General features: G+C 59.4%; 4 protein-coding genes across 11 annotated transcripts; 2 read left to right on the top strand and 2 right to left on the bottom strand.

Moving 5' to 3' along the window:
• Nucleotides 1-3,938: 3,938 nt before the first annotated feature.
• LOC101944568 (uridylate-specific endoribonuclease D-like) lies at nucleotides 3,939-13,684 on the top strand. Its single transcript, XM_005297240.5, has 7 exons — nucleotides 3,939-5,002; nucleotides 7,809-7,992; nucleotides 8,623-8,825; nucleotides 10,481-10,597; nucleotides 11,920-12,026; nucleotides 12,489-12,631; nucleotides 13,527-13,684. The coding sequence occupies exons 1-7, from the start codon at nucleotides 4,933-4,935 to the stop codon at nucleotides 13,576-13,578; spliced, it is 876 nt and encodes a 291-aa protein (XP_005297297.3). The 5' UTR covers nucleotides 3,939-4,932; the 3' UTR covers nucleotides 13,579-13,684.
• Nucleotides 13,685-20,318: 6,634 nt separating this feature from the next.
• On the top strand, nucleotides 20,319-83,082 carry AGAP2 (ArfGAP with GTPase domain, ankyrin repeat and PH domain 2). Of its 3 annotated transcripts, XM_008162979.4 has the most exons (19): nucleotides 39,100-46,421; nucleotides 63,652-63,710; nucleotides 64,552-64,639; nucleotides 66,496-66,581; nucleotides 66,834-66,975; nucleotides 69,424-69,558; nucleotides 70,137-70,258; nucleotides 70,849-71,001; nucleotides 71,557-71,643; nucleotides 73,390-73,494; nucleotides 73,763-73,925; nucleotides 74,431-74,550; nucleotides 74,907-75,059; nucleotides 75,842-75,901; nucleotides 76,532-76,683; nucleotides 77,187-77,277; nucleotides 77,402-77,624; nucleotides 79,307-79,562; nucleotides 79,992-83,082. In XM_008162979.4, the coding sequence occupies exons 1-19, from the start codon at nucleotides 44,501-44,503 to the stop codon at nucleotides 80,196-80,198; spliced, it is 4,323 nt and encodes a 1,440-aa protein (XP_008161201.2). In that variant the 5' UTR covers nucleotides 39,100-44,500; the 3' UTR covers nucleotides 80,199-83,082. The 3 variants fall into 3 exon arrangements, with proteins under 3 accessions (XP_023956674.2, XP_008161201.2, XP_023956672.2); XM_024100906.3 differs by lacking the exons at nucleotides 39,100-46,421; nucleotides 75,842-75,901 and adding an exon at nucleotides 20,319-20,733 and having other exon boundaries at nucleotides 79,992-82,316; XM_024100904.3 differs by lacking the exon at nucleotides 75,842-75,901 and having other exon boundaries at nucleotides 39,102-46,421; nucleotides 79,992-83,080.
• On the bottom strand, nucleotides 82,462-111,390 carry LOC101931210 (glycoprotein-N-acetylgalactosamine 3-beta-galactosyltransferase 1-B-like). 2 transcript variants are annotated; one of them, XM_065576314.1, is made up of 4 exons: nucleotides 105,859-111,390; nucleotides 103,843-104,013; nucleotides 92,085-92,749; nucleotides 82,462-84,560 (listed from the first exon to the last, which is right to left on the bottom strand). In XM_065576314.1, the coding sequence occupies exons 2-4, from the start codon at nucleotides 103,991-103,993 to the stop codon at nucleotides 84,396-84,398; spliced, it is 981 nt and encodes a 326-aa protein (XP_065432386.1). In that variant the 5' UTR covers nucleotides 103,994-104,013; nucleotides 105,859-111,390; the 3' UTR covers nucleotides 82,462-84,395. The 2 variants fall into 2 exon arrangements, with proteins under 2 accessions (XP_065432386.1, XP_065432387.1); XM_065576315.1 differs by lacking the exon at nucleotides 105,859-111,390 and adding an exon at nucleotides 105,371-105,835.
• A 94-nt stretch (nucleotides 111,391-111,484) lies between these two features.
• Nucleotides 111,485-125,651, bottom strand: LOC101945118 (glycoprotein-N-acetylgalactosamine 3-beta-galactosyltransferase 1-B-like). Of its 5 annotated transcripts, XR_010594482.1 has the most exons (5): nucleotides 120,978-121,300; nucleotides 118,711-118,940; nucleotides 117,534-118,198; nucleotides 115,433-116,662; nucleotides 111,485-115,279 (listed from the first exon to the last, which is right to left on the bottom strand). XR_010594482.1 is itself a non-coding variant. In XM_065576312.1 (4 exons), the coding sequence occupies exons 2-4, from the start codon at nucleotides 118,904-118,906 to the stop codon at nucleotides 116,444-116,446; spliced, it is 1,080 nt and encodes a 359-aa protein (XP_065432384.1). In that variant the 5' UTR covers nucleotides 118,907-118,940; nucleotides 125,522-125,651; the 3' UTR covers nucleotides 111,485-116,443. The 5 variants fall into 5 exon arrangements, 4 of the variants coding, with proteins under 4 accessions (XP_065432384.1, XP_065432383.1, XP_065432385.1 ...); XM_065576312.1 differs by lacking the exon at nucleotides 120,978-121,300 and adding an exon at nucleotides 125,522-125,651 and having other exon boundaries at nucleotides 111,485-116,662; XM_065576311.1 differs by lacking the exon at nucleotides 120,978-121,300 and adding an exon at nucleotides 123,479-123,635 and having other exon boundaries at nucleotides 111,485-116,662.
• Between the last annotated feature and the right edge of the window lie 12,251 nt (nucleotides 125,652-137,902).

Here is a 137,902-nt window from a genome sequence, read left to right as displayed (position 1 = left end):
AAGGGCGGATTTTTTGGTGTGATCGACGCTTTCCCCTTGCTAATCGTCCTTGTGATGGAAGAGCCAGAAGAGTGATGAAACAGCCTCCTGACCGCACTGTTGCAATCCCTGCTCCAGCCTTCTAGCAACAACAAGAGACTGGCAGGTGTCCAGACAGACGAGGAGCTTTTTCAGTGTGCATGGATCACAGGGGCCTTGGCAGTCCAGAATCCTGTTAAACTGGACTCTCCAGTATAGACTTGCTAGCACATAGCACATGCAAATTCTCCTTACCGACTCTGTGCCACAGTGCCATGTGCTAGGATCGTCCTATTGAAACAGCAGATGTCCTCCGGGAACCAGGACCAGTTGGATCCTAAGACTGGCTGCTTGCTGGGGGTTACCGGAACTGTTCCCTGCCTCTCCCTCTCCACCCCGGGAAGGCCTGTGCCAAACAGCTAGTCGACATGGTGTTAAGGCACCATATGTTACCCTTGGGGCTGGAAGCTTAAGGAAATCACCAAAGCAAATGGCCTGTTTCTTAATATAAATGTGCAGGAACTCTAGCTGTTCCAACCGCCCCGGGCCCCATGCTTTGGGGGGCCCTGTGCTTCAGGGGGACGTGGAGTTCACGGTGGCCTGGAGGATTAGCAGGGGGCCTGGCGCCGGCAGCAGCGAGCAACCCGGCCCCAGCCCACCACACCCCGCCGGCTCCCGGCATTGCTCAGGGGGAGGGGGCTTGGGGGAAGAGGTGGAATGGGGGCAGGGAGGGGGCGCAGCAGGGGCGGGAAGAGGCGGGGTGGGCTGGGGCCAGGTCGCTCGCTGCTGCTGGCACCGGGCCCCCCACTAACCCTCCAGGCCACCCTGGACCTCACATCCCCTTGAAGTGCGGGGCCCCCCAAAGCGTGGGGCCTGGGATGGTTGCCCCAGTCTGTCCTACAGATGGACAGCTCTGAAAATATAAGCCCAAATATTGGTGGAGCTCGGCCACCACGGGCCCATATAACTTGCTGCCTATGGCCTTGAAGGGGAGGTAAGGGGAGACCAGGGTCCCCTTACTATCCCCCCACCCTTACATTTCAGAGCATTCACCCAGCAAAATCCCTCTGAGACCTCAGTGGGAAAGTCTAACATAGGCAGCATTTGGTCACTTAAATATTAAACAAGCCCTTGGAGATAAAATTATCAGGTTGCGGCCTGCCTGTCGGACAGAAGGTAATTTACCAGCTGAGTGGAATCTGCTTAATCCGGACGAGGGGCCTTGTTGGGTGTATTGGAAATCAAGAGCCTTCAAATGAGAGCGAACTACCCCAAAGGCAGAGGGGTCAGTTCTTGCACGCACACAGTTTCTCTCAAGGCTGGCATGGGGTCTGAAGAGAGGTATAGCCTAGGAGTTGATTACATTAATGAATGACTCTCTAAGAATGCAGTGCACTTCCTTTCATAGAATCATAGAATCATAGAATATCAGAGTTGGAAGGGACCTCAAGAGGTCATCAAGTCCAACCCCCTGCTCAAAGCAGGACCAATTCCCAGCTAAATCATCCCAGCCAGGGCTTTGTCAAGCCGGGCCTTAAAAACCTCCAAGGAAGGAGACTCCACCACCTCCCTAGGTAACGCATTCCAGTGTTTCACCACCCTCCTAGTGAAATAGTTTTTCCTGATATCCAACCTGGACCTCCCCCACCGCAACTTGAGACCATTGCTCCTTGTTCTGTCATCTGCCACCACTGAGAACAGCCAAGCTCCATCCTCTTTGGAACCCCCCTTCAGGTAGTTGAAGGCTGCTATCAAATCCCCCCTCATTCTTCTCTTCTGGAGACTAAACAATCCCAGTTCTCTCAGCCTCTCCTCATAAGTCATGTGCTCCAGACCCCTAATCATTTTTGTTGCCCTCCGCTGGACTCTTTCCAATTTTTCCACATCCTTCTTGTAGTGTGGGGCCCAAAACTGGACACAGTATTCCAGATGAGGCCTCACCAATGTCGAATAAAGGGGAACGATCACGTTCCTCGATCTGCTGGCAATGCCCCTACTTATACAGCCCAAAATGCCGTTAGCCTTCTTGGCAACAAGAGCACACTGTTGACTCATATCCAGCTTCTCGTCCACTGTGACCCCTAGGTCCTTTTCAGCAGAACTGCTACCTAGCCATTCGGTCCCTAGTCTGTAGCAGTGCATGGGATTCTTCCGTCCTAAGTGCAGGACTCTGCACTTGTCCTTGTTGAACCTCATCAGGTTTTTTTCTGCCCAATCCTCTAATTTGTCTAGGTCCCTCTGTATCCGATCCCTACCCTCTAGTGTATCTACCACGCCTCCTAGTTTAGTGTCATCTGCAAACTTGCTGAGAGTGCAGTCCACACCATCCTCCAGATCATTAATAAAGATATTAAACAAAACCGGCCCCAGGACCGACCCTTGGGGCACTCCACTTGAAACCGGCTGCCAACTAGACATGGAGCCATTGATCACTACCCGTTGAGCCCGACGATCTAGCCAGCTTTCTATCCACCTTACAGTCCATTCATCCAGCCCATACTTCTTTAACTTGGTGGCAAGAATACTGTGGGAGACAGTATCAAAAGCTTTGCTAAAGTCAAGAAATAACACATCCACTGCTTTCCCCTCATCCACAGAGCCAGTTATCTCATCATAGCCATTTCCTGGCTTCTAAGTCACACAGCCTCACCCTTCCTGCATCCTTCACCTTTCCTGCATCTGGCGATCCTGCCATTCCTGTCCTGAGTGGGAACAAAACTGTCCCCTGTTTGTCCACAGCTTCTTGGCACAGCTTGCCTGCGTGCACCGGACCAGAGCGATCCATCCTTTGGGAGGTGTGTACTGGGCTTACCCCAGCTTCCAGGGGGCATAAGAAGTGAAGGGACCGTGTGCAGTTAAGATCGTTGGCATCTAAAGTAGTCACACACCACATTGGAGGTGATTTCAGCTGCCCCTACTGCTAGTGCAGCAGTGGGGCGTGTAGAGGCCAACAGTGCTAGCATGCAACGTGCCATATTGATGGAGCAGGGACCGTGCTGACTGGGGCCTCCGGGTCCCACTGCAATATACATATTGGATAACCTGACTTTCTGTAATGCAGGGACGCAGCATGGGCAGGCTCGGTCGAGACTGAGCCTGGTATGCTGAGATGTCTGGCACAGCCATTTGAAAGGTGAACGTGGTCAGAGCTACATTACAGAAGTCCCGGGGCTGGCTGTATTTGGACTCCGAGCCACGCTTCCTTCACCCGCGATCTGTCGGTACCGCAGAGAAGCGCCAATGAATCTCCAACTCCATCCTCAACCTCAAACAACCAAACAGTCCGTTTCTCTGTCAATAAAACACGTGCAGATGTCGTGGAACGATGAAAGTGAAAACCACGAGGGTCTGCATTCTGTATCTGAACGGCCACAGGGCTCCTCCACCTCCATGGGTTTTGGTTAAACCGCGCTTAGGCGTCTAAATACGCTTCCAACTGGAAATGTTAAATAAGTGTGTCTATCCAGCCTCCGCCTGCCAATTTGAGATGATTAACGGCTTTCAGGACTAATCCTAAAGGAGAACGGCATTAGCATATTCCGCTTGTGTGACCCCGGATATTTGATACTCCAATCCATCCCGGAAATAAAGCTGCGGTAGTTAGCTGCCGTGTAGATTTCATAGGAAGGGCATCCCTCCCCCAACCTCATGCCGTAGAGACCGTCCGGTTTCCCACCGGCCCCTTTATTCTTTTGAGGTTAGTACTTGGGAGATAATGCTGCCATTTACATATAAATATAAAATCCAGGATAAGCGCATCTGCTCAGAGGTGGGAAATGAAGAGGAATCAAAAAAAGAATTAACTCACGGTTTTGCTGGAGAGAGGGGATTTTATTTTTAATTTCTCTGACCCAAGGGCGGTTGAGATGCTTTGACGTGTCATGTGTCTGTCCGTCCCCCCGCCCCCCCCCCCCCCGGCTAAGCAGCCGGATTTGGGAGCCTTGGAGCCTCCAGCCCCTAGGAGCTACCCTATCTAGCACCATGAGGGTGCTCCTCGTGAGATCCGAGTGCCTGAGTGAGCCGTTCCCTGGGGAGCCTGATTCTTGCTACCAGGCAACACAACCAGTCCTAACGCACGTCCCAGTTACCCCGTGGGAAGCCGCTCCTTGAGCACGCTGGCTGGGGGTCGCCGTCACGAGTTTGAATCCCATCACTGCTTGTGTGTGGTTTGGCTGATTGTGCCCATCCCACTGCTGATTTGTGTGTAAATGTGGCTTGCGTTGTTTTGATTCCATACGGCTTCATTTACACAGGAGCCAGGCAGAGAGCTGCCTTCCCTTCTGTCTGGGAGAAAACCTGTTTCTCCCTTTGTTCGGTCACAGACTTTAAAGCATAATATCCGTGAGTATCCATGACTCCTCATATAGCGTTAACACATTTCACAATGATATTGATCACCAGCGTGTCACCGGCTTTCACAAAAGACCTTCCTCGATATACTTTTCTGCTGCAGTAATACTGTATTACTCTTTGGGGTTCAGACCCCCTGTTGTCGCCCTGGGGTGTCTAGACCTTGACTGTCACATTGACTGCACAAGGGCCTTGTGTGTCCCACATCGCTCCATAGAACCAGTGGGGAAACTGACACCTAGTGGAGACTTCTCAGATCCTGAGAACTCCAGCAGCTGTTCTGCATTGGACTCCTGACTGTCTTTCAATACCTGAATTCTCTGGTCTTGCATATTACCCAACCCGCTCCCACCTATCCCTGGCTTATCTACCTGTGCGACAGCTGTGTCTGACTTTATCTAGTTCTGCTCACAAACTTAGCATGTGTTCATTATCCCTGGGCTTTGAGCTGCTGCTCCAAACTTAGCGCGGTTTAATATTTCTCTAGCGTTATCTAAGTGATACAGCAACTGATATAAACGCTCCGTGCTGCTCCGGTGTCAGGTAGGTTGCAGCCCATCCAAGATGAAGGGCATTCTTGCGCTGGTCTGCTTCCTGCCCTGTTTAACGTCTGGGACCCAGCTCTCCTTTCCGGGTAAGAGCAGATTTTTAAAATATTTTTAAAACTAAAGTGTATCCCGTTTGGATTTATGTGACGATAACAAAAAGGTGATTCAGGGTGAGATTTCTCTCCTGCCCCATAGCCTGGCAAAAATTATGGGTTCAAACGAGCCATTTTTGCGTGAACGCAGATGCCCAAAGCTCTGATTTTGCAAAAGCGAAATTCAGCCCTGTTCAGAAGGCCGGAGCAAGGTCTAAGCCAGGGGTAGGCAACCTATGGCACGTGTGCCGAAGGCGGCACGTGTGCTGATTTTCAGTGGCACTCACACTGCCCGGATCCTGGCCGCCGGTCCGGGGGGTCTGCATTTGAATTTAATTTTAAATGAAGCTTCTTAAACGTTTTAAACACCTTATTTACTTTACCTACAACAATAGTTTAGTTCTATATTATAGACTTATAGAAAGAGACCTTCTAAAAACATTAAAATGTATTACCGGCATGCGAAACCTTAAATTAGAGTGAATAAATGAAGACTCGGCACACCACTTCTGAAAGGTTGCCGACCCCTGGTCTAAGCATTGCTTACTTTTCACTTCTTAAGTGGTTCAGAAGGCCCCATGTTGGCCTCTTGCATAGGAGTGAATTTTACCCTTGTAGAATAATTTACCAACCAAGGGACGTGGTGCAGTCTCCATCCCTTGACAGCTTTAAATCAAGATTGGATGGCTTTCTAAAATACATGCGGTAGCTCGGCCACAAGGCATGGGCTGGATGCAGGACTCATTGAGTGATATTCCCGGGTTTGTGTTACGCAGGAAGTCAGACTGCTCCTAATGGTCGCTTCTGGGCTCCACATCCACGACTCTATGAAAAAAATAGACAAAAATTTGTTCCGTGAAAAGCTGCCGTTGGCCATCATCGGGGACAAATTTGGGCAAAACCACCCACCTCTTTGCTCACACTTCAGGCCACCTTTTAAAAGTGCTCCGCACCCAGAAACGGCCCCCAGTTTTTAAAAGGATTCTGCTGCCATTATACATGCCACCGCCAGACTTCCCGAGTGTCTGTTCCCACTCCAGTGCTGGATGGTCTAGTTCTAAAGCGCGGCAGCAAAATCGACATTTGGGGCTCTTCTCCAGTTGGGTCTGTACTCTGTGTTCTGGTAGCGCTTTGTGTTTTGCTGCAGGAGTATCTTGCAATCACTCTTTGCTTAACACGTTACTAGCCTGGGGTACGTTCACCATCGACGACAGCTGCTCTTCCCCCCTGCAGGTTACTTTGTGCAAATAACCACCGTGTCGCGTGCACTTGATCAAACCCGTGAAATCAACTCGTAGCCACCTATGCACGAGCGCTTCAGAAATCCTACTTCAAGGAAGCCGACAGGCGGTTTCCCACTGATTTCAAGGGGGGCAGGATTTCACCCATGTTGTTTTCCATCTGGTTTCGTGGTCGGCTGCTTGCTTGTTTGTGCCGAGAACTTGTCCGTGGAGTTTCCGGCAAAAGCAGAAATAACGCTTCCCTGTTTCCCTTGTGTACTCGCGTAGAGCAAATGCGTAGCAAAGAGTGAAAGCCGGGATCCCAAGAACCTTCATGAATAATTAAGGTCAGATTTGTAGTTCTAACTTGAAAGGCGAAGGCTTGGCTGCCATATCTACAGACGGGAGCAGATTCTCCCCCGAGCTCCCAGAGATACGTGCATTTAGGGCTCATTAAAAATCCATGGATAGCGCTCTTGGCGGCAAAGCCTCTGATGGGATTTCAGCTCCGGCATGATTTGCTCTCAAGGCAGTTGAGTGTTGCTGTGCGCTGGGCAGGTGATATGGGGCAGTCAGGGCCAGCTGCCTCCAGGATGGGGAGCTGCTTCGGCGCACCTCTGCTTGCACGCACCCCAAGGACGGCGTTGGGGCGCGAAAGAGAGAGAAGCAACATCCCCTGCTTCCCAGTTATATTACATTAACAGTGTCATTTCCCCTTCTTGTCGCCGAGGGTCTGCCTTGGGTCAGTATCCACCTCACCATTGGATAGAGGAGCAAAGCTGAGCAAAGCACATAGAAAAATGCTCTGCCCGAGGTCTTCTAGTGAGTCAGTGGCGGAGCTGGGAAAAAGGACCCAGGAGTCCTGGTTTCCGATCCACTGTGTAAAGCAGGCCCCCGTTGATCGATCCTTCCGGAGAGGGAGTCCTGGGGCTGTTCTGTACAGCTGTGGAATCAAGCAGAGCGGGAAAGTTTAAGAAACCCCCAGAAAGGTGAAAGTGATTGGAAGCGGGTCTGTGTCGATGGGCTTCGTCCATATCTGGAATGGAAAATCGAGGAAACGCAGCTTCATCCTGCAATCAGCAGGTAGTGTGAAATAGCCGCAGTGGGAGAGGATAGCATAGAGACCAAGCCGAGGTGTGCAAGGAAAAAGAGGGTAGACGGAGCTCATTCCAGATGGTCGGAGCTGGGTTCTCTCACACACATGAGAGGAAGTAGGCCCTACTCAGACACAGGGAGAATGGTGTGTATAGACAGTTGGGTATTAGGAATGGAGCACATGGAAGAGGGAAGCTGGAGTCTCCTCTTTGGCTATATTGCCTGCACAGCGTTCCTTGGGAGTAATTATTCCATAACAATGATGGCTTACTGACTATTGCAATCAGCACATTAGCTGGATGAACTGAATAAACCAGCCATCATGCCTTCAGTGAGCCAGCTACCCCTTTGAGCTGGGTAAGAGGGGAGTTGGGGACTGGTGCTGTACGTGCTCCTCTGTCCACGTTTCTAGCCCATGACCCTAGTATCTGGCCATGGGGGCGAGGCCATAGTGAACTCTGGTCCGTCTCTCTTTGCCATCCCAGGAGAAGGTGAGCCGTGGGAGGTCCCCTCGTTCTACTCTGTCTCCGACAGTGAGATCAAGAGTGTCTCTGAGACGCTGTACTCTGCCGACGTGAACAAGGCCACCAGCCACGAGATCATCCTCAACCTGCAGCACAAGATCTCCTCTGACCAGACCGGGGCAGGCCAAGACTACGCCAGCCAGAAGTGAGGGCCTGGGGATAGGGTGCTGGGAAACCCACGTGTGTGGGATGTACAGATCAGGGGGGAGGGTGCGTTGAGGTTACACCAGATCCTTGCATGGGCAGAACCTTCCACAGCCACGTAGACATTCCCGCAGGGCAGACAGAGAGGAGTGCCGCGAGGTAGCACGCACATGCGGCAGACAGGTCTGGTCAGGGTGTGGGGATGCACAAAGGGGGATGGAAGTGGTACCTAGGCCTCGTTCTAGCTCTCTGGTAGGGGTGCCTCCTTCTGCAGATCCCATTTATAACTATCCGAGAGGGACTAGTTAGTCTCTGGTCAGAGAGGAAGGATGGTCCAGTGGTTAGGGTACCAGCCTGAGACTTGGGTGACTTGGGTTCTATCCCTTGCTCCGCCACAGACTTCTTGGTGTGACCTGGGGCAAGTCACTTAGTCTCTCTGCCTCAGTTTGCCCTAGAGGGGTGGTGAGGATAAATGCATTAAAGATTATGAAGCCCTCTGATGCTCTGGTGATGAGGCCCAGATAAGTACCTAAGGCAGAGCTATCTGTCCATGGGCTCTGCCTCCGATTCTCCGGCTGAGTCTGTGACCAGGAGCAGCATCCCTAAACCCCTCTCTCTGCTCTCCTGCCAGGCTCTTCAGCTACGTGGACGAGGATGCCCTCTTCTCCAAGCCCACCTTTGCCAGGCTCTTGGCTCTGCTGAATAACTACGAACGCATGACGGGCAAGGAGGAGGTGGTGACCACCTCCGAGAGCCAGGAGGTAGACGCTTTCCTGGATGAAATCTTCCAGACCCAGGTGATGGAGAAGCTGACCCAGTTCTTTCTTTCTAAAGGTAAAGCGCCGACTGTGCAGGTGGTGCACAGCTGGGTGATGACATGGGTTGTGTCTGCCGCCAGGCGCTAGAGGGACCATAGAGGGGCCTCGGCTCAGTGCAGGATCCTGGAGCTCTGCCAGGTGCCGTGGAGAAAGGCTGAGCCGTCAGGAGTCCAAGCAAGGAATTGCCTCCCCTCGCTGAGCCGATTTGTACTAGGTTCTGCTCTGTGTGGAGGAGCTGACCGTCCACCCCAACGTGAGGCCGCTGGGCGGGAGTTTTGGCTCTCTGCAGAATGCCTGTCCCTCTAGCTCAGCTCTCACCCGAGCCGAACGCAGCTCCCGGCACCTGCTGGCCGCCAGCGCCGGCAAGAAGGACTGCCTGTTCTCACCACAGCCGGCGCTCGCCTGTGAAGCTCACTGAGCGCATCAGTTGGAGAAGGAACATGTGTTTCTTGGTGTATTTCCCAACGCACCGTCTGCTAAATACCAAGCACGGCGCTCAAAAGCGGACTGTGAGAGCCGGCATCCGCAGCGCTCCGGTTGTCCCTCCCCGCTCAGCTGCTCGCCGCGAACAGTTGTCACAAATAGCACATTGCGTCCTGGTGCTTGGCTTCTGAGGCAGGAATGGGAAGATTCAGGCCACTAAAGACAAGGCTGCTGTTAAAACGAAGGCACACGGGGAACTCGCTGCTTGCCAGTGGGGGGCGTGTGTGACACAGAGTAGCTGGCACCTGCCCCGGATGGGAGTCTGCCAGCTGGGAGTGACAAAGGAAGAGGGAAATGTGCAGTGGAGGGGCAGTTTGCATGTTCAGAGAGGAGAGGGCGTGGGATTGGAGGGGAGGCAGCCTCTGTCCGTCCGGGGAGAAGGGCCTGTGTCCTGGCTACGAGGGTCTGATGTTCTCAATAGCAAGGAGGAACATCCGATCGCTCTGGGCCTCACCAGTTTTTACAAGTGAAGAGGCAGCGTATGATCCCTAAGTCCATGCCAGAGCCAGGCAGACAGCCTGCCGCCCCTCGCTGGGCTGATACCTAACCCATGGATTCAGACCAGCAGTGGGTCTCCGAGATCTCCCGTGGCTGGTGTCACGGAGTGTGGGGGAGACCAGGCACTGCACCCCCGGCTTCCTGCGATTCACCATGACTCTCAGCCAGTCAGTAAAACAGAAGGTTTATTTAGATGACAGGAACACAGTCCAAGACAGGTCTTGCCGTATCGGCAAGACAACAGGACCCCCTTTAGTTAGGTCCATCTGGGGGCCCCAGGGAAGCTACAGCCCTGTTGGTCGGAGCACCCTTCTTTATTTCCCAGCCAGCTCCAAACCTGAAACTCCCTTCCGCAGTCTCCTTTCTGCCCTTTCCCCGGCTCCTCTCCCAGCCTTTGTCCTTTGTCCAGTTTCCCGGGCAGAGGTGTCACCTGGCCTCCAATCCCCCCTCTGGGTTCTCATGTTACATGCTCAGGTATGCTCCCTTCCCCAATGCAGGCAGTCCCAGCAAAACTCCCCTGCAACCTTCCCAGGTTAATACTCCCCACTCAGCATTCAAATAACACATCAAGAACATTCCCACTTCGCACAGCTGGGCTATGGAAGAGCTCCCCAGCTCAGTCCCCGGGGAGGTAGCTGCATCGCCCTGCTGGAGACCCGCTCTGACACCCGCTCTCTCTCCCCGGGCCAGGTATCTATTTGTCGGAGAATGACTTCAAGGCAGACCTGAAGAAGATGTGGTTCGGGCTCTACTCGCGCTCGAAGGGAGCGGCCATGGACTCCTCTGGCTTCGAACACGTCTTCCACGGTACAGCGCTGCTCGCGGGGCGGCGGGGGAAGAGCTCCGATGAGGGCACAACACAAATCCACAGCTCCGGGGGCTGTCGGAAACATGAATAAACCCGAGGCTCTGGCACGCCCACTTGCAGAGCCCCTTCTGCTGGAGGGAACCCCCCTCCAAACACTAGAACCAGAAACGGGGGGGGAGGGGGGCTAAAATCTGGCCCCTAATATTCAGGTTCCTGAGCAAGCAGCCTCATCTGCAGAGGGGCTGACCTGCTGAAAACTGCCTCAGGTCAGCCTCTGTGAAAATCAGGCCACATGTTTAAGAAGAAGCAGCCCGAGCTCTGGGGACAGCCCTTTGGATCCACAGATCTCCAAGCGTGTTCCAAAGGAGGCTGGTATCATTAGCCCCCTTTTACAGATGGGAAACTGAGGCACAGACAGGGCTGCGCCTGGCCCACGTTCGCCCACCAGGCCAGTGGCAGAGGTCGCTGGGAACAATCTTGGGGATGTAATTTCTGCCAATCATACAAGCGTGAAGGGGGATGGGGGGGAGGTCAATCATTGGGAATATGCCAAGGGGCCAGTTTGACGTGAAAGCTGAAATGGAACAGACTAGGTGTGCCGGTCTGATAAGTTTCAGAGTAGCAGCCGTGTTAGTCTGTATCCGCAAAAAGAACAGGAGTACTTGTGGCACCTTAGAGACTAACAAATTTATTAGAGCATAAGCTTTCGTGGACTACAGCCCACTTCTTCGGATGCATAAGTGGTATAGCCAAGCCTAGGGTGGGATTTCCTGGGGATAACCCCCTTGTACTGAGTCCCGGGGTGGTGTTGGTGGCCTGCAATACACACATCACTCCGGATGATCTGGTGGACCCTCCTGGCCGTAAGCTGCATGGCTCTGAGTTTAACGCTGGGTCTTTTCGGGCCGGCTTTTACCTTGGACAGCATTTCTCAGGTCAGGACACTTAGTTATTCTCAGCCACTCAACGGGATATTAATTCACCCCGATCCACATTAGCACGTAACCCACGGTGTCGAGACGACAGATGTTCTAGGTCCCTGCTGAACAGACAGATACAGCCCCGCGAGCGATTGTCCTAAAGTGCCTTGCGGTCAGGCAGTTGTACCGGAGAACTTCACGGATCCCCGCGTACGCTCAGGATCCCCGGGGGGGATGGGGACTCAGGGGAAAGTGATGAGAGGCTGGAAGAAGCTGAGGGGCCCGTTGGGAAGGGCACGGGGACTGCGGGAAACCGTTGGTGGCGCTGCCTGCTCTGGGTCAGGATGGGAAATGAGCCAGAAACAGGCCGGGACTCCAGCTCTGCTTCCTCTCGCCTGCAGGTGAAATCAAGAGCGGGAAAATCTCAGGTTTTCACAACTGGGTCCATTACTACGAGCTGGAGAAGAACGGACAGATCAATTACCTGAGCTACAGCTACGATGGACCTGTGAGTGCTGGGGGGAGGGGGCACGGCTCCTACCCGCCCGATCCAGGGGGAGGCGGCTCCCAGCCCGGCCCAGCTCAGCATGGCTCCTAGACCGGAGGGAGGGTCCCTTTCTGCTCACTTGCTCGACCTGCTGCCTCCTGGCCCCACGAGGGGTCTGGGATCAAGTCTCAGTCCCAGTGGCGAGGTGAAGGGGGCTTGGTGAGTCCCTTTGCAGGCCCAGCACAGACGGGGGGACAAAGTCTCCTCCCATGGAGTCCTGAGCCATCGCAGTCCAGCCGTCGGCTGGCGAGCGGGCTGCCCGGCGTCCCTGCCCGGTGTCCCTGCCCGGTGCTGGCTCATTGGGTAGCGAACCGTGCCGTCCTTTATCCCATGCACCCTCTTGAGATAGTTTCCAACCGGAGACAGCCCAGAGTACCCCCTGCCAGGGGCACCCACCTCTTGCGTCCCCTTGTCTGGTTGCAGTGGACCGGCTACCCTGACATCATGGCCTTCCAGTACCGCTGGACGGGTTATCTGAAGAGCGTCGGCTCCTTCTTCATCGGCTCCAGCCCCGAGTTTGAGCTGGCCGTGTACACGCTGTGCTACAAAACCAGGCCCAACAAGCTGTGAGTATCAGAGACAATGCCAGGTAGGCCGGGCCCCAGTGGGGGTGTCGCCCTCGAAGAGGCACCGGCTCAGGGGGACGGACTTTCAGGTCATTTCTGGTAGCAATTGTTGTACTTTTAAAAAACTCTTCGTTGTGCGTAAAACCCTTTGAGAAGCCTGCTAATGTCTCCTTCCCCGCAGAGTTTTGTGGCAAAGGCGATCATAGAGCAGGGGGAGCTGGCAGTCCGGACTCCTGGGGAGTGGGGTGTAGTGGTTAGAGGGGGTGGGAGTCAGGACTCCTGGGTTCTCTCCCAGCTCTGGGAGGGGAGTGCAGTCTAGTGGTTAGAGCAGGGGAGGATGGGAGTCAGGACTCCTGGGTTCTCTCCCAGCTCTGGGAGGGGAGTGGTGTCTAGTGGTTAGAGCAGGGGGGACTGGGAGTCAGGACTTCTGGGTTCTCTCCCAGCTCTGGGAGGGGAGTGCAGTCTAGTGGTTAGAACAGAGGGGCTGGAGTCAGGACTCCTGGGTTCTCTCCCAGCTCTGGGAGGGAAGTGGGGTCTGGTGGTTAGAGCAGGGGAGGATGGGAGTCAGGACTCCTGGGTTCTCTCCCAGCTCTGGGAGGGGAGTGGGGTCTAGTGGTTAGAGCAGGGGGGACTGGGAGTCAGGACTCCTGGGTTCTCTCCCAGCTCTGGGAGGGGAGTGGGGCCTAGTGGTTAGAGCAGGGGGCTTGGGATCAGGATTCCAGCCTTCTCAGCATTGCCAACCCCAAGTGTTCAAAACACAGGATTGGCTTAAACACTGTGAGACTTCTAAGAGATACCACACGTGGGGACACGTTTGTATCGTCCTGCAGGGCGCACTCAGGGCGACATGGCTCTGGACAACCTCCCCAGCGGCCTGACGTCCATCTCCTTGCAGGTGCACGCTCAGCCTCGGCGGGAAATCGGCTCAGATTCAAACTTACTCCTAGACCAACTCGGAGTACGGCACAGGCAAGCGGTACCTCGCCTCCTCGTACCCCAACTCCCCCTGACCCTCCCCCCCAGCACCACGACAATAAACCTTTGCCTCGCTCAGCCGCTCCCTTTTGCCTTTTGTTTTCAGGGTCCCAAGTGGGGGACTTCCCCCCCCGCCTGCAAGCGTGGTGCCTGCTGCTAGTTTCTTGCAGCGCTTGTTGTTCGGGGAGGGTGCATACGTGGCCTGTGATGTGACACAAGGTAATAACGGTGTCCAGTTTTGGGCCCCACACTACAAGAAGGATGTGGAAAAATTGGAAAGAGTCCAGAGGAGGGCAACAAAAATGATTAGGGGTCTGGAGCACATGACTTATGAGGAGAGGCTGAGGGAACTGGGATTGTTTAGTCTGCAGAAGAGAAGAGTGAGGGGGGATTTGATAGCAGCCTTCAACTACCTGAAAGGGGGCTCCAAAGAGGATGGAGCTCGGCTGGTCTCAGTGGTGGCAGGTGACAGAACAAGGAGCGATGGTCTCAAGTTGCAGTGGGGGAGGTCTAGCTGGGTATTAGGTGTAGTGGGGTGATCACCCACGCCTGCCCTGAGGGGCTTAAAACAGCCCTGGGAGAGGGCTGTGGCAGGGACAGCAGCTGCAGCCGGACCACGCCCCAATCAGGCTTCAGCTGGTCCTATATAAGAGGCTGGGAGCCTGGCGCTCAGCAGTCTCTAGCTGTAGAGGGAGAGGGACCTGAGCAGAGTACCCGAGTGGAGCAGGGCTGGGGAAAGGCAGAGGAGCTGGGGAGCTCCAGTCTGGAAAGCCCCAGGCTGCGGCCTGGCAGAAGGCCCACGGGTTCTGGGGGTTGCAGAGGGCAGCCCAGGGGTAGGCAAAGACAGCAGGTCCAAACCCAACCTTGCCGGTGATGAGTGGGCTGATCTGCGGTCTGCCCCAGGGGGTGGGGGCTCGACAATGACTGGCAGTGGCCTTAGACTGAGTAGAGGTGGGGATTCATAGATTCTTCATAGATTCTAGGACTGGAAGGGACCTCGAGAGGTCATCGAGTCCAGTCCCCTGCCCGCATGGCAGGACCAAATACTGTCTAGACCATCCCGGATAGACATTTATCTAACCTACTCTTAAATATCTCCAGAGACGGAGATTCCACAACCTCCCTAGGCAATTTATTCCGGTGTTTAACCACCCTGACAGTTAGGAACTTTTTCCTAATGTCCAACCTAGACCTCCCTTGCTGCAGTTTAAGCCCATTGCTTCTTGTTCTATCCTCAGAGGCTAAGGTGAACAAGTTTTCTCCCTCCTCCTTATGACACCCTTTTAAATACCTGAAAACTGCTATCATGTCCCCTCTCAGTCTTCTCTTTTCCAAACTAAACAAACCCAATTCTTTCAGCCTTCCTTCATAGGTCATGTTCTCAAGACCTTTAATCATTCTTGTTGCTCTTCTCTGGATCCTTTCCAATTTCTCCACATCTTTTTTAAAATGCGGTGCCCAGAACTGGACACAATACTCCAGCTGAGGCCTAACCAGAGCAGAGTAGAGCGGAAGAATGACTTCTTGTGACTTGCTCACAACACACCTGTTAATACAGCCCAGAATCATGTTTGCTTTTTTTGCAACAGCATCACACTGTTGACTCATATTTAGCTTGTGGTCCACTATAACCCCTAGATCCCTTTCTGTCGTACTCTTTCCTAGACAGGAGGTGGGGGTTCCCCTGAGACTGAGGGGTTACTGCCAGGGGGCAGCACCCCAGATAACGGGGCACCGGAGTCCAGGGAGGGACGCGGGGGCCCAGCGGCAGTGGGGCACCGGCCTGCAGGGGGCGCTCTGGAGGCTGGATGAGCTAATTCCCGAGACGACCAGCGGGAGGCGCCGCAGCGGTGAGTCTCACATCGCTACATTAGGAAACACTATTTCACTAGGAGGGTGGTGAAGCACTGGAATGGGTTACCTAGGGAGGTGGTGGAATCTCCATCCTTAGAGGTTTTTAAGGCCCGGCTTGACAAAGCCCTGGCTGGGATGATTGAGTTGAGGATTGGTCCTGCTTTGCGCAGGGGGTTGGACTAGATACCTCCTGAGGTCTCTTCCAACCCTGATATTCTCTGATTCTATGAACCTCGGGCAAGTGCAGAGCTAATTCAGTCCCCAGCAGGCCCCAGGGTTAATGCGCCGTGCGCGCATTGTCCGGCTCCGTTTGGATCTTGGAACGGGGGTGGTGGTGGTGGTGGTCATGAGCCGAGCTTCTGCCTTGTGGTTTGTGCTGCACTCCGAGCTGCCCTGGCCGGGAGCCCCTGGGAGCAGCCGGCCACTGAGCTCTCCCTGGTAAAGCAGCCCGGCTAATGGCCTGCCCCATTGTCGCTGTCCATGGTGACGGCAGTGAGGTCTCCAGGTGGAGTTTAGCTGGGAAAACATCCCTTATTGCTGCACACGGGCCTGAGAGCTCCTGACTAGGCAGCAAACAGGCACAGATGCCCTGGAAAAGCCGGGCTTCCTCCCCGTCCTGCAGCTGTCCTAACCGTTCCCAGTCTCCAGGGGGCAGGCAGGGGTCAGGGAATCTGTCCGGCCATGGTAGCGCTCCTGAGAGATGCAGACCCCTCTCCGGCATACACACCCATCCCCTGCTCCTGAGAAGGGGCATTTTCCTCGCCCTAATCAAGCAGGCAGCCCCGGGGAGTGCAGGGCCTGGCCCTTCGGCTCCAGCGCCCCCCACAACCAGAGACTTCCCAAATCACTTCTTCTGTCTGGGCTCCAACGCCGTCTCTCTTTCCCCGCCTTGCTGCGCCGCGCCGCGCCGTGCGGCCAGACCCTGCTGTGCTGCGTGGGATTTCCCTGGCAGCGCCTCCGAAAGACCCCTGCAAAGCGAGACGCTGCTGGGGATTTACGGCTTTCGGCGTCAATGCTGCCTGATATCTTCATGGCTCCCGGTCACTGGTGCTTGGTGAATGGGGAGGTTGTGGCTTGGTTTAGCAGCCTGCAAACTGGCACCGTTTGCTCACCGCCAGCTGCGTCTTCGCGGGCTGTTTTAGACTCGTAATTCCCCCTGGCAATAGCCCCAGTGGGAAGTGCAGCGTAGCCTGGGTTCGGGCGTTAATATTGTCGCCCCTCTGCCAAGTGGGAGCCGATTTTGAGGCCTCCCCATGGGAAGAGAAGTCTGGGTCTTTTCTTAGTGTCACTTGTAAGCATTGAACTAGTGAGAACTGAAGGCAGAGAGCAAACTCGCCCGCTGCTTGCAACTGCTGGCCCCCGACGAACGTGCATCACAAAACGAACAACAGTGCAGCGTTGCTTCAAAGACTGAACTCTGCTCGCATGCGACGCAAAAGGCAGCAGCTCCATTGGGTGTCTCCTGCTCTAACAGTGTACACAGGGCCGGACTTGAGTCCTGGCAGAGTCAGGAGACCAGAGGATCAGAGACTGTAATGCCATAACCAGCCCCACCCAAATTCACCGTCACTAGCGCGCTTCAAACCACGCCCCAGACTGCAAAGCTCACGTGATGAGAACCAGGGTGGGTCAGAGGGCCACCAGGTGGCGCTCGAAGGCGCCAGATTTGCAAAAGTGCTCAGCCCCCAGCAGCTCCCATAAGGTGGGAGAGGTGGTGATCGATGGGGGGGAAATACGCCATTGTTCCCCGTGGGGAAAGGGATCCTCCATGGCTCTGGGAGGGAGCCGCTGGGTGCCAGATGCTTTTGAAAAGCTGGTGGCTTCCGCTCGCTGCTTAGCCGGGAGCTGAGTAAAACTGAAAACCCAGGTCCGCTTAGCAAGCTGCTGTGTGGACTGAAACGTCATCTCGTCAAGAGGAAGCCAGCGGAGGTAGGAGGCTGGCACTTCCTACCTCTCTGCGGTGCACTCTGACGACGGCCTGCACCTTTCCCCGGCCAGGGTTGTGCAACTGCCAAAATCCCCCCCACGGGAGGAAAAGGCTGAGGGGGGTGTTTCCCAGAACGTGGATTCCTGGGACGGGAGAGACACCCATTCAGCATTTCCTGCACCACAGGCGAGAGCGTTGTGTTCACCAGCATCCAGTTGACTCATGGACTGCCTGTAAGCATGGCGGGCAGACAGCCTTCCTCCCCTTCGCTGGCACCGGCTCTGCATCACAGATGGCGACGGCACAGGAACGCTCAGCGTCCCGGTGCTGTACAAAACACAAACGCTGCTCTGGAGACCCTCGCTGCTTCCTGCAAAGGGAGGTGAAATGCAAGCTCAACCCAGAGCTGGATCTAGACCCCTGGAGTCCTGACTCCCAGATCGCCGCTGAAGTCAGGGCCCCTTATGGTTGTGAATAAAACCTTCCAAACGTGGAAGTCTGCAGACAGCCTGAGATGACAGCCCAGAGAGGGGTGTAAAGGGTTGTTGTTCACCTCAATGGGTGTTTACTCTGAAACCTATCAATGGCAGTAATTTGAGCAGAAACATCCAGCTCACATGATTCTCCCACAATATCCCCCCTCCCCGCCCCCTCCCAATGTTAAAAACTCCCTCTCTGGATCCCTTACAACAGGGCCAGATGCACCCTGACACCCAGCCGCCAGCTCTAACCACTAGACCCCACTTCTGGCTTGAGAATTTATGATGCAGGGGTCACCGTGGATAAACAACTCAGCATGAGCGCCCAGTGCGATGCCGTGGCAGAAAGGGCTAAACGGGAGTACTGAACGGGAAGTGGGAGGTGATTTTGCTCAGTCTATGGGGTTGGTGAAACCAGTCCTGGACTCCTGCATCCGGGTCTGGGGTCCCCATTTTAAAAAGGCTGTTGGGTAATTGTCACGGGGGCAGAAAAGAGCCACAAAACCGATTTGCAAGCCCAAGAAAATGCCAGCCAGTGAGAGACTCAAAGAACTTGTCAAAAAGGAGATTGGGAGGGGACCAGATTACAGCGTCTAAGTACTTTCACGGGGAGAAAACCCTGGGTCCCGCAGGCAGGGCCACCCAGAGGATTCAGGGGGCCTGGGGCAAAGCGGCGGAGCTTTGAGTCGGCAGCGGCATTTCAGCGGCGGGGGGCCCTTCATTCGCTCCGCGTCTTCGGCAGCACTGAAGGGGGCCCCCCGCTGCCGAAGACCAGGAGTGACTGAATTGCCCACCGCCACCGAAATGCCGCCGAAGTCCCGGACCGCCGCCAGGTGAGGAAAGGGATTCTCGGCCAGGGCTCACAGGGCCCCTGTGGGGCCTGGGGCAAATTGCCCCACTTGCCCCCCCCCCCCCCCCTCTGGGCGGCCCTGCCCGCAGGGCTCTTTGTCCTAGCAGAGAAAGGCAGGACGTGAACCAGTGGCTGGAACTGAAGCCAGACACATTCCAGTTAGAAATAAGGCCCCAACTTTTAACAGTGTGGGCGATTAAGCGCTGGAACAAACCACCAAGGAAATCGGGAGAGTCGCGATCGCCTGTTGCCTTCAGCTCAAGCCTGGAGGCCTGGCAAGAAGAGAGACGTTCGGACCAGACAAAAGTTACCGAGTCCAATGCAGGCATAACTGGGTGAAATGTACACGGGGTGTCAGCCGACAGGAACTAATGGTCCCTTCTGGCTTTTAAACTAGGAATCTAGGAATTAGCAAGGCCCTGCAATACTATAGTGGAAATAAGTGAGATAGAGGGGGTGCATGGGGATAGATAGATAGATAGATAGATAGATCGTTGGAAATAAGTGAGATAGAGGGGGTGCATGGGGATAGATAGATAGATAGATAGATCCTACGGCTGCCGAGAGCGGGTTCAGGCCCCGGTGAAAAAAAAATTTTGGGTCCCCCAGCAAGGCCGGACCGGCTAAACAGGGACGAGACAAGAGTGGGGGGAAGCCGGGCCCCCTTCCAGACCGCCGGGCCGCGGTAATTTGTATCAGCTTCCCCCCCCCCCGTCAGCCCTGGGTAGAGGGGGTGCATGGGGATAGATAGATAGACAAGGTGTATGGGCCTGGATAGATAGGTAGAGGGGGTACATAGGATAGATAGATTAGATGAGCTGAGATGGATCTGAGTGGATGAGATATATGCGTATGGCTAGGGATGTACAATGTTTGTGCACACGGGTGGCTGCATACATGTGTGTGTGTGCGCGCGCGTGCATTGTTGGGCCTGTATGTGTGTTCGTGGGTGGGTGCACGGTTACATTAGGGTGCCTGTGTACATGCTGGGGGCTGTTTATGGATCGCTAGCGAGGTGTGTGCGTATGAATGTGTGCACGTGGAATGTGCGTGCATGGATGACCGTATGTGTTTGTGTGTGGATGGCTGATACCTGTGTGCAAGGACAGGTGGGTGTGGGTGTGGAATGCATGCCTGCAGGGTGCACAGAAAACGTGTTTGTGTGGTGGACATATTTGTGTGGATGGATGTGCACACAGGTATGTTCACGGACAGCTTGTCCGTCTAGATGGACGGGTGTTAGCGTGCGTGCATGGGCTGGTGCGTGCACCTGTGTGCACGGCGAGGCGTGTGCACGGATGGGTGTGAGTGTGCGGCTGGCACGTTTGGATGGATGTCTGCATGCATGTGGGGTGGGTGGGTGCATGCACACAGGTGTGCGCGGAGAGGGTGTGTGCAGGGATAGGTGTGTTCGGCTGGGTGTGTCCCTGCGTAGCCATATCTGGGTGCCGCCAAGATGAATGAAATAATTACACGTTGCGGGGAGCCAATGTTCCTAACACTGGCAATGAAGCAGCCCGACGAGCTGCTCCACCCGCTGTGGGAGTTCCCTGCTCCTCCTGGGAACCTGCGGGGTGTTTTCACAGGCCCCAGTCCTCGCCGAGCGACACCCTGTGCGTGCTGTCAGAATCAGGTAGGGCGACAGAGGCTGGTTTGGGTGACGCGCGACTCAGGAAGTGGAGCTGAGACAGAGCTAGACAGAGCCACAGACCGAGCCGGATGGGCCGGGGCCCCTTTCGTTTTTAAGGAGGATCTGGGTACTTTTGGTCTCGGGGGGCCCTGGGGGCTGAGCCATGGGCAGAAGTTCCAGACGCAGCCCTGCCAGGAATTAGCAGACGGGGCGAAGGGCCTGGGACCATGAACGTGCAGAAGCAGTTGATGACTGCAGCCATCCGCCTGGAGGCAAAGAGGCACGAGGGGGTCAAACTGCATCTGAACAAAGTTTTCCGCCTGGTGGAACGGGTGAGCGACCAGCAACTGAAGAACAGCATCAAGGCCTCGCTGAGCGTCGTCCGAGGTAAGCGGCGGGCGCGCGGCTGGGCTGGCTCCTCTGCCCCACGGAGGGGCTGGCGCGCGGGCAACCACAAGAGACTCTGCTTTCCCAGGGCAAAGGCACGCGGCGGCTGGATCGCTGAGTCTGGGGAGGCGCTGGTGGGAAGCCGTCCAAATGGCTCATCCCAGCCCGGTGCTGAAATGCACAACGCTCAGCGGCTCGCAGAGAGCTGGGACGCGGGGCATAGAGCGCAGAGCGACCTGTTGTTCTTCCCCAGATGTCCCTCGTCAGTGTCACGCAGCTGCAGGGCTCCTGCGTTCTCAGGGCAAGTCCCTGCAGCTCTCTTTAGGAGGTGGCATCTCGGCTTGGGTGGCAGGGGACGGGGAGGGTCCGGGCGGGCGAGGGCTGTGCAGGGGGATGCAGGGGGCAATCAGAGCAGGCCCAGGCAGTGGCTGGTGGCGGGGACGAGCGTTAGGCTCGCGCTGGAGGAGACAGTAAGCGATTCGCTTTGCGCAGCGTCAGGTCCATGCTGTCGGGATCAGGCTGGCGCTGGCAGGGGCACACTGGCTTTCCCTCCTCCCTTTCGTGCTTCTGGCTGCTGTATAAAGAGGCAGGCGATCCCGCAAACGGCTGGGGAGGTGGGGGAGAGGGGAGAGAGTGGTGGCGTAGAGACGCGTCGGTTAGGCTGTTTCCTGTGGGTTTCTGGAGCCTCCTGCGATCGGTGGGGGAGGGCAGCTGGGGTAGGCATCCGTCACGCGGGCCTCCTCTGCCCCAAACAACCTGCCCCAGGCTGGTGTCCCGGGCACGCAGGACGCTCCCTAGATGGGGATGGTCTCTAGATGCAGATGCCGGAAGGCTGGCCAGGGCAGGGCTCCCTCCAGAGCCCGCCTAGTTGGCTGGAGGGGACTCTGCCCCCCTGCCCACCCCGGCAGCAGCCATCAAACCTCAGCCCCTTCTGGCAATGCCCAAGGATACTGGGCTGGTAGCAGCAGCATCTAGGCCCTGGATCTCCCCCTGTGGCAAGAACTGCGCTAGGCCCCAGGGCTGGCATTGGGAGCGGGGCCAGGGCCAGGAGCCTGTTGTCCCCCTGTTCTCGGTGGGTACAGTGCAGCAGCCCTGGGGCACTGCCCGCCAGCGGAACGGGGGAGGGAGGCAGGTGTCACGGACTCACAGGTCGTGCCCACTCTTGGCCCCGTGCGGGCTGTGTGTGTGGGGGGGTGCCCCTTTCAGGGAGACAGCCCTTCTCGGGGGTCCACTCTCTCCCGGGGTTAGGCCCCTCCACCTCTCTGAGCCTCAGGGAGTCCCCTCGCTCTGGACCCCCGGGGCCTCCACTCCCAGAGGGAATAATGCAACCCTGATCTCTAGCCCGGAGCGACTCTCAGCCAGCGTAACACAGGAGGAGTTATTGAGAGTTGAACACAGCACAGGAAACTCTCAGGGCCTCAGGCCTGGCCTCCCTCAGCCCAGCACACCCCAGTCTCTCTGCATCCAGGTGGGCTCTGCCTGCTCCCCCTCTCCAGCCCCGAGCCCCCCTGCTCCCAGCTTGGCATCTGAGATCACTGGCCCCAGGCCCCACCTCTGTCCATTGTCTTCTCTCCAGGTAAACAGGGTCGCCTGGGCCCCCTCTCCCCTCTTCTGTCCTCTGGCCCCCTCTGGCTGGAACCAGCTGGTCAGGTCACTGGGGTCCTCTCGTCACAGCCCATTGTCCTCCCACTGGCCGGAACCGGCTGCGACTCCTGAGCCGGGCCTCCAGGTCACCAGTCACTGGGGTGTCCATTCTCCAGGCCATTGGCCGGGGTCCCAAGTACCCTCTCCGGCCCTCTGTAACAACAAACTCCCTCTCCCCTCCCCTCGTTAAACCAGGAACCCCCAGGGAAACTGAGTCCCACCCCCTCTGCATTCAAACCATTGGAAAAACCAAGAACCCCCCCCCCACTTCATCACATCCCTCCCCCCTTCGAGTCTGAACTGAGCGGGGTCACTTAGCCAGTGACCTGGGGAAGTTCAGGGTCCCCGCCCCGTGATAAAGCATCGGCTATAACATTGGCCCTCCCCCTCACATGGGCCACCTCCATGTCATACCCCTGGAGGAGCAGGGCCCACCTCAGCAGCTTGGCATTGGCCCCTTTCATTTGGTGCAGCCACGTCAGGGGCGAATGGTCGGTGTACCCGGTGAAGCGCCGCCCAAGTAGATACAGCTGCAGTTTTGTAAGGGCCCCCACCATGGCCAGGCATTCCTTCTCTATGGCCGGCACAGCAGGGGACACCAGCCACCCCGGGGACATCCCGCTCCCTGTGCCCCGGAGCTGGCTGACATGGTCAGGCCCTGCCCAGGGCTCCCGTCAGCTCTGTCCCACTTGGCCATCCAGAGACGTTCCTTTCACGTTGGCAACAGCCGGTCCTGACAGCTGGAAAGTTCCCTCCGCCCCAGCCTCTGCACCGAGCTCCTTCCTGCAGGGAGTGGCTCCTCCCCTCTGCACACGCGTGTGCACACACATGTGCTTGTGTGCAGTCACACCTGCCCTCGCTCACACCCACGTGCAGGCACGCGCTCCTACGTGTGTGCAGCCCCCTGTGTGTTAACGCAGACAGGCACACAACACTGGACACACGCCAGTGTTCAACCACACCTGCGTTCACACACATGGGCACACACACAGAGCTGCACCCTCGGATTAAACACCCACACGCATCCACACACGCCACACACATTTGCCTGCAGCCGCCCACCTCTTAACCGGCCCACAGCCGTGCATGCGCACACGTATGCACGCAGGCTGGCGCACACGTGTGTACACGCGCACACACACCAGTCGTGCCAGGGGCTGGCCACCCTGGGGATTCAGAAGCCCAGCCTCCACGTGGCTGGCTGCCCTCCCGCCCCACTAGCCGGCTCCTTGCTTGGCAGCATTAGTGCCGCCCCATTAAGCCATTAGCCGGCGATGACAGCCGCGCTCTCTGAGCAGCAGGGAGGTTTCTGTGGTAACAGGCCCCTGTGCGCCTTCCGGCTGGAGTTTGCCTCCGAGTTTCCTGGGGCGCCTGCTCCCCCTTGTGTGGGACTGGGAGGGGGGAGCTGAGGCTGTAACAGAGGGGGTGCACCGTGCTGAGGGGGGCTGCACAGTGTGGGGGTGGGGGGCTGGGCTGATGCTGTAACAGAGGGGGTGCACCATGCTGGGGAGGGAGGGGAGGTGCACCATGCAGGGGGGTGGAGCTGCACCGTGCGGGGGGGGGGAGAGGGGAGCTGCACCATGCGGGGCGGGGTTGGCTGGGCTGATTCTGTAGCAAAAGGGAGTGCACCATGCTGGGGGGGAGGAGAGCTGCACCGTGCTGGGGGGAGGGGACTTGCACCGTGTATGGGGGGCGCTGCCCCATGCTGGGGAGGGTGGGACTGATTCTGTAACGGAGGGGGGGCTGTGCCGTGCTGGGGGGGAGGGGAGTTGCACTGGGCGGGGGGGGGGGGGGGGGGGGAGCCGGGCTGATCCCCCGCGCCCCGGACGGTGCCTGGGCTGAGGGCAGGTGGCGGGGAGAACAGATCTGAGAACAACGGTGCCCAGTGCTCGCCTTGGCTGTTGGGGTCTGAGCCCCCTGTGGGCACCGAGCCCCCACGGGCACCGTCGCTCCCGGCCTTGTGCGGAGGGAAGCCTGGGGTCACGGGCAGCAGCCATCTGGGGCTCATCAGTGGATGGTCCCACGCCAGGCCCTTTCCGGCCCCGCCACCGGCGTTTAGTGCTGTGGTTTTCCTGTGCAACAGGACACCTGACTCCTGTGGTCGGTGGCGCCGCCTCGTTCTCCGCCGCCGCCTGCCGGGGAGCCTGGACAGGGCTGCCTCTCGCCGGCGCCAGCGCCCGGTTCGGTGCCAGCGCCCGGCTCTTTGGGTGGCTTCTGTTCGCCCGGCTCTGACGCAGAGGTGGATCCCGGGTGCCGGAGCTGTTGCCATGGCGAGAAAGGAGACGTGGGCGCCGGTGCTGTTTGGCACACGCAGCGCGGTGCCTTTATAGGGACCGAGGGGAGGGGGTGTTTGTGAAGGGCTCAGACCCACCCCGTCGCCGACTGGTTGCATCAGGGGCATCTATATTCAAGGGGCTGGCTGGGGTCTGGGGAGGGGGGCTATGGAATGAGCAGGGCCAGGCTGGGGGCCAGTGGGGTACTGGTTGTGGGGTGAGCAGAGGGCTGGCTATGGGGTGAGGGGGGCAATGGAGCAACGTAGGGACTGGTCCTCATCTCCCTGCCCCACGTCGGTGGCTGCTGCTCCAGCGGGGTTATGGGCCGGGATGCTGGGGCTGAGGGAGGTCTCCACGAGATAGTCCAAAAGCCCTTGCTGTGCCCTCCCCCCCCCCCCGACCCGGGGCAGGGGCCCTGTCGCCCAAATCTTGCAGTGCGCAGTTCCCCTTGCCACTGGCATCTCGAAGGCACCACCCCCGGCTGTCTGCCTGGCTGGTGGCTGATACGCAGGCTGGCATTTCTGCCCGAGCCAAGAGCTCACTGGGCCGCTCTCGCCAGGTGGCATCTGGGGCCGGGTGCGGTGCCAGTCGAGGCCCTGTGGAGCTGCCGTGCCGTCGGCTTTGCCCGTCCTGCGCCGGCACCGCCTGCTTCTCTCGTGCCTCCCCCTGCCCTCCCCGCCGCCGGCACCGGGCGCTTGCCGGCCCCATCGACCTGGCCTCTCCCACCCCCTTCCTTTCGACAATGGCTGCCCAATCCCACATAGCAACCCGCTGTGCTGCTGTCATGACAACGGGGAGGAGGTCCGGTTGCCACGGTGCAGCTGGCCACCTCTGGAAAGGCAGGTGGCTGTGCCCTGGGCACAGGGCATCGAGCCGGAGAGCGCCGGAGATGGAGAACGCTTCTCTCTTGGCGCTGCCCTGGTTTCCACCCCCTGCCCTCGGGCGCTGGCGGCATTGCTGACTCAGGCCAGCTGTGGGCAGGTGGTGAATTCCAGCAGCCGGGCGCCACCCCAGCAGGTAACTAAGGGAGAGAGACAACACGGCTTGTTTGGCTTCCCTCCGCCCAGCCTGCCAGGTCTGGGAGGTTTCCCAGGCATCACCGTGCCATGCACTCAGCCCTCGGCTTTCTCTGCTGAGCCAGCAGCGCCGGCCCCGCTGTCTCGCCGCCCCGATCCTGTGCGGGGCGGGGGGGGAGGCGGAGTGGGGAGAGATGACACGCTCAAGCCATCTGCCCCAGTGGGACGTGCCACTCGCCACCCAGGGAGGCCCGTGCTGGGGACACAGTCCGGATGCCCACGGTTTGCGGGCAGGGGCTGCGGAGGGGAGCGTGTGCCCGAGGCCGCCCCCTAGAGGTGATGCGGGAGGGGGTCCGGAGAGGAACCAGCCCCGCCCACTGGCTGCAGTTGGGGCTCCGAGCGCAAGCGAGCAGCGGGCTCGGCTGGGGGCATCTTCCTGTCGCAGTCACGTGCGCCGGGCTGGCCAGATGGAGCGGCAGTGCTGGCTGCCTGGCTGCGTCCCGGGACCCGCTGTGTGGGCTGCCGCGATTCGTCTTCTGCTTCCCTGCAACGGGAAAGCGAAGCCCCCGCGCCAGCCAGCAGCGAGAAAAACCCGCAGCCGGGGCTATTAGCCAAGCTGGTCAGGGCTGAGACCCTGGGCGTCCCTAGCCTCTGACGGCCAGGAGCTGGGGCTGGACGAGAGGGGATGGATCACTCCGTTCGTTCCCTCCGAAGCACCCAGCATCTGTCAGCAGCCGGATATGGGGCTAGATGGACCAGTGTGCTGACCCTGGATGGCCGTTCTCATGCTGGTTCCAGGGAGCAGCAGCACCATCAGGACCAGCAGGTGACCCCTCAATGATCCATCCTCTCTTTGGCATTCACCGTCGGGACCATCTAAGGAGGAGATCCTGTTGTGTATTACTGTGACGAACTGGGACTGTTCTTGCTGGGGTGTGGGAATGCTGACAGGGGAGTGTGACTAGGATGGTCTGCATCGGGGGATGGGAGCCGGCCCAAGGGAACATACCTGAGCTTGTAACATGAGAACCCAGGAGGGAGTTGGAGGTCAGATGACTCCGGGGCCCGGGAAACTGAACAAAGGCTGTGGGAGGGGTCGCTGAAGGCAGAGTGCTGGAAGCAGGCTGGAAGGAGGCTGGAGAGATGGCTGGGAGGCAGAGATGGCTCTGACCCCCAAGGGGGTGGGCTGGCATGCCCTGGGACCCCAAGCTGGACCTAACTGAGGGGGGCCCTGTTGTCTGTGCCTGCAAGACCTGTCTTGGACTGTATTCCTGTCATCCAAATAAACCTTCTGCTTTACTGGCTGGCTGAGAGTCATGGTGAATCGCAGGAAGCCGGGGGTGCAGGGCCCTGAGTTCCCCAATACTCCGTGACAACTGGTGGCAGCGGTGGGATCTACTGCACCCCGTGGACGGCGCTTCCTGCAGTAAGTGACTGGGGAGCAGTAAAACGAAGGGGGATTGACGGGGACCAGGCCTGCTGAAGAGTGGGAGAGAGACGGTTATTACCCCTGGGAGTGTGTGACCAGCGAGAAGGACTTTTGCAGTAACAGGGTCCCCCGTGGGATCGCAGCGAGTGGTCCCAGGGGCGGAGGAGTCTGCAGCTCGACCCTGGCAGAGAGGTGGTGACCCCGAGAAGGGCTGGCACACTAGGGGTCCCCCTGGGAACTGTGGGGAGCTGTGAGCACACAGGCCGGTGAGTGGCCAGCAGGAAGATGTATGCCAAGCGGCTTAAGAGCGACCTGGTGGAGCTGTGCAAGCAGAGGCGGCTGCGCATTGGGAGGCTCACCAAAGAACAGCTCATCGCCCAGCTGGAGGCGGAAGATCGCGCGAATGAACTGATCCCTGTGTCTCAGGGAAGCAGCCTGGCAAATGCAGCGCAGGCACCAGTGTCTGTCCCAGCTGGGAGTGGTCAGCCGGCTGCTGAGGGCTTCCCGAGACCCCTCCTTCCTATGCCTAGGGGAAGGGTGGGGAGGAGCCCAGCAAATACCGAAGGCGCCGTGATCCCCCCGGCCAGCAGGGGACCCTCCCGGCGAAGCTCGCCGGCCAACAGAGGAGCCTCCCGGCGACGTTCGGCATCCGGGGAGCGGAATTGGCTGGAATGGGAGAAAGAGCTAAAACTGAGGGAGCTGGAGGATCGTGAACAACAGAGACAGCATGAAGAGAGACAGCATCAGCGTGAAGAGAGACAGAGACAGCATGAACGGGAGGAGAATGAGAGACAGCATCAGCGTGAACGGGAGGAGAATGAGAGACAAAGACAGCATGAACTGGAACTGGCGAGACTGAGGGGCAGCGAACCCCCGGCTGCGGTGAGTGAGGGGGGACCCAGGACTGCACGGAGCTTTGATAAGTGCATCATGGCCCCATACAAGGAGGGGGAGGACATGGATGACTTCCTGGAGGCCTTTGAGACGGCCTGCGAGCTGCACCGGGTGGATCCCGCGGACAGACTCCAGGTCCTTACCCCCTTACTGGACCCCAAATCCGTGGCATTGTACCGCCAACTGGGAGAGGCAGAGAAAGGGGACTACGAACTATTCAAAAAGGCCCTGCTACGAGAGTTTGGGCTGACTCCTGAGATGTACCGGGAAAGGTTCCGGAGTCAAGATAAAGCCCCTGAGATCTCATATCTGCAACTAGCCGTCCGCATGGAAAGATACGCCAGCAAGTGGGCTGGTGGGGCCCAGACGAAGGAGGACCTGATTAAACTGCTGGTACTGGAGCAACTGTATGAGCGGTGCCCATCCGACCTGAGGCTGTGGTTGGTGGACAGAAAGCCAGAGAACCCGCGACACGCCGGGCAGCTGGCTGATGAGTTTGTAAAGAGCCGGTCAGGGGGTGGCAGGGAGGAGCCCCAAAGGAACAGGCCCGCCGCGATGCAGAGAGAGAGTCACCCTGGGACCTCCCAAAGGGGGAATATTGGGAATCCCCTCCCCCGGGAAATGCCCAGCATCAGGGACAACCGACCGGCTCGAGGGGACCCACGGGACCTGAGCTGCTATTACTGCGGCCGAAGAGGCCACGTTCGGGCCCAGTGCCCCAAGCTCAAGGACAGACTGAGCAGACCGAACCCGCACCGGGTTAACTTGGTAGAGGCCCAGACGGACGAGGGGCAGGCTTCTCACGCAAGAGGGGCTGGCAGCTTATCAACTGCTCAAGAAAGAGAAGGGCCCCAGGCCAGCTTCTCTGGGGGGCCAGATGCTCCGGATTCAAAGTTCTCCGTTTACAGGGTTGGCGCGGGGCTGTCCCTGCGGAGCGAGTGCCTTGTTCCCCTGGAGGTGGATGGGAAGAAAGTTTATGGATACTGGGACACGGGCGCAGAGGTGACACTGGCCCGGCCCGAGGTGGTGGCCCCAGATCGGGTGGTGCCCAACACCTTCCTGACCCTGACCGGGGTGGGCGGGACCCCATTCAAGGTTCCCGTAGCGAGGGTACACCTGAAATGGGGGGCCAAGGAGGGCCCCAAGGACGTGGGAGTGCACCACCATTTGCCCACTGAGGTGTTGATGGGGGGGGACCTAGAGGACTGGCCAAGCAGCCCCCAGACCGCCTTAGTTGTGACCCGCAGTCAGAGCCGGCGAGGGGCACTGCGCCCTGGCCTTGAGGGGGGTGCCTTGCCTGAGGCGCAGGACCCTAACCTGGTGGGGAGGGAACGCCCAGGGACACGGCTCAGGGAGGCTGCAGCTTCGGACCCAGCGGGCGAGAAAGAGCAGGTGGCCATCCCTGTCCCAGCTGCTGAGTTCCAGGCCGAGTTACAGAGAGATCCCTCCTTGCGGAAGATAAGGGACCTGGCCGACCTCAATGCGGTACAGACCATGGGACGAGGTGGCCGGAAAAGGTTCCTGTGGGAGAAGGGGTTCCTGTACCGAGAATGGGCTCCCCCAGGGAAAATGGAGTCAGGGGGGATCAGGAGGCAGCTGGTGGTACCCCAGAAGTATCGCCGCCAGCTGCTGTACCAGGCCCATGACATTCCCCTCTCAGGGCACCAGGGAACCTGGCGTACCCAGCAGAGGCTGCTACGGAGCTTTTACTGGCCTGGGGTCTTTGTTACTGTCCGACAGTACTGCGGATCCTGTGACCCCTGTCAGAGGGGGAGGAAGGCCTGGGACAAGGGGAAAACAGCTTTAGGACCCTTGCCCAGCATAGAGGAGCCTTTCCGGAGGGTGGCCAAGGTAAAAAGGGCGGCTTTGAACCAAGAGAGCCCAAAGCACAGACCTCCAGACTGGAGTGCTGGGAGAAGACCACAGCCCAGTTGGAACCCCAGAGGTATGGGGGTGGGAAAAGGGCACAGGCCGCATAAACCTTCCCACATGCGAACTGCGAGTGCCATCAAGCACCCCGACCTAAGGGGGGGCGTGGAACGGAAGGGGCCTGGTGTAACTCCCACCAAGGAACTGGAGGGATGCGGGGGCATCCATGGGAACGGGGGTAGGTTCGAACTTCCCCAGGTCACTGGCTAAAGTGACCCCGCTCAGTTCGGTCTCGAAGGGGGGAGAGATGTGACGAACTGGGACTGTTCTTGCTGGGGTGTGGGAATGCTGACAGGGGAGTGTGACTAGGATGGTCTGCATCGGGGGATGGGAGCCGGCCCAAGGGAACATACCTGAGCTTGTAACATGAGAACCCAGGAGGGAGTTGGAGGTCAGATGACTCCGGGGCCCGGGAAACTGAACAAAGGCTGTGGGAGGGGTCGCTGAAGGCAGAGTGCTGGAAGCAGGCTGGAAGGAGGCTGGAGAGATGGCTGGGAGGCAGAGATGGCTCTGACCCCCAAGGGGGTGGGCTGGCATGCCCTGGGACCCCAAGCTGGACCTAACTGAGGGGGGCCCTGTTGTCTGTGCCTGCAAGACCTGTCTTGGACTGTATTCCTGTCATCCAAATAAACCTTCTGCTTTACTGGCTGGCTGAGAGTCATGGTGAATCGCAGGAAGCCGGGGGTGCAGGGCCCTGAGTTCCCCAATACTCCGTGACAATTACCATAGGGCCTAGTGAGAGCAGACACAGCCCCTGCCTCAAGGAGCATATAGCCTACACAGACGAGGAGTAGGAGGGGCGGTGACTTGACCAAGGGCACCCAGGAAGTCAGTGGCAGAGCTCAGATTAGACCCCAGGGCTCATGAGTGCTCTAGCCACTGGGCTGCGCTGCAGCGCGGCTGCTGGAAAATGGCCGTCAGGGGGGCCTGACTCGATGCCAGAGTCACCCAGCCCGTCCGAGAGAGGATGGGGACAGGCCGATGCCCTGCCGAGGGGTTCCCTGTGCTGAGCTTTGCGGTAGCGAGACGTCTCTGAGGAGAGAAAGCAAACCTCGCCGGTAGGCAGGACGTGCCGCTCAGACTGGCGCCTCGGCGCTGTGGCAGCCTTCCCCAGAGTTGGGGAGATGATGGTCCCCGGGCTCAGTCCTGCTCTATGTAAGCCGGGGAATGGTTCCGCTATTGTGGGGAACTTTCCTGGCTTATACACAACCCCGGTGAAATTGGCTAGTGAGAGGATCTGAGCTCCCACTCCCTTTACCCAGAAGCCTGCCTGACCTCGAGGGTTCCCCTTCCGCTCTCCAGTGTGGCTGAGTCCTTGTAACCGCGACAAGGCTGGGCCCAGGATTCCTGGGGGGCTCCCCCCCCAACCTTGTCGTGCTCACTCAGGGCAGGGGCTAGGGTGTCCCCACTCTGGGGGGCTCTCTCTGCTCTGGACGCTTCCCTGACCCACTGATCATCACACACAGTTCAAAGCAAATACAATTTATTAAACAGCAACCAATTAAAAAAAATGGGAAAGGTGAAAGGAAAACCCGTCACCCCGCTCTGGGGCCCGGGGACATCACAAGCAGCGTCTCTGGGATGTCAGGGCAGTTCACTCTGTTCCTCACACATCCCAGGCCCCTGCCCAGGCCCTGGCTGTGCTGCGGAGACGCTGCGGGCTGGATACCTGCTCCGGCGGTGGCCACACGCCCTCAGGCTCTAGGTGGCAGGACCCTTCTTCCCAGCGTCGCCCCCGCCCTGTCGGGGTTACGATCCCCCTCCAAGTCTGGCCTGCCAGGCCTCTTGGCTGGGGGCGTCTCCCAGCGCTGGGCCCGCTGCCCAGGGTCCTTCCTCGCTCTCCCCAGCTGCTCACCGCACCCGGCTCCGGACGGCCCCAGCCCCAGCCCCAGCCCCAGCTCTACTCTGCCCCAGCTCCACTCTGCCTCAGCACGGCTGCTTCTCTAGCCCCTCGGGTATAAGCTCTGCTCCCCAGCTCAGCTCGGGCCCCTGCTCTCTCCTTAGCTCTGCCCCACGCTGACTGACCCAGGCAATTCCAGCTCATATGGAGGAGAGGACATTTTCCCCCCCGCCCCCCACCTCCCTGATTAGCCTGCCCTGTCAATCAAACTGACCCGGAGCATTGGCCTCTCCCCATTGCCCCTGGGGACTGTCAGTGTCAGGGTCCTGATTTCCCGTCGACCCTCCCCTTCTTTCGGGATTGGGAGCTAGCCAACCAAACCCCCCCGCCCCACACTGAGATTTAGTAAGGGGACCAGAGTCCCCTTACATATAGATGGGCCCAAGCCCCCTGCCCGGACCCTAAACGTAACCATCCCACCAGCCCGGGCCAGAGGCAGCCGATGGCAGACAGAGGTCTGAGCTCCAGACCGGTCCACCCCCCAGACTCCGCTTCCGCCTCCATCCTGCCGACCGCCTGGCATGTGCTGGGTGACATCACGGCTGGTTGCCGCGACAACGGCGGTGATGTCCCGAGCAGAGGGGGCATCTCACATCAGTCGGGGAACCCGGCCCGTCGCTGAGCCGGCCCAGCCCTTCGTGGCATGTTCAGCCCTCCCGCTCCCGCCTCATTTCCTGCCGCCCCCCACCTCCGCGACGTGTCCCAGATCTCCGGCCCATGCCATGGCCCAAAGGATCCTGCCGGGTGGCCGTGCCGCTGTGTGCATTGACCCGGGGCGGGCTCTCGGCCTGTCTGCTGCCGTGGGCGCCGTCGGGTCCCAAGTGCCTGGGCGGCTGCCCGCTCTGCCTGGCCCAGGCCCGCCCCTCTCTGCCGATCCGGGCCCTGAATCCCAGGCCAGGGGTTGAAACTGCCTCGACCCAGCCCAAGGGTGAGCCCGGGCCGGTCCTGCCAGCTGCTCCGCCCACGGCAGGGTCCCCTCTAGCTCGGCCGTGGGCTGGAGCGGGCAGAGGGCGCTTCTTGCCTCTGACGCTGTGGTGCTCCGGCGGGCCCGGCAGATGCCCAGTGCCATGGGGGGGGCGTCTCCATGGGCAGCCCGGCCCCGGGATGCCTGGGTCACAGTCCCGGCTGCACTGGGGCATGCTGGAGACAGGGGGTGAACTCACCCCCCCGCCCCCCCCAGCGCAGGCTCCGGTTTGGGGGAACGAGCTGAGATTCAGCAGCAGCACATGCCGTGGGTGGGTCGCCATGGCGATGCGAGCAGCTCTGTCACGAGCCGGGGGGGGGGCTGCTCCTGGCTCCCCAGAGTCTCCTGGAGGTGGGGGGGGCACCCTGTGCTTTACCGCACATGGCCGGGCTGCCGCTGCGAGCCGGGGCGCTGGTCCGCCACCCCCCCCTTCCCCTCCAAGGCAGAGCCTGGGCTGTAGCACCCTGGCATAGTGGGGCCACGCCGGGCAGCTTTGGGGGGGCATACCCCAGTTTGCACCGGACACACACACACGCTTCCTGCACTTCAGCTGGGCAGGGCAGGGGTAACTGCCCCTCGTCATGCCAGGACTCAGCACAGTGGGGGGAGTGTGGAATCAGGGTGGGGGGTCATGCCCCACTCTTCCCCAGCCCTTGGATGCAGTGGGATGGGGGGATGGGTTTGGGGGGATCTGGGGGCACCATGCCCCATTCTCCCCCAGCCCTTGGTGCAGCGGGGAGGAGGGACGCCCCCTCCTCTCCGGGGACTGGCGCAGCGGGGAGCAGGTGGGCCCGGTCAGGTCACCTCTGCTGCAAACACCCTGCTGGGAAGCCAATGTCTTGTCTCCGCTTCCCCCGTGTAACTGGCCCTGCCTCCCCAAAAGCCGCCTACAGCCGAGCTTATTATAGCCCTGCCGGGGCGGGGGGGGGACCCCCCACTGCGAGAGCCGCAGCTCTGCTGCCTGGCTGGGTTAGCGGAGTACAAGGCATGGGGGTTGGGGGCTGGCAGACCGAATGGGGGGCAGGTGGGTGAGTGGGGCTAGCGGTGGGGGTGTTGACACTGTAGGGCTGAAGGAGGAAGTGGGGTGTTGGTGGGGCTAGTGGAGGTGGCAGTGGGACAGTGGATGAAGCTGCCCCCCCCATTTTGCTCCCTGTTCACTCCCCACGACCCATTGGGATGAATGGAGAATCCCGGCTGATCTCACGCCAGCGCGTGCTGAGCTTGTGCCCACCTGGTGCCGCCCTGGGGCGGGCGATGGGGTCCCATCGTCACAGCTGGGTGAACCCCATGAGAGCTGGCACCGCACGCTGCTGGCTGAGATCAGTGCCTCTAGGTTTCCCCCCTAGACGCCCCCTGCCCAGGGTCCTGCCTGCTGCCTTTGCAGCTGGGAAGGGGCTTCGGGCCCAGCCCTGCCCAGGCAGCAGCTCTGGGTGACGCGCTGACCCAGCTGCTGCCACCTCCAGAGCCGCCCCATCAGCACCCGCACGTCAGTTCTGGAGCCTCCTCTGTGCTCGGCTCCAAGGTCAGGTTGAGTCACCATCGCCAGGCAGGCAGGGGCTGCGTCAGGGAGGGCTGGGAAGAGGCGGGCATGGGGGAAGGGGACCCCCACAGGGCTCACGATCCCCCAACCCCTCCCCTGCATGCCCGGCACCCCTGGCTGGTAACTGGGCGTTCTCTGCAAGGGACCAAGCCCTGCGCAGTAGTAACGGCTCCTCGCCGGCGTTCGCGGCTCAGGCAGGAGGTGCCAGGCGGCTGCCTGTGCCAGGCTGGCACCGCTCCCTGGGGGCCCCTTGCTGCTCCAGGCGCTAGGTGTGAGTGGCGGAGTCGCGGTCCCAGTCGCTGGGAGGTGGTTCACGCCACAGCGGTCGCTGCGCGGACGTGTTGCAGGCGTGACCGGGGCTTTGTGCTTTAATTAAAAAAAATGGGGTAATGTCTAGTGTGTAACAGGGAGAGCTGCTGCATGAGCCCAGCCCGGCGGGAGCAGGAGGTGGGCAAGTTTGTTCTCCACGCTGCTCTGCCGATGCCCCTCAATCCCGACCCGCAGCCCCCGGCTGTCCCACGCATGGCTCCCCGCCCCCCAGCTCTGCCGATGCCCCTCAATCCCGACCCGCAGCCCCCGGCTGTCCCACGCATGGCTCCCCGTCCCCCAGCTCTGCTGATGCCCCTCAATCCCGACCCGCAGCCCCCGGCTGTCCCACGCATGGCTCCCCGTCCCCCAGCTCTGCTGATGCCCCTCAATCCCGACCCGCAGCCCCTGACTGTCCCAGCCCTGAACTCACCCCCCCCAGCCGGGAGCCCCCCAGCTATCGCTGGCCTAGGCCTATCTACGGTGAATTGCCGGGCTACAGCTTTGATGAGGCCCCACTGTCTCCAGACTGTGGGTTTAAGAACAAGCAGCCCCATGGTCGGCGGCTGGGCTCTCTCTGCCCAGGGCCTGCTCCGGGCTGGCGGTTTGGTCCGGGCTGCTGGGGCAGGTGGGGCAGCTGAGACTCATTCAGATCCCGGGGCGACTCTTGCCCAGAGCTGTTCCCAGCCCCGGGCGGGTTGTGGGGTGCAGGGCTGGGCTTTACCGCCGGCCTGCTGGCAGCAGAACCCTGGCCCTTTAAGGGGAGCCGGTGTCCTGCGAGATTGTGATGCCTCCCCGATCCACGGGGCTCGCTCCCTGCAGGGCCTGGCTGCGCCAGCCGGGCACGGGAGGCTGCTGCTATAAATAGCGCCCCGAGGAGGAACAAACCGGCTCGTTAGGAGGGGGGGTCCGTGCAGAGTCAAAGGCAGAGCTGGGCCCTTCCCTGTAACAGGGACTCGGGTCATTCTCGTCTCCAGGGCTGGGCTAGCAGGGGGCTGCGGGTTGGGAGTGAGGGGCACTGGCAGAGCTGGGTGGGGGGAGCCCAGGGCTGGGCTAGCAGGGGGCTGTGGGTCGGGAGTGAGGGGCACTGGCAGAGCTGGGGGTGGGGAGCCCACGGCTGGGCTAGCAGGGGGCTGTGGGTCGGGAGTGAGGGGCACTGGCAGAGCTGGGGGTGGGGAGCCCACAGCTGGGCTAGCAGGGGGCTGTGGGTCGGGAGTGAGGGGCACTGGCAGAGCTGGGTGGGGGGAGCCCAGGGCTGGGCTAGCAGGGTCTGCGGGTCGGGAGTGAGGGGCACTGGCAGAGCTGGGTGGGGGGAGCTCAGGGCTGGGCTAGCAGGGGCTGCGGGTCGGGAGTGAGGGGCACTGGCAGAGCTGGGGGGGAGCCCAGGGCTGGGCTAGCAGGGGCTGCGGGTCGGGAGTGAGGGGCACTGGCAGAGCTGTGTGGAGGGAGCCCAGGGCTGGGCTAGCAGGAGGCTGCGGGTCGGGAGTGAGGGGCGCCGGCAGAGCTGGGGGTGGGGAGCCCAGGGCTGGGCTAGCAGGGGGCTGCGGGTCGGGAGTGAGGGGCACCGGCAGAGCTGGGGGTGGGGAGCCCAGGGCTGGGCTAGCAGGGGGCTGCGGGTCGGGAGTGAGGGGCACCGGCAGAGCTGGGGGTGGGGAGCCCAGGGCTGGGCTAGCAGGGGGCTGCGGGTCGGGAGTGAGGGGCACTGGCAGAGCTGTGTGGAGGGAGCCCAGGGCTGGGCTAACAGGGGCTGCGGGTCGGGAGTGAGGGGCACCGGCAGAGCTGGGGGGGAGCCCAGCTGCTCTTGGGACAGGCACCCGTGGCTGGCCCTGACTGGAGCCTTGTCAGCTGCCTTAGTGGGGTGGGGGCTGGGGGATGTTTTGAGGCCCCAGCCTGGGTGGGTGGAAGAATGCTGCTGGGGGGGGGGGGGGGGTGAGCGGCTAGCCGTGCACCTCCCGGGGCTGGGCCTGCTCTGGAGTCTCACAGCGGCCTCAGCTCCCGGGTCGTGACGCTGTCCCCGTCCCCCGGGCCAAATTCACAGGCAGCGATTTGCAAAGGGGAAAAAAACCCTCTTCTGCCCCGCAGCAAACAGCAGGGGCTGTATGTGGAGCCCCCTGCCCCCTCCCCCGCCAGGGGCCACAGGGACGTGCCGGCCCCTTCTGGGAGCAGCGCGGGGCCAGGGCAGGCTGGGAGCCTGCCTTAGCCCTGCTGCTGTGCCAACCAGGAGCCTGCACCCCGCCCCACCCTGCACCCAAATTCCCTCCCAGAGCTCGCACCCCTCACCCCCATCTCCTGCCCCAACCCCTCACCCCCTCCCGCACCCACGCTCCCTCCCAGAGCTTGCACCCCGCACCCCAACCCCCTGCCCCAGCTCAGTGAAAGTGAGTGAGGGTGGGGGAGAGCGAGTGACAGAGGGAGGGGGTGAGCAGGGGTGGGGCCTTGGAGAAGGGCTGGGGCGGGGCCTCAGGGAAGGGGGCGGGGCAAGGGTGTTTGGTTTTGTGCAATTCGACAGTTGGCAATCCTACTTGCCCCAGGGGCGAGTGCTCCCCCCCACCGCAAGGCACAGGGGAGCGTGCCCCAGGGGCCTAAAGGGGGTTTAAGTGCTAACGTGGCAGAGAGGTACCACGCTGCGGGGCTCGGAGAGAATAACTCCCGCTTTGAGTGAGGAGCAGCTGTTTGCGTCTGGAGCAATGGTGATAGCAGAGCAGTGCGGGCGGGGACATGGGGGGATTGTGAGGTCACAGATGGGATTATATGACCTCAGATATGGGGGGCAGGTGGGATGGGGCTTTGGGCCATCTTGGTACTCCCCGTGTTTCAGTGGCAATTACAGCCACCCCGAGGCTGCTCTGCGTTATGCTCTGCTCCCCGCGGGCGCCAGGAGGTGCGGCGCGCCCTCTGGGGAGGGCAGAAGGGGGGCGCAGAGTCTCCCAGGCAAAGCCGTGTGTGGAGGGGGCTGCGCAGGGCCAGAGCTCGGGGGTTGGCAACAGAGCTCGTGTCCTAGGGGTCCTCTGCTTGATCCCGCCTGGGCCGCTGCCCTGATCAGCTGTTTGCCCCTTAACACTCCCCGCCCCCCGCCCCCGGGAAAGCAGGGGGGTGAGGCACTGTGAGATGGCCCTGGCCCCACCCAGCACGGAGCCCAGGGGGTCACACACCCAGCAAGTAAAATCCCTACCACTGGAGCAGTGTCTCTGGGGGAGGGGGTGCACATTGCAGCCTTGCCTGGGGGGGGTAACCCCCTTGATTGGCTGTTTTCCCCATGGCTCCCCCTCCTGGGGTGTAAGCAGCCAATCAGAGCTCTCCCCCCCCACCAGGAGCCCTGTTCTCACAGGACGGGAGGGGGAGCAGAAAGAACGCAGCTGATCAGGGTGACTCCACCCCCTCTTCCCCCCTCCCCTCCTATGAGCAATGGGGCAGCTCCTGTGCTTCTCCCCCCTCCCCGCAATAACCTGCTGGGAAGGGGGAGAGGGGACCTGGCTGCAGCCCCCCCAGGCCTGGTTGAGGGGGTGATGAACTCCGGGAGCTAAAGCAGGAGCAGAGATGAGACTGGGTGGGGGGGAGTATTCATGGGTGGGGGGGATTGATGGGGACAGGGGCCCAGGCATAAAAGCAGGGACCCACCTCCCTCCATGCACTTTTTCCAGTCCCCTTCCAGCACTGGCCCCGTGCCCTGAGCTCCCGCTGGCCTGTTCCCCGGGGGGGCGGGGGGGCACTGCACCCTGCATCTGCAGCTGATGCCAACTGTCCCGCCTTTGAGAGTGCAGCGGAGAGGGTCAGGCCAGGGTCCTTTCTGCAGCCCGTCGGGCCTGGTGGAGGAAATGCCATGCGGGGGCCTGGCAGGGCAAAGGAAGGAGGCTGGGGCAGGTGGAGGGGGTAGACGGAGCTCACCCCGTACCCTGCCAGACCGGGTGCCAGGCGGGGGCCACGCGGCGGCCCGGAGAGAGCTGACGGAAGGGGTGTGAGCAGCAATGCCGCAGTTAAAGCAACGACCGCAGGCTCTTCGGGACAGGGAGTGGCTCTTTGGCTTGCGTTTGTACAGCGCCTAGCGCCAGGCGGGCCGGCTCCACGACCGACAGCACGGCCCAACGGCGGGTGCCGATCGACACCAGGATCCTCCCCCCTCCCCGGGCAGAAAGCTGGGCCAAGCGAAAGCCAAGAGCTAGAGAGAGGGATGTTGCGTCCAGCATCGCAGGCCCTGGCTTTGTCTTTGTGGCAGGACGTGGAGGGCCAGGGGCAGCGTGGCTACCGGGACCGGGCCGGGTGCAGCCAGCGGAGACTGCGTGCCCAATCCAGCCTCACTATGCCGCCTGGTTTTCCCTTTGCTTCCTGCTCCCCCCTCTCTCCACCACACCCACTCGCTCATTTCCCTGCTCCCCCCCCCCAGATGTCTTTCTTGAGGGGCTTTTTAACCGTTCCCCTGATCGCTGATTTCCCCCCACTTAGGTTAATTACGCCTGCTGTTTTCAGGGCTTCCGTTGCCATAACAACCAAATGCAGATTTTTTTTTTATATCTATATTTTTTTAAATCTAGGAAATTTTGTTGTCAGCTCTTCTGACTCAGAGAGGCAGACGGATTGGATTGGATCCTTTTATAGACCTATTCTTGTAGGCTCGGGGGGCGGGGGGGGGAGGAAGCATCCAGAACCAAGCAGCGGCGGAGGGGATGTTATTTCCTAGCTAAAACTGGGCTTTTCAATAAGAATCGGGGTCTGTATTCGGCGGCTTTCTCTCCAGCCGTCTCTTCTCTCTCTCCTGATCCGGCGGAGCAATGGAGCCATTGATTATACTCTCCGGCTGGGGCTAGGAACCGAGCTGGCAGTTGGTCTGTGCTAACAGAGCCGGGATTTCTCTTCGCCGGCCCATTTGTCTCATCCACCTGTTAGGCAGGGGGAGGGAGAGCTCAGTGGTTTGAGCATTGGCCTGCTAAACCCAGGGTTGTGAGTTCAATCCTTGAGGGGGCCACTTAGGGATCTGGGGCAAAAAATCAGTACTTGGTCCTGCTAGTGAAGGCAGGGGCCTAGACTCAATGACCTTCCAGGGTCCCTTCTAGTTCTCTGAGAGAGGTATATCTCCCTATATTATAGGCTTAACCCAGGGCAACTCACAGAGTGGGAAATGAAGCCTCTAGGAACACAGAAATTAGTCCCTCTAGTCCAAGGTCCAGCACTAGATGCATCAGAGGAAGAGGGTGTCAGCTTGGGTGGGATAAGATCTCCCCCAACCTCTAATAGTTAGAGTGGCTTGAAGCATGAAGATTAACATCCCTTCCAACCAGTAAGTCAGAGAGGAAGGACGGTCCAGTGTTTAGGGGGCTAGGACTTGGGAGACCAGCACTTAGCCTCTCTGTGCCTCGGTTCCCCCTTTGGCAAAATGGGGGTAAGGAATATCCCTACCTCGCAGGGGTGTTATGAGGGCCGGCTCCAGGGTTTTGGCCGCCCCAAACAAACAAACAAAAAAGCCGCGATCGCGATCTGCGGCGGCAATTCGGCGGGAGGTCCCGAGCAGGAGCGAGGGACCGTCCGCCGAACAGCTGGACGTGCCGCCCCTCTCTGAAGTGGCCGCCCCAAGCAGCTGCTTGGTAAGCTGGTGCCTGGAGCCGGCCCTGAGGAGAAATACGGTAAAGATGGCGCAGCGCTTTGCGATCCACTGATGCAAAGTGGTGCGTAGAAGTTAGGTGTTTCCACTCTGGAGCCGTATAAATATCCAGGCTTTTTTTGACATCATGTGGCAGGAAGTTCCACAGGCTCGTTACCCTGCTTGCAAAAGTGTTCCCTTGTGTTGGCTTGCCATCTTTCAATTTCATCCAACGTCCCCTTGCTCTTGTGCCACAAGGCCAGGAGAATGGAAGCGCCTGATCTCCCTCCTCTGGACCACTCAATATTTTATAGGTTTCTATCATGTCCCCGCTTATGCCTCTCCCAAGGGAAGCAACCCTGATCTTTTCAATCTCTCTCCACGGGAGAGTTTTTCCAGACCCTGGACACAGCCCCATGCTCGGGACAACCCTAAATCTCTGAGTGCCGGAAGCCAGGAGGGGAAGACGGGTGGATTTCTCAATAAATGCAACAGAATGAAGACGGTGGCTCTTCTGGGAACCTCCCGAATCTTTAAAAATATGAACAGTGATACCAGTCTCTCATCTGCAGGAGATAAGCGCAATGGGGGTGTGCGTGGGCGCTCGCTCTGCGTGAAGATCATACGGGAAGGAAGCTGGGGTTTTGTATTCAGCTCTGATCGTGCCAAGGCCTGAGGTCCCTTATCTCTTGTGGCAGAGAGTTCCACAGGTCTGGGTCCTCGGACAGCTCTGTCTCTCACTCGGGCCCCTCCCCCCCCCCCGCTGTTGGCTGACAGTTTCAGCATCCAGATGAGATGGGAACATGGGGATAATTAAAAAGAATAATTAACTTGTCGTCAGTAGCTCTCCAAGCGCTGTGCAAAGGAAGCCAGGATCCGTAGCCCCATTTGGCAGTTGGGGAAACCAAGGCATGAGGCATGAAAATGACTTGCCCAAAGTCATCCAGCAGGCCAATGGCAGAGCCCAGATCTCTTCAGTCCTGGTCGGGAGCTCTGGCCACTAGGCCGCACTGTCAGATTTCACAGTCATGAGGGGCTCAGCTGGCCTTTAGGCTCAGTGGAGAGCCAGTACAGAGATCCAGGCACTGGGGTGGCATGTTCCCAGTGAGCCACGTTCTGCCCCAGCTAGGACACCCTAGATACAATGAGATGCATTAGGCACACAGGGAAAGGGGCCACTGTGGCCAGGACTGTGTCCAACGGGGCTGGGGGGGATGTCTTCCAGCCAGCAGGAAGTGGGAGTGGGTGGGAGCCAGCAGGGCTGGAGAGGGAGTTGGCCGGTGACAGCATCGGTCCAGGGGATGCTAGGGGGTCCGTGAGCTCCCACTTCCTACTGACCAGGGCTCGGATCCCTGGGGGGTGCTGCAGCTGACATTGGAAGCCGAAAAGGGGCGAGTGGGGCATTGTCAGAAAGCCAGAAGCCATTTGTGAAACACGCTCTGAGCCTTGGCTGAACCCAGGGCTAGTCACTTCCCTGCTCTGTGCCTCGGTTTCCCCATCTGTAACACGGGGCTAACGATCGCTGGGTGGTGGTATTCCGTGACTGCAGAGTGTGTTGTTATTATCGGGAATACAAAAGACCTCATTCCGTCCCTGGATCCGCTAATAACAGGGCCTCGGCGATTGCTAGGCCCCTGCCCGGGTGCTTTCCCCAGTGACCGCGCGGGTGTGGGGGGGGAACACTGGTACCGCTCATATAAGGGCAGGGCAGGGTTAGATCTACCCCAGCCCCACCCCGTTAAGGATTGACAGTCACAGGGGGTGGCTCGGAGTGGGGGCGAGGCTGCCCATTGGCAGGAGCCAGCGTTGGAAAGGAAGCGGGAGGTGGGTGATGGAGTTCGCTGGGGCTGAATGTGAATTGTTTTTAATGGCCCCCCCATCAGTGGGAATATTCAGGTGCAATTAGCATTAATTAGCCCCTGTCACTGGCAGTCTCTGTGGAGAAGGCTGGGGGAGCTGTGGGGACTGAAAAGGGTGTGTGGGTGGGTGTGTGGGTGCCTTTACCCCCTCCTGTTCTGTGCCTGTGCCCAGAATAGAGAGAGGCCCCCTCCCTGTGCTGTCAATCACCCACCCCCCCTTAGGCCGCTTAACTGTAGGGAGAGGTTTCCCCTCACTTAAAAATTGCTTAAGTTCCAATTCCTCTGTCCCCCCAATGCCAATTCCTCTGCCCCCCCAATTCCAATTCCTCTGCCCCCCCAAAATCCCCTGTGATCTCAGGCAGGGCTGGCTGGGTCAAGTCCCTGTTCCAGCTGATTTGGCGAAGGGATTTGAACCAGCCTTTCCACCCCCTGCATCTGGCTGCACAATCAGAATCTGTCCTGCCCCAGCGGTTCCATTGGGTATAAAGCGTTCAGTGGCCCTCAGGCCGGCGCTCTCGCCCCGGGAGGCGGGAGACCCAGCTGCACAGCCCTGAGCTAGGCTGGAAGCCAGGTCTCTTGCGCCAGGTCTGGCAGAGTGGGGATTTGAACCTGGGTCTGAACATTTCGGGTTTCCAAACTTCCTGCCCAGCTCTGATCTCAGGGGAGCCCCATGTGGGGGGAGTCAGGGAGCTGGGGCATCTGGGGCAGGGGCGGAGATGAGGGCCGCGCAGGGCGGTGGAGAGAGGGAGGCAGGTGTATGGGGACAGACAGATCAGTGAGCGCTTTAGAGACTTAAAACAAGTCGGGTGTAAGGATTCATTAGGTTCTGTTTGTACAGCGCCTGGCACCACGGGAGACATTACCGTAATACAGCTAATAGTGTACAGTGTGTGGCACAATGGAAACCATTACCGTAATACAGCTAATAATGTACAGCGCCTGGCACAATGTGAGCCATTACCGTAATACAGCTAATAGTGTACAGCGCCTGGCACAATGGAAGCCATTACCGTAATACAGCTAATAGTGTACAGCGCCTGGCACAATGTGAGCCATTACCATAATACAGCTAATAGTGTACAGCGCCTGGCACAATGGAAGCCATTACCGTAATACAGCTAATAGTGTACAGCGCCTGGCACAATGGAAGTCATTCCTATAATACACCTAATAGTGCACAGCGCCTGGCAGAGTGGGGTCCTGGTCCCTGACTGGGGCTCCTGGGAGCTACTGTAATACACCTACTAAATGATGTACAGCCCCTAGCACAGCGGGGCCCTGGTCCATTGGCTACGGTAATCGAAATAAACCATAGCAATAAGAAGAGCTCGGCGGGCGGTGTTGGTGGGCGGGAGAGCCAGATCCAGAGATGGGTACGCAGAGGGACGGGTGGCTGTTCAACAGGCCGGCTTCCGATCGGCTATGGCCGCTCCCCTGGGTGCTACATCCTGCCCCAGAGGTTTCCCTTCAGCCCCCCGCCCCCCATGGGGAGCCCCTCCACCTACTCCTCTGAGCTTGGCCCAGCGGTGTCAGTCTAATGGGTCAGCACCGGGGCCATCTGCCCCCCCACAGGGGTGCCCTTTTTGCCAGGGTATCACATAGCCCCCCCCCCCCCCCCCGCACTATCTCCTTTGGGCGGGCGGGGAAGTGAGCCAGGGATTCCCGAGCCGGGGAATCCAGCCCAGGTTTTCCCCGCGCCTATGCAGCCAGCAGCCCCGCGCCTCGGCTGTTGGATTTTCCAAGGTGCCAACTCTCAGATGCTCATTCGCTTCCCCCGGGCCCCCATCGGCGGCTGGCGGCTCCCTCGGCGGGGAGGGGGGGGCTTGAGTCTCCGGACCGTCGACCAGCCAGGGGGCGGCTGCCCCGCTCCGCCCGGGGGCCCCCTCCGATCGCCCTGCGGTTCTGCGGACACCCCGCGGCGCCCGCCCCCGCCGCCTGCTCCAAGCCGCTGGGGACGCGGAATTGGCCCCGCTAAAGCGAGCCCCGCGGGCTGCGGCGGGAGGTGTCCCGGCTTCGGAGCCTGGCCGCCGGCATGGCCGGTTCCTGACGGGTGGCACCTGCCGGAGGAAGAGGACGCATGGGGGAGGCCGTGCGCCACGGGGCCCGGAGCTGTGCCAGAGCCAGGAGCCCCCCGCGGGGTCGGCCGCTCCGAGGCTGCCTGGGCGCCGCTCAGCGGGGGCTGCTCTGAGCCCTGCGCCCTGCGCTCTGCGCTGCGCGGCCGGGCCTCCAGTGGCGGCGGCCGGAGGGGGATGCCCGGACTTGCGCGCCTTTCCTGCGCTCGCCGCCTCCCAGCTGCCCGGGCTGCGCGGAGCGGCCGGGCCGGGGAATCGACGCCCCGCTAGGGGCTCTCGCCGCAGCCGGCCCGGTGGGCGCGAAGGGGAGGCGCGCCGGGCGCAGATGCGGGGCGCTGCGGCCGGCGCGGTCCGCTCCCCCGGGCACTCATGAGCAGAGGGGCCAGTCTGCAGCGGAGAACCACCTACCTGATCTCCCTGACCCTGGTCAAGCTCGAGTCCGTGCAGCCGCCGGAGGAGCAGGCCAAGGCGGGGGCGGAAGATGGAGCCCCCCAGCCCGGCTCCAGCCCGGCCACCCCCGGCCTCTCCGGGGTGACGGCGCGCCGGGAGGGCGAGGGGTCCCGGGCGGAGGAAAGCGCCAAGAGCAAGCGCCAGGAGCGGAGCTTCCACCGGCAGGATGCGTTATGGATCAGCACCAGCAGCTCCGGCCCGGGGGACTATTTCCTGCAGCTGTCGCCCAGCAGCCCCCGGACCCCGGTGCCCTCGCCCTCCCCGTCCCCGGAGAGCGCCGGCCGGCTGCTCGCCCTCTGGGCCGGCCCGGGGCTGCCCTCGCCCAGTGCCAGCACCCCCGGCCCGGGGGCCCCGGCTGAAGACCCCAGAGCTCCGGATCCCAAAGCGGACGCTCCTCTGACCCTGACGCCGCCGGCGGTGCCCCCCAAGCCGGGCACTGCTCTGCACCCGGCAGCCCCAGCTGTGCCCCCCAAGCCGGACACTGCACTGCATCCAGCTGTGCCCCCCAAGCCGGACACTGCACTGCATCCAGCTGTGCCCCCCAAGCCGGACACTGCACTGCATCCAGCTGTGCCCCCCAAGCCGGACACTGCACTGCATCCAGCTGTGCCCCCCAAGCCAGACACTGCACTGCATCCAGCTGTGCCCCCCAAGCCGGGCATTGCACTGCATCCAGCTGTGCCCCCCAAGCCGGACACTGCACTGCATCCAGCTGTGCCCCCTAAACCGGACACTGCACTGCATCCAGCTGTGCCCCCCAAGCCGGACACTGCACTGCATCCAGCTGTGCCCCCTAAGTCGGACACTGCACTGCACCCAGCTGTGCCCCCCAAGCCGGACACTGCACTGCACCCAGCGGTGCCCCCTAAGCCGGACACTGCACTGCACCCAGCTGTGCCCCCTAAGCCAGACACTGCACTGCACCCAGCGGTGCCCCCTAAGCTGGATGCCGCACTGCACCCAGCTGTGCCCCCCAAGCCGGACAGTGCCCTGCACCCAGCTGTGCCCCCCAAGCCGGACGCCGCACTGCTCCCAGCTGCCCCACTTGTGCCCCCAAAGCCAGAAGCCATTGTGGCCCCAGCGGCTCCGGGGGTGAATGAGACCCTGGAGGTGCCAGGCGAGCAGAGCCAGACCCCCAGGGAAGGTTTGCCGCCCCTCACCACCAGCTGCTCCTCCAGTGCGGCGGCTCCAGGCCGGAGGCTGCTGCTAAGCCATGCCAGCTGGGGCTGCCCCGACGTGCGGGAGCCCGGAGCACCGGAGGGCGGCGGTGCCGGCCGAGCCGGGGGCTCCTCGTTCTCCTCCCCTCTGGGCCCTGGCGCCTCCTCGCCTCACCCAGCGGCCGGGAGCCGGCGCCTCCGGCTGGCCAGCAACAAGCCTTTCAAAACGGTGACCACCAGCGGCGTCAAGATGGGCTCCGAGCCCAAGGCGGGCAAAGGCGCCCACAAGGGGGGCCCAGGCAACCGGCTATCGTGGCCGGAGAGCGAGGCGAAGGGCCGCATGAAAGGGGGCCCCAAAGGCGGCGGGGAGGCGGCCCCCCGGACCACCGCCAGGGCGAAGCTGTCGCCGCGCAAAGGCAAGAGCAAGACCCTGGACAACAGCGACCTGCTCCTGGACGCCGAGGGCCCGGCGGCCTCGGCCTTCTGCCCCTCGGAGGCCGGCGTGGGGCTGAAGCGGGGCCGCGAGGGCGGCCGGGCCTCCACCCGGGACCGCAAGATGCTCAAATTCATCAGCGGCATCTTCACGAAGAGCCCGGCCTCCACCCCCACCCACCCCGGGCCCGGGTGGGGCCTGGGCAACCGGGAGCTGCTGAGCCCCGAGCGAGCCAAGGGGTCCTCACCCAGTAAGTACGGCGGCAGGCCTGGGGAGGGGGCTAGGGTGAGGAGTTTTGGGGGGGGATCCCTTAAAAGCCAAGGAGGGGGGAGTGGATCGGGGGGGTTGGATTATTTCTGCAGTGATGGGGGCGGGGGTTGGAAGCCAGGACACCTGGGTTCTATTCCTAGCTCTGGGAGTGGAGCGGGGTGTGTGTCCAGTGGTTAGAGCAGGTGGGGCTGGAAATCCAGAGATGAGCGCAGGTGAGGCACATCCCTCCATGGTGCCTCAGTTTCCCTTTTGGTAAAATGGGGGTGACAGTCCCCACTTGGGGAAGTGCCACTGATGAGGGATCAGCGCTCGGAGGCCCGTGGCGAAAGAGGCTCTCGATGGGCAAAGTCAAACCACAGCTCCCCCGAGAATGACGCAGACCCGTCCCTGCCCCATCCCTTAGGCATGGGCGGGGGCTACCGGCAAATCTGCGTTATGGGACTTCGCGGGTCCAGTCCCAAGTGTGAGCTTGGGCATGGATCCCCCAGCAGCTCCGCTCTGGGGTGTGACGGAGCCCAGAGCCTCCACTGCGTGCGTATGTTGGTCATGGAGATGGGGGTTTCTGGTTAAGGTTAAGGACCTCCTGGTCCTCCGGGGGAATCTGCCTAGAAGCGGAGGACGCTTTGACCAGTACCATGCAGGCGGGTTTCTGAGACCGTGGAAATCCAAGAGGCGCTGCGTTAGGTGTCTCGGGGTCACCGAGCGGGGACGTGAACTCAGAAACTGCCGCGCAGGGGGGCGTTTGGTCTCAAGACGCCGCTGCTAAAGGGTTAATAAAGGCCGATGGGAGGCGAGTCTTGCAGCGGCGAGACCAGGGCCTCGCTGTGCAGGGCGCTGCACAAACACATGGCAAAGAGCTGGTCCCTACGTGGTTAGCGTGAGCAGCGCGGGTTAGGGGCGGATTCTCGGTGAGGCTTTGACCCGGTGGACTCTCCGACAATGGATTAGCCATTTATTGAAACGTCTGCTCAGCATTTATTAATCCTTGATTAATGGAACCATCCCAGACAGTGGGACCTACTGTTCTTTGGCGAATATGTGACACTCCTCCCCCCCCCCCCCCCGAGGGTTTTAGTCTGTGGTTGTGTTGTCCCCTGGTTGCATTGCTCTGGTGCTAGGATTGAGGGGTATGGAACAGCTTCCGTATGAGAAGAGATTAATAAGACTGGGACTTTTCAGCTTGGAAAAGAAACGACTCAGGGGGGATATGATAGAGGTCTATAGAATCATGACTGGTGTGGAGAAAGCAAATAAGGAAGTGTTATTTACTCCTTCTCATAACACAAGAACAAGGGGCCACCCAATGAAATGAATAGGCAGCCGGTTTAAAACAAACACAAGAAAGTATTTTTTCACGCAACGCATAGTCAACCTGTGGAACTCCTTGCCAGAGGGTGTTGTGAAGGCCAAGACTATCACGGGTTCAAAAGGGAGTTAGCTAGATTCATGGAGGATTGGTCCATCAATGGCTATTAGCCAGGATGGGCAGGGATGGTGTCCCTAGCCTCTGTTTGCCAGAAGCTTGGAATGGGCGAGTGGGGATGGATCACTTGATGATAACCTGATCTGTTCATTCCCTTTGGGGCACCTGCCATTGGCCACTGTCAGAGGTCCGGATACTGGGCTTGATGGACCTTTGGTCTGACCCAGTCTGGCCGTTCTTATGATTTTGCAGCTTTGATTGCTTGGAGATGCTTCTCAAAGCCAGGAGTGTTCTCCCCTCATCCTCCACCCCCCTCCTTCCCGCCCCCGTTCGTGTTTGGCACTGAAAGTTTCCACGGTGAAATGACGAGGGATCACCTAGGAAACGCGCCGTCGGCAGGGAGGTGGGTACCGAGCATCGGTTCCCCCTGCCGGGCGTCTCCCGTGGGAAAGGGACACAGAATCGGCTCCCAGGAGCAAGGTGGGAATTGCAAGGGGCAGCCTGGATTGACCCTCTGAACAACTGTGACGGGAGCCAAGCTGGTTCCTAACCCGGCCTGTATTACATGGGAGCGGGTGCTCTGGGATATGGCCGGGGCCGGAGGGCAGGAAAAGGACTTCCCAGCGGCGAGACAGGGCTGTGCTTGTAATGATCCTTTTGCAACATGAAGGATGAATCGGCCCTGGAAGCTGATGGGTGGGTGCGTTTTAGCAACCGGGAATGACGGGCCGCCCCGTTGCTCTGCCGAGCGAGCCCAAGGCCACGCCTGCTGCCTCGGGGTTAGAATGCTACAGAGCCGCAGGGCGTTGGGGTAGCACAAAGGGTTAATCAACACGCAACTGTTTCTCTGTCGTGGGGGCGCAAAGGGTTAATACACACACACACACACGCAAAACCTTCCTCTGTTGTGCAGGTGCAAAGGGTTAATACACACACACACACACACAACCTTCCCCTGTCATGGAGGCGCAAAGGGTTAATACACACACACACACACACACACACACACACACACACGCAAAACCTTCCTCTGTTGTGCAGGTGCAAAGGGTTAATACACACACACACACATACACACACACACACACACACAACCTTCCCCTGTCATGGAGGCGCAAAGGGTTAATACACACACACACACACACACACACACACACGCAAAACCTTCCTCTGTTGTGCAGGTGCAAAGGGTTAATACACACACACACACATACACACACACACACACACACAACCTTCCCCTGTCATGGAGGCGCAAAGGGTTAATACACACACACACACACACACACACACACACAACCATTCCCTTGTTGTGGAGGTGCAAAGGGTTAATACATACACATTCCCTTATTGTGGAGGCACAAACGGTTAATACACACACACAAAACCATTCCCTTGTTGTGGAGGTGCAAAGGGTTAATACACACACGACATATACACACACAAAACCTTCCTCTGTTGTGGAGGTGCAATGGGTTCATACACACACACAACACACAACCATTCCCTTGTTATGGATGTGCAAAAGGGTTAATACACACACACACACACACACACACACACACACACACACACACATCCTCCAGGCAACAACCCAGCTCGCTGCAGGTAGCCGCAGCGGCTCGGGGATGCGACGTGTCCGTGTGGGCCTTCTTGCCAGACTTTAATTTCACAACCCAACCCTGCATCCGTAAAGGAAAATCCCCTCGTGCAATTCCAGCGCGGGGCGGCATTGATCCAGAGCTTGTGTTGTGCTTAGTTCCTTTCCTCTGATGATGCCGCTCCCCACCCCTGAATCTCTGACCACTAGGCCCCACTCCCCTCCCAGAGCTAGGGACAGAACCCAGGTGTCCTGACTCCCAGTCCCTTGGACAGCCTGCCTGAAACACTGGAAAAAAACCCCCATAAAGCAGCTTTATAAAAAGTGTATTTGCAAATTTTATTTTTCAAATATTTCAAGAGCCTTTATTGGTGGGGTAGAGAGAGGGGCCTGGCTGGGAAGAACCGCGGGGTGGAAGGGGAAGGGAAAAGCCTGTTTTCCAGTACAGCGAGTTGGGATATAGAAAGGGGGGGCAGGATGCTAAGCAGAAATGTAATTGGATTAAAATATTCCCTGCGTCTGTGGTTCTGGTGCGATAAAGGAGGCCCCTTGTCAGACTCAGAGGCCAGGGTGATGGGCCTGGCGTACGAACCGAATAGAATGCTTAGCAATTATTATGAGCTTCTGAAGTGGAGCACTTACTCCAGATTCAAGCCACTTTCGAGGGTTCGGCCGGCAGAGTTAGAGTCACCAGTTGCTCCTGGTAGACAAGCCCTGAGTCTTTCTGGCTCAGATCCTGAAAGGTGGGAGAACTCCATGCCTTAGAGAGAGATCTAGAACTGATCCCCAGTCTCTGGTGTGTAACAGAAGGGAGCTCGGATAGGAAATGACCGAGCTGCTGGTGCCCGGGAGAAGGAGTTGCACGAACAGACGCTGGCAGGAGCGGGCCCCGGACATCTCCATTTTTCCCTCCGGCTGCAATGACTGAATCAGCCCGGCTCAGCTGGGGCCAGATCCCTGCTCTGGGGAGCTGCCAGGAAGACATGTTCATCTTCTGGAATTGCAAAGCCGTTCCCAAAGGATTGGACACCTGGCAGTGGGCTGCCCAGAGCAGAGGATGCCCTCCCCTCTGAGGACTGGAGGGGCTGTGGTTCTCAGCCAAATGCCAAGTGCCATGTCAAGGCTGATGCATCCTGCCTCCTCCGTGCCATCGGGCAGGCTGGGAGGTGAGCCAGGCTGGGACGTGGGCCTGATCTAGCCCGGCTGGAGAGCATATTCCGTGGATCAGGGGTGTGTGCGGGAGGGTGTCCCCGAAGGCAGCAGCAGGCACCACGCTAGGTAGTGGCAAAGCTGTCTTGGCTGGCAGCCAGGCTCTGAGCAAATGTGCTCCGAGCCGGGGCTAGGAGCCGTACAGTGGGATGCTGGTGTAACGCTGGTTTCTCCGCACACGCCCCCCTGGCTGTACCGGGGTTCAGCACCTTCTCACTCCCTTTGTTCCCCGTTTCCCTGGATCCCCCAACATGGCCCCCTCCTTCGCCGCATCCGCTGGGCGATTAGCAGAAGTGGGAGGTGGGCACGGGGCCAGCGGAGCCATCTCGCAATTTGCTGAGCTCCTCGTGTGCCTCAGACCAGGGTTCGAATTCTAGCTGGGGGCAGCCGGACTGCTCCCTGCAGAGCATCCCAAGGGACCAGGGAAATACCAAAAGCTGAAATGGGCAGAAGCCGCGATAGTTTCTTCCTCCTCCCAAGGTGACACCGTGGAGAGGCGGCCGCGATCCGGGAGGTGGGTTGGGAATTTTCAATGAAACGTCTTTCCAGCAGAAAATGCCTTTGTGGAGTCCCAGATTCCAAGGCCTCCTGGAAGCCACAGGCCACGGCCCGTCCCTAGAAGAATTCCTAAAGCCAATATTATACTTGGGTCCTGTCCGCCGATGATACAGCTCCGCTACCCCTGGATCTCTGACCACTAGGCCCCACTCCCCTCCCAGAGCTGGGGACAGAACCCAGGTGTCCTGACTCCCTGTCCCTTGGACAGTCTGCCCGAAACACTGAAACCCCCCCTATAAAACAGCTTTATAAAAAGCGTATTTGCAAATTTGCAAAGACATCGCGCTTTGGTTTAAAAAATCGCCCCTGACGGCAAATCCACCAGGAGCGCCCCTTGGTGAATTGTTCCAACGGTTATTTACCCTCCCTCTTCGAAAGGGATACGTTCCCGCCCACCTGAGTTTGGCTCGTGACGGCTTCCGAGCAGAACGGCCGGTGGGGAAACGTTGCACGGAAACGTGTCGATTTCGTTGGCGGGGGAGGAAAGGGCAAACCAGCAGTTTGACGAGCTCGGAACATTTTGTTTTGACGTTTTTCGGACGGGCGGGTTGGAATTTTCCCTTCCAAATGGTTGTGTGTCGTGGAGAGATTTCCTTGGCGCTGTAAACATTTGAGCAGGAAGTGTGTCCTTGATGATGTTGAAATGAAACATTTTGATTCGAGTGGAACGTTTTGCTCGGCCCAAAACACAGGTTTTTTTGGGGGGGTTGGTGTTTTGGGATTGTCTTGCAGAGGGAATTTCTGAATGGTTTTGCTTTTCCGGAGTGGAATTTCCCCCCACCCCCCCGAAGCCGTGGAATTTAATTCAACCCCTTGGCGATTTCTCCCTGCCCCCTGGGGCGGCGTCCACCGCTCTGGAGTGTCGAAGACAGCTGAGTTCTGTCCTGTGTCCCGGGCTCAGGAGCTGTGGGTGGCTGTAGCCCCCTCAGATGTGGGGACCCCCTCCTGGCCCTTAGCTGGGACCCGTAGCCGAGTTGTCAGACCAGAGACCAGGCTCTTTGGGGAAGCTTTGATGGGAGCCGGAAGAGCCGTGGCCTGCCTCAATCCAGCATCTCTGACAGCTGCCTTGCCCGGGCACCAGCTGAAGCCGGGGAACCCGCCGCTGAGCCGCTTATGTAACGTGCGACGTGCCCGGGGGCATTTTCCATGGGAGTCGCAGGCTCTTGAAGAGGCTGGCATGGCAGCTAACGGGAGCTGAGCCAAGCTCTTGGCCTGAAAGCTGGAACCAGACAAAACTGGGCACCGTTTGTGGGGGACCCGGGGGGGTGGCGCACCTCAATTGTAGGGGGAACCGGGGGCAGCGTGCTCCGATGGCAGGGGAGAGCCTAGGGTGGCACACCACTATTGCAGGAGGAATACAGGGTGCAACATGCCCTGATTGCGGGGTGTACCCGGCAGATGGCATACCCCAATTTTCAGGGGGAGCCTGGGGCCGGCACACCCCAATTTGCAGGGGGTGGGATCTGGCCTATTGACCTCAATGGTGTGATGTCGGTTTACCCCAGCCGGGATCTGGCCCGTAGAAGTCAGGTCTGGAAAGTCCCTGTAGTTCCCATTCACTCCCTCTCTTGGGACCCTCCCCGGATTGCCCCTACAGGGCGTTCCCCGGGGTTTGGCCTGGTTTGGGTCACTGCCCCTTCCCTGGCCTTTACCTCCCAGCCGGAGATGGTTTGTTGCTAGGAAGCTTTGCCTGAAATTCAGTTTCCCCTCTCGCTGGCTACCCCCAGTATCTGTCCATGATGCCCAGCAGGGCTGGAGCAGCCTTGGGGTGGGGGGTAGTTGAGGAGCGGGCGTGGGCAGCAGCTGAGTGGGGCGGGTGGGGTCGGCCGGCCTAGGGGTGGGAACTCTGCTAGGGGAGTAGCGTTGCCAGGCAGTGAAATGACCCACGATTAACCTTGATCTCCCCCGGCCGTGCGTTCTGGGGCCGCAGGGACAGGCAGCGGGATGGGGGAGCCCAGGGAGGTGAAGGGGAAGACTTAGAACTGCCCCAGCCTCTTCAGTGAAATAACACTAAGGCCTGGGTTCTGGTCCCGGCTCTGATGCTGTCCTGGGCACATCCTTCCCAACCCCCCTTGTGCCTCAGTTTCCCCTCCCACCCCTTTGTGGCTGTTTTGCTCGTCGTGAGCAGCAGGCCAGACCCCCCAGTGGCAGGGACGCCTGCTCCTGTTCCCAGAGCTGTCGTGGGCGTCCTCGGGCTCCGCTTCGATTTGTTCCTTCACAGTTTGGGGTTTGAGTCTAATTTAACGTGATGCCAGTTGGTTTCTTTCCCCCCGTCAGAAAGTATAATGGCTTGTGAAAGGCTCCACGCCTGGCTAGGGGGTGCTGCTGTCCTACCCGCTGCGCCCGGGCACCGGGCCAGTTGGCACCCTGCTGGTGACCCAGTGCGGGGAGTGGGGAGGCGGAGCAGGAAGGGTGTGGAGAGTGGAGGGGGAGCCATGATCTGGGGGTGAGTCAGTGAGGACTCAAGGACGCGGAGGGGGGCACCATTCACTTCCCTCGCTGGAGGATGATGGCTTTCCTTAGTGCTCCAAAGACCCAACCACGTGATGGGAACAGGGGGTGGGGGGCGGCAGCCCAGATGCCACGGTGAAGGGCCGAAAGAACAAGCAGGCGGCATGCCCACAACCTCACCCCACCTAAGCTCGCTGTGGGGGCAGTGCGGAATCCTGCTCCCTGTTGTTCAGCCCCTGAACCTCACCCCCACCCCCGAGGGGATCCCCCGGAGCCGCTGGCAACAGAGCTGGGCACGCCCTGGGCAGGGATGGCGGGGGCTGGGCTGCCACCCTGTGCCCCGGCTCCCCTTTGTCGGAGGGAGGAGCGCTCGCTTCCCTGCTGCCGGGCCGTGTCAGGCGGCAGCTCCGTCCCCGGGCACCGTGCTCCGCCCCCAGCTGAGCTGAGTCTAGGGGCCGGGAGATTTTGGGGGCCAGTGGGTCTGAGTCATTACCAGGCCTGCGGGCACACGGAACCCCCTCCTGGGCAAGCCCGGGCTGCAGGAGGCAACATGGAGGTGTGGCCGGACGAGGGAAAGGAGCGGGCAAAGCACCCTGCACCACAGCTCATCTGCAGCCATGCGCGGCCCCAGCGAGGCCACGAAAGCAAGGCAGGAGTTTCGATCTGTTTTGTCCTGTGCCAGGGGCCCCCCTGGTCTGCCATGCCCGCCGTCTCGCCACTAGCCAGGAATCAGCCTCAGCCCCTGCGAGGGGCGTCCATGGTGCCAGCCTGGCTTGAGTTGTCAGGGTCCCCCGTGATGGGAACCTTGGTGCTGGTGCCCGTCAGATAAACTCAGGGGGCGAGGGAAGGGAGTAGATTTGTGCCCCTTGGGGAGGGTGTTGCTTCCTTGGCCAGGTTCACAGTCACTCTGGTAACGAGGCTGTAATTAGCGACGCCAGCCTCGGGTACAGGCGCCGTCATTCCCGCCCACGCCCCGCCCGACCTGGGGCCTCGCCGTGGGCTCGGATTACGCACGTGCCCCCTGATGTGAGAGACAGTCCCAGCCCTAAAGTGCTCCCGGTCTGAATAGACAAGGTATAGGAAGGGAAACTGAGGCACAAGGTGGGCTAGCGGGGGGCTGCGGGTCGGGATTGAGGGGCACTGGTAGAGCTGGGGCTGTGGGGAGCCCGGGAGTGATGCCCCTTGGCAGAGCTGTGGGTGGGAAGCTTGCAAGTTACCTGCCTATGCCAGCCCTGCTCTCAGCCTTCCCTCTCCTGAGACCTTTCTGCAAAAGCCCTGAATCGCCCAGGTCCTGTGCTGCTACCTGGTGCATTACGGTAGCCCTTAAATGCCCCAAACCAAGATTAGGGGCCCCATTGATCAGAGCTGCACAGACATAGGGTGAGAGGCAGCCCCTCCCCTGCAGAGCTCACAGTCTAAATAGCTGAATGGTGGGAGGGGAAACTGAGGCACGGAGCCAGGAAGGGACTTGCCCCAGGTCACCCAGGAAGGGCAAACTGGGACTTGCAGAACCCAGGAGTCCTGAGTCCTTGCCCGGTGCTGTATTTACCGGACCAGGCTGTTTTTCCAGTTGCCTTTCTCGACAGCGTTCCTAGGGCCCAAGCACCCGTTTACGGGGTGTCTCCTTTTTCAACGAGTTCCTAACGCCCGGGGCCGGGAGCCAGTGCTGGGAACCGCCTCCGACCTCAGTCGGCAATCGGGCGCGTTCGTGGGCTCTCCGCTCGGCAGATCCCGGCGTCTTCGTGAGCCGCCCGGCGGGTGATTCGGCTTGGGAAGCCGGTCGTTATTTCTCAGCTCTGAAATGAGCCAGCATCACCTGGCTTTGGGTCTCTGAAGCGCCTTTCTCCGCCCAGAGACAGGCAGCTTCTGGGGCCTGTTCACAAACACCCCCCTACACACGCCCCTGAGCTGGATGGTGAAACCTCGCCCCACAATCCCATTGAGAAATTGGGGACTGGGGAGCCAGACTTTTACCCCATTTGCCCCTATAGAGCAGGGCCTTGGCCTACAAGCCGGGCCACTGAAATCCGCGAGGCTCCGAAGTGCTGATCTCTCTGGGCCCGGGGATCAGAGCCCGGCTGCGTGCTGCACCCTTGCCTTGCATTTACAGCGCGTATGATGGTAGCACCCGAAGGTCCCACCCGAGAGCAGGGCCCCTCTCGTGACAATCCGAGCCCTGAAGAGCTCACAGTCTGAATAGACGAGAAACTGCAACAGGGAAGCGCCTTGCTCCAGGTCACCCAGCAGGGGAGTGGCAGGGCCGGGAATGGAACTTACTGTTGTGTTAGGATGGAGGTTGTGACATTTCGCTGCCCAAAACCCAAGAGCTCTGGCCCAAGGCGTGGGGGGAGGGTTAGAACGGGCTGCCCCCTGCAGCCAGCCACGCCATTGGTGCCCGGGCTGCCCACGTTGGAGGGTTTTCTATAAGGCCTGTCCCTGCCATGCCCCAGTGCCAGCCCCCCCCGGGCATTGCCAGCAGCGCGTGCTCTGTCTGGGCATGGAGGAGCTACAGAGCTAGTGATCCTGCCGCATGCCACCCCCGGGCCAGGGCTGCGCCAGCACCCATCACGCGCTCTCTCCAGCGGGTGCCTGGTACAGCCGGCTCCTCTCATCCCTGGCGTGGCTCCGACGCCCCCAGCTGGTGGGGAGCGGGGGGGCGAGCTGAGCACCCTCCAAACTCGGCTCAGGTGTGGGGCCGAGTCCCGGCCTCACTGAGCTAACGGGACTCTTCCCTCTCCAGTCCCGTCTGCAGGGAGGCTGGTCCCTGAGCCGTGATCGGAGCAACTAATTAGTAATGACAGAGAACTCGTGGTGTTTATTAAACACCTTCCCATCAGCCCTCTGGCCATCCTGTGCTGCGCGGTCCCTGAATTCCTGACCGTGGGGGTTATTGTCGGTGGCTTTCCGCAGTCCATTCTCCAGCGCAGCAGCCTCCGTGGGGCGGGCTGCAAGGGGCTGTAGAGGCAGTGCGGGCTAGAGGCTAGAGCAGCGGACTGGGAGTTGGGGGCTCTGTCCCCCCACACCCCTTGTGAGACCTGGGATGAGGCAATTGGGCTCACCTGCGAAGCGGGACTAGCAGCATTAGCCCTTTGGCCTGAGCAGTGCAGTCGATTGCCAGGCCTGGCCGGGCGGGCTGGCCGATGCTCTGAATCAGGACAGAGTCCCCTATTCCTGAACGCAGCGGGACAAACGACAGCAAGCCGTTTCCTTGCTCAGAAATCCCCAGGTCTGCCCTCCGGCAGGCTCTGTGCCCAAGGAGCGCCGTCCCTCTGCGACCCGCTCACAACTCCTGCTCCTGGCTTCCTTTGCCTGCAGCGCTCACAGGGTGCTGTATCTCCCTTGCCCCACGGAGACCCTTCAGTCCACACGGCTCTGCTGTGACCTGCCATGTGGCTACTGCCTTGGCCATAACGGCTCCTTCTCACGACCCTCAAGGAGAGCGCTTGGCCGCCCGTCGGCTTTAATGAGGCCTGTGATTGGCTTTAGATCTAAGGTGACTCACCCGAGGGCGGCTTCTAAGCGCGTCCCAGCACCACGGTGATAAACGGGGAGCACCTGGGCTGGAAGGATCCAAGGTGTTGTTTAGGGCTAAAGAAGGCCACCCTCCCCTCCCGTGACGAGCAAATGCAGGAAAAGTCGGGGGGAGCTCAGCTGGGCTTTTTGGTGAAAACGCCTGAACGTGGGAGTGCTCCTCTAGTGTTATTTAGATGTGTTACGGTAACAGCTAGTGTCGGGGTAGGGGTGGGGGCGAGCATTGTGCTAGGTGCTGTACAAACACAGAGTGAGAGACATTCCCTGCCCCCAAGAGCTCATGGCTTAGATGGCTAAGAGTGGGAGGGGAAACTGAGGCACAGAGAGGATTTTTTTTGGGGGGGGAGGATACAGCACTTTTCATCCATCGCTCTCAGAGCACTTTACAAAAGAGCTAAATAGCATTATCCCCATAGTACAGGCAGGTAAACTGAGGCACGGAGCGGCGTTGTGATTTGCCCAAGGGCAGCGGCAGGGCTGGGAACAGAACCCAGGTCTCTGGGGAGAGCCCCTACCCACTAGACCTCGCTGCCCCTTGGCTCCCTGCAGGGACGGGTTCATAAGACATACAGTGCCCCTCCAACCAAGACGGGTCGTGTCAGTAGCCGTCTGCCCGGCCCCGGGAACTGCTCCTGAGGCAGGGGAACGAGAGATAACCAGAAGCACAGAAGCATGAGGCGGGTGAACTGGCTGGGTGAACAAGGTGGCAGAGCAGTGCCAGGCCTCGGAAGGCTTCCTGCAGTGCAACCTACCTGCTGGCAGAGGGGGACAATGACCTGTCTGGAAGGCAGGGAGCCAGGGGGTTCATGCCACGTCCCAGTGAGCACACAGCATGGGGCTACAGGGACCTGGCCATCCCTGCCCGGCAGATCCAGTGTATAGACACAAACGCCCAGGCATCCGAGCGCCGGTCCCTTTGATGCCCTGCGTCTGCTCCCCCTCCGCGCAGCGGGAGTGTTAATCAGGGGCGTCGTCCCCGTGGAGCGCCGGTTTTGTACCAGCCAGGCTTGCCTTTGATCTCCGCTGACTGGCATTTCAAACGCCGCAGCCTGGGAGAAGCCACCTGCGGGAGGCCTAGACAGACGGAGCGCCCGGCGGGAAGGGATTAAAAATGTGTTTTGTCTGGGCGCCGTGGCCGTCGGCACCGAGGGAGCTGTCGGCTTCCATCGCCCGCGGAGCCGCACGCCTGTTGAGTGGCGGTGCCCCCTCCTCCGCCTGGCGCAGGGGTGTAACGGGGTGCTAGCTGCCTGCCTGTGGGGGCACAGGGGGGCGACGCACAACCGGTCAGGGGCTGCCGGGCTCATTTCCTTGTTTCGTCCGTCTCAGCACCGTGCATCTGCTGGAACGTGGGCTCTGGGAGGGGCTAGGTACGGCTGGGATTTTGGAAATCTCTGGCTGTTGGAGCCAAGGGGTGTCAGCAGGTGCCCGACCTGCTTTTGGAGCGTCTCAGCCTGGGTCGGAACATGTTCTAGCTCACCCACCAGATATGGGCTGGATGTGGGAATCCCAGGGGAAGAGCCTCTGGATGTTCACCCTGGTTCCTTCTGGTCTCAACTCGATGCCAGCCTGGCCACCGTGGAGAGCCAAAGCTCTCTCTGTATTGTGGTCGTGCCAGGAGACCCAGTCGGGGATTGGGGCCCTGTTACCCGGGGTGCAGTGCGGTCCCTTCCCCTAAGAGACGGCAGGCGGGCCCGACAGAAGGAGAGAGCCCAAGCCGGTACCGTTGGCACGGATCATCCTCCAGCCACAGCCAGCCACGGCGGCGTCTCCCCAGCCCTGCCCGTGGCCGGTGGTTCTGTGCCCTCGTGCCAGTCCCTTGCCCTCCGTCCCAAGAGGGGTAGATTGCGAGCGGCTAAGACAGCGCTAACCCTCCGCACCCATCCCTCGCCAGCCGACACTTGTGTAGCCGGGGAGCTGCATTTCAAGGCTCGCTGAGCCGGCGTTGTTTATGGCCTCGTTTGGCTGTTTAATTGACAGGACCTGCCCTCGGCCGGGGGGTGGAAACCAGCAGCTCCTCTCCTGTTGGCCGTCAGGGTCTCTGAGGCAGCTAGAGACATTTCCTTCCCTCCCGGCTATACCAGAGCAATAGAGATGAAGGCCTAGATCCTCAGTGGTAGGTAAGCGCCTAACTCCTATTGGTTTCAATGGGAGTTAGGTGCCTAAATTCCATGGCCGTATCTCAGGCTTTAGCATCCTCCGGAGAGCAAGAGCCCTGCTTTGCTCTCAGCCTTGTCGCTGCGGCAAAATCACCTCGACTCCCGCGACCACTGCTCTGAATCCCTCCTTAGGACTGTCACAGGGTGAGCTGGTCCTTTAAGGGGAGGCGGGCTCAGCCACACCTGGGCCAGGTGGCGCCTGATCCCTGCTGGCCCTATGGCCCTAAATGGACTGACTTGAGCCCCTCCCCTCACTTGGGAAGGGGACTAAACCCCGCTCCCCTTAAAGGGCCAGCTCGCCCTGTGATGAGGACCTGGAGCTGGGGGGAGGCTTTCAAAGCCCTGACAGCTGGGGCTGGGGGCAGTCAGATCTCACCTTCCAGGGCCTAGCTGATCTCTCACCCCGGGGTCAGGAAGGAATCCCGGCCCACTGGCCAGGTGCATTCTGGGCTTTTCTTCCCACCACGCAGCAGAGATCGGCTGCTGCTGGGGGCAAGATGCCGAACCTGACGGGCCAATCGCAGCGGCTGAGTTTGTCCCAATCTTGGTAGCTGATTTGCTGCTTGAGCGGTTCCGCACCAATCAGGCTGGGGGAGGGGTGATGTCATAGCCGGGAAGGGTTGTTACTGGTGCCGAGACAGGATTTGCCCAGCAATACAGTGGCCGTGTGTTGCACCAATAGGCCCGCCGGGTGCTGGGGGGAAGCAGCAGCCCCATTGGTCACCGTTGTGGATAAAGGTGCACAGGCATCTGTGCACGATTTTGAAGTGCTGCACGGGCACTTTGCACGCCCCGTACGGGCACGCCCGGCTTCCAGAAGGGGACCCCGCTCGAGCATCCTTCAGGGCAAAGGGAGACCGAATCCACAGGGCAGAGATTTGCAGCGACCGGGGTGCAAGGCCCGGGGCAAAGGAGAATTAGGTCCAGTCTGGCTGAAGCGGGTCCAGGCGGTGGCATGACACTGAGCCAAAGGGCATCAGGCAAACTCCTGCCTGGCGGGATCCATCAGGCTGTGACGTAGTTCTCCAGCACTTGATCTGGGGCCAGGCTGTCAAAAGAGCTCAGGTCCTTTTGAAGCACCTGAATAACCCGGGGTGACCCCCACGGCTGGATTATCGGGAGAGCTCGCAAACTGTCTGAAGGGGAAGCTGTGCTCTAGGGCAAATGTTGGGTGCTGCTCTCTGGCCCTTCATCCCGGGGGTTGGGGAGGGGCGGTTGAGACAAGGGAGCAAGGGGACGGTGGCTGAAGTGGTGCAAAAGGAAGAGGGTTTTGTAGCTTTCCAACCCAAAGTGACGTACAGCCCCCGGCAGCCTGCCCGGCACTGGTTTCCTCCTGCACGGCAGAAACCTCGAAGGACCTTCACTGGGCTGTGGCCCGTGGTCCTGCTCTACTTGGTGCTGGGATTCTCCTTCGTTAACACTAAAGGGGGGGCGGGTTGTGTCAGGGGAACGCTCGGTGACGCTCGTCAGGCGCCCAGCCAACCGCGACCAAGCCAGTGGGTGCCTGCAGGTGCCAGACTGTGGCTTCTCCCAGCCTGCTTGATGCTGTCACCCGAGGGCCATGTGCCAAGGTGGGGGGGCTGCCAGGCTCCCCCCGCCCTTCCCCCACACACACCTGCAAACCTGGTGTTGTGTTTGCCATCTGGGCACGGCCGCGGGGCAGCGTCCGAGGCTCGGTCCCGAGCTCCCTGCTCCTCTGAGGGCGACCCCTTCCGCTGCCGCGGCCCGGTCCTCATCGCAGGCCGCAATCCCTCGCATGTGACTGTGTCCCCAGCAGGGGGCAGCGTCTCCAAGGTGGCAGGGTGTAGTGGGACTTGTCGCACGTGGCGACGGGGTGTTTCGCCCGGCCCTCTCCGGGGCTGCTACGGCCGCTGGCGCAGAGCCGGCGCGACGTGCCCGTAGGGAGCAGCGTGGGTCTAAGTGGGGGGCATCAGGAACTACCCAAGAGCACGATTTCTTTGTGGATTGGCCTGGCCGTGTCCCAGGATCCAGGGCCCCCGTCCCGCCCCTGACCGAGAGGACGGGGCATCTGCCTCGTTCGGGGCTGGTGGCTCCCGAATACTCCAAACCCAGGGGTTCCCCACAGCTGTTCTGAACCCCAGTCGCTTCCCAGCTTCAGGGCAGGCCGCGAACCATCCAGATTTTGCCTCCTTGCCAGTGTGGGGCGTGCAAGGGGGCCCACGCCGGTCGTGTCCGCTCCCCTCTGTCATGGGCTGGAGTCCTGTGATCGCCGAGGCCAGAGGGCCATGCCAAGTGACAGCAGAGCTTACATAACAACCCGAGATGACGGCGCCAGCCCGGGGCAGAGAGAGTCGAGCCTGTCGCTGCGACTCACAGCGCCGGGCAATCACTGAGTCAAGGCGGCCGCGGGGGAGGAGGAGGGTGGATTGCAGACACAGCCTTGCTGGATTCTTCGGCTAACCCGGCCCCTCGCCCCTGCTTTTTACTGTCTCCCGCCTGAGACTGAAGGGAGGGGCAGTTTACTGGTCTCCTGCCCCCCGCCTCATCTGTCCCTGTGTCCCTGCAGCACTGGGATAGTCAGAGATGCCTAAGGGAGTTAGGCACACATCTGGCTTTCACTGGGGCTTGGGCTGCTCTTCCCATTGAGGGCCTTTGAAAAAGTCCTTCCTGGAGAAGACGGCCAGCCCTGTGATGAGGGCACTTCGGAGAGACGGATTCGATGCCCTTTGCTTTACCACCTCGGACAAGTCACTTAGCTACTCTGTGCCTCAGTTTCCCCACCTTTCAAATGGGGATAACACGGGGGGGGGGGGGGTTGAAGAGCATAAGGTGCTCATAGGGTGGTGCTGGGAACAATACGAGAACCCAAGGTAGCCACGGACGTGCCTGACCAGGATGTTAGGAAGGTCGGGTAGCATCCCCCGTCGGGGGCCAGGGCATGAGAGAGAGACGCCCCTAGGTGGGGGCGACGGAGCTATCAGCTGGCGGGAGTGGGGTGGCACCAGCTGGAAGCTGTCCACCGTGGGACCAGCGGCCAGGCTGGCTGCATGGGAGGTGGCACCCGCGGGTACCTGGCTGTCAGGAAACAACCTCAGCTCCAGGACTCCAGAGCCAATGGGGCTGTAGCCTGGGCCCTTGTCTCTCCAGGTCGCTCAGCAACGCGCCGGGCACTGTTGCTTAGCAACTGTTCCATGGTAACCCAGAGAGAAGGAATGAGTTCCGCTGTGCGGAGCCCAGCTGGACGAAGCCCATGGCAGGGCCTGTCCTGCCGGCGGCAGCCTGGGCCCAGAGTTGCCCCAGAGCCCAGACCCTGGGCCAGGGCAAACCAGCAGAGAAAGGACATTAACCAGCCCCCCGGCTCTCTGCTTCGCGGGCGAGACCCCATCACTGGGAGCGAAATCCAGCCAGACGCAGCACCGGGTGGATGCTGCCCTCGCTTTCCACAGGGGCCAGTATATACCGTGTGGTGGACCCACGGTATCCATGCTGGTCTATATGGGAAGGGGTGGCGTATATATGGGGCTAGTATATATAGTGAAACTGGGTCCTGGATCCATGCTGGGCTATACGGGGCAGCGGGGTATATATGGGGCTGGGGTCTATAGTGTTTGTGGTGTGCAGTGGAGTGTTTATGGGGCAGTACGTACAGTATAGCCCAGAACTACGTCCGTGCTGTTGCGTCCGGAGCCGGGGTGGTCTGCGTGGTGCTGTGGGGCGGTGCCGTGGTGGCAGATCCCGCAGCCGTGCCCCCCCCCCCCCCCCCCCCCGTGTAAATGCCTCGATGGAGTTTTGCTCCGGTCGCTTTCCCGCGGCGCTCTCCAGCCGCTGATGGGTGCCTCTGTCATCCAGGGCTCAATAACCCAGTGTCTGCCCGAGCGGCCAGGCCTGGCTGTAAATAGCCTCTCTGTGCTGCGTCGCCGCGTCCGGGCGCCCCCTGGCTCCATTCAGCTTCCAGCGTAAAGACCCAGGCTCCAGGCCCTGCCGTCCCCAGGCTGGCACCACGCCCTCCCCCCGCCTCCACTTCGCCCCCGGGGGCAGGGGGAGCTGCTCCCTTAGCAGAGCGCCGGGCCCCCTTGGCCAGCCCAGCACCCGGGTACACACCGAGGGGGCCTGATCCGGAGCCCGGACACCTGCCTCAAGGTCCCTTCGCACCAGTCTGATGTGAAGAGGCCAGAGCCCCAAATTCCCTGGTGGTTCAGAGCCGGGTCCGTCCCTTCGGGTTGGGGCTCTGTCGCCGGGGGGAGCGGGCGCCAGCACTGAGCTGCCTGGCCCACCAGGGGCATCTCCGTGGGCCTCATGCCCCCTTTCTTTCTCTCCTCAGAGGCCATAGCAAACAGCCAGGAATGGACCCTCAGCCGCTCCATCCCGGAGCTCAGACTGGTAGGTGTCTCGTTGCCCCCCCGCCGCCCCCCCTCCAGCCACCAAGCGGGCGGGATGTACGGAAACATGGGGTTTATGGCAGTGAGACCCGACCCCCAGGCCTGGGTCGTCCCCCCCCCCCTCCCCGCACCGTTCTGCCCCTCAATCCCGACCGCAGCCCTGGGGTCCCCCCACAGCTCTGCCGTTGCCCCTCAATCACAACCTGCAGCCCCCAGTCCTGGGTTTCCACCCCCCAACCTCTGCGATGCCCCTTTATCCTGACCCACAGCCCCCTGCCCTGGGGTCCCCCCCCAGCTCTGCCGGTGCCCCTCAATCCCGACCTGCAGCCCCCAGTCCTGGGGTCCCCCCACAGCTCTGCCGGTGCCCCTCAATCCCGACCCGCAGCCCCCTGCTAGCCCATGGCACCGAGCCTGGCAGCTGACACTTGGCATCGGTTCAGACGCCCGAGCTCAGAGGCCCTGTGACTCGTGCCGCGGGATGCGCCCGGGGGGGGCTGTGGAGACGGACGCCGCCCCAGGCCTGCTCCAGGACACGTGGAGCTCCCAGCCCAGTCACAGGGGGCAGCAGAGAACTCCGGGGGGGCCCCCCAATGGGGGATGGGGGAGGGATTGGGGGTGCACTGGGCTCCTGGACACAAGGGAGTTCCTTCCCTCCTGCCTCACGCAAGGGAGAGGCGGTCCCCTTGCCCCTTGGCCAGTGACCCCTGGGGGAGCCAGGCTGGGGGGGGGGGGGGGCGCTGGTGTGACTGGAGTGGAAGAGCCAAGTGGGGGTGGGATGGGGGACACTGTCTAGCACAGGACGGAGCGTGACCTGCCATGACCTCTGCCCTTTGGCCTCCCAGGGCGTCCTGGGGAGCATCAAGAGCGGGAAGTCGGCCCTCGTCCATCGCTTCCTCACCGGCTCCTACCTGGGCCTGGAGCCAGCCGAGAGTGAGTGCCGGGGGGCGGGCGGGGCGGGGCGGGCGCGGAGCCGTGTGCTGGGCTGGGGCCCCACCCTGGCCTGGCCCTGCCTCGGGCTGCTCCTCTCCTTCTGGGCCCTGCAGAGACCAGCAGGGGTGTGTCGGGGTGTGGGCATCCAGGCCAGCAGAGCGGAGAATGTGCCAGTTCCGGGGCCGGACTTTGCCAGTTCCATGGCCAGACCCAGCCGATTCCGTGGCTAAACCGTGCCGGTTCCGTGGCCAGGTCCTGCCGGTTCCGTGGCTAAACCATGCCGGTTCCGTAGCCAGGTCCTGCCAGATCCTGGCTAAATCATGCCAGTAACAGTTCCATGGCCAGGTCCTGCCGATTCCGTGGCTAAACTGTGCCGGTTCCATGGCTAAACTGTGCCGGTTCCATAGCCAGATCCTGCTGGATCCATGGCCAGACCCTGCCGGTTCTGTGGAGAGATCCTGCCGGTTTCATGGCTAAACCATGTCGGTTCTGTGGCCAGATCCTGCCAGATCCATGCCGGTTCCGTGACCAGGTCCTGCTGGATCCATGGCTAAACCGTGCCTGTTCCATGGCCAGATCCTGCCGGTTCCATGGCCAGGTCCTGCCGGTTCCATGGCTAAACCGTGCCGGTTCCGTGGCCAGGTCCTGCTGGTTCCGTGGCCAAACCATGCTGATTCTGTGGCCAGACTGTGCCAGTTCCGTAGCCAGATCCTGCCAGTTCCGTGGCCAGACCGTGCCCGTTCTGGGGCCTGAATGTGCCCCTCAGCCTAATTTTTGCCATATCTGGATTTTCTCCTAACTGGGCATTTCCCAGCAGGGCACCTGGACCTCTCCCCTCCTCCCTTGCCCCCGCTAGCCCCACGTGGGACGGCCCCATCGGGTGCATTGTGGGGAGCACCCTGCGTTGGCTCTGTCCTAGCTGGGCCCCCCTGCCTGGCTCTGTGGATCGCCATCTCCCACCCTCCGTTCTCCTAATGGGCAGCTGCTGCCCGGGGGTGCGTGCGGGGCACTGGCCAGCTGCTGGCACCGAGGGAGCTGCAGACAATGGCCCTGATTGAGTCCCACGCAGCTGACGGGCTGGGCACAAAGAGCTGGCGGCAGCTTCCCCCCGGCCATTGTCCAGAGCCCGAATGGGCCCAGATTAGACAGAGGGGCTAAGTCACCAGGGCCAGCAACCGGCCAGTCGCAGCCATTAGCCCCCAGCCCGTCCGCACACGGGCCCTGTGCCCAGGAGGCGTCGGCCTCCAATGTCCTCTTTGCTTCTGTAGTCCACAGGCCTGGCCCTGCAGGGGAGTGCGTGGCACTGGCGCCCCTCACTCCCGACCCGCAGCCCCTACTAGCCCAGCCCTGGGCTCCCCCCAGCTCTGCCAGTGCCCCTCACTCCCGACCCGCAGCCCCTGCTAGCCCAGCCCTGGGCTCCCCCCTCTACAGCTCTGCCAGCGCCCCTCACTCCCGACCTGCAGCCCCTGCTAGCCCAGCCCTGGGCTCCCCCCCCACAGCGCTGCCGGTGCCCCTCACTCCCGACCCACAGCCCCTGCTAGCCCAGCCCTGGGCTCCCCCCCACAGCCCTGCCGGTGCCCCTCACTCCCGACCCACAGCCCCTGCTAGCCCAGCCCTGGGCTCCCCCCTCTACAGCTCAACTGGTGCCCCTCACTCCCGACCTGCAGCCCCTGCTAGGACTTTTGAGCAGAGGCCAGTAACTTGAGCTTTGCGTCACCTCGGGGGCTGATTTTGTGACCGCAACAAACGCCTCCCCGAGCTCTGGGACGAGGCTGAGCCCGGCGTGGGCAGGCAGGGGCTGTCGGGCACAGGGGCCCTGCTCAGCACCTGCTCTCTCCCCCTCTCTGTGGATCCAGGCGGACAGTTCAAGAAGGAAGTGGTGTTGGACGGGCAGAGTCACCTGTTACTGATCCGAGAGGAAGGGGGTGCCCCGGACGTCAAGGTAAGCACTGGGGGAGGGCTGAGGAGGGGGAGCAGCCGCAACCGGGGGGGCGGTGGTGGTGTATCGCAGGGCACTGGATGCTCCGGCAGCTGATCCCTGGCTCCTGGTGTCTCCACTCCGGAGACGCCCCCGCAGCTCTGGCCTCAAGGCTGGGGGTGGGGTGGGGGGTTCCCTGGTTGTGTGTTGGGGACCCCTCCCCCCAGCACAGAGAACCAACCCCCCTTCCCGCTCTCTCCCACCCCACACACACAGTTTGCCAGCTGGGTGGATGCCGTGGTCTTTGTGTTCAGCCTGGAGAACGAAGACAGCTTCCAGGAGGTCTCCCAGTACTACAACCTCCTGAGCAGCTACCGCAACCCCTCGGAGGTGGCCGTGGCCCTGGTGGGCACGCAGGGTGAGTGGGGCGTGGGCAGGGCTGGGGCCCTGAGCAGGGGCAGGGAAGATGGCACGCCCAAAGTGCGCGCTCGCGGCAGGCCATCACGATGTAGGTGGTGGATATCTGAGGCAATCCCAGGGGGGTCAGCAGGGCGTGCTGTACACAGGGAGTGGGGCAGAGGGTCACTAGGGGGCGCTGTACACAGAAATCAGGGCAGGGGGTCATTAGGGGGCACTGTGCTGCAGGGAGCAGAGCAGGGGGTCGCTAGGGGGCGCTGTACACAGGGAGCGGGGCAGGGGGTCACTAGGGGGCGCTGTACACAGGGAGCGGGGTTAGGGGGTCACTAGGGGGCGCTGTGCTGCAGGGAATGGGGCAGGGGGTCACTAGGGGGCGCTGTACACAGGGAGCGGGGCAGGGGGTCATTAGGGGGCACTGTGCTGCAGGGAGCAGAGCAGGGGGTCGCTAGGGGCGCTGTACACAGGGAACGGGGCAGGGGGTCACTAGGGGGCGCTGTACACAGGGAGCGGGGCAGGGGGTCACTAAGGGGCGCTGTACACAGGGAGCGGGGCAGGGGGTCACTAGGGGGCGCTGTGCTGCAGGGAGCGGGGCAGGGGGTCACTAGGGGGCGCTGTACACAGGGAGCGGGGCAGGGGGTCGCTAGGGGGCGCTGTACACAGGGAGCGGGGCAGGGGGTCGCTAGGGGGCGCTGTACACAGGGAGCGGGGCAGGGGGTCGCTAGGGGGCGCTGTACACAGGGAGCGGGGCAGGGGGTCCCTAGGGGGCGCTGTACACAGGGAGCGGGGCAGGGGGTCACTAAGGGGCGCTGTGCTGCAGGGAGCGGGGCAGGGGGTCACTAGGGGGCGCTGTGCACAGGGAGCGGGGCAGGGGGTCACTAGGGGGCGCTGTGCTGCAGGGAGCGGGGCAGGGGGTCGCTAGGGGGCGCTGTACACAGGGAGCGGGGCAGGGGGTCGCTAGGGGGCGCTGTACACAGGGAGCGGGGCAGGGGGTCACTAGGGGGCGCTGTGCTGCAGGGAGCGGGGCAGGGGGTCGCTAGGGGGCGCTGTACACAGGGAGCGGGGCAGGGGGTCGCTAGGGGGCGCTGTACACAGGGAGCGGGGCAGGGGGTCGCTAGGGGGCGCTGTACACAGGGAGCGGGGCAGGGGGTCGCTAGGGGGCGCTGTACACAGGGAGCGGGGCAGGGGGTCGCTAGGGGGCGCTGTACACAGGGAGCGGGGCAGGGGGTCGCTAGGGGGCGCTGTACACAGGGAGCGGGGCAGGGGGTCGCTAGGGGGCGCTGTGCACAGGGAGTGGGGCAGGGGGTCGCTAGGGGGCGCTGTGCACAGGGAGCGGGGCAGGGGGTCACTAGGGGGCTCAGTACACAGAGCAGGGCAGGAGGTCACTAGGGGGCGCTGTGCTGCAGGGAGCGGGGCAGGGGGTCACTAGGGGGCGCTGTGCTGCAGGGAGCGGGGCAGGGGTCACTAGGGGGCGCTGTACACAGGGAGCGGGGCAGGGGGTCGCTAGGGGGCGCTGTACACAGGGAGCGGGGCAGGGGGTCGCTAGGGGGCGCTGTGCTGCAGGGAGCGGGGCAGGGGGTCATTAGGGGGCGCTGTGCTGCAGGGAGCGGGGCAGGGGATCCCTAGGGGGCGCTGTACACAGGGAACGGGGCAGGGAGTCGCTAGGGGGCGCTGTACACAGGGAGCGGGGCAGGGGCTCGCTAGGGGGCGCTGTGCACAGGGAGCGGGGCAGGGGGTCACTAGGGGGCGCTGTACACAGGGAGCGGGGCAGGGGGTCACTAGGGGGCGCTGTACACAGGGAGCGGGGCAGGGGGTCACTAGGGGGCGCTGTGCTGCAGGGAGCGGGGCAGGGGGTCACTAGGGGGCGCTGTGCTGCAGGGAGCGGGGCAGGGGCTCGCTAGGGGGCGCTGTGCACAGGGAGCGGGGCAGGGGGTCACTAGGGGGCGCTGTACACAGGGAGCGGGGCAGGGGGTCACTAGGGGGCGCTGTACACAGGGAGTGGGGCAGGGGATCCCTAGGGGGCGCTGTGCACAGGGAGCGGGGCAGGGGGTCGCTAGGGGGCGCTGTGCACAGGGAGCGGGGCAGGGGGTCACTAGGGGGCGCTGTACACAGGGAGTGGGGCAGGGGATCCCTAGGGGGCTCTATCCCCTCGCAGTCAGCACTGACCCCCATGGCCCCCATGATCCAGAGGCGAGAGCTGTATCTGGTGCATTGGGCGTTAACCCTTTGCACGCCGTCGCGCCGGAGCGTCTTTCCCCCTCCCTGGTCGAATGCCCCGGCTCGTGACTTGGTCCCCACCCCGAGGACCCTCGCGGGGGGTGGTGCCCGGCCGCCAGAGGGGGGCGGTGGTGTGGAGCTGGGACCCCCCCGAGGGACAGGTGGTGCCTGTCCACCCCATCCGTCCGTCCGTCCGTCCGAGTGAGACGGGGCCGTTCTTTCTCCCACCCCCCAGACAAGATCAGCTCCACCAACCCCCGGGTGATCGAGGACCCGCAGGCCCGGGCGCTCTGCAGCGACATGAAACGCTGCCTCTACTACGAGACCTGCGCCACCTACGGCCTCAACGTCGACCGGGTCTTCAGTGAAGGTAACCGCCGGCCGGGGGGCCTGATCTGCTCCTTCCCTGTCTGCCACGGGCTGGGCCTGACTCCTGTGGGGCCGGGCCAGGACCCCAGGCAGCTCTACGTGGCTGGGGCTGGCGTGGTTTGTTCCCCCATGGATCCCTGTGGCCGTGGTAGGGGTGGTTTGTTCCCCCTAGGGGTCCCCATGGCCGTGGCGGACTCTCCCCCAGGGAGTCCCAGTGGCTGTGGCTGGGACGGTCTGTCTCCCTGGGGGTCCCTGTGGCTGGGGCAGGCTCTCCCACGGGATGGGGGGTCCCTGTGGCCGTGGCTAGGGTGGGCTTTCCCCCTGAGGGGTCCCTCTAACCGTGGCTGGGGCGGGATCTCCCACGGGGGGGGGTCTGTGTTGCCGTGGCTGGGGGGGCTCTCCCTCCGGGGGGTCCGCGTGGCCGTGGCTGGGGGGGCTCTCCCTCCGGGGGGTCCGCGTGGCCGTGGCTGGGGGGGCTCTCCCTCGGGGGGGTCCGCGTGGCCGTGGCTGGGGGGGCTCTCCCTCGGGGGGGGTCCGCGTGGCTCCCTGTCTCTCACGGGACTTTCCTTCCCCTCCCAGTCGCCCAGAAGGTCGTGACTCTGAAGAAGCAGCAGCAGCTCCTGGCCTCCTGCAAGTCCCTGCCCAGCACCCCCAGCCACTCGGCCGCCTCCACCCCCGTGGGCGGGATCCACCCTGGGCAGGTACGGCCAGCCAGCGCCTCCCTTAGCCAGCAGGGGGCACCGCAGCCCCAGCCGTCTCCAGCCCTGCAGCCCCCTTCACGGAGCCGGCGGCGGGACAGTTCCAGCCCCAACGGCGCTGCGATGCCCAGGCCTGCCCGATCCGCCCGCTGAACCGGGGCGACTGGGACAAGCATGGCTCTGGGGGGTACAGGCAGAGCTGGCACTGCCCTGGCTGGGGGGGGGTACACACAGAACTGGCACTGCCCTGGGGGGGGGTACACGAAGAGCTGGCACTGCCCTGGCCCTGGGGGAGTGTGTGTGTCGGGGGGGGGGGGCGTTATAGGCAGAGAATAAAACCCAGGAGTCCTAACTCCCAGCCCCTGCTGCTTTAACCACTAGGCCCTACTCCCCTCCCAGAGCTGGGGACAGACCCCAGGAGTCCTGGCTCCGCCCCCGCCCCTCTAACCCCTAAGCCCCCACATGCTCACTGCACTCCCTGGCCCCCAGCCCGTCGGGGGCATTTCCATGGCCCAGGGGGAAAGGGGCCCATGGGCAGCGGGTGGCTCCAGGCAGGGGGACGCTGACGCCCGGTGCCCGGGGCTCTTTTCCAGGCCAGTAATGGAGGCCACGCGAGCGATTACTCCTCCTCCTTGCCGTCTACGCCCAACATCAGCCACCGCGAGCTGCGGAGCGAAGGCTCGGTCGGGATCGGCACCCCCAGCTCCCTGCACCGCGGGGCCAAGCGCCGCACCAGCCTCTTCACGGTGAGCCTCCCCATCTTCGGAGCTCCCGCCCGGGCACCGCTGATGGTGCCGTTCCCCGGAGCCCCGTGCCGCTGCCGGCCACACACCGCCGTGGGCTGCAGCCACGCCCCACAGCCGCCGGGGATTGGGAACGCATGAGAAGGTGGGGCACGGCATGTGGGTTTGGCTCCCAGACAGCTCAGTGGCGCCCCCTGGGGCTGGGACAGGTCAGTGGTGTATCCTGGGGCCGGCTCAGTGGCGCCCCCTGGGGCTGGGACAGGTCAGTGGTGTATCCTGGGGCCGGCTCAGTGGCGCCCCCTGGGGCTGGGACAGGTCAGTGGTGTATCCTGGGGCCGGCTCAGTGGCGCCCCCTGGGGCTGGGACAGGTCAGTGGTGTATCCTGGGGCCGGCTCAGTGGCGCCCCCTGGGGCTGGGACTGGTCAGTGGTGTATCCTGGGGCCGGCTCAGTGGCGCCCCCTGGGGCTGGGACTGGTCAGTGGTGTATCCTGGGGCCGGCTCAGTGGTGCCCCCTGGGGGCCGTGTTCCTTTTGCTGAGGGTTCCTTGTCGCGTTGCAGAACCGCCGGGGGAGCGATTCGGAGAAGAGGAGCTTGGACAGCAGAGGGGACAGCACGGGCAGCGGCCGCGCCATCCCAATCAAACAGGTGAGAGCCGCGGGCACAGCCGGGACCCGGCCACCTCGCCCCGTGGCAGCTGGCATCCCCCCCAGGGCCCGAGAGGTGCGCCCACGATTTTCCTTTGCCACACACAGCAAATGCACACCCGCCAACACACACACACAGAGCAAACACACACACAGCAAAATACACACACAGCACACACACACACATACACACACACACAGAGCACACACACACAGCAAAATACACACACAGCACACATACACACAGCACAACACACACACAACAAACATGCACACACACATACACACAGACCACAGCACACACACACACAGTAAACACACACACAGCAAACGCACACACACACACAGAGTACAGCACACACACACACACATACATACACACACATACACACAGAGCACACACACAGCAAATGCGCACACACACACATACATATACACACATACACACACACATAGAGCACACACACACAGTACAGCACACACACACACATACATACACACACACACATACACACACACAGAGCACATACACACAGCAAATGCGCACACACACACATACATATACACACATACACACACACATAGAGCACACACACACACAGTACAGCACACACACACACATACATACACACACACAGTACTGCGCACACACACACACACATACATACACACACACACACAGAGCAAACACACACACACCCAGCACACACATACACACCACCCGGCACATACATGCCCATCCAGGAACACCCATGGGGATGCACACAGCTCTGATGGCTTCAGCCCAGCCTCCCTGGTATTCGTGCATGTCCAGCTTGGGGTCTGACCCCGACTCGGGGAGCACCCAGCCAGCCCACCGCACACGCGGGCAAACACTGTCTCCACCTCCCTGGCCCTCCCGGAGCGGCTGACTGCCCAGTTGCCAGGGGGTAAGCGGCATTGGCTGTAATCCACCCACTGAGCTTGGGGACGGATTGGGGAGCGCAGGTCGCAGCTCCGCGGGGACCCGGCCGCAGCCAGCGCGCTGCGGTGACCAGGTCTGCGATCCTGCGCTGGGTGGAGGCACCCAATAACCACGGCGGGCGAGGGATATCCGGCGAGCACGGGTGAGCTATGAACACGGGGAACCTCCCCCGGGCAGCAGCACCTGCCACGCTGAGGCCCGGGGCTGTGCCGCACCCAGCCTGGGCCGAATGCAGGATGACCCACAGCCCTGGTCGTGGCTGGATACCTGCTGGGGGATCCCTGAGAGGAGGCGGTGGCCTAGTGCACAGAGCACTGGACCGGGACCCAGCTGACCTGGGTTTTATTCCGAGCTCAGCCACCGACCGGCTGGGTGACCTGGCACAGCCTCGCTCGTAAAAAGGAGGGGGGGGCCTCCTTGGCATGGATAACCCACTCTGCGGCCCCGGGCAAGCAGCCCCGGGAATGGCACAGGGTTCGTGCTGAGGCCGGCGGGAGGAGATGGCTTGGGGCTGGGCAATCCCCCTTGCTCACCATGGGATGAGGCCCAGTGTGACCCCCCAGCCCCAGAAGGCAACGGGGTCACTCCAGGGATGGTGCCGTCACCATAGCATATGGGAGGGGGAACTGCACTCGCTTGGTCCCTGGGACACTGAGCACACCCTCCCCCCGGGTTGTGGGCTGCACCCCGAGTCACCCCGCTAGCTTCCCTTGACGTGGGCAGTAGCCTGGAGGAACCCCGCGTCCCCCCCCGGCCTTGGCTAACCTGCCCCACTCCCCACAGAGCTTCTTGCTGAAACGTAGCGGCAATTCCCTCAACAAGGAGTGGAAGAAGAAATACGTGACCCTATCCTGCAATGGCCTCCTCTTCTACCACCCCAGCATCAACGTAAGTGCCGGGCCGGGCCCCCCGCGCCCAGACCCCTTGCCAGGTGTGGCTCGTTCAGCGGCTCTCCCGGTTTCCCCATCTCCCCCGGCCCGCTGAGCGCCAGCACTCGGGACCGGGCGCCCAGTCTGCACCGTCCCGCCAGGGGAGAGGGGACACCGGACGGGGGCCGGGCCAGGCGCCGTGGGGATGGGCACGCAGGGCGGAGAGCCGGGTGGAGTTCGCTCCGCGGGGGCTTTGTGGTGACTCCCCGTCTCCCCCCTCCCCCTAGGATTACATTCACAGCACCCACGGGAAGGTGATGGACCTCCTGCGCACCACCGTCAAGGTGCCCGGCAAGCGCCCCCCCAGGGCCATCTCTGCCTGCAGCCCCTCCTCCAGCATCAACGGCCTGGTGCGGGACGTGAGCGGGGGGCAGGCGCCCGAGGGTGGCGGTAAGTCACCGCAGGGCCCAGCTCGGTGCGAGGACCCGGCCTGGGCCGCCTCCCAGCCGGGGCGTCAGCACCTGGACCGTGGGTGGTGGGCAGCCTGGGGGTCTCCCTGCTGCTGCGCCAGCCTGGCACCCCCAGGGAAGTGGGGGAGGAGGGGTGCCTGATGCTCGTGTGCATAGGTGAGGCTGGCACACTGGTGGGGGGGAAGCTGGGAGGGCATGAGGGGGCCTGGCTCTCGCTGGGGAGGGAGGCTGGGCTGGGTGCCCCAGGAGGGTCTGGCATTCTAGGGTGACTCCAGGCCCCCGCAGCCTTATCCCTATGCCCAGCTGTGTAACACAGCTCAACGGTGACACCTAGTGGCCCAGTGGATTGCTCCTTAGCCGTGCTCACCGGTGCTGGCTGGCACGCTGGGTCCATATGTCGTCGTACGGGCCCAGCACGCCGTCTCGGCTGGATCCAAGGTCCTCCACCTTGGGGAGACCCCTCAGCTCCCCTTCTCCCCCCACAGCTAGCCTCTCCCCCGCGGTGCTGACCATCCCGACAGAACAAGCGGCCAAGGCCTCGGGGAAGGCGGACCGGCCCCTCCAGCGTTGCGCTTCGGCAGCCAGCGCCAAGACCTCCGGCGGTGGTAGGTTCAGTGCTGCCCCCTGCAGCTCCCGGCGCCCCTCGCCAAAGGCCGGCGAGCAGAGCGGGGGCAGAGAAGGCCACTGGGGGGGTACGTGGCGGCCATGGGACATGCTGGGCTCCCAGCAGGACCTCTGGTGATAGAGGCACTGACGCTTCAGGCCTGATGCTGCCCAAGGACCCCAGAGATTGAACCTGGAACCCCGATCACGCCCAGGGGCCCGAGAAATCCCTCTCCAGAGCCTGACAGGGTGGCTGGCTCCCAATCCCTGAGAATGCCAGTGGGCTTCTCCGGGCACCGGGGAGGTCGGAAGATGTGGGGGCCGGGGGGTGACTTCTCCTGCCCGTGTCTCTCTGCAGAGGGGTCCCCGGCCGGAGAAGGGGTGTCCAGCCCCAGTCCCAGCCCCGGAGGCAAAGACCCGCCTCCTTCGCCCATGATTGACAGGAAGAAGCATCGCCGGAAGAAGCTGATGACCCCCTCGAAAACCGAGGGGTCGACGGGGCAGGCGGAAGGTGAGGGAGGCTGTCGCCGTGGTAATGCAGGGCATGCCCCTTGGCAGCCTTGTGAGCAGCACCCCTGGCCCGGGGGCCCCAGAGCACCCTGGGAACGGCCTTGAAAGTGCCCAGAGCCGAGCAGGGAGGGGCAAGGGGGGAGGGTCCGGGGGCCCTCGAGGGAGAGGACAAAGAGAGTCAGCCCGTGGGATTCCTGGACACCTTCGGTGGGCTCCCAGGGCACGAGTGGGGCTGTGTCTACACTGCAAAGCAACAGGGCTTGAACCCCGGCATGACTCCGGTTCGGATCCTCCACCCCTGGGGGGTCCGGAGCCTGGATCCAAGCCCTGGGCTAGTGCGATTTGTGTGTAGACAGGAGTGGGTTTGGCTTGAGCCCGCGTTCGAACCCTGCAGTGTAGACGTACCCACGGAGACCCGCCCTGGCGGGGAAGGACTGCCACGGAGCCGGAGGGGGCAGGGCGACTCTGACCCCGAGCAGCGTGGCATGGGGTACGCCCAGCCCAGAGCAGCACGCCCAGGTGATACCGGCCCATGCTGACAGCCAGACTCTGCGCCGTTTCATTCCCGCTCTGTGAATGGCTTCCGAGCACGCGCCCCCCACAGCTCTCCCCACGCCCCCCACCTCTCCTGGGGGGGGCTCACACCGCTCACAGCTTCCTCCCTCCCCCACCAGCGCTTTGCCTCCCCTCCCCCAGGGTGGGATCCCCATCTTCTGGCTTTTTCTCTTGACTGTCTCCCTTTATTCTCTCCTGCCTCCCGCCGCCCCCCCGGACCCTCCGCAGCCAAGCGCAAAATGTGGAAATTAAAAACCTTTGGTAGTTTAAGAAATATTTATAAAACAGGTAACGCGCAGCGGCCGTCACGCGGTGCTGGTGTCACTCATGCATGTCGATGTGCTTCCATCGTGGGGTGCCGCCGGCCGCCTGGCTCCGGTGCCCCCCCCCCCGGGGCGGGGAGGAGCCCGGACATACCTAGGGCAAGGGGCAGGGCAGACAGCTGGGTGTCGAGCTCCATGCCAATGCTAAAAGTGCTGGCTGGCACGGGATGAAGGCAGGGGCACTGCTCTGACGACTTGCCATTGGCCCCTGCCCCGCCAGCTAGCTTCAAGCCCGCATGCTGTCTGTACGCTCATCCCAGCCGGGTTCCCCCGCGTCACAGCCACCCTCTGGCCAGCAGGGGGCGGTAAGTGGCACTTTGCTGGCACTCCCGCCCCCGGGACCGAGCTGCCAACTCCCTCCTGACACTACCCAGCTGGTCCCAGCTCCTTTAAAGGGGTATTTTGGGTCCTCCCTACAAATAAACCTGGAAGCAGGGGGGTGCTCGGCCAGGCAGGGAGCCCCTCACGCCCAGCCTTGGCTCCCGCTGTCCGGCAGACACAGCTCCCCCAGCCTGACCGTGGGTTGCTCCGGTGGGGTGCCCAGGTGGTGACGCTCACCCACCCCCGGGCTGGGGGCTCCCTTTCCCTTCTGCAGAGGAGGAGAACTTCGAGTTCATCATTGTGTCGAGCACGGGCCAGACATGGCACTTCGAGGCCGGCAGCTTCGAGGAGAGGGACGCCTGGGTCCAGGCGATCGAAAGCCAGATCCTGGCCAGCCTGCAGTGCTGCGAGAGCAGCAAAAACAAGGTATGTCGGCCCCAGCTGCTCCCCAGAGCCAGCCGCCTCCTGGGGCATTTCCCAGAGTCTTCTCTCTGCCATCCAGCCACTGAGCCGCCTGGACAGTCTGGGAACTCCCTGCCCTGCCACCTGGGCGGGGCCCTGCCTGCTGTCGGTCAGTCCCTTCAGAGAGGGAAATGCATCCACTTCTGGGGGACAGCGGGCAAAGTGTACAGCTCCCGGCATAACCATGTATTGGGGGTGGAACTGGGCCAAACCCCTTTCTCTGGGGTCTTTAATGTCTGTGTAGGGAACCCTCCCACAGGGAGCGATTCACCCCTGAGCAGAGGGGGAGCCCCAGGTGGGTGCCGCTGACGTCCCACAAGGGCCTGCCAGGACTAGAACTGGGAGTGTTTAAGCTCAGATGTGGCTCCGCTGGGGTACACCTCGAGGGGCTGGTCCGTGTCCTGGCTCCGGGATCTCCCAGCTCCCCGGCTGCTTGGCCAACTGCCCCCCCGCTTTGCTCCCCGCAGGCCCGGATGGACAGCCAGAGTGAAGCGGTAGCCATCCAGGCCATCCGGAACGCCAGAGGCAATTCCCTGTGTGTGGACTGCGGGGCACCGAGTAAGTCTCACTCCTGAGGGGGCAGGCGACAGTGGGGCTGGCGCCGGGGGGGCTCTCCCTGGCCGGCTGGCTCCCAAACCGCGACGCTGATGGGGAACTCTCCTCCCTCCCTCCCTCCCCCTAGACCCCACCTGGGCCAGCCTGAACCTCGGGGCGCTGATCTGCATCGAGTGCTCGGGCATTCACCGAAACCTGGGCACCCACCTGTCGCGGGTGCGCTCGCTGGACCTCGACGACTGGCCCCTGGAGCTCACCCTGGTGCTGACGTCCATCGGCAACGAGACGGCCAACAGCATCTGGGAGAAGAACACCCAGGGACGCCGGAAACCCACCTCCGAGTCGTCCCGGTGAGCGCCCTCCCCCCCGCCCCACGTGCCAGCCCCGTGCCCACTCCCGGGGGCTGGGCAGGAGCTGCTGGGGAAAGAGGCAGAGAAGGGAGAGTGCAGCCCCCCCTGTGGTGTTTGCCACTCGGCCGGTGTTTCCTGGGGGCGACAGCTAATGGCTCAGGAATGGGGGAGGAGGGGTGATGCTGAAAGGCCCCTGGAAATAACAGTCCTCTCTCGCCTAGTAGGACCCTGTAGGCACCAGGCTATGGGCATTACCAGCCTGCTGGGGGGTGAAGGGGTGGAGGTTGCAGGCATCATGCCAGGCCCCTGGAGGGGTACCCAGTTCTGGGCACTGCAGGTCCCTGGGGATACCTGGTTCCAGACTTTGCCCAGGTCCCTGCGGGATACCCGGCTCCAGACACTGCAGGCCCCTGGGGGTACCTGGCTCTGGACTTTGCCCGGGAGGGAGGGGTACCAGCTCTGGGCACTGCAGGTTCCTGGGGGTGCCTGGCTCCAGAGACTACAGATCCCTGCGGGGTACCCAGCTCCGGGCACTGCAGGTCCCTGGCGGTACCTGGTTCCAGATTTTGCCCAGGTCCCTGGGCGGTACCCGGCTCCAGACACTGCAGGTCCCTGGGGATACCTGGTTCCAGACTTTGCCCAGGTCCCTGCGGGATACCCGGCTCCAGACACTGCAGGCCCCTGGGGGTACCTGGCTCTGGACTTTGCCCGGGAGGGAGGGGTACCAGTTCTGGGCACTGCAGGTTCCTGGGGGTGCCTGGCTCCAGAGACTACAGATCCCTGCGGGGTACCCAGCTCCGGGCACTGCAGGTCCCTGGCGGTACCTGGTTCCAGATTTTGCCCAGGTCCCTGGGCGGTACCCGGCTCCAGGCACTGCAGGTCCCTGGGCGGTACCCGGCTCCAGGCACTGCAGGCCCCTGGGCAGTACCCGGCTCCAGACACTGCAGGCCCCTGGGGGTACCTGGCTCTGGACTTTGCCCGGGAGGGAGGGGTACCAGCTCTGGGCACTGCAGGTTCCTGGGGGTGCCTGGCTCCAGAGACTACAGATCCCTGCGGGGTACCCAGCTCCGGGCACTGCAGGTCCCTGGCGGTACCTGGTTCCAGATTTTGCCCAGGTCCCTGGGCGGTACCCGGCTCCAGGCACTGCAGGTCCCTGGGCGGTACCCGGCTCCAGGCACTGCAGGTCCCTGGGCGGTACCCAGCTCCAGGCACTGCAGGCCCCTGGGCAGTACCCGGCTCCAGACACTGCAGGCCCCTGGGGGTACCTGGCTCTGGACTTTGCCCGGGAGGGAGGGGTACCAGCTCTGGGCACTGCAGGTTCCTGGGGGTGCCTGGCTCCAGAGACTACAGATCCCTGCGGGGTACCCAGCTCCGGGCATTGCAGGTCCCTGGCGGTACCTGGTTCCAGATTTTGCCCAGGTCCCTGGAGGGTACCCGGCTCCGGACACTGCAGTTTCCTGGAGGTGCCCGGCTCCAGGCACTGCAGGTCCCTGGGCGGTACCCAGCTCCAGACACTGCAGGCCCCTGGGGGTACCTGGCTGCAGGCACTGCAGGTCCCTGGGGGTCCCCGGCTCCAGGCACTGTAGGCCCCTGGGGGTCCCCGGCTCCAGGCACTGCGTCTCTGCCCAGTCTGTCTGCATCGCTGGGCCCACATCACCGCCAGTGTGCGTCTCTCGCCGCAGGGAGGAGCGGGAGTCGTGGATCCGGGCCAAGTACGAGCAGCGGCTGTTCCTGGCCCCGTTCCCCAGCCCCGAGATCCCGCTGGGGCAGCAGCTGTTCCGGGCCGTGCAGGAGAAGGACCTGGGCACCGTGCTGCTGCTGCTGGCGCACAGCTCCAAGGAGCTGATCAACACCTGCTCCGGGGACAAGGACCGGCGCACGGCCCTGCACTTGGCCTGTGACCTGCCCCATGTGGTCATCACCCAGCTGCTGGTCTGGGTACGTCCGGCTGCCTGGGTCTTGGGGGGCTGGGGGATCCGCTGCCCTCGCTCATAGCAAGCAGGGGCCAGCACACTGGGATCCCCCTGAGCTTGGCAGGGGCCCATGTGCCCCCTGGCACTGTGGGCTGCGGGGCCGGGGTGCCAGCTGCAAGGCGTTCCAGCCACGAGCAAGCTTATAGCCTGGGCATTGTGACATCACTGCCTGTTGCTCCGGAAAGGTCTGTGATGTCACTGGTTGTGCGGGTCCCCAGAGACCTATACGGGGTGGCCAATCCGAGCCAGCGGCACATCCGCTTGTTAGCCTGGGAGGGGCGATCCCATAGCGATGCCTGGCTCCGGGATCCCCCTGGGGGGTTGGTGCCCACTTCCGGGGCAGGCTAGCTCTGGTCCGGCGCCGCGCCCCTCATCCCCGCCTCTCTGTCCGCAGTACGGCATTGACGTGAAGGCCCGAGACGCGCTGGGCCACACGGCCCTTTTCTACGCCAGGCGAGCCGGGAGCCAGGAGTGCACCGAGATCCTCCTGCAGCACGGCTGCCCCAGCGAGGGCCACGGCACCGTCGCCACGCCCGGCCTGCGCCGGAAAAGCAGCACCGCTAGCATGGGACGGTGTGACACTCGGACCGCCCTGGTATAGCCAGCCAGCCCCACTGGACTGCCCCGTGCGGGGCCTCGGGGCTCAGCCCAGAGCGGGGGGGAGACTGCCAACGCCTCGGCCCTCTGCAGAGCCCTCCCCAGCGGGCTGCGGCCTGCCTCGGGCCACCTGGACCGGGTGCGCCGGAGCCCGAGCCTGACGCAGGGCTGGAGGGGAAGGACGCGGGGGTGGCCAGGGGACAACTCCAGTGGCAGGCCCGTCCTGCGCGGGCCGTACCTGCCGGACGCTGAAGGGACGTTCGGCCCAACGGGCCCAGCTTTTCCGGGCACGGCTGGCGAGGCGGGTGCCCAGGTGAGGTCACTCCTGGGTGCTGGCTGGGCAGGACGCCGGGCGTCCCCATCCTCCGGCCACTGTCGGACAATTTGTATTTTTGATGCTCTATTTATTACTCAGCCCCTGCTGGTGGGGCCCGTCCTGTCCCTGTCTCCTCGGGGCCCCTGCTGCCCCTCCCTACTGCGCCAGCACATCTTCCCGAGGCCTCCTGTGTGGCTGGGCAGGGGATGGGAACACGCAGGACAAAGAGAGGCAGCTTTGTCAGAGCACAGGGCCGAGAGCCAGGACTCCTGGGTTCTGTCCCTGGCTCTGGGAGGGGAGTGGGGTCTAGTGGTCAGAGCACAGGGCCGGGAGCCAGGACTCCTGGGTTCTGTCCCTGGCTCTTGGAGGGAAGTGGGGGGGTCTAGTGGTCAGAGCACAGGGCCGGGAGCCAGGACTCCTGGGTTCTGTCCCTGGCTCTCGGGGGGGGAGTGGGGTCTAGTGGTCAGAGCACAGGGCCGGGAGCCAGGACTCCTGGGTTCTGTCCCTGGCTCTTGGAGGGAAGTGGGGGGTCTAGTGGTCAGAGCACAGGGCCGAGAGCCAGGACTCCTGGGTTCTGTTCCCAGGTCTGTCACTGACTTGCCCTGTGACCCCCGCGGGCCGCACCCTCCCGTCCTTCCAATGGGGTTTAAGGACACGGCCGGGGTGGGGAGGGATCCTTCGTTCCTGTCCGTAATGAGCTTTGACGGTGAAACGTGCTCAGTGTTGTGCCAAGGTGTTTGGGTTCCCAGCCTGCCCCTGGATAGACAAGGCCCTGCAGCAAGGGGAGAGGGCTGACGTTAGCAGGGGTGGGGGTGATGGGCCCCCCCCACCCCCAATCCAGCTGCCAAAGCCCTGAACCTCCAGTCCCTGTGCGCCCCCTCCCATTCCATGAAGGGGGGGAGGGGAAGCAGTTCATCCCGTTCCCCTGCTCTCTGTCTCCACCATGGCGGGGGCGGGGGGAGGGGAACACAGCTGTGCCCCCACCCCATGCGGCTGGGGGCTCCCAACTAGGTGCACTGGCCCTGCGCAGACAGCAGAGGGCGACAGTCTCCTTGCTACCATTTTGTGAGGCGCGTGGGAGTGGGGCCCTCAGCCAGCCCCTTGCGGCGTGTGGGGCTGGACGCCGGGGTTCCACTGGAGTTTCTGGGAGGGGAGTGGGGGCTGATGGGTTAAAGGGGTGGGGGGCTGGGAGTCAGGACCTCTGGGTTGTATCATGGCTGTGGGAGGGGAGTGAGGTCCAATGAGTAGAGCGGGGGAGAGAGGGCTGGGAGCCAGGACGCCTGGGTTCTATCCCCAGCCCTGGGAGGGGCGTGGGAGCTGGTGGGGGCTGGGAGTCAGGACGCCTGGGTTCTCCCTGCTGTAGCAAAGGTGGTCCCTGGATGGCTCAGGCAGCGATGCAGAACAGGTGTTCCCTCGTTATTTACTAGCAGGGTCACCTCCCCCCTCCCCACCCCAGACAGAGGCGCCAACCCACCCACCCCTTTGCCAGCCTGCGCCCTGTTTCATGCTCCAAACCCAGCCAGAGGCGCTGGGCTGCCCCACGCCCGCCCCTCCAAGCCAGCACCTCTCTGAAAAGCAGTATCCCTTCGCAGGCCCGGGCGAGGGAGGGGGGGCTGCCTGGCACGGGGCATTGACACACCCCCCCTTGGGTCATCCATCCAGGAGCTGGCACAGCGCCTCCTTAGCGCCAGGCCCAGCTTTCCACCCATTCCTGTTGTACAAAGTCCCCGTCCCCTTGCCCCACCGACCGGCCTTTCCCAGCCTCCTCTCGGGACCCCGTTTTAATTTATTTGCTTCTCCGAGCATTTGGCTCATGCCAGAAATCTCCCTCCCTCCTGCTCGCTGTCTCTTCGACGAGGCTGGGTTGGCAGCTCCCCCGTCACACTGTTTACAGGGCACGCGTGGCCCTTCGGTGTTGTGTGGCCCCGGCCGAGGCCTCCGAAAGTGGCTGTTGTGAGTGACGTGGTGTCAGGCTTTATTTCGATACGTGATCAGGGTACTACAGACCCCCGCAGACACACACATACCAGTCGGCCATCCCTGCCGCTGCCTGGGGCACTGGCTGGCACGTTACCCCCCATGCGGAGTTGAAAGCCGCTCCCGCTGTTTCTTGCTTTAATTCCAGGCCTGGGCGGGGGTTGATCTTCGGGGGCCGGGGGGGTCCAGGCCGGTGGCTGGGCCCAACTGTGAGTTTAGAGGGCCGAGAGCTCCATTGCTCTCCGCTGGGCCCGCAATCGGCCCCCAGCTCCCCCCGTTCTTCCAAACCAGCAGAGCGGCTCAGTTCATGAATGTACGGCTACCGTGTTGCACAAAGGAAGTCTTGCCCTCCCTCTCTGCGGTGGCCCCGGGGGGCCAGAGCCAGGCCTAGGGGGCAGGGACGCTGCCCCGTCCCTCCAACTACCAGCGCTGCCGTAGGCTCCAGGGGTCGGGGCAACCAGTCTGAACCGGAGGGGGAGGTCACTGAGCGGCCTGCGTGGCATCGCAATGGCTTTACCCCTTGGGAGGCGGGTAGCGGACGTTGGCAGCGAAGTGGGGGGTCTGGGAGGCTGGGGGAGGAAGCAGCCTGGGTCCCCTGGGCGTGGCTGGATCGGGGCGGAGGGGCGTGTGTGTGTGTGGGGGGTGGGGGGCATGGCCAGCCGGCACTCACACCAGTGGCCGTGTACAGCGTTTTAATCTCTTGGATTGTAACTGTAAGTACGTAACAATGTCAGATTTAGAGCTGTAGCGTGTGCCTGGTTATTTCTGCAGAGCAAGCAGGGGCTGGGGGGGCATCAGGCAGGGGAGATGGGGGGGAACAGGACCCCTGTAGCTCTCTCTGCAGCAGCGTTTTGGTTGCCCACAGGGAAGTGTCCCAGCGAAGCTGTGGGAGGCGCGGACTCAGCTTCGTGCCGTGGCTGCCGAGGGCTCCGTGGCCGAGCAGCAGGAACCACCCGCAGCCCCGCGTGGCCCGAGCAGAGAAAATCGGAAGGGTGGCAGCGGGGTTCTGAAGCTGCCGGGGGGTGGGGGAGGCAGGGCTTGGGTCGCTGCCTTGCCCCCTGCTGGAACCAGGCACCGTGTCCTGAGCCTCCCCCGGCCGCTTATGACCTTGGCGGGAGCAGCTGGGAATTTGCCGCCGGGGCCCCAGAGCGGCCAGCGAGTGGATTCTCGCAGGCACCGAGGTTAGCGCACGCTGGCGCTGCCCCAGCATCCCCGTGAGCAGTGGGCAGAGGGGCCTGCCAGCTCAGGCAGCAAAGGGCAGACTGGCAGGGACAGGGTGGGGGCTGACGGGAAACGGAGCCTTCCCATTAGCAGCACCTGCTCCCTTGGGGACTGGGTCAGCAGAGAGCCCGTGGCCCGAATGGGCCCCACAGCCTGGCAGCCCCTAAGGAAGGCCACCGGGATACACGCTGCCTGTCCTGGGGATGTGTCCGCCAGCTGGCTCGATCCCCCATCGCTGAGAGGCCCTGGGCGCCTCGTGCCCACACCCGCCCCCTGTGATCAGTGCAGTGGGCTTCCCCCACCAAGGACAAACCCTCGTTTCACCCGGAGGTAGCTAAAGAGAAGGGAGGTTTGTAATGATGATTGGACACCTTATATGTAGACAGGATCTGCCCCCCCTTAGCTGGGGGCTCCCCAAACTCCCTCAGGGGTTGTGCCCAAGAACACCCTCCCCCCAAACCCACTGAGGTGCCCTGCCTGAGAGCCCCCCCCAACCCATATCTCTGCTCTGAGCTCACGCTCCAGCGCCAAATACCCCCTCCCTCCCCTCTGTTGCATGTATACACCCCCTGGCACCGTGGGTCCAGGCACTGAGCATCTCGCACTGGTTCTAAAGCGCCGCTGGTGTAACCCGGTCCTTGGGGTTCAGCCCCCTTCGCTGGTGTCCTTCCGCAGAGCCCCCGCCAGTCACCCCTCCCTGGGCGCTGTGCGGTTCCAGGCCATTAGAGCTGGCTGGTAGCGGGGCTGGTATCCATGCGGGCGCAGGTGTCGGCTCAAGTATTCCAACAGGTACATCTCTTCCGAGCTGACGTAGTGGAAGGAGATGGATAAATCCGAGCAGCTCTGGGCACCCTGTGGGGACGAGACCGAACCAAGCTCAGGCCAGCTGGGCCCGGGGGCTGCATTCCACCCAGAGTCAGCGGGGCGGCCTTGGACCCACCCTGGCTACACCCCAAGGGCAGCAACTGACGCTACCCTGCCCCAAGCCGCTGCCAGTCACAAGTCCACCCCCCACCCCCACCTTCGTGCCCCGATGCGCAGACCTGCAGGGAGAGGCCGGCCGTGCAGCACAGCACGTGGGGAAAGGGGGTCCCTTTAGGGCTGAAGATATTACATAGAATCATAGAAGATGAGGGTTGGAAGAGACCATCTAGTCCAGCCCCCTGCTCAAAGCAGGACCGACCCCAACGAAATCATCCCAGCCAGGGCTTTGTCAAGCCGGGCCTTAAAAACATCTAAGGAAGGAGATTCCACCACCTTCCTAGGTAACCCATTCCAGTGCTTCACCACCCTCCTAGTGAAATAGTGTTTCCTCCACACTAATATCCAACCTAGACCTCCCCCACTGCAACTTGAGACCATTACTCCTTGTTCTGTCATCTGCCACCACTGAGAACAGCCGAGCTCCATCCTCTCTGGAACACCCTTCAGGTAGTTGAAAGCTGCTATCAAATCCCCCCTCACTCTTCTCTTCTGCAGACTAAATAACCCCAGTTCCCTCAGCCTCTCCTCATAAGTCATGTGCCCCAGTCCCCTAATCATTTTCGTTGCCCTTCGCCGGACTCTCTCCAATTGGCCACACGCCTTCTGTAGTGGGGGGACCAAAACTGGACGCAATACTCCAGGTGTGGCCTCACCAGTGCTGAATAGAGGGGAATAATCACGTCCCTCGCTCTGCTGGCAATGCTCCTACTAATACAGCCCGATATGCCGTTGGCCTTCTTGGCACCAAGGGCACACTGCTGACTCGTATCCAGCTTCTCGTCCACTGTAACCCCCAGGTCCTTTTCTGCAGAACTGCTGCTTAGCCAGTCGGTCCCCAGCCTGTAGCAGTGAATGGGATTCTTCCATCCTAAGTGCAGGACTCTGCACTTGTCCTTGTTGAACCTCATCAGATTACAAGTCAACCCCCCACTCCCATGTCACTAGCTGTGTGGTCAGAGGCGGCTCTATGTATTTTGCCGCCCCAAGCATGGCAGTCAGGCAGCCTTTGGTGGCACGCCTGCGGGAGGTCCGACGATCCCGTGCCTTCGGCGTACCCGCCACTGAATTGCCGCCAATGCCGCGGAACCGGCGGCCCTCCCGCAGGCATGCCACTGAAAGCAGCCCGACTGCTGCCCTCCCGGCGACCAGCAGGCCACCCCCTGCGGCTCGCCGCCCCAGTGCCTGGAGCCGCCCCTGAGTGTGGTGCCTGGGAATGGGCAACAGGGGATGGATCACTTCATAGGCGTGCGCAGCCCATTTCATTAGGGTGTGCACCCACGGAGCACCACCCTGCCCTAGCCCCACCCCCATCCTGCCCCCATCCACTCCCTCCTACTTCCCACCCCGACTGCCCCCCTCAGAACCCCCACCCCCCCTGCTCCTTGTCCCCTGACTACCACCTCCTGGGACCCCTGCCCTTAACTGCCCCCCCAGAACCCCTCCCCCTATCTAAGCCTCCCTGCTCCTTGTCCCCTGACTGCCCCCCTAGAACTCTACCCCCTACCTGTCCCCTGACTGCCCCGACCCTTATCCACACCCCCGCCCCCAGACAGACCCCCAGGACTGCCACGCCTATCCAACTGCTCCCCACCCCCTGACAGGCCACCCCCAGAACTCCTGACCCATCCAACCCCCTCTGCTCCCTGCCTCCCCTAACCTCTCTCCAACCCCTGCCTCCTGACAGCCCCCCCCCGAACTCCTGACTCATCCAACCCCCCAGCTCCTTGTCCCCTGACCACCGCCTCCAAAGACCCCCCCCAATTACCCCCCCAGGACTTTCCTTGCTCCCTTTCCCCTGACTGCCCTGACCCCTATCTGCCCCCTGACAGACCGTGGGACTCCCATGCCCCATCCAACCCCCTCTGCTCCCTGCCTCCCCTAACCTCTCTCCAACCCCTGCCTCCTGACAGCCCCCCCAGAACTCCTGACTCATCCAACCCCCCCAGCTCCTTGTCCCCTGACCACCGCCTCCAAAGACCCCCCCCCCAATTGCCCCACCAGGACTTTCCTTGCTTCCTGTCCCCTGACTGCCCTGACCCCTATCCGCCCCCTGACAGACTGTGGGACTCCCATGCCCCATCCAACCCCCCTGCTCCCTGACTGCCCCCTCCAGAGACCCCCCTGCCCCTAACCACCCCCCTGGGATTCCACCCCCTATCCAACCCATTCTGCTCCCTGTCCCCTGACTGCCCCCACCCCTTATCCAACCCCCCTGGCCCTGGACCCCTTACCATGAGATGAGGGTCCTAGCCTCCCCGCGGAGCCAAACACTGCCTCACAGAAGCACGCAGCCCAGCTCCACAGGTGGGATGGGAGACAGAGGGGCTCAGGCCAGCTCCACACAGAGTGGGGTCAGGGCTTTAGCCCTGCAACTTTTGCCACTAGGGTGGCTGGGGCTCCCGAGACGGGGACTTCAACCCCACATCATCTGCCGGGGTCCGGGCTTCTCCTCCACCCCCACTCCCTCCCCCCACGTGGCTCCAGCCCCGTCTGGGGCTTCTCTTCCCCCACCCCCGCATGACTCCTGCCGGTATCTGGAGCTTCTCCCACTGCACCCAGCCCTAGCCTAGCTGGGCTCCCTTGGGTCACCTGCTGTGGCCGGAGCAGAGCCTGGCTGGCAGGGAGCAGCCATACACGTGGACGCCACGGCCCCAGCCCAAGAGGTGCGGGGCGGCCCTAGGCAAGCAGGGTCTGTGCTGCTGCTGATAGCCCTGCACTCCCACCCACACCTAACCCTAAGGCCTTTCTGTGTGTGTGAGACTCGGCCCCCGCCGGAGCTCAGGGCATTAGGGTGTGCCAGAGCACACCCGGCACACCCCGTGTGCCCGCCTATGGATTCCCTCTGGGGCACCTGGCATTGGCCACTGGCGGAAGACAAAACCATCAAGGAGTCCGGTGGCACCTTAGAGACTAACAGATTGATTTGGGCATAAGCTTTCGTGGGTAAAAACCTCACTTCTTCGGATGCATGGAGTGAAAGTTACAGCTGCAGGCATTATATACTGACACATGGAGAACAGGGAGTTACTTCACAAGTGGAGAACCAGTGTTGACAGGGCGGATCCGATCAGGGTGGATGTGGTCCACTCCCAATAATAGATGAGGAGGTGTCAATTCCAGGAGAGGCAAAACTGCTTCTGTAATGAGCCAGCCACTCCCAGTCCCTATTCAAGCCCAGATTAATGGTATTAAATTTGCAAATGAATTTTAGTTCTGCTGTTTCTCTTTGAAGTCTGTTTCTGAAGTTTTTTTGTTCAATGATAGTGACTTTTAAATCTGTAATAGAATGCCCAGGGAGATTGAAGTGTCCTGTAGTAGGTGATTTCTGGGTACCCGTCTTGCTCTGTCAATCTGTTTCCTCACTTGCCAGGTGGGTATTGTAGTTTTACAAATGCTTGATAAAGATCTTGTAGGTGTTTGTCTCTGTCTGAGGGGTTGGAGCAAATTTGGTTGTATCTTAGGGCTTGGCTGTAGACAATGGATCGTGTTGTGTGTCTTGGATGGAAGCTGGAGGCATGTAGGTACGTATAGCGGTCAGTAGGTTTCCGGTATAGGGTGGTGTTTATGTGACCATCACTTATTTGCACGGTAGTGTCCAGGAAGTGGATCTCTTGTGTGGACTGGTCCAGGCTGAGGTTGATGGTGGGGTGGAAATTGTTGAAGTCCAGGTGGAATTCTTCAAGGGCCTCCTTTCAGTGGGTCCATATGATGAAGATGTCATCAATGTAGCGCAAGTAGAGGAGGGGCACTAGGGGACGAGAGCTGAGGAAGCGTTGTTCTAAGTCAGCCATAAAAGTGTTGGCATACTGTGGGGCCATGCGGGTACCTCAGCTCTCGTCCACTTCCTGGACACCACAGTGCAAATAAGTGATGGTCACATAAACACCACCCTATACCGGAAACCTACTGACCGCTATACGTACCTACATGCCTCCAGCTTCCATCCAAGACACATCACAGGATCCATTGTCTACAGCCAAGCCCTAAGATACAACTGTGACAATGCGGTTCTGGCGGAACCCAACTGAGAGTGCCAACTCAGGACAAATTGCTCAAACAGGGCAGTTACAGCCCAAGGCTGGGGTTTTTTCCACCTCTAAGGCAAACCAAACCAGCCAGACTAGGAGGACTTCGGTCTCACCCCACTGGCTAACCGCAAGTCTCACAAGCAATCTCCTTAGACACTCCAGTTTCCCAGTACTCCCACCAGTGCCACTCGTTATGGGGACAAATGGTTATGAAAACCAATACCCCAGTAAAAGAAAAAGGTTCTCCTGATCCCAAAGGACCAAGCCCCAGACCCAGGTCAATATACAAATCAGGTCTTACCCACAAATCACGCTGCTGCCAATCCTTTAGAATCTAAAATCTAAAGGTTTATTCATAAAAGGAAAAAGATAGAGATGAGAGTTAGAATTGGTTAAATGGAATCAATTACATACAGTAATGGCAAAGTTCTTGGTTCAGGCTTGCAGCAGCGATGGAATAAACTGCAGGTTCAAATCAAGTCTCTGGAATACATCCCCCGCTGGGATGGGTCCTCAGTCCTTTGTTCAAAGCTTCAGCTTGTAGCAAAGTTCCTCCAGAGGTATGAAGCAGGATTGAAGACAAGATGGAGATGAGGCATCAGCCTTATATAGTCTTTTCCAGGTGTAAGAACACCTCTTTGTTCTTACTGTGGAAAATTACAGCAAAATGGAGTCTGGAGTCACATGGGCCAGTCCCTGCATACTTTGCTGAGGTACAAGGCTTATCTGCCTTCTCTCAATGGGTCCATTGTATAGCTGATGGTCCTTAATGGGCCATCAAGCAGGCTAGGCAGAGCTAATCTCAGCTTGTCTGGGATGTCACCCAGCAGCATAGCATAAGTTTGAAATACAGACAGTATAGAGCCAATATTCATAACTTCGACTACAAAACTGATACACACATATAGACAGCATAATCATAACCAGTAAACCATAACCTTGTCCTAGACACCCCATTTGACCCCCTTTATACAAGATTTGGGTGCCACTACAGGACCTTGGTTGCAACAATGATCTATACGGTCCCAGTTTATGTCAATAACGTCACAACAACCGAATTTGCTCCAACCCCTCAGACAGAGACAAACACCTACAAGATCTTTATCAAGCATTCGTAAAACTACAATACCCACCTGGGGAAGTGAGGAAACAGATTGACAAAGCAAGACGGGTACCCAGAAATCACCTACTACAGGACAGGCCCAACAAGGACAATAACAGAACACCACTGGCCATCACATACAGCCCCCAGCTAAAACCTCTCCAGCGCATTATCCACGATCTACAACCTATTCTGGAAAGTGATCCCTCACTCTCACAGACCTTGGGAGGCAGGCCAGTCCTCGCTTACAGACAACCCCCAACCTGAAGCAAATACTCACCAGCAACTACACACCACACCACAGAAACACCAACCCAGGAACCAATCCCTGTAGCAAACCTCGTTGCCTACTCTGTCCCCATATCTACTCTGGCGACACCATCAGAGGACCCAACCACATCAGCCACACCATCAAGGGCTCATTCACCTGCACATCCACTAATGTTCTATATGCCATCATGTGCCAGCAATGCCCCTGTGCCATGTACATTGGCCAAACCAGACCATCCCTCGGCAAAAGAATAAATGGACACAAATCGGACATCAGGAATGGTAACATACATAAGCCAGTAAGTGAACACTTCAATCTCCCTGGTCATTCTATTACAGATTTAAAAGTCACTATCATTGAACAAAAAAACTTCAGAAACAGACTTCAAAGAGAAACAGCAGAACTAAAATTCATTTGCAAATTTAACACCATTAATCTGGGCTTGAATAGGGACTGGGAGTGGCTGGCTCATTACAGAAGCAGCTTTTCCTCTCCTGGAATTGACACCTCCTCATCCGTTATTGGGAGTGGCCCACATCCACCCTGATTGAATTGGCCCTGTCAACACTGGTTCTCCACTTGTGAAGTAACTCCCTGCTCTCCATGTGTCAGTATATAATGCCTGCAGCTGTAACTTTCACTCTATGCATCCGAAGAAGTGAGGTTTTTACCCACGAAAGCTTATGCCCAAATCAATCTGTTAGTCTTTAAGGTGCCACCAGACTCCTTGATGTTTTTGTAGATACAGACTAACACGGCGACCCCCTGATACTTGTCGGAAGACAGGATACTGGGCTAGATGGGCCGTTGGTCTGACCCAGTGTGGCCGTTCTTATACAATTAAATTTAAATTAATGGAGATATCCCATCTCCTAGAACTGGAAGGGACCTTGAAAGGTCATTGAGTCCAGCCCCCTGCCTTCACTAGCAGGACCAAGTACTGATTTTGCCCCAGATCCCTAAGTGGCCCCCTCAAGGATTGAACTCACAACCCTGGGTTTAGCAGGCCAATGCTCAAACCACTGAGCTATCCCTCTCCCCTACTAATACACTCACAGCCCGGTCTGGAGAAAGCCCAGCAAGGCAGAAATGTTTTACCCTAACGAGCCGGTGACTAAGAGGGACCATTAGTCACGCTACTGGCTCTTACAGCCTATTAAGGGTCTGGCTATAAAGGATTCGTTTATGTTATAACCAAGTTGCTCCATGAGTGATAGGTGGTTAGAAGCTCGTCAGCGTTACGAGATGCGTGTTGGTGGTGCTAATATTGGCATCGCTATTTATTCAAAGGCCTGGTCTGCTGTTGTGAACCCTTTATCAGCGGTTTAGAAACAGCTCCGTCACACGGAGCACAGCTCAGACAACGCCCCGATGGAGAGATGGTGGCTCAGCCCTGCTAGAGAACACGACTATGTGAATTGAACCAACTGTGCTAGGAAAGAAACCTGCCCCGGGGGTCGGAGAGCTTATAAGTGGGGGAAAACAGCTGATCTGGACCGCAGTAAGAGACAGAATCCTGCCCCCCAAGGGCCTGCGAAGGGGTGCACACCTCAACCGCTGGATGACTTTCTCCGGCCTGGGTTAAGCAGAGATTCAGCACGTGGCTCATGGGGGTCTCCACTGGCCTTGAAGCCGACCGGCTGGGTCATGGGGATCAAACCCAGGACCGCTTGATCTAAACGCATGAGCCAGCAGACCCAGATCTGTTGGCCAAGGCTGTAGCAGGCTCATGTGGCCCCGCCAGCACTGGGGGGAAGTGGGAGGACAGAGCAGGACATCGAGCCCCGCAGCATCCACACAGCAGCATCAGCACCATCTGTAGTGAGTGGGCGGAGCCGGGCTGGTGGGCAGAGCCAAGAACAGTGCTGGGAATCATGGGACCATGACGGTCTGGTCTTAAGAGCTACGAGGCCCAGTATTCCTCTGACCGGGCCACCCACCTGTCGGCTGCCCCCCACTCCCGCCCTGAGCCGGGACTCCCGGACACTCACCAGCAGGATGGGGTAGAAGGAGTAGGTGGGATAATAGCGATCAAGCCGGAGATTCTCCATCAAGTGCCTCTCTGGGGGGAAGGGGTGGAAGGTCTCCTGCCCCTTGGTGTCCCGGGAGTCCCCTGCCTGCACCCCCATCTTCTCCATGCACTTGCCCAGCTCCAGGTCCTCCACTGGGCTGGTGTGAGTGCACACCTGGGTCCTGAAGCCCTCCACGAAGCGCCTCAGGGCCTCCTTGCTGAGGACGTAGCCGGCCCCGCCACTCATGTAGCCCTGCTTGACGAAGGGCTTGAAGCGCTTCCCGAAGTAGACGGGCTCCTCAGGCGTGTGGTTGGCCAGCAGCCAGCGCAGGTTGTCCAGCACCACGAAGGTGTCGTCGTCCGCCTTGAGGAACCAGTCGGCCTGCTCCAGGTGGTGCTGGTGGACGTACTGGAAGGCCCGGATGGTTTTCCAGTACAGCTGGTCCCGGCCTTCTTTGACATCCAGCCCCACGGCGGGGAAGCCGTCATCCCGCACCGAACTCATGAACAGCACCACATTGCAGTGCCGCGCCCACGTGGCCTGGACGTGCCGGGCCTTGGTCTCCAGGTTGCTGGGGCCCGTCATGACCCAGCACAGGATCCGCACCTTGCTGTACAGCTCGGCCGCAGTCGAATTGTCCTCCACTGGGAACAGAAGGGCAACGCCTTATTTCTAGGGCCCTACCAATTTCCCAGTCATAGGATTTTTAAAATGGTAAATGTCATGATTTCAGCTATTTACATCTGAAATGTCACTGTACTGTAACTGTGGGGGTCCTGACCCCAAAATGGGTTGTGTGTGTGTGTGTGTGTGGGGGGGGGGTTATTGTAGAGGGGTGGCAGTATTGCCACCCTTACTTCTGCGCTGCTGCTGGTGGCGGCACTGCCTTCAGACCTGGGCGGCCGGAGAACGGTGGCTGCTGGCCAGGAGTCCAGCTCCGAAGGCAGCACTGCTCGGATACTCTACACCCCAGGGGAGAAAAGGGGGCACAGTGGTGCACCCCGGGGATCCCATCACAGTGGCGAAGCGAGCGGGGTGAAATACACAGCTTGTTGTACTGAGCAAGATTTGCATTTCATACACGGGTGTAAAGATTGTACGGGCGGCTTTAAGGGTGGTGGCTAAGGACAGTCAGGAGGTGGCTACCGGTTTGTTATTTTCTGTTTGCTTATTTCGGGAAAGGGAAGTAGGGACAGAAAAGCCGGAAAATGAGTGAAAGCGGTGAAGCGACTGCGCAGTTGGAGCTTTTTAGACTGCAGGTCGCAGAAAAAGAGAGAGAGAGCACCAGAGACTATTGCAACTGATTGAGTTGGGGATTGGTCCTGCTTTGAGCAGGGGGTTGGACTAGATACCTCCTGAGGTCTCTTCCAACCCTGATATTCAATGATTGACCTGAAAGAACTGTAGATAAAAGAGAAGGAAAGAGAAAGAGAGTGAACACCTCCTGAATCTGCTAGAGAAGCAGAACCAGAACTCACCGACCCCAGCGATTCCCATCCCTCCAAAAATCCACAGTTGGGACCACTTTTGTCTTGCATACAGTGAGGCAGATGATCTGGCTGAATATCTGACCACCGTGGAAAGGCCGTGAGCAGTGCATGAAATCCCTGATGATAAGAGAGTTCCTACCCTGACTGCAAAATTAACTGGTAAAGCTCTGAATGTGTTCAGTGAAATGCCTATTGAAGATGCTTTAGACCAGGGGTAGGCAACTTATGGCCCACGTGTCAAAGGCAGCCCGTGAGCTGATTTTCAGTGGCACTCACCCTGCCCGGGTCCTGGCCACCAGTCCGGGGGGCTCTGCATTTTAATTTAATTTTAAATGAAGCTTCTTAAACATTTAAAAAACCTTATTTACTTTACATACAACAATAGTTTAGGTCTATATTATAGACTTATAGAAAGAGACCTTCTAAAAACATTTAAATGTATGACTGGCACGCGAAACCTTAAATTAGAGTGAATAAATGAAGACTCGGCACACCACTTCTGAAAGGTTGCCGACCCCTGCTTTAGACTATTGTAAATTCAAAAAGACTGTTTTGCAAAGGTTTCTGATTCCCACTGAAATATAGTGTCAAGGTTCCCTCCCCACTCTGAACTTTAGGGTACAGATGTGGGGACCCGCATGAAAGACCCCCTAAGCTTATTTTTACCAGGTTAGGTTAAAAATACGCTGCCACCACCAAGCGTTTTAACCAAATATTTATGGAGAGCCACTTGGAACTCTGCCTTTCCCCAAATATCTCCCAAGTCCCTTGTGATGTTACGAGTGTAAAATAGTATTTCATTGAAAGGTGACAGTGCCAGAAAGAGTTAATTAACTCAGACTGACCTGACCCATGGGTGAATTGTAGAAACTGGTTAGGAAGATAGGTAAATGAATAGAGCTTTGAAATGCAAGTCTGCATTGTTAGAGGTAAAAGGGTAGATGTTTGCTTAGGGCTTGTGAGGTAAGCAAACAAGTCTTGTCTATTGCTATAGTTTTAAATTCAAAAATCAAAAAAGGAATATTAACATTTATGATGATACTTGAGTGAAATAGTATTATTGTTTATATGTCTCTTTGAAGGTCGTGGTAACCTGGATCTGAACTGTTTAATGGATAAATTACCATGTGCTAATTGCCAGGATGTTTGAGAGAAGGAGAATTAAGCCTATTGTTTTCTCAGGCCGAAAGGCTGCTGGAAATGTATAAGAACTCTGGGACATGATCCTGCTGCATCTCAGATCTGCTTGGGGTTCAAGAGGGGGAAAACCTTAAGCCACAAGGATTGAGATCCCCAGTCTTTGACTGGAGCCACCCTGAATATGGACATTGAACTATAACCTATGGACTATTTCTAAAAGGACTTTTGGCAACTACATGCTCCCCTCTGCTATGTATCTGAACCTCAAGAATTGAATTCTAGTCTGTATGTATATTGATCTTTTAACCAAACACTCTCTCTCTTTTCTTGTTTAATAAATGTTAGCGTAGTTAATAAGAATTGGCTATTAGTGTGTATTTTGGGTAAGATCTAAGTTATAATTGGACCTGGGTGTGTGGCTGATCCTTTGGGGTTGGAAGAACCTTTTCTTTTATATGATGAGATCAGATTTTCAGTAATCATCATCATATCTGACAGGTGTGTCTGGACGGAGGCCCGAGGCTGGGCACTTTAAGGGAACTGCGTTGTTTGGATTTCTGAGTAACCAGGGAGATACCATAGAAGCTGCTTTGTGCTGGTTGGTAAATCTAAGTATTGGAACATCCACCAGCGTTTGGGGCTTGTCTGCCCCGTTTTGTTTGCAGTTCACCGATTGAGTGACCTCAGCTGGCTCCCACGGGCAGCACCGTCACATCCCTAAACCCCCTTTCCTGGGCAGGCTTGAGAAGAATTTCCCCCAGGCCCCTACACCCCCTTTCCTGGGAAGGTTTGAGAATATCCCCTCACCAATTAGCCCTGGTGAACACAGATCCAAACCCTTGGATCTTAAAACAATGAAAAAATCAATTAGGTTCTTAAAAGAAGAATTTTATTAAAAGAAAAGGTAAAAAATCATCTCTGTAAAATCAGGATGGAAAATAACTTTACAGGATAATCAGATTCAAAGAGCCCAGAGGAACCCCCTCTAGCCTTAGGTTCAAAGTTACAGCAAATAGAGGTAAACCTCTAGAAAAAGGAACATTTACAAGTTGAGAAAACAAAGATAAAGCTAACACGCCTTGCCTGGCTGTTACTTACAAGTTTGAAGTATGAGAGACTTGTGCAGAAAGATTTGGAGAGCCTGGATTGATGTCCGGTCCCTCTTAGTCCTAAGAGCGACCACCACCAAAAACAAAGAGCACACAAACAAAAGCCCTCCCCCCAAGATTTGAAAGTATCTTGTCCCCTTATTGGTCCTTTGGGTCAGGTGTCAGCCAGGTTACCTGAGCTTCTTAACCCTTTATAGGTAAAAGGATTTTGGTACCTCTGGCCAGGAGAGATTTTATAGTATTGTACACAGGAGGGTTGTTACCCTTCCCTTTCTAGTTGGGACATATAGAGAGTTAAATTTAGGAATCTTAAGAGGGATATTGGTCTGAGTAATGGGAAATATGAGAAAAAAATGAAAGATTTGATGGGCAAGTGGGTGAGGGGCAGAGGTTTTACAAGCTTTGAGGGGATGTTTGCTCCGGTTCCTCAAGAACATTTCCTAGGCCTGTGTAAGGCTGATGGAAAGCAGAGTCTATGGGACAAAGATGTAAAGTCTGTGGCGGAGGCGACATCTCTCGCTGATGCCTTTGAATGGACCCAGGTGTCTACTGAAAGCAAACCACCAAAAGAGGGGTTTAAACCCGGTGGGGAGGGAGGATCCCGTTTTATCTCTAGCAGAAAGGAGAGTGGCTGGGCACTGACCTCCCCAAAACCATTCCTCTAACCCTCAGCCCAAATATCCTGTAAAAACAGAAGAGCCCAAAAGGGACCAGCCGTGAAATGCCGCTGATCCCCTGAGGAATAAATGCCCTATGCTAGGAGGAAGAAGGCAAAGAATAGCTCGTGTTAGTTTTGCCGTCCGCCACACAGAAACCCCCAGGCCATTGAAACCGATCACGCTGGTTTTGTGAGATTAGCAGAACCGGATAGGAAGCACGTTAAGGTTGTCAGAATGAATGGCAGGGAATGCTTGGGGCAGAAGGATACAGGGGCCCAGATATGTCTGGTTAAGCAGAGTGTGGTCCCACAGGCTAGTGTATTACGGGGCCAAAGGGCAGAGATGGTGGGGGTGGGGGAAAGCAGATTCCTCATCCCACTAGCTAATATCCATGTGGAGTGGGAAGGTTTGGAAAATGTTTTGACCGTGGGGGTAATGGAACAACTCCTAGTCGAACTGCTTCCGGATAAGGATTTTTTCCGTGTCGCTCAGGTTAAAGTATTTGCCTGAGGCAGGAGGGAGTGTTGTGCTGGGAGCCCTGAGGGAAAGGGGAAGGTCTCAGGAACTGCTGAGGGAATAGGGGAGAGTCTCTTTGACTCCTCTGCAACTGGGGGAAGCCACATGCTTCCGGGGGGGGGAGGGTGGCTGAGACCAATTCCTGCACTGCAGCTGGAGGCAACGCCACACCAGGAAGGGATGGGGGTGTTATGCCTGTCCCGGAGAGAACTGTCCAGGTTGTTAGCTGCCAGCAGGTTGCAGAAGAACCAGAGACAGACCCGGCACTAGGGAGCAGAGAGCAACGTGTCCCAGAGGGGAGCCCAGAGAAGGGACAGGGGATCTCAGAAACCACTGAGGTGGGTGAGGATTCCTGTGACTCTAACACAGGGAAGCAGGGTGCTTCCAAGTATGGGAGGGTTCGAGACTAGCTCCTTTCCAGCAGAAGGCAGCATGCCCTCAGGATTGGGAGCAGGAGAGGGGTTGTCAGTGATTAAGGAAACTATCCCAGTTGATAGCTGGCAGAGTTCTGCAGCTGAACGAGAGACAGATCCCTTCCTAGGGAGCACAGAGAGAGGTGTTTTAGAAGAGGGCCCAGAGGAGGAAACTGGGGAAGGAATAGTGGGGATACAGGAATGTCTCCTCAGTGGTCACTCGGGAGAGGATGCCCAGGACTGAATGGCTGGGCCAACATCTGTGCACCCAGGCACACAGCCTGTGACCCAGGTATTAAGAGGGAATGGTGTAACCGACCTCTTGGAGGGGAGCAGCCACACAGCTGACTTCTCAGGGATAGAGAAAGGGGTGGCGGAGGGTACCCCAATCCAGGTCCCAGTTTTTCGGGATGCTATTTCTGATCAGTTTTTGGAAAGTAACTGTGTCTCTTTAAATCAAGATGCAGCTCCCATGCCTGTGATAAGAGAGGAATTAGTACCAGGAAATGGCCAGGTGGTAATTTCCCAGACTATAAATGACCCAACTGACAGAAAAGGGGAGTGTTTTGCCACAGGCTGGTGAGACACAGAGCGCCGTTATGGGAAAGCGTGAATCTGATCAAAGGGTAAACGCACCTAGCCCAGCGAGCACAGATAACAGCCCTCTGGGAAAAGGGGGTAGGAAAGGACTCAGTGCTGGGTGTTTTGCATTTGTACAGTCCTGGGGTTGGGAGACAGCTCCCCAAAGGGCAGGGCCGGCGCCAGGGTTTTGGCCGCCCCAAGCAGCCAAAAAATAAAAATAAAAGCCACGATCGGGATCTGCGGCGGCAATTCGGCGGAAGGTCCTTCGCTACGAGCGGGAGTGAGGGACCGTCCGCCGAATAGCTGGACATGCTGCCCCTCTCCAGAGCGGCCGCCCCAAGCACCTGCTTGCCAGGCTGGTGCCTGGAGCCGGCCCTGCCAAAGGGCCAACCCACGTGCAGGATCCCCCTGAATCCCTGTCTTGCCAGACCCTGAGGTACCAAAATCCAATGCTTAAAATAAGAACCCAGGCAGAAGGGAACACTGGAGGGAGGGAAAGAAAAGCCAGGGACTGATTACATGGGAGGGAGTCAAAGGACACCATGCGTAATGAACAAACCAACCTCGAACCAGACTCTCGGAACAGAGGCCGTGGTATCAGCCCAGCTGATATAAACATGCCGATATTAATGTTAAGTCTTGGGATAAGAATTTTGATACCAGTGTTAAACCTTGTGAGAAGATCCATTATGCACAATTTTGGGGCAGAGCCTTGGGACACGCTAGAAATGGTAATTGGGGACACCTGTAATAGCAAGACATTTTTCTGAGAACGCTGCTTCTCAGTTAATACCTGTAAACAGATTTAAACCTCACCACAGCAGAAAAAACATAACAAATCTGGTTTGCTGTGTGAAGGGGGAAACTGAGGCACGCCACCTCATGGCCTTGATGGCTGGATGCCAAAAGAACCATAACACAAACTGCCTTCAGGATAGTCAGTGATTAACCCTCTAAGGGGGGAGATGTGACATTCTATATCTTGGGGGAGCACCTGTAACCCCCATAGTCCTCATTTATATGTAATTGTGATCTTGCATATAAAGCAGGCTGTGTGAGGTAGTGGGGAAAGGTTATGATCGGCTGAAAGCCATTGTTCTAGCTAACTATTGTGACAGGGTCAGGCCAGATGGCTACAGGACAGCGATCGAAGGCAGGTATATTAGCCTCAGATTAAGCAGGTCCCTTTTCCGTAAGGTAACAGGGGCGGTTCCAGAACAATCAGGAACTTGTTGGAACCAATTAAGGCAGGCAGGCTAATCAGGGCACCTGGTTTAAAAAGGACCTCACTTCAGTCAGTGAGGGGCCCACAAGGAGTGAGAGGGGGTGCTGCTGGGGGACTGAGGAGTACAGACACTATCAGGAGGAAGGTTCTGTGGTGAGGATAAAGAAGGTGTTGGGAGGAGGCCGTGGGGAAGTAGCCCAGGGAGTTGTAGCTGTCACACAGGTTTGATGTGATCCGCACGGCCCTGGGCTGGAACCTGGAGTAGAGGGCGGGCCTGGGTTCCTCCCAACTCCCACCTGGATACAAGAGGAATTGACCTGGACTGTGGGTCTCACCAGAAGGGAAGGTCCCTGGCCTGTCCCCTGACCCACTAGGTGGATCAGCAGAGACTGTGAGGATTGTTTTCCTTCCTAGGGCTACCATATGTCTGGATTTCCCCGGACATGTCTGGCTTTTCGGTCTATAAATAGCCATCTGGGGGGGATTTTAAAAAATCTAAAAATGTCTGGGATTTCTGCCCGGCTCGGGCCCCAGCACCCCTGGCCCCAGCATCCCTGGCCCGGCTCGGGCCCCAGCACCCCCGGCCCCAGCACCCCCTGCCCGGCTCGGGCCCGAGCACGCCTGGCCCCAAGCCCCGCAACCCCGGCCGGAGCGCAGCCCGATTCCTGGGCTCTTTAAAGCTGGCCCTGGTCAGGGGACAGGGAGGGGGGGGGTTGGATGGGTCGGGAGTTTGGGGGTGGGGCTGTCAGGGGGGCAAGGGCGTGGAGAGGGGTTGGGACAGTCAGGGACAGGGAGCAGAGGGGGTTAGATGGGTCTGGGGTTCTGGGGGGGCTGTCAGGGGGGCAAGGGTGTGGAGAGGGGTTGGGACAGTCAGGGACAGGGAGCAGAGGGGGTTAGATGGGTCTGGGGTTCTGGGGGGGCTGTCAGGGGGCAGGGGTGTGGAGAGGGGTTGGGACAGTCAGGGACAGGGAGCAGAGGGGGTTAGATGGGTCTGGGGTTCTGGGGGGGCTGTCAGGGGGCAGGGGTGTGGAGAGGGGTTGGGACAGTCAGGGACAGGGAGCGGGGGGTTAGATGGGTCTGGGGGGGCTGTCAGGGGGGCAGGGGTGTGGAGAGGGGTTGGGACAGTCAGGGACAGGGAGCAGAGGGGGTTAGATGGGTCTGGGGTTCTGGGGGGGCTGTCAGGGGGCAGGGGTGTGGAGAGGGGTCGAGGCAGGCAGGTAGCAGACGGGGTTGGATGGGTCAGGAGTTCTGGGGGTCCTGTCGAGGGCAGGGAGCAGTTGGCTAGGGCATGGGAGTGCCTGGGGGTCTGTCTGGGGGCAGGGGTGTGAATATGGGGTGGGAGTGTGGATAAGGGTCAGGGCAGTCAGGGGACAGGTAGGGTTGTAGGGCATTCTCAGGAGGGGGCAGTCAGGGGACAAGAAGCAGGGGGGCTTAGATAAGCAGTGGGGTCCTAGGGGGCAGTTAGTGGCAGGGGTCCCAGGAGGGGCCAGTCAGGGGACAAGGAGCGGGGGGGTTGGAGGTTCTGAGGGGGGCAATCAGGGGGTGGGAAGTGGGAGGGAGTGGATGGGGGTGGGGCAGGGGTGGGGCTAGAGCGGGGCACCTTCCCCCCCCCCCGCCCCCAGTGTCCTCTTTTTTGCTTGTAGAAATATGGTAACCCTACTCCTTCCTTTCCCCAGGCTGGCCAGTGATGAGGTGAGCTGAGTGAGTGGCAGGTTTGAGCCGCTGGCAAAAGTGGCCAAACGAGGGCTGCCGTCAATCTCTGAGGCGAGCAAACCCGCCAATAAGCGCAGGACCCACCTTGTCACAATATGTATCTCATTAGCGCATATGAAGTTATGCGATTGTGTTGTACGGTTGTCAGGAAGTTGGAGAATCTTTTGCTTTCCAGCGACAACCGCAAGGAAAGTAACCAATGCCCGGGTGGGTGTCACACAACCATTGTCCTGCAAGGGAGCTCCAATTCAGTGACTCACCGCCATACGCCACGCTAAGGGAATTGCTCAAGCTGGCCTGGAGCCTCAGCAGCCCACCCAGACGTGCCTGGACTTGTGGTCTCCAAGCACACGGACGTAGGGGGCTTGTCTACCCCGGCACTTACAGCCCCCCCGAGTGCTGCAAGTTTCAGCGCTGTAAAGAGCCAATGTCAACAGTGCACCAGCGCCGGGAGCTATTCCCCTCGTGGGGCTGGGGTTGCCAGCGAAGACTTGCCCTGAGGGTATAAAACAGAGCACAGGGGGGCCATGCTCGGCCTTTCTCCCTCCCCCACCTGTGCTGCAAGCAACAAGGACGCTCAGACGACTGAGGACTCCAAGAGGAAAGGTTTCAGAGGATACGTGTTAGTCCGTATCCGCAAAAACAGGAGTCCTTGTGGCACCTTAGGCTAGGTCCACACTGCCCGCCTGATTCGGTGGGTAGAGATCGATCTTCTGGGATCGATTTATCGCGTCTCATCTGGACGCGCTAAATCGATCCCAGAAGCGCTCCCCCGTCGACTGCGGAAGTCCTGCTCGCCGAGAGGAGGAAGCGCTGTCGACGGGGGAGCTTGCCTGCGCCGCGTGGACCCGCAGTAAGTAAACTTAGTTCGATCTAGGAAACATCGACTTCAGCTACGCTATTCTCGTAGCTGAAGTTGCGTTTCCTAGATCGATTCCCCGCCCCAGCGTGGACCAAGCCTTAGAGACTAACACATTTATTTGAGCATAAGCTTTCGTGGGCTAAAACCCACTTCATCAGATGCATGCAGTGGAAAATACAGAGGAGACTGGCCCAGGTTTCAAGGGTGAAACCTGCGTATTATGAACTGCAATATCCAGTGGGGTGAGAGAACCTGCGTAATCCAGTGTGACAAAGTTCCTCCTCTATCTTGGTGGTTATATTTTCTTTTGGTAACTAACTCTGACCATTTTGCTTATCACTTATAATCTATCTTCTGTAGTCAAACTCCTTTTCCTGTTTATCTTTACCAGTAGGGTTACCATATTTTGAGTGTCCAAAAAGAGGACACTCCACGGGGCCCCGGCCCCGCCCCAACTCCACCCCTTCCCCAAAGTCCCCGCCCTAACTCCGCCCCCTCCCCTGCTTCCCGCGAACATTTGATTCGCAGGAAGCCTGAAGCAGGCAGCAGGTAAGCTGGGGGTGGGTGGGGGGAGGAGGCACGGCCCAGTCTGGCCCCCCCAACCGAGCGGCTCCCGCCGCCCCCCGGGCCCCGCGCCCCGCGCCGCCGGCCCCTCCCTATTTTCCCGGACATGTTCGGCTTTTTGAGATTTCCCCCCGGATGGGGATTTGAGGCTCAAAAAGCCGGACATGTCCGGGAAAATCCGGACGTATGGTAACCCTATTTACCAGTGAGTTTGCCTGAAGTGTTTGGTAAATCTACTCAGGTTTGCAAAGGCTGGTGTATGTCCACTTTCCATTGATGAAGTGGTGAACCAATAAATACATTTGCACTGCTCGTCTTGGGCAGTGCAAGATGGGATATTCCTGGGGTACAGTGCTGGGAGCTGGGGGGATTTGGCTGGTGCCTTTCTCTGTGATTCACGAGTGGCTCAGGGAGCATTTGTGCAATGTAGCTGGGGGTGGGGCTGAGTGATCACAGCACCTGGAGGGGTTTGCTGCTTGTCATTAGCAAGGCATTGTGAGAGAGTTAAAGGGGCACAGCAGTCCCAGGTTTGCGCCCCGGGGATCCCGTCACAAGTGCCTCTAGCCGCAGCACAGAAGTGTGGGTGGCCTGGTATGGTGTTACCACCCTTACTTCTGCGCTGTTGCCTTCAGAGCTGGGCACTCACCCAGCAGCTGCCACTCTCCAGCCACCCGGATCTGTAGGCAGCGCAGAAGTAAGGGTGGCCATACCGCGAATCCCTACGATAATCTTGTGACCCCCTTTTGGGTCAGGATCCCCAGTTTGAGAACCGCTGGTCTCCCCTGTGAAATCTGTGTAGTGCAGGGTAAAAGAACAGAACAGATTTCACTGTCTGTGGTGCAGTTTTCATGGCTGTGAATTTGGTAGGGCTCTATTTATTTCCCAGCACAGGAACTCTGCCATTTCCATCCCCCCACTCCCACGTAATGGCCGTTCGGCCAGGCCGGCTGCATTACAACCTCCTCTGTGATGGAGGCAAGTGGGACAGTCCCGGCTACAGAGCCTGGTTCACTCCCTGGTGCCCATCCCAAGGGCTTTCACTTGCCGCCCTTTGCACGGCACCCCTGGGAGACTGGCAGAGATTCCTCGCCTTGCACCGGTGCCTGGCTCCTGTCCCTTTGCGCACTAGGAACACTGCCTAGCTCTTACGGAGCTCTGCCTGGCCACTGATCTCAAATCCCCTGGTCACTGAGGGCACCAGCCTTAGCCCCATTTTGCAGATGGAGGAACCGAGGCTCAGCGAGAGGCAGGTATTTGCCCCAGGTCACCCGTCAGGCCAGTGGCAGAGATGCTGATAAAACTACTGACTCCCTGACCAGTGCTCTACCCACTGGGCTTCACTGCCTCTGTACATTCCCCAGGACCAGTGAAATCTGCCCGAACAACCCTGGGAGGGGGATTTCCCTGACCCAGGTCTGGGGGGAGGGGTCAGCTGTGGCATTAAAGACTGTGTCCATCCCTCACCTTGGCGGGGATAAGAGTTGTGGGTTCTTTGCACCACCGCTGACGTGCTCTGCTCTGTCCTGAAGGCGCAGATGAAGGTAAATCCTACGGCAAGCCCCACGGCCATGCCTAGGCAAAGCTGCAGCTCTTGTGTCCTGGGGAGGAGCTTCATGGTGAGATGGCACGTCCGATCTGTACGAGGTGACCCAGAATAAGCAGCCTGCCTATGACGCAGGAGTCCCCGCTAGGGCTGGCAGTGAGCAAGGGGCACAAGCAGAGCCGGCTCCTGCCCCCACAAAGCTCTCTGCACATCCAAGGAAATACTTATTGCAGACGACATGTGGTTGGACTGTGGAACTCCTTGCCACATGACTGTCTGAGGCCAAGCATTCAAAGCAGGACTGGACATTGCAATGGGTAACAAACGTTAGGCTAGTTAATGCTGGCAGATTCTGGAAGGGACATGAACCCACCTGCTTTAATCTCTATTAGACACCAGCGAGAGACAGGATTTGGGGCGGGGGCTGGTTTTATCCCATATCAGCTGACAGGGGGGTGGGGGGCGGGAGTTCTCGCAAATTCCTCAGAAGCGTCTGGTGCCAGGCACTGTCAGACAGGCCCCTGGGTTCAATGGACCTCAGTTCTGAGCCAGTGTGACCATTGCTTTGTTCCTATGGATCGGTATCCGCCTGGTTCATGGAGAAGTGGGCTGCTGGGGGCCAGCGGGGAAATGGGGGGGCAACAGAACAGGTAGGTTTGGAGCTAGGCAGGAATTTTTGCCCATTCAGCAAAACCAAAATGATTTGCAGAACCACCTTGCGTTCCTTGAATTTTCAGCCAGTCACAGGCAGGGCTTTGATGGCACCTGCCTGGTTTCTGGAAGGGCTGTGGGGGTCCCCGGTCTTCCAGGGTCTGTGATTGTATCCGGGGCTTTCAGGCTCCCTGCTGCAGAGCTGGAGGAAAGCCAGTCCAAGCCAGGGCTTCTGGGTTCATTACTCCCGGCCAGCTGGCTTCCCCAGCCTGCCCAAGTTCTGAGCCTGAGCAGCAAGCCGGCCCAGTGTCTGGAAACGCCGGGGTGCTCAGGCAGTGTGCCTGGCGGGGCTCTGGGATTGCAGATGTGAAACTGACAAGGATCATGTCAGTTTCAGGCTGCCAGGTCCCCAAGGGAACACCATTCCACTTAAATTGGTCTGGGTCCAAATCGGAACCTAACAAAACATAGAAACTCCCCTCGATCCGGGACCCTGTGTTTTGTCCACTTCTCGGAGGGTGGGCACCTGGGACACATGCTGGGTCAAGATGCTGCCTGGCTCCTGAGTCCCCAACAGCTGCTCCTGCGCTCAGCCCCGATCTCCTCCCACATCTCATCTGAGCACCCAGTCCCCGCTCCGCCCCGGCCCCTCTTTGTCTCTATCACCTGCCACCTTTTGCCTTGGCACTGATCCACCGGGACGATGCATCCCCTGTAGCAGCACGCACAGACCTCCTGCAACAATCTCACAACACCCCGACCTCAACTGAGAGTGGGCTGGATCTCTGAGTCACCCACCTGATCAGGTGTCCGCAAGGAGAGATTCATCGGAGACTTCCTCCAGTCGGGCACAGCTCACAAAGAGCGACTCGGCCCCTGCAGGGACTAGGTGCCGAGTTCCTAGAATTAACGCTGCCTCCTGCCCAGAACCCACCAACCACGTCTGGTGGCCATCCACAGCATTAAACCTGCACCCTCTGCCGGGCTGTAGCCCTGCAGGTGAGGGGGTCCGTCTGTCTAGGGACCGCTGATCTCACTCCCCTCTCCCTCGGCAGGGAACCACCGGCCCCTCCCCGGCCCCAGGGCTAGATCAGGGAGTATTGGGGTCCCTGGATGCTGCTTGGCTCTGTGATCCCCGTGGGAAGGGGGGAATATTGGCTACCCCTGGTGCTGCCATATCACCGGGGCCTGGGCCAGCGTGAAAGCAGCCGAATGTGTCTGTCCTCGTCACCTCCTGCAAAGGGCAGACTTGGGCTCTGGGTGCTCCACCCTCGTCATTTGCTCACCTTTATCCTCCTGCACCTCAGCAAAAGGGACCGGCTCCTCCTGCTTGGGCTGCAGCTCCAGCTCCTGCTCTCATTCTTCCCAAGGGCTAGGCTGCCTTGCCCGAGGCCAGCCACCACTCCCTGGAGGCGGCAGCTTCGCCTCCCTGGGGAGCAGCAACGAGTCTGACCTTGCGCTGGAAATGTGCGCACAGGAGATCCGCACGTCATGGCAACTAAACCCAAGCCCCACCCCGGAGTCCCTCCCATGTACTGTGGCACCGGGGCCTGGCACCGAACACCTGCCCCAGTGGCCATGGGACCCCAAGAGCAGAGGGACAAGGCCAGGGGCTGCCGTGGCTCCGCTCCGGGGACGAACACGGTTCCACTGGGATCTTCGCTCTCAGCTGGATGTGCTGAGGGGTGGGGTCCCATCTAGGGGGACCCGAAGCCGGTGCCCTTGTGGCGCAAACACATGGCACAGGGCGGTGGGCAGCAGCTGTCCGCATCGGGGGGGGGGCTAACACCCAGGATCCCTAGGGGCGTCTGTTTGAGGAGACAGTAGCTGGGTGGGAGGTGGTGTGACAGGCCGTGGGGGAGGAAGAGGGGGCCGGGTGGAGCAGGAGAGGAAGCAAGTGGGTGATGGGGAGGGGGTGGGGAAGTCTGAGGGGTCAGGCAATGAGGGAGGGGAAGGGAGTGCGGGGCAGGGCAGATGTCAGAGGCTCCCATATCAGGCTGGAAGGGGCGGGGAGAGGTCCCGTCTGGCCCCCTGTATCAGAGCATACCTGACAGGTGATTGTCCAACCTGTTCTTGAAAACCGCCCTAGGCCGCCTGTTCCAGAGCGTCGCTGCCCGGCGAGGTAGCAAGTTTTCCCTAACATCCCACCTAAATCCCCCCACGCTGCAGATCAAGCCCGTTACCTCTTCCCCTAGTTTCAGCGGACACGGAGACCACTTGATCCCTGGCCGCTTTACAGCAGCTCTCAGCAGCTCTTCCCAGGTCCCCTCTCCGCCGTCTAAACACACCCAGGTCTTTCCACCTTTCCAGGGGGCTCCAGGTCTTTCCACCTTGCATCGGTTTTTGTTGCTCTCCTCTGGCCTCTCTCCGATTTGCGGGGTGCCCAGAACCGGGTCTGAGACACGACACTGCTGTTAATACACCCCACAATGGCACTGGCCTTTCTGGCCCAGGCTGTGGGGTGGGAGCTGCCCCCGGGCACCGGGCCACTTTGCTGTGCGAGGGGCGGCATTGATTGGGCGTGTGGGGATTGTGGCCAAGCCGAGCCCCGTGCTGGTGCTCGCTGCCACTAGGGTGACCAGATCACAGCACTAAAATATCGGGACACATTGGGGTGCTGTCAGCCCCGCCCACAGTCCACCCCCGCTCCTCCCAGGCTCCGCCCCCACTCTGCCACAGGTCCCGTCCCCTCCCCCTTGGGCCCCCCCAACTGTGCCCTTCCTCATCCCCCCAGCCCCCTGCTGGCTTGCTGCGTCCCTCCTCAGTCCCCCACCCGCCGCTCGCTCGCCTCTTCACCCTCCCCGCCCGCCACTCGCCCCTACAGCGCCAACTTCCCTTCTGCCGGGTGGGTGCTCGCCCACCCCCCGCCTCTTCCCGCCCCTGCACTGTCCTCGCTCTGCCCCCATCCCCCAAGTCCCCACCCCTGCCCTGCCTCTTCTCTGCCTCCTCCCCTGAGTGCGCCGTATCCCTGCTCCTTCCCCCTCCCTCCTGGAAAGCGCTAAGCGCCGCCAAACAGCTGGAGGGGGGGAGAAGCGCGGACGAGGCGCGCTGGGGGGAGAAGGAGGCGAGGAGTGGGGAGCTTGGCTACAATTTTGCCCCATGGATGCTCCAACCCTGGAGCACCCACGGATTCAGCACCTCCCTCCCGCTCGCCTCCTTACCTGAATATTGGGACAAATGGCATCCCGAGCGTACATTGATCAGGCCGCGGGACAAAGGGTTAAATATTGGGACAGTATATCTGGTCACCCTAGCTGCCACGATGCAGCCACCCAGCTGAGCTCAGAGCAGCAAACGAGAGACCCTGCCAGGCTGCTAGGGAGCTGCCCCTTTCCCCCCCAGACCTGGCACAAATCCTGCCTTGACCCCGTCTCTCTGGGGAGGGAGGAGATCACTCACATGCCTTCCACTCTCTGGGCATCTGGCAGATTGTCCCGGAGTCCCCAGGCGATGCTCTGGAACTGCTCCCTACGAAGCCGGTCAGGACTCCGGGGGAGCCTCCTCTCTCGGAGCAGACTGTCTCCAGGACCAGATGCTTCCACCTTCCTGGGTCTGACCTCGGAGCATTCAGCATCCCCGTCCCCCCGTGCGCTTCCCGCAGCGAGTGCGCCCGGGCGGGGTCCTGGGGAAGCCAGAGGGTCCTGCACCCCAACTCCGCAGTCAAACGTCACTCTCAGCCAGCCAAACAGAAGGGTTATTCATAGACAGGAACACAGCGTAGAACAGAACTTGTTATAATGGACATCAGTGACTTTCAGCCAAGTCATCTTGGGAATCCTGGGCCAGATGCCCTGGATTCCCCCTCCTCCAGTCCCCCCGACTGCCAGCCTCCAGCCACCGACCTCCGACACCCCCTTCATGTCCTTCCTCCTTCTCTTTGTCTCGCTGCCCAGGCCAAAGGTGTCACCTGGTTGCACTCCCCTCCTCGGTCTCAGGTTTCATAGCTACAAACGGCTGGGCCGTCTCACCTGCCCCGAGGGCCTCAGCAAAATCACACCCCCAATTCCCACCACCTACGTATCAGAGTGGTAGCTGTGTTAGTCTGGATCAGTAAACAGAACGAGGAGTCCTTGTGGCCATCCTGATTATCACTACAAAAGGTTTTTTTCTCCTGCTGATAATAGCCCACCTTAATCGATTAGTCTCATTAGCGTTGCTACGGCAACCCCCATTTTCTCATGTTCTCTGTGTATATATCGCTTCCTACTGTATTTTCCACTGCATGCAGGGGTAGGCAATCTATGGCAAGCGGTCCGAAGGCGGCACGCGGGCTGATTTTCAGTGGCACTCACACTGCCCGGGTCCTGGCCACCGGTCCCGGGGGCTCTGCATTTTCATTTAATTTTAAATGAAGCTTCTTAAACATTTTAAAAACCTTATTTACTTTACAGACAACAATAGTTTAGTTCTATATTATAGACTTAGAGAGAGAGACCTCCTACAAACGTTAAAATGTATGACTGACACGCGAAACCTTAAATCAGAGTGAATAAATGAAGACTCGGCCGACCCCTGCTCTAAGGTGCCACAAGGACTCCTCGTTCTTTGTACAATATTAGTGTGGAACAGTAAGACTCACATGCAACATAGCAAGACGAATAACCCGCCCCCTCCGCCCCCCGCGTCATCACACAGATGCACACCGGGTCAGAGCAAATTCAGAGCCTGGGGGAGCAGCCCCGCCCGCAGCAGCGCCTCTCTAGGCAACCTCGCTAGCTTGTCCTGGTTGGGCCGTGGTTATCTCTGCAGGGATGGGGAGGGTTGAGCAAAGTGCCAGCCGCTCCCTCCCCCTGAGCCGTGGCACCTGTCCTTACCCAGCCGTTCCCCCGCTGAACCTTGCAGCGAGCACAGCCACAGTTAACTCCGAACCACCACCCCTTCCCCTCCGGCTGGCAGCACAGCTCTCACCTCCTAGTGTCCCTTTGCCTCCCGCCCCTGCTGTGCAGCTGCTGCACTCCACCCCAGAGCCAGCTGTGTGATGGGTTCGGTCACAGAGATCCCCGGGACTGTCACCTGATGGGCTGAAAGTATCTCGGAGCCTAATTTTCCCTGCCAGTTTGGGACTCCCGAACCCTGCCTTGTTGAGCCGGACACGTTAGCCTACCGCCAGGGCCGTCCCTTGCTATTCTGGGGCCCTACGCAGCCCCCCTGCAGGGATGGGAGCCCAGGCCTCTGTGGGGGGGTGGGGCTGGCTTGGGGAAACCACCCCCCCAGCTCTCACCGATCGCCTGGCTGGGGCCAGGTCTGCACTTGCCGCTGCCGGTGAGTGCAGGCCCAGCCATGCTGCAGAGCTCAAGGGAGTGGGGGCGGGGCTTTGGGGAAGGGGTGCAGTGGGGAGGGCTGGGGTGGAGCAAGGGTGGGAAGAGCAGGGGCAAGGACCCTGGGGAAGAGCCGGACCAGGGGCTGGAGCAGCACGCAGCTGCGCAGGGCACCAGGAAACTTGGTGCCCCACGCAGCTGCATACTTTGCTTATGGGTAAGAACGGCCCTGCCTACCGCGACACAGACTCAGGGTCTGGGCCATGCCCCCAAAGCTGCAGACTTGAACCAAACACAGCTCAGCAGATTACCTCTCCGGCACCCAGTTCCCAGTGGGATCCAAACGCCAAATACATTTGTTTTACTCTGTATAAAGCTTATACAGGGTAAATTCATAAATTGTCCCCCCTCTATAACACTGATAGAGAGATGCACAGCTGTTTGCTCCCCCAGGTATTAATCACGTACTCTGGGTTCATTAATAAACAAAAGTGATTTTATTAAGTATAAAAAGTAGGATTTAAGTGGTTTCAAGTAATAACAGAGAGAACAAAGTAAATCACCAAGCAAAATAAAGCAAAAACACCCAAGTCTAAGCCTAATACATTAAGAAACTGATTATAGGTAATATCTCACGCTTAGAGATGTTCCAATAAGCTTCTTTCACGGACTAGACTCCCTCCTCATCTGGGCCCAATCCTTTCCCCGGTACAGTCCTTGTTAGTTCCAGCAGACATCTCCGGTGGTAAGCAGGGGTTTTCTCAGGACTGGCCTCCTTTGCTCTGCTCCACCCCCTTTTATAGTTTTGGCATAAGGCGGGAATCTCTCAGTCCCCACCCTTCCTTCTAAATGGTAAAGTACCAGTTTTATGATGGTGTGAAAGGTTGGATCACAGAAACCCCCTTGGGAGCTGCCACCAGATGTGCAAAGACTACCTCTGCTCCTGTTTTCCCTGCCAGCTCAGGACTCCAGCACTCCGTCTTGCTGAGCCAGACACTCCCGTCTGCCCCAACACAGACCCAGGTGTGAAAGTTACTAGTGACCCCCCCTTAACAGAGCAGCCTTTATGTCAACCAGTGGCCATTAGGGGGAAGCAGACACTTCAAGTACACAGTAGCCTGAACTTTTCAACCGTCTTCCCTTCAAGGCCTTAAGGTAGTTGGAGCTGGTCCCAAGCCGGTTTTCACTGACCAGATAGCAAAAGCACGGGTCTGACAACCACCAATCAAGTGTTAACACTGCAAGGACCTTTGTCTGAATATATATAAAGGATCTGTAAAATGTGTGTAAGACAGAGTTTTTGTACCAAGGTGCAAAGCTCTCCTTTCTTCTGCAGAATAAAGCAACTCTTCCTTATCCCGGTCTGGCTGTTATTGGCTCTCAGCTAGGTGGACCCGATATTTCGGTAACACAGGGTCTGAATCACTTGTCCCAAAGCTGCAAGTTTACCTGAAAACAGCTGACAGAAGTGTGCTTGTCTTTAGCACTCAGATGCCCAACTCCCAATGGGGTCCAAACCCAGATAAATCCGTTTTACCCTGCATAAAGCTTATACAGGGCAAACTCATAAATTGTTCGCCCTCTATAACACTGATAGAGAGATATGCACAGTTGTTTGCTCCCCCAGGTATTAATACATACTCTGAGTAAATTACTAAATAAAAAGTGATTTTATTAAATACAGAAAATAGAATTTAAGTGGTTCCAAGTAGTAACAGACAGAACAAAGTAAGTCACCAAGTAAAATAAAATAAAATGCGCAAATCTATGTCTAATCAAACTGAATACAGATAATCTCACCCTCAGAGATGTTTCAGTAAGTTTTTCTCAGACTGGACACCTTCCAGGCTTGGGCACAATTCTTTCCCCTGGTACAGCTCTTGTTGCAGCTCAGGTGATAGCTAGGGGATTCTTCATGATGGCTCCTCTCTCTCCTTTGTTCTCTTCCACCCCTTTATATATCTTTTGCATAAGGCGGAAACCCTTTATCCCTCTGGGTTTCCACCCCCCCCTCACTGGAAAAGCACCAGGTTAAAGATGGATTCCAGTTCAGGTGACATGATCACATGTCACTGCAAGACTTCATTACTCACTTGCCAGCACACACATATACCAGAAGACTCACAGGTAAACACAACCATCTGCAGACAATGGGAGTCATCAAGATTCCAAACCATCATTAATGACCCACACTGTACATAATTACAATAGGCCCTCAGAGTTATATTTTATATTTCTAGTTTTAGATACAAGAGTGGTACATTTATACAAATTGGATGATCACACTCAGTAGAATATAAGCTTTGTAATGATACCTTATAAGAGACCTTTTGCATGAAGCACATCCCAGTTATGTTATATTCACTTTTTACCATATTTTTCTAAAACTATCCCAGTTACATTATATTCACTTATCATGTTTTTATAAAACCATATAGACTGCACGTCACAGATGGATTTTAGTATCATGTGACATGGTCACATGTCCTGAGACCCCACAGTTCCTGGGCTGACCCACACATACACAGGAAGGTTTGCAAGTAAACAGGGCTATTTATAGAAGCACCCTTAATGGCTTCCACTTAATACGTTTACATCAGTAATACAAGTTTATATCTTCTTCTTCTAAGCTGTGACGTAGTGACGAAGTGTGGGATTTTCTTGTTTTCCAATGGTTTGCACGCAGTGGGCGTGGGACTCAGTTTCCCTGGGTGTTACTGGTTTAACGATGTGATGGGAGAGGGAGTTTGTTGTTACAGAGGACCAGCGAGGGAACTTGGGATCCCGGGAGAATGGAGACCCCAGGAGGCTCAGCTCAGGAGTCGCAGCCGGTTCTGGCCAGTGGGACGACAATGGGCTGCGAAGAGAGGACCCCGGTGACCTGACCAGAGGACAGAAGAGAGGAGAGGGGGCCCAGGCGACCCTGTTTACCTGGAGAGAAGCCAATGGACAGAGGCGGGGCTTGGGGCCAGTGATATCAGATGCCCAGCTGGGAAGCAGGGGGGATTCGGGGCTGGAGGGGGGAGCAGGCAGAGCCCACCTGGATGCTGGGGAGACTGGGATGTGCTGTGCTGAGGACCAGCTCTGAGGCCCAAGCCTGAGAGTTTCCTGTGCTGTGTTCAGCTCAATAACCCCTCCTGTTTTATGCCGGCTGAGCGTCACTCCAGTCTAGAGAACAGGGGCCATTATTCCCTCTGGGAGTGGAGGTCCCAGGGGTCCAGAGCAAGTGGGCTGTCTCACTGAAGGGGGTTCCCCCCCCATGGACCGCACGGAGCCAAGAGTGGGCACATCCTGTGATTCCGTGACATAAGCTTTGTAATGATACCTTACAAGAGACCTTTTGCGTAAAGCATATTCCAGTTACATCATGTTCACACTCATAAGCGTATTTTCATAAAGCCGACAGAGAGCAACGTCACACAGAGCCAGCTGCATTTGGGCCATGACGTCATCCCCGCATTGCAAAGCGCAGGTGGACTCAACTCTGGGAGGCAAGGGGTTAATGTCGCCACATCTCTGGCGCGAAGGCTGCCCTGCGAAGGCTGGGCTCCAGCACCAGGCCCCTGGCTATCCAGCTCAGACCCTGCTGTGCAAACACCTCAGCCCGGTGTGGGGGAGCCCGAGCAAGCACCCGGAGCCACAGCCTGGTGTCACGGAGAGTGGGGGGGCACAAGGCTTCCTGCGATTCACCATGACTCTCAGCCAGCCAGTAAAGCAGAAGGTTTATTTAGACGACAGGAACACAGTCCAAGACAGGTCTTGCAGGCACAGACAACAGGATCCCCCCCAGTTAGGTGCATCTTGGGGTCCCAGGGCACCCCAGCCCCCTTGGGAGGTCAGAGCCCCATCTGCCTCCCAGCCACGTCACCAGCCAGCTCTGAACTCTCCCCCCAGCCTTTGTTCAGTTTCCCGGGCCAAGGTGTCACCTGGCCTCTAACCCCTTCCTGGGTTCTCATGTTACATACGATGCAGACTATCCCAGCCACACTCCCCGTCAGCATTCACAGACCACAGTAAGAACAGTCCCAGTTTGTCACACCTGGATTCTGACCCCAGCCACAAAGTGGGTGCAGGAAACCTGTCCCGCCTGGCGCTGATCAGCCTCAGGGCCCCTGCCCGCACCCCGCCAGCCAAGTCCCCCTGCCCTGTATGCAGCCCCAAGCCCCACCAAGATGCCAGCAGCCGCCTGCTCTGACCCTGCCTGTGACAGGTTTGGGACTTGCCTCCGGCTGGTTGTCTCCGGGAATTAGCTCAGTCCAGTGGAGCGCCCTCTCCTAGTGGTGTCCCGCCCTTGGTTGGCGTCTGAGCCCACGCCACTCTCCAGCTCGCGGTATCCTCTTCAGGACAACTGCCCTCCGGCTATGCCCTTAGTCCATCCACACCCCCTTCTGGGGGGGGGGGGGGAAATCAGTAGTCTCTCTATGCCCCAGCCACCATGTCCAATCACACACCCCAAAGTCTAATCCCTCGTCGGGGATCTGGTGTTGTCTATGATGGCTGCTCCCTACGGCCGATGGCTCGGTGTACTGCAAGGGGAGGGACCCAGGCCTGCCCTCTACTCTGGGTCCCAGCCCAGAGACCCTCTGGCGGCAGCCTCGCCGTCCTCCTCCTCCCCCCTCATCTGTCCGCTTCCTTGGGCCGGATCCCCTACAGCCCCTTGCACCCACTAGGCCCTTCCCTTCAGGGCCTGCAGCCTGGCAGGCTACGGGCTAGAGCTCCCTTCTGCTCCCCAAGCCTGGCCAGCACTGCGCTGTCCAGGTGCTAGTCTCCCAGCTCTGGAGACTGACCTTCCCCTGTCAAAGGCCTGGGACCCACTGCTTGGTGGTTGTCTGGGCAGCCTTTATATAGGGCCAAGCTGAGCCCTGATTGGCTCTCAGCGAGCCCTTTCTTGATTGGCTGTCGGCCTGAACAGCCTCTCTGGCCTACTCTAGCCCCCTCTCGCATGGGCGCCCCACCCCACTGCCACGCCGAGGAGTCAGCGCTGACTGGCGAGTGCAGGTGCCCCCAGGCTGGGCTCAACCCACCCATTGGGGCTGGGCGTAGCTGGGCCCTGTGGGCACCGCGGTCAGCACCCGCTCAGCCCTGGGCACTGCTACGTAGCCAGAGCCCGGACCCAGCCGCAGGGCCCCGGAGCAGGGAAGCTAAAACCAGACCATTTCTTTACAAAAACCAAAGCAGCGTTTATTCACCCCAAAGCCCAATTCGCCCCTTGATTCTCCCATGAGGACAGTGATGAGACCCCCTGCTCCAGTGCACCACGTGGGGGGGGGGAGGGGGCTGCCACGGGCATTTCACAAGCCACGAGTGAGCTGTGAAGTGGTGCCATCTGCTGCGGGGTTCCTGCTCACCCCAAAGTGGTACGATCCTTGGCCCCATCACCCAACAGTGGTACAATCTATTGCCTGCTTGCCGTGCAGTGGTATGATCCGTGGCAGGGCTCCAGCTCAGCCTGTGGCCCCCTAACCCTGCAGTGGTCTGATCCCTGGCAGCACTCCAGCTTAGCTGGCAGTGGTATCGGCCATAGCCCCCTCACCATGCAGTGGTATGATCCATGGCCTGCTCACCCATAGTGGTACGATCTGTGGCAGGGCTCCAGCTCAGCCTGTGGTGGTATTGCCCATGGCCCCCTCCCCATGCAGTGGACTGATCCGTGGCAGGGCTCCAGCCAAACCTGGAGGCGGTGGTATCACCCTTGGCCCCCGCGCCATTTAGTGGTATTGACCGTGGCTTGCCACGGGGTTTTTCTCCACCCACAATTTGCGATTGGTTGGGCGCCGTGCACCTCTAGCCAAGGGCAGCGCTTCTGCCTCTCGCATGCCCGCCCACCCCTTCGTCCCCACTGCCAAGGGCCTCTCTCCAGCCCAGCCAGACCCTGCTCCCAGAACTCCTTGCCGCCACCATCACATGCCACCCCATGTGCCCCTCATCATGGCGTCCCAGCTCCTCCCCCCACAATGGGAAACCTGCCCGCTTCCTTTCCCCCATGTGCCTTCCTCAGACCTCACACCCTTCAGGCCCCCCTGGGCAGTGGGGGGGGGGGAGGGAAGATGGCTGCTGCCCCCATTATAAAGCCTTCCATGGACTGATCCAGACTCATCCCCTCCTGGAAGGGCCCATCAGACAGAGCCCGAAAGGCCCCTCAGTGGCCTGGGCTACCTGCCTCATCTTCCCTGTGCCTTGTGACCCTGCCCTATTGACTGTGGGGGGAGGGGGAGGGTGCGAGGACCCTCCCTCACCACCAAATGTAGCTCCAGCCTCCCCTTCCCCAAGTCACCATTGGTTGGGCTCCGGGCATCTCCTAGGGATTGGGTCTGTTGGATGGGGCCAGGGCAGGAGCGTGGCATCAGAGACACGGGCCAGGAGGCTGAACCCCTCACCCCAGGCCTGCCCCTGCCCTGGAGAGGACCCTCTATGGGGGGTCCCTCTGCCCCTCTACCAGCAAGGGGGGCAGTTAGTGCCAACTGGGATGGCAGCTAGCCCGAGACAGCCCCCTCCATCATCCAGTTCAGGGGCTGCCACGTGGCCGTGGCTCCTGGCCACGGCTCACCCAGGACGCCAGCCCCACATCAGGCACAGAGCCCGATCCCGGACCGACCGCCTCCTCCCAGCCCCACTACAGTTTCTTGGTGCCCTGCACCAGCAGCGTAGCGTTGGCCGCCTTCGGCCAGCCCTGGCGCTGCAGCAGGCGAGCGGCGTTCTCCGGCAGGGGCGGCTGGTAGCGGTAGCGGTAACCATAGGCCCGCAGGTGGTAGGTCAGGAACTCCAGGGTATACATAAGCTCGGGGTTCACGTAGTGGAAGGAGATGGCCAGGTCGGAGCAGCACTGGGGGCCCTGCGGAGCGCAGGAGGGGAAGGGTTAATGGGAGAGGCCCCGAGCCACGCAAAGGGGTGTGAATGGGGCAGGAGGAGCAGCCCCAATAGAGATCCCCCCTTCCCACCCCTCCACCCCCCGGTGCAAGCAGCTCCACGGGCTCCCGCGGCAGCAGCTCAGTGGTAGCTAAGCACCAATTATTCGAATCCCTGATGCTGGCAGATGCCCCGGCTCCGCTGCTCCCCCAGTGCAGCCGCGGGATCATCCCGCCAGGGGCCTCCAACGAACAGCGAATAGGCAGCATGCTGGACCTCCCCCCCATGCCCCCAATCCCATGCCTGCTCCCCTGGGGGCAGAAGGGGCATCGGCTCTGGACCAGGATCCGGCCCCCCTCGGGGCGGCACCGCTGGCTGGCTAATGCTATTAACTCTGCCCGTTTCTCCGCTGGCTTCCACGGGGCACCGTGATCACCCAACACTTTGTGAGCTGCCCGTCCACAGGAGTCCAGGCATGGAAAACTACCAGAGGCCCCAGGGACCGAGCCAACGTTGGGCTGAGACCCACCCCTTCCACGGGAGGCCACCACAGGGACCCAGACAGCTCCCTAGGTCCACGTGCTGCCAGGGTGTCTTAGAGGCCTGCGGGCTGAGCAGCTGGCACTCCAGCCTTAACCACGGAACCACGGAACCACCTTCCCTGGCCACGGAGAAGCCAGAACAGCAGGGCCTGTCCTCAATTCAGCCTGGGCACCGACACCCGGAGGATGCCACGGGGGGTGGGGGTGATAAATGCAGCCCAGGAACCCAGGCCCAGGGGAGGGGAAGGGAACGCAGCCACTGGCACCCATGCCCAGAAGATACCATGGGAGGGGGGCAGGCAGGCGGTCACGTACCTCCACGATGGGATAGTAGCAGTACTTCCAGTACCAGAAGCTCTTGGAGAACTTCCCGGTGAGGTGGGATTCGGGCCCAAAGGGGTGGAAAGTCTCCCGCCCAGCGGCGTCCCGGGAGTCCCCCGCCCGCACCCCCATCTTCTCCATGCACTGGCCCAAGGCCAGGTCCTCCACCGAGGTGGTGTGGCTGCACACCTGGGTCCTGAAGCCCTCCACAAAGCGCCTTAGGGCCTCCTTGCTGAGGACGTAGCCGGCCCCGCCACTCATGTAGCCCTGCTTGGCGTAGGGCTTGAAGCGCTTCCCGAAGTAGACGGGCTCCTCAGGCGTGTGGTTGGCCAGCAGCCAGCGCAGGTTGTCCAGCACCACGAAGGTGTCGTCGTCCGCCTTGAGGAACCAGTCGGCCTGCTCCAGGTGGTGCTGGTGGACGTACTGGAAGGCCCGGATAGTTTTCCAGTACAGCTGGTCCCGGCCTTCCTTAGTGTCCAGCCCCACGGCGGGGAAGCCGTCGTCCTGCACCGAACTCATGAACAGCACCACATTGCAGTGCCGCGCCCACGTGGCCTGGACGTGCCGGGCCTTGGTCTCCAGGTTGCTGGGGCCCGTCATGACCCAGCACAGGATCCGCACCTTGCTGTACAGCTCGGCCGCAGTCGTGCTGACCTCCCCTGGGCGCGGAAAGAGCATTAGGGGCACAGGGGTGACGCCCCCACCTCCCCAATCACCCCAAGACTGAGCCGGCCCCTGGCATAGCTGCGGGCACCGGTGCCAGGGCCTCCCGGAGCCCATCCAACCTGGTGTACACGCTGAACTGGGCAAGGACAATGGGAGGTGAGGTGGGCGGGGAGGCCGGGCCTCTCTCATTTACTTGAAAGTGCAATAAATCTAGGCCAGCGTGAAACTGCTTGGACGGGACCATTCTCCAGTTCCCCCTGCCACCCACCTCCTGGGGGCGATTCCTGCCTTGGGGCCCAGCGCACCGTCTGTACAGCCCCACAACCCAGTGGGGATGCTACATCAGGAGTTCCCTGCCCCAGCGCCAGGATTCCCTCTGTCTCCACCTTGGCTGCCCCACTCCCTCCCCTAGCCTCTGCACCATCAATCCCCAGCCCCCACGCCCTGCAGAGACACCGCGCTCCACGGCTCTTGCGGGATCCCTCCACGCCCCAGTCCCGCCCACCTGAGAGGTGCGGGTGGCCAGCGCTGAGGAGCGCTGGGTGCTGGACAACCCAGGCGTCAGGGTGGGGCGTCTGGCTCTCGGGGCCCGGGGGCTGCGGCCAGAGCAGGCCATTGAGCAAGTAGAAGGTGCTGATGAAGCCGGTCACGATGCCCACGTGGAAGGCCAGCCAGGAGCCCTTGAAGCCCCCCAGTGCCATGCGGCCCGGCTGCCCAGGGAGGGCTTCACACAGCCTAGGGGGAAAAGAGCGGATCAGGCTGCGGGGGGGGGGGGTGGGGAGAGCTGGGTGGAGCCACCAGAAGGGGCAACTCTTCCCCCCACCTTGCGGCTTAATAATTAATTACCAGTCAGGCTCAGACGGGACAAGAGCAGAGTCCAAAGCTAAACCCATAAAGGGGCAGAGACAGAGCTGGGAACCGCCCGGCTGGCTCCGGTTCCGGCTCCCACGCCCTGCCAGGGTCCTGGGGGGGGCAGGATCTGCCCCAGCTGTTCCCCGCCCGAGCCAGGATTTCTGCTCCTTCAGGACACTATCCCCCCTCCCCAGTTCCTTCTCCAACATTCGTAGCCCTGAGCGAGCTGGGATGGGGCTCGAGCCCCAGTTACTCCCCCCCCATCCACAGCCCCCGGGGCCGTGGCAGAGAGGGGGCACCAGTGACGCCAGCCAGAAGCACGTTTGCCAGGAGTGTCCCCGTCCCAGACCCTGGGCTGGGAAAGTGCCCAACGCAGCAGCCAGGATTCGGGATCGCGCTGAGTGCCCACCACGGGACCCAAGCAGCACAGGGAGGGGCCCGCAGGCAGCGAGCCTGCGGCAGGGCCATGCGTCCAGCGGGCACCGCCCTGACCGAGTCCATGCGGCAGCAGCCCAGACCCACGAGCGTGGCCCCATCACCTTCCCCAGCAGGGCAGAGTCAAAGTTCTATGGAGGTGGCAGATAAATGGAGGGGGCACAACTCCCCCTGCAAAACCCAGCAACGCGGTGGGGGGGGGGTGTCAGGGGCTGCAGTGGCCATAAACAAAAACCCAGCATTTATGGGAGGGGGGGGGGATTGGGGGAACCTAGGGACACAGCCACAGACTGGGGGAGGGGGAAAGGGATAAGCCCAAGGGGGGAGGAAGAGGTAGATGTAGAGATGAGCCCCAGGGTGGGGGGTGTGGGGACGAACCTCGGGGTGGGGGTGCAGCCCAGACGTTCCCAAGCTGGGAAGATCCTGGGCTAGAAATGGGCACCTGAGCTGCAGAACCCAGCCCAGCCCCCTCGCGTGCCTTCCATTATTAATCAGAGCTAAGTGGCAGCTGCTGTTAATTAATCACCAGGTCCCAAGGGGGCAAGAGAACAAACAGTCCGGGAGGGGGGCTGAGAAGGGGTCCCAGGACGGGGCTTTGGTGCAGAAGCAGCCACCGGAGGTGGGGTGGCGGGGAGAGGCTGGGAACCGAAGAGTGAGATAAATATTAGCAGGTGGGGGGGGGACACGATGTGCCATGGGGCATGCCCCCCCCCCAGAACAGTGAGATGAGAGGCTTTGATCTCTGCTGCCCCTCTGACCCCGAGAGCCCCATGAGCTCAGCCCCAAGGGAGATCAATGGGTCACCGATCAGGGCACAGACAGGGAGGGTCCTGGGGCCGTTCCCCTGCATCACACGACTTGGGAGCGCTCAGTAGGTTGGCGAACATGCCAGGAGGAGAATGGGGGGGGGGGTCATCCCCATGACCTGACCTGCGGGGAGGGGGGAGGCAGCAAAGGGGGGGCATCTTTCTTCAGAGGGGACCCTAACCTGAGCTCCCACCCCAGGGGGATGCTAACGACTCCACGGGGACCCAGCCAACTGGTCTGCCTGGGCGACGGCTAGCAGAGGCAGGATGTTGGCAGAGGCTATTCCACCCCCACCACCCCTCCTGTGCCCGTGTCTCCCCCCACTGGGCAGATCCTGCCCTTCTGCTCCGGGGACCCCGGCCTCCTTCCAGGCTCAGAGCTGGGTCCGAAATGAGGTGGAAGTGACCCCAAACCCCCAGAGAGCTGGAGGGGGAAGAGTCGGGGGGGTGGGCGGGAGGGGAGCAGAGGCAGACGACCAGAGAGCGACAGTCAGGTCGAAACTAGGTCAATCCATCCCAGTGGGTGACGCCAGGACGTTCAGGGAGTCTATGGGGCTGGGCAGACCCCCCTCCACCAGTTCAAGCCTCCCCACCGCATGATGGGCCGTGTCTCCCCCACCCAGCCCCTTTGCCATCCCTGCCCCCATGCATCTGGGGGGAGCCGCTCCCCGTCACTCACCAGGAGAGCGTAGCCCCCAGGCAGCCGGCAGCTCCCCAGAGACTCCAACAGGCAGTCGGGATCCGATGAGCATCCCAACCCCCGTCCCCCCCTTGCTCTCCCCCAGGCTGCTGGGAAGGGCTGGCGGCCACAGCAAACCAGAGCTGGCTGATGAGCATGGAGAGATGGGGAGGGGGTTTCCATAGCAACGGGGGGGGGCCTCTCTGCCCAGCCAGACCCCGCTAGAGGGAGGGGATGGATGGACAGAGGGACAGAACCACCCAGCGCCCTTCACATGTCCCCCCTGGGTCTCCTCCCCACCTAGGCCTCCATCCACCCAGTGCCCTCCATGCCCCCCAATGTCCCCCAAGTGCCCTCCATGCCCCCTTGTGCCACCCCCATGCAGTGCCCTCCACCACCACACCCAAGTGCAGCCAGTATCTTCGCCCTTAAGAGACCCTCCATATGCCCTAGGTTGCCACCCCAGCATCCAAGGGGACCCCCAGCCAGCACCCCCCCATCTCCTGCCCCCCTCCACCCAGAACACCCTCTGATTCAAGTGATCCAGACAGCCCCCAAACCCCACTCTGCAACCTCCATCTCCCCGCTCCAGGGGCACACCCCCCACACTCACACACACTCACACCTGGTGCCCACGCCGAGCCGCCCCCCACCTTCCGCTCACAGCTGGGCTCTTTACTCGCCAGCCCCTGGAGGGCTCAGAGCCAGGTCCTTGGGCTACAGCCGGGCTGGTCTCCTCTCCCTAAGTGGGACCGGTCCCGATGGGACTCAGGCCCAGAATTAAATTAACCCCACAGCCCTGGTTCTTCTGCTCTTTGCAGTAGGGGGTGATCCCCTCCCCCCTGGGGCTGGGCTAGCAGAGTCAACGGTCAGGAAACTGTCACCACCACCATGCGGGGGTGCAGGTCAGCCCGATGTGCCCCCTGCCCGCTCCCACGCACCGGCTCTGCCGTCTGTACCCCAGCGCCCGAAGGAACAACCCTGCCCTGCCAAGGGACCCCTCCCAGCTCTGCTCCCTGGGAAATCCAGCCATGAGGGGGTTGGGGATGGTCCAGGGGCCCTGGAATGGGAGCCCTGATGGGAGTCACCTTCCCGTCCGAGTGGAGTGCGGGGACCAGCGGATTAAGGGACAGGAGCAGAGAAAGACAGAGGGAGCCCCCTACCAAAGGATGTGCGGGGGGGAGGGGTCCTAGCCCCCCCCAAGAGGGGGAACACTGGGGGGGCACAAGGGGGAGAACAGAGAAACCTTGGGGGTGGGGACACCAGTAGATGGAGGGGGTCAGAGGTAAGAGGGGGAGTGGGCAGTGCCAGGGAAGGGAAGGAGCATCCAGGGGCAGAGGGAAGGTGGGGGGCCCTAGGGCAAATGGGGTGCTGGGAGGATGGGGGGCACTGGGGGGACTCCAGAGGACATGGGAGGGAGAGGGAAGGTGGCACCCTAAGGGAGACAGAGTGGCAGGGGGATGGGGCAGACGGGGGGACTCCAGGGGAGACGGAGTGGCAGGGGGATGGTGGCAGATGAGGGACCCCAGGGGAGACGGGATGGTGAGGGGATGGGGCAGACGGGAGGGAACCCAGGGGAGACGGGATGGTGAGGGGATGGGGCAGACGGGAGGGAACCCGGGGGAGACGAGGTGATGAGGGGATGGAGCAGACGGGGGGGACCCCGGGGGAGACGAGGTGGTGAGGGGATGGGGCAGACGGGGGGGGGAATCCCAGGGGAGACGGGGTGGGGAGGGGGTGGGGAGGGGATGGGGCAGACGGGGGGGGACCCCGGGGGAGACGGGATGGTGAGGGGGATGGGGCAGACGGGGGGGACCCCCAGAGGAGACGGGATGGTGAGGGGGATAGGGCAGACGGGGGGGACCCCGGGGGAGACGGGATGGTGAGGGGGATAGGGCAGACGGGGGGGACCCCGGGGGAGACGGGATGGTGAGGGGATGGGGCAGACGGGGGGGGAGACGGGGTGGTGAGGGGGATGGGGCAGACGAGGGGGACCCCAGGGGAGACGGGGTGATGAGGGGATGGGGCAGACGGGAGGGAACCCAGGGGAGACGGGATGGTGAGGGGGATGGGGCAGACGGGGGGACGGACCCCAGGGGAGACGGGGTGATGAGGGGATGGGGCAGACGGGGGGGACCCCGGGGGAGACGGGATGGTGAGGGGGATGGGGCAGACGGGGGGGGGAGACGGGGTGATGAGGGGATGGGGCAGACGGGGGGGACCCCGGGGGAGACGGGGTGGGGAGGGGATGGGGCAGACGGGGGGGACCCCGGGGGAGACGGGGTGGGGAGGGGATGGGGCAGACGGGGGGGGGACCCCGGGGGAGACGGGGTGGGGAGGGGGCAGACGGGGGGGACCCCAGAGGAGACGGGGTGGTGAGGGGATGGAGAGACGCCGGGTGGGAGTGGGGCAGAGGTGTGGGGAGAGGTCGGGGGTGGGGCCGCTCTGATTTAAATCCCCCCAGATCTGGGGGGGTGTCAAGGGACCCGCGGCACCGTTACCTTCCCAGGACCGCGGGAGCAGAGCGGGGAGCGGCCGGACTCGCCCCGGGACCCCCGGCAGCAGCAAAGCCCCCGGCCCAGGCGCCCCACGGCGGCCGCCTCCGCAGCGGACTCCCGCAGCGCTACATTGTATCCAGCTCGGAGATAAGGCCCCGCCCCTCCCTGCGCCCATTGGCCGCCGAGCTGCCAGCCCGCTCCTGATTGGCTCAAGGACCCCCCAGATGGGAAGAGGGGGCGCTGGGGCTGGGACTCCTTGCCCCCCCCCCCCAGATTGGGGAGGGGGACAAAGAAGGGGGAGGGGTAGTCACAAGGGGGGGGAGGACCCAGTCCCAGCTGCTCCCCCCCTTCAGCAAATAGGGGAGGGGAAATGGGGGGCAGGGTAGGAGAAGGAGGAATGGGGGGAGGCGGGCTGGGGACACACCTTGCCCCATAGCCGGATGTGGTCCCACCCCAACACTTGTCCCCCTGCCCCATAGCCAGGTGTGTGTCCCACCCCACCCCAACACTTGTCCCCCTGCCCCATAGCCAGGTGTGTGTCCCACCCCAGCACTTTTCCCCCTGCCACATAGCCGGGTGTGGTCCCATCCCACCCCAACACCTGTCCCCCTGCCCCATAGCTGGGTGTGGTCCCACCCCACCCTGGCACCTGTCCCTCTGCCCCATAGCCAGGTGTGTGTCCCAACCACCCTGGCACCTGTCCCCCTGCCCCATAGTCGGGTGTGGTCCCACCCACCCCGGCACCTCTTCACATGCCCCATAGCTGGGTGTGTGTCCCACCCATCCCGGCACCTCTCCACATGTTCCATAGCCAGGCTTGTGTCCCAACCACCCCGGCACCTGTCCCCATGCCCCATAGCCAGGTGTGTGTCCCACCCCACCCCACCCCGGTGTCTGTCCCCCCCTGCCCCATAGCCGGGTGTGGTCCCACCCACCCCGGCACCTGTCCCCATGCCCCATAGCTGGGTGTGGTCCCACCCCCTCCCGGTCCCTGTCCCCGTGCCCCATAGCCAGACACGTTCCCCCTTCCCCCATCCTTCCAGTCCACATCCCTATGTTCCATATGTCCCATAGCCGGGTGTGTCGCCCTCTGACCTGGCGGGGGGTGGAGGGTGGAGGTGTCTCCCTGCTGCTCACCTGGCTGGGCGGGTGGTTTTACTGGTTTGGCAGGAAAACCATTTCTTGCCCTTGCCTGTGAACCTGGATTTTACCTATATGGGCAGGACGGAGCCCAGCCCTTGTGCAGGGCGGTGGGGGTGGGGCATGTTCATTGGGGGTGAACCCTCCTACCGCTGCTGACACCCTGTCCCGGAGTCACTGGGGGATGCTCTGGAATTACTCCATACAAAGCCAGTCAGGACTGTAGGGAGCCTCCTCTCTCGGAGCAAAAAGCTTCCACATCTTCAACCTTCCTGGGCCTGACCTCGGAGCATTCAGCATCCCCGTCCAAACCGTGCGCTTCCCACAGCGAGTCCGCCCGGGCGGAGCTCCTGGGGCAGCCAGAGGGTCCTGCCCCCCAACTCCGCAGTCAGACGTGACTCTGAGCCAGCCGGTAGAACAGAAGGGTTATTAGATGACAGGAACACGGTCTAAAACAGAGCTTGTAGGTACAGAGAACAGTACCCCTCACAGTCAGGTCCATCTTGGGGGGTAGGGAGCCCAGAGCCCGGTTCCGGGCCTCCCTCCGTTTCCCCAGCCAGCTCTAAACTGAAACTCTCCAGCCCCTCCTCTGGCCTTTTTCTCTTTTCCCGGGGCCAAAGGTGTCACCTGGCCGCAACCCCCTCCTGGGTCTCAGGTCACACAGGTGCAAATAGCTCGGCAGTCTCACCTGCCCCGAGGGGCTCAGCAAACTCACACCCCCAATTCCCACCACCTACGTATTGGTGCAGGACACTGGGGAAACTCAGGTACTCCCAGTAATAGTATAGGCCAGTAAGGAGATGAATAAAACCCCACTTCGTCACACACCCACCCACCCCAGGGCAGGAGTTGGTCCGTGCTGGACTGGGGCCCATTCTCCAAAGGATCAGTGTTTGTTCTCCTTACCTGGATGAGTAGGAACAAAGAGCAGGCTCTAAATGGCATCTTCATCTGATCCAGTGAGCTAACCGCACACAGCAGCCGTTCCTGGGGCTGGCATGAAGTGCCCTGTGATGGGGGCGGGGCGGGGGGGGGGGGGGGCTGTTAGCTACCCAGGATGGAGCCCTAGTCCCATTGCCCCAGAACACAGGTTCACACCTGCATGCAGCGGCTATGGGACAGCCCAAAGCATGCCCCACCCCCACCCAAGGAAGGTGCTTCCTGAACTGGGCTGATGGCACAGACTTGGATTTGCCAGCCTCAGATGCAGGCTAGGACAGGAGGCTGGGGGCGAGCGGGCGGGTGGGTGGGTCAAACTGGCAACAAAAAGACTACTGCAGGCCCTGCCCCCCCACCTCTATTTACACACACAATTGCCCACTTTGCACACAGAGCTGAAGTAATCGTGCATGGGTAAATCCAGCCCCTGGAGTGCTCAAAAGTCAACGTCCCCTTCCTGAACTTGGCTGCAGCCAGCCCCCCGGGTCAATTGCACCCGCAGACCGCTGGGAAGGCTAGAAAAACAGAAAGCCGGGATCCCACAGGACCTGGAAGTGGCTAGACACATGCAGGGGCCAGAGGGCTTGTCACGAACTCACAGGTCGCGCTCACTCTTGGCCCCGCACAGTCCCTGGGGGGAACCTCCTTCAGTGAGACAGCCCTTCTTGGGGGTCTACTCTCTCTCAGGGATCAGGCCCCTCCACCTCCTGGAACCGCACCTCTCTGAGCCTTAGTACACCTGTCTCTCTCTCTCCAGTCCCAAGCCCGGCCATGTGCTTCCCAGCTGGGTATCGCATCTGATATCACCTCCCACAAGCCCCGCCTCTGTCCATTGTCATCTATCCTGGTAAACAGAGTCGCCTGGGCCTCCTTTCTTCTGTCCTGCTCTGGCTGGAACCGGCTGGTCAGGTCACCGGGTTCCTCTCTTCACAACCCATTGTCCTCCCCGGCCAGAACCGGCTGTGACTCCCGAGCTGGGCCTCCCGGTCACCAGTCACTGGGTATCCATTCTCCAGGCCATTGGCCGGCCTCGCTGGTCCTCTGTAACAACAAACTCCCTCTCCCCTCACCTCGTTAAACTATTCAACTGAGTCCCACCCCCTCTGCATGCAAACCATTGAAAAAACCAAGGAAAAACCAAGAACACCCCCCACTTTGTCACATCTCTCCCCCTTCGAGGCTGAACTGAGCGGGGTCACTTAGCCAGTGACCTGGCGAAGTTCAGGGTCCCCGCCCCGTGATAAAGCATCGGCTATAACATTGGCCCTCCCCCTCACATGGGCCACCTCCATGTCATACCCCTGGAGGAGCAGGGCCCACCTCAGCAGCTTGGCATTGGCCCCTTTCATTTGGTGCAGCCACGTCAGGGGCGAATGGTCGGTGTACCCGGTGAAGCGCCGCCCAAATAGATACGGCTGCAGTTTGTTAAGGGCCCCCACCATGGCCAGGCATTCCTTCTCTATGGCCGCGTAGTGCTGCTCCCGGGGCAGCAGCGTCTTGCTCAGGTACACAATGGGGTGTCTCTCCCCCTCAGTATCAGTTTGCATCAGCACCGCCCCCAGCCCTGTGTCCAAGGCGTCAGTGAACACCAGGAAGGGTTTGTTAAAATCTGGGTTTACCAGCACCGGGCCTTGGATAAGTGCCCCCTTCAGCGCACAGAGAGCCCTCTGGCACTGCTCAGTCCAGACCACCTTGTCCGGCTTTCCCTTCCTACACGGCTCTGTGAGGGGAGCTGCCAGGGAACTAAAGTGGGGAACAAACCTCCGGTAGCACCCCGCCATCCCAATGACAGCCTGGACCTGCTTCTTAGTCTGGGGAGCAGGGCAATCCTGGATTGTCTCCACCTTGGCCGGCTCCGGCTTCAGGTGGCCACCCCCCACCTTGTGACCCAAGTATGACACCTCTGCCATCCCCACCTTGCACTTTCCAGCTTTTATGGTCAGTCCTGCATCCTGGAGGTGACCCAGCACCTTCTTCACCTGGGACACATGTTCCTCCCAGGTCTGGCTAAAGACATAGATATCGTCAATATACGCCAGAGCAAAGTCCTCCATCCCCCTTAGCAACTGATCCACCAGGCGCTGGAAGGCGGCAGGTGCCCCCTTGAGGCCGAAAGGCAGGACCAGGAACTCGAAGAGCCCTATTGGGGTGGTGAAGGCGGACTTCACCCTGGCCTCCGGGTCCAAAGGCACCTGCCAGTAGCCTTTGGTAAGATCCATGGTAGTGAGGTACTGGGCGCCCCCCCAACTTGTCTAAGATCTCATCGGTCCTTGGCACGGGGTAGGCATTGGACACCGTAATGGCATTGAGCTTCCGATAGTCCACACAGAACTGGATCGACCCGTCCTTCTTGGGGACCAGCACCACGGGTGAGGCCCAGGGGCTGGAGGACGACTGGATCACCCCTAAAGCCAGCATGTCTCTGACCTCTCTCTCCAGGGCCTGGGCTGTTTTCCCAGTAACCCTGAATGGGGAACACCTGATGGGAGGGTTGGCTCCCATCTCCATCCAGTGGACAGCCAGATTAGTGAGCCGAGGCCGGCTGGAGAACAGCTGCCGGTATGAATGCAGCACCTCTCTGATCTCTGCCTGCTGGGCAGGGGTTAGCTGGTCTGAGAGGGGAATTGATTCTAGTGAGGGGTTAGCCCCAGCCTCAGGGAGGAGTCCCACCAGGGGGTCCTCTCCTTTCTCCTCCCACTGCCCACACACAGCCAGCACCAACTTCTCCCTGTCCCAGTATGGCTTCATCGTGTTGACATGGTGCACCTGGAGACTGGGTGCCCGGTTGGACAGTTCCACTACATAGTGTCAAGTATCAGAGGGGTAGCCGTGTTAGTCTGAACCTGTAAAAAAGAAAAAGAAACCAACAGAACTCCACTGGCCATCACCTACAGTCCTCAGCTTAAACCTCTCCAACGCATCATCAGTGATCTACAACCCATCCTGGACAATGATCCCTCACTTTCACAGACCTTGGGAGGCAGGCTAGTCCTCGCCCACGGACAACCTGCCAACCTTAAGCATATTCTCACCAGCAACCACACACCGCACCATAACAACTCTAACTCAGGAACCATCCCATGTAACAAACCTCGATGCCAACTCTGCCCACATATCTACACCAGCAACACCATCACAGGACCTAACCAGATCAGCTACAACATCACCGGCTCATTCACCTGCACGTCCACCAATGTAATATATGCCATCATGTGCCAGCAATGCCCCTCTGCTATGTACATTGGCCAAACTGGACAGTCACTACGCAAGAGGATAAATGGACACAAGTCAGATATCAGGAATGGCAATATACAAAAACCTGTAGGAGAACACTTCAACCTCCCTGGCCACACAATAGCAGATGTAAAGGTAGCCATCTTACAGCAAAAAAACTTCAGGACCAGACTCCAAAGAGAAACTGCTGAGGTCCAGTTCATTTGCAAATTTGACACCATCAGGATTAAACAAAGACTGTGAATGGCTAGCCAACTACAGAAGTAGTTTCTCCTCCCTTGGTGTTCACACCTCGACTGCTAGCAGAGCACCTCACCCTCCCTGATTGAACTAACCTCGTTATCTCCATACTGATTTATACCTGCCTCTGGAAATTTCCATTACTTGTGTCTGATGAAGTGGGCATTCACCCATGAAAGCTTATGCTCCAATACTTCTGTTAGTCTTAAAGGTGCCACAGGACCCTCTGTTGCTTTCCATGACATAGTTCACCTTGTTTACCTGTCTGATGACCTTGAAGGGGCTGTGACGGTGCTGCCCGTGGGAGCCAGCTGAGGTCACTCAATTGCAAACAAAACGGGGCTGACAAACCCCAAAAGCTGGTGGTTATTCCAATACTTAGATTTTCCAAGCCAGCACAAAACAGCTTTTGTAGTACCTCACTGGTTACTCAGAAGTCCAAACAACGCAGTTCCCTTAAAGTTCCCAGCCTCAGACCTCCGTCCAGACACACATGTCAGATATGATGATGATTACTGAAAATTTTATCTCATCATATAAAAGAAAAGGTTCTTCCAATCCCAAAGGATCAACCACATACCCAGGTTCAATTACAACTTAGATCTTACCCAAAATACACGCTAATAGCCAATTCTTATTAACTAAGCTAAAATTTATTTAAAAAGAAAAGAGAGAGAGTGTTTGGTTAAAAGACCAATATACATACAGACTTGAATTCAATTCTTGAGATCCAGATACATAGCAGAGGTGAACTTGTAGTTGCCAAAAGTCCTTTTAGAAATAGTCCATAGGTTATAGTCCAATGTCTGTATTCAGGGTGACTCCAGTCAGTGACTGGGGATCTCAATCCTTGTGGCTTAAGGTTTCCCCCTCTTGAAACCCAAAGCAGATCTGAGATGAAGTAGAATCATGTCCCAGGGTTTTTATACATTTCCAGCAGCTTTTTGGCCTGAGAAAACAATAGGCTTAATTCTCCTTCTCTCAAACATCCTGGCAATTAGCGCAGGGTAATCTACCCATTAAACAGTTCGGATACAGGTTACCACAACCTTCAAAGAGACATATAGACAATAATACTATTTCACTCAAGTATCATCATAAATGTTAATATTCCTTTTTTGATCTTTGAATTAAAGTTATAGCAATAGGCAAGACTTGTTTGCTCAGGTCTTGTGATGTAAGATTTCTAACAATGCAGGCTTGCATTTCAAAGCTCTATTCATTTATATATCTTCCTAACCAGTCCTTAAGGTTCACCCGTGGGTCAGGTCAGTCTGTGAGTTACTTAACTCTTTCTGGCCCTGTCATCTTTCAATGAGATATTATACTACACTCATAACGTCACACCCCCAATGCAAAATTGATGCAGGATGGGATGACACAAACGTCACTGACTGCATCCCAAGAGCTCCCCATCCTGGGTTCTGTCTCATTACAGCTTGTACCGGGTTAGAAGCCATACCAGTGTATAACAGAAATGGTTTACCCAACTCATGTTCAGTAACATGATTGAATCTCTTTACAAACACAAGGTACAACTTAGTTAGAACAATAGTGGATTGGATCTGCTCTGGCAGCAGGATTCCTGTATATTTCATGTGATCTCGCCAAGAGCTAAAGAAACTAGCTACTTTATTTATACACGCTCTGGCAAATGTTTGGAACCCAATTAACATCAAATCAACAAAGATATTAATGTTGTTCACAGTGTAGGAATCTTGGTATTTAGCCGTGAAAGCAATATGGTAGTGTGCCTCAGTTTCCCTTTTCATACAGCACATCAAGTCTGGAATGTCTCTTCTCCTGTGAAAAGTTCTAATACTGTTTATAGGCATTAACTGTGCAACATTAGCATTACAAGACCCTCTAACACAAGGCGTGTCCTTATGTATCACTTGCAACATGTTCAAGGGATTTTCCAAAAGATTAGGCACATTGTACATTTTTACAGTTCTTGGTAATAGCAACACATTAGTTACAAAAATTACCATTAGCAATAACAACAAATTTATTGCGAGTGTCCATCTACAGTCATGTTTGTCATGCCACACCTTTGGCTCAACACCCTTAGAGTTTGGGCCTTTTAGGGTTAACCTGTGGCTTCCCTTTGCAAAATTGAGTTCTCCTTGTCCTGCAGGATTAAACCCTGATTTCTTTTGCTTAACAGAATTTACTGGCTGATGCGGTGGGCTCTCTTTGCTAACAGCTATTAGCAAGTCTTTCTTCTCCCTGACAGCCAGGTAATTTGCATTGATACAAACACTAGCTTTTAGATTCTCAGCTGCTACCAATTCCAAGGCTGGACTCTGTCTTACAGAGACACCACACAAATCCAAAGAGTCTGAGGGTGAGAGTTTGCTTGCTCTCCCCTGCATCCTCAAGCATTTGGCTATAAAACTGTTCTGCTTTGAAACACCAGTAACCAAATCCGTCCTCAGACCCTGAAGCACAGACTGCTCACTTAACGAATTAGCATGGAGACATTCCTGTTCCAACACCATTGTCTTACCAACAAGCTGGCCAAGCACAGCCACTTGGTTATAGGGCTGCTTAACTTTTTTAACAGCTCTTACTCCATCTGAGACCTTCTCAAAGCTACCCACATGGGATCTTTCAAAAGGAAAATCAGTGGATCCATTTACAACAGAACATTTCTGGCTGTTAGGAACTGAAACTTCCTTGATTAAAAAGCAACAGAGGGTCCTGTGGCACCTTTAAGACTAACAGAAGTATTGGGAGCATAAGCTTTGTGGGTAAAAACCTCACTTCTTCAGATGCAAGTCTTGATTAAATCACTTGTTCCTTGATTAAATCACTTTTACACCCATCATAACTATAAAGGGAAGGGTAACAGCTGTCCTGTGTACAGTACTATAAAATCCCTCCTGGCCAGAGACTCCAAAATCCTTTTACCTGTAAAGGGTTAAGAAGCTCAGGTAACCTGGCTGACACCTGACCCAAAGGACCAATAAGGGGACAAAATACTTTCAAATCTTGGGGGGAGGCTGTTGTTTGTGCTTTTTGTTTGGGAAGTTGTTCGCTCTTGGGACTGAGAGGGACCAGACATCAATCCAGGTTCTCCCCATCTTTCTAAACAAGTCTCTCCTATTTCAAACTTGTAAGTAAACAGCCAGGCAAGGTGTGTTAGTTTCACTTTGTTTTCTCAACTTGTAAATGTACCTTTTACTAGAGTGTTTATCTCTGTTTGCTGTACTTTGAACCTAAGGCTAGAGGGGGGTCCTCTGAGCTCTTTAAGTTTGATTACCCTGTAAAGTTATTTTCCATCCTGATTTTACAGAGATGATTTTTACCTTTTTTCTTTCATTAAAAGTCTTCTTTTTAAGAACCTGAATGATTTTTTTCCTTGTTTTTAGATCCAAGGGGGTTGGATCTGTATTCACCAGGAGTTGGCGGAAGGAAGGAGCGGGGATGGTTCATTTCTCCCTGCTTTAAGATCCAAGGGGTTTGGATCTGTACTCACCAGGGAATTGGTGAAGAGTTTCTCAAGGCTTCCCAGGGAAGGGAATCCACTTGGGAATGGTGGCAGCGGACCAGATCTAAGCTGGTAGTTAAGCTTAGAAGTTTTCATGCAGGCCCCCACATTTGTACCCTAAAGTTCAGAGTGGGGAAGCAGCCTTGACAACACCCTTTAGCTGTAGCAAGCTGCTTGCGCAGATAACCATGAGGATTTCTTTTCCTAGCAGCTTTTTAAAGCAACAATTCACCCCTCGCAGAAATTCTGCTCTTACCCTCTTCACCTAGGGCTTGCTCTAAAGCAGTGGTTCCCAAACGTTAACAGTCCGCGAACCCCTTTCACTAAATTGTGACATCTCGTGAACCCCCTCCTAAAAATGAATATTTCCAGGGATTTAAGTTGAAATTTCCTCAGTGTGATGGATTCGCTTGCTTTGCTCTGCATAGCACTTGGAAGTCTGGAACCACCGGAGAAAGATAAAGTCTCAGGTCTGGTTCAGCATCAAGTATTCGGTTTTCAGATGTGCATACGAGGAAAACTCTTTCTCGCATGAGTATGTTGTTGAAAATGGTAACAAAACTGCGGCAGCTTTTTCTGCCAGAAAGGGGGTACTCGTTTCTTAAACTCAGCCAAAAGTTGATCAGTGACAGATTTCTGAAACTCCTTCTCAGTTCGTAATCACAGGAGATCTCAATCCATTTCTCTTTTTCCTTGGTGTTCAATATCTGTGTTGAGAAAGTGGTATCATCAAAAGGGTTGCGAATTCAGTCATTATCGCCTGACATAGCTGGAAAGTAATCCCTGAAAGTTGTGCAAAGTCCTTTTAGGTGTGCAGTTATATTGGTTTTAGTGCACTAATCCAACTGAAGTTTATGTTCTGCCAGGAAGTCATGAAGATTACTGAAACACTCAGTTTGATTGTTTTCCAAACAACTTTCCCAGAACTGCAACTTCTTTATCAGGGATTCAACTCGGTCTTGCACATTTAAACTGTTATATTGAGGCCTTGAAGAGATAAATTTAGGTCATTAATTCTTGAGAAAATATCTGCTAAATAAGCTAGGCTCTGGAGCCAGACATTATTTTCCATACAGCTGGCAAGGTGGAAAGGGTGGCTGTTGAAAAAAAACTAGGATTTCCGTTCTAACCTCAAACAAGCGCACCAGGATTTTACCCCTTGAGAGCCGTCTAACTTCAGTATGGGTCAACAGACAATCGTGTATACTACCCATTTCTTCACAAAGTACGTGAAATATTCTGGAATTTGTTGGCCGTGATTTTATGAAATTCACCATTTTCACTGCATTGTTCAGCACTTCCTTCAGTCCCTCAGGCATGCGTTTTGTTGCGAGGGCTTGTCTATGGATGCTGCAATGAGTCCAAGAGATTTTTGATGCAATCTTTTTTGTTCGAGCTACAAATCCAGTATACTTCCCCGTCATTGATGTGGCCCCATCAGTGCAAATGCCTAGGCAATGAGACCAATCTATTTCCTTTTCTTGAAAATATGCATTAATCAGATTGAAGATATCTTCTCCAGTTTCAGAGGGGTAGCCGTGTTAGTCTGAATCTGTAAAAAGCAACAGAGGGTCCTGTGGCACCTTTGAGACTAACAGAAGTACTGGGAGCATAAGCTTTTGTGGGTAAGAACCTCACTTCTTCAGATGCAAGACAGTCCTGTTCCAACACCATTGTCTTCCCATCAAGCTGGCCAAGCACAGCCTCTTGGTTATAGGGCTGCTTAACTTTTTTAACAGCTCTTACTCCATCTGAGACCTTCTCAAAGCTACCCACCCGGGATAGTGTCTTGCATCTGAAGAAGTGAGGTTCTTACCCACGAAAGCTTATGCTCCCAGTACTTCTGTTAGTCTCAAAGGTGCCACAGGACCCTCTGTTGCTTCTCCAGTTGTACGTTCTTCCAATGGTCGACAAAACAACAAGTCTTCTTCAACCAGACCTTCATTCACATAACGTACAAACAGTAGCAAAATAGCTAGATTAGCTACATCAGTTGATTCATCCAACTGTATAGCAGAATATGGACTATTTTTCACTCTCTGTACAATTGTGGTCTCTCCGTTATTTGAAATGTCATTAATTCTTCGTGACAACGTATTATTGGACAAAGGTACCATGTCAATCCTTTTTGCAGCCTTTTCTCCGAGCAGGCAATGAACTACGTCTTTTATACGTGGACCAATCAAGCTCTCTGCTATGGTATGGGCTTCTGATGCTTTTGCTACTCGGTAGCTCACGCGGTATGACGCTTCAAGTGCGTTTTCATGATCAGTACTTGCTTTGGATATAAAACTGGTAATGTCACTTTTCCTCTCAGCTAATTTTCACTTGAAAAACTCAACAGGCTTGTCGAGTTGTGCAGGATGCCTGGTTTCTACATGGCGCCGAAGCAGAGAAGGTTTGAGGCTGCTGTCTGCTAGAACATCACCACAAATCACACACAGTGGTTTTGGATGTTCTTGATCACCAATGCATGTAAAGCCATATTTTATATAATCATATTTTCTTTTCTTTGTAAGTGACTTTCCAGGACCATCACGATCATTAGACGTAGATTTTCCACAGTGTGGACTTGAGGAAACACCAGCTGATTCCAGCGTCTTTACACTTTCCTTTTTCAGCCACTTATCCATTGAACTTGTGTACAAAAGTTCTAATAAAAATAACACAGAGCGGGACTGCGAACAACCAACAAACTAGAAACTGAGACGATTCACTCACTGAAGCAAATCAGCCCTCCAGAGAGAAGGACAATTACTGAGACACCTTAACACTCCCACACTGGCTACAACGTGCTTCTGGCTGGTTTGGCTCGCAAACAGCATTTCTTCCGCCAAGGAAGGGGCCTTGGGAGGGACAAATTAGCTTGGACCACCCCCCACATTCAGCGTAGCCCCCTGCTGACTGCCCTGGATGCAAACTTGCCCTGCCTGACAAGGACAGGGATCCGAGCTGCCACCTGCACCCCGCACGGAGTGCTGGGGTTCGGGGCTGCCGGCTCCCTAGCTGACAGGGGAGGGGTCGGGCTGCCCGTTCAAACTGCCCGGCCCCGCTCTCCCTGGGGCTCGGGCTGTCTGCCCTGCAACGGGTCCCAGCAGAGTCCTCTGGCCGCCATTAATGACACTTTTCTTGCGAGCCCCCTGAAACATTCTGCAAACCCCACTTTGGGAACCACTGGTCTACAGGGTGCATCCGCCAACCATCCTCTGCTACCACATTGTCACGGACTCACAGGTCGTGCCCACTCTTGGCCCCATACGGTCCCTGGGGGGAACCCCCTTCAGTGCAAGAGCCCTTCTCAGGGGTCCACTCTCTCTTGGGGGTTAAGCCCCTCCACCTCCTGGAATTGCACCTCTATGACCCTTAGCACACCTGTCTCTCTCTGTCCAGTCCCAAGCCCCCCGTGCTTTCCAGCTGGGTATCTGAGATCACCTCCCCCAAGACCCGCCTCTATCCATTGGCTTCTCTCCAGGTAAACAAGGTTGCCTGGGCCTCCCCTTCTGTCCTCTGGCCCCCTCTGGCTGGAACCGGCTGGTCAGGTCACCGGGGTCCTCTCCCCGCAGCCCATTGTCCTCCCACTGGCCAGAACCGGCTGTGACTCCCGAGCTGGGCCTCCCGGTCACCAGTCACTGGGGTATCCATTCTCCAGGCCATTGGCCGGGGTCCCAAGTCCCATCGCTGATCCTCTATACCAACAAACTCCCTCACCTCGTTAAACCAGTAACACCCAGGGAAACTGAGTCCCACCTCCTCTGCATGCAAACCATTGAAAAACAAGGAAAAACCAAGAAAACCACCCACTTCGTCACAGGGCTGATGCCAAGGATGGTCTGCAACAGCCAGACGATATCCTGGTCAAACCTTACGGAATTAAGATGAACTTTACTGAATTAGGTTTAACCTGATTGCATTAGGGTTAATACCTCTGGGGTCCATGGTATTACACATGCAATGGTGTACGGGTGAACCCCTCTGGAAGGAGGGGAACGCTAATGTACTTTCTCCGTTGTCAGCCTCTTTGAAGCCACCCCCTAGAGGGGTCAGACTAGATTGCCCAGGGACCTACGGACAAAGGAAGGGTTTTCAGATAAACAGCTTGGTCCAGCAAAAGGCCAGGACCCCTGGAAGGACTGGGCCTACCCAGTAGGGTTGCCAACCCTCCAGGATTGGCCTGGCGTCTCCAGGAATTAAAGCTGAATCTTTAATTAAAGATGATGTCATGTGATTAAATCTCCAGGAGTACGTCCAACCAAAATTGGCAACCCTACTACCGAGGCCTCCTAAGAGCGTGTGCTTGTTCTGAGCTGAAGTGGGGGTGAACTTGAAACCCCTTGGGTGCGGCGGGTCAAAGGCCTGCTCCCCCAAAGCCCAGGCTCGGGTTCGGGTGATCTTCGGTAAGCTCGTTAGTGAGTGCATGGGTGTTTTTAAGATTGTCTCTGGAGGGCTTTTCCTAGCGGCTGGCTGGCACAGGGTGGCTGGCACAGGGTGGCAGCTAGCATGCGGGCAGTCATATTGTCGGCCAGCACAGAAGGGAGAGCAAGCAGGCCCCCTAACCCGGGGAGGCAGGGAACCGTTGAGCCTGGAGAAACCCTGCTCAGAAGGGAGCAAGGTGTGTTTCCACCTGAGACAGGTGACAGCCGGGGAGCCGGGAACCTGAGGGTGGGGGCCCTTGCTGGAGGGGACACACAGGTGCAGTTGCCCTGAGCTGCGACCGTCTCCCAGCACCGCTGGCCTCGCTCCAAACAAAAGCCATGGAGGTGTCCGGAGGATTCTCGCTCGCTAGCCCTTGGGGGCAGAGATTGGGGGCGGGGGTGGCCAGCACGACCAGGCCCTGATCGGAGATGGTGGCCTGTGCCTCCCCCTCCCCCCATGCCACTGGGAAACCGGCTGGGAGTGGGAGGAAGAGGCCAAGCAGAGGTGCTGATACATAAAGCAAACACTGAGCCCATCCTTGCTGGAGCAATAACTCCACCGTTACCACTGCTATACAAACACCGGCTGGGTTTGAGCAGCAGCGGGGGGGTGGGGGGCGGGGGGGCAGGTCCATCCCTTTCCCAGGAGCTGGTGCCCACTGGCATTGCCCCCCTGCAGGGGGCACACGCAGCCAGCTGCATGATGGGCACCGACTGGGGCACCGGGCTGAGCAGAGGGGCCAAGGGAAGAGAGGTTCAGAGAGGCGCTTGGGGGGCATGCAGGGACAGAGGTCGATTTTGCGGGTGTCGGGCCGAGGCTACCCGCCCAGCCATGGGCCGCTGGCGCGCTCCAAGGCCGGCACCTGTAGTAAGATACTAAGCCAAAGCTGGGCTGTGAGCCAGAGGCAGACCCCACTCACAAAAGTTGGCAAGAAGAGGGTTGCTAGAAGCAGCTGCATCTTAAAGACA

The sequence above is a fragment of the Chrysemys picta genome, chromosome 22 (genome assembly GCF_011386835.1).
Source record: "Chrysemys picta bellii isolate R12L10 chromosome 22, ASM1138683v2, whole genome shotgun sequence".
NCBI lineage: Eukaryota > Metazoa > Chordata > Testudines > Emydidae > Chrysemys > Chrysemys picta.
Note: the sequence above shows the minus strand (reverse complement) of the source record. Positions and strands in the feature narration are given on the sequence as shown.

Excerpts from the sequence above, each read along its gene's own strand:
- AGAP2 (XM_008162979.4), top strand. The coding sequence starts at position 44,501 with ATGAGCAGAGGGGCCAGTCTGCAGCGGAGAACCACCTACCTGATCTCC. Across the intron at positions 46,422-63,651 it reads AGCCAAGGGGTCCTCACCCA|AGGCCATAGCAAACAGCCAG; the intron begins GTAAGTACGGCG and ends TTCTCTCCTCAG. Across the intron at positions 77,625-79,306 it reads CCCACCTCCGAGTCGTCCCG|GGAGGAGCGGGAGTCGTGGA; the intron begins GTGAGCGCCCTC and ends CTCTCGCCGCAG.
- LOC101931210 (XM_065576314.1), bottom strand. The coding sequence starts at position 103,993 with ATGAAGCTCCTCCCCAGGACACAAGAGCTGCAGCTTTGCCTAGGCATG. Across the intron at positions 92,750-103,842 it reads CAACTCTTATCCCCGCCAAG|TGGAGGACAATTCGACTGCG; the intron begins GTGAGGGATGGA and ends TTCTGTTCCCAG. Across the intron at positions 84,561-92,084 it reads CCTTCTACCCCATCCTGCTG|GGTGCCCAGAGCTGCTCGGA; the intron begins GTGAGTGTCCGG and ends TCGTCCCCACAG.
- LOC101944568 (XM_005297240.5), top strand. The coding sequence starts at position 4,933 with ATGAAGGGCATTCTTGCGCTGGTCTGCTTCCTGCCCTGTTTAACGTCT. Across the intron at positions 12,027-12,488 it reads GCTACAGCTACGATGGACCT|TGGACCGGCTACCCTGACAT; the intron begins GTGAGTGCTGGG and ends GTCTGGTTGCAG. Across the intron at positions 12,632-13,526 it reads AAAACCAGGCCCAACAAGCT|GTGCACGCTCAGCCTCGGCG; the intron begins GTGAGTATCAGA and ends ATCTCCTTGCAG.
- LOC101945118 (XM_024100922.3), bottom strand. The coding sequence starts at position 121,135 with ATGCTCATCAGCCAGCTCTGGTTTGCTGTGGCCGCCAGCCCTTCCCAG. Across the intron at positions 118,941-120,977 it reads CTGGGGGCTACGCTCTCCTG|GCTGTGTGAAGCCCTCCCTG; the intron begins GTGAGTGACGGG and ends TTTTCCCCCTAG. Across the intron at positions 118,199-118,710 it reads TGGCCACCCGCACCTCTCAG|GGGAGGTCAGCACGACTGCG; the intron begins GTGGGCGGGACT and ends TTCCGCGCCCAG.